The sequence below is a fragment of the Opisthocomus hoazin genome, chromosome 1, assembly GCF_030867145.1.
Source record: "Opisthocomus hoazin isolate bOpiHoa1 chromosome 1, bOpiHoa1.hap1, whole genome shotgun sequence".
Lineage (NCBI taxonomy): Eukaryota > Metazoa > Chordata > Aves > Opisthocomiformes > Opisthocomidae > Opisthocomus > Opisthocomus hoazin.
Window position 1 is genome coordinate 38,192,022 of NC_134414.1, and position 119,687 is coordinate 38,311,708.

At 43.9% G+C, this 119,687-nt stretch overlaps 2 protein-coding genes across 8 annotated transcripts; one reads left to right on the top strand and one right to left on the bottom strand.

The window, feature by feature from the left end:
- Positions 1–507: 507 nt before the first annotated feature.
- WBP4 (WW domain binding protein 4) lies at positions 508–25,423 on the bottom strand. Its single transcript, XM_075422638.1, has 10 exons — positions 25,275–25,423; positions 18,990–19,062; positions 17,429–17,491; positions 17,212–17,335; positions 16,208–16,429; positions 15,257–15,312; positions 12,111–12,177; positions 9,265–9,419; positions 7,989–8,230; positions 508–5,701 (listed from the first exon to the last, which is right to left on the bottom strand). Coding segments are annotated over exons 1-10 (1,215 nt in total). The 5' UTR covers positions 25,277–25,423; the 3' UTR covers positions 508–5,490.
- On the top strand, positions 25,418–118,053 carry ELF1 (E74 like ETS transcription factor 1). Of its 7 annotated transcripts, none has more exons than XM_075422519.1 (9): positions 25,418–25,503; positions 75,595–75,903; positions 85,586–85,760; positions 93,374–93,481; positions 94,095–94,259; positions 99,070–99,153; positions 102,291–102,483; positions 103,573–104,040; positions 116,402–118,053. In XM_075422519.1, exons 2-9 carry the CDS (start codon positions 75,832–75,834, stop codon positions 117,015–117,017), a joined length of 1,881 nt encoding a protein of 626 aa, XP_075278634.1. In that variant the 5' UTR covers positions 25,418–25,503; positions 75,595–75,831; the 3' UTR covers positions 117,018–118,053. The 7 variants fall into 7 exon arrangements, with proteins under 7 accessions (XP_075278634.1, XP_075278672.1, XP_075278662.1 ...); XM_075422557.1 differs by lacking the exon at positions 25,418–25,503 and adding an exon at positions 25,944–26,026; XM_075422547.1 differs by lacking the exon at positions 25,418–25,503 and adding an exon at positions 46,928–47,005.
- Positions 118,054–119,687: the final 1,634 nt, after the last annotated feature.

The window sequence follows — 119,687 nt, forward strand, 5'->3', positions numbered from 1 at the left end:
AATACAAAGACTACTGAATTGCAATCTCTTGTCATCAGAAAGTTTATGTATTTAGCTATGTTCTGAATGTTACTAAATAGTAACTACAACAAATCTTACCTGAATTCTCTTAAAAGTTTAAAATTAAACATTTTAACCTGCCATGTTACTCGTAATTGATGCACAGAATAAAACGATTTCCAGTAAATTCTTAATGTGCTACTGGAAGGCACTCAGACGCTGTGTCGGTGATCACAAAATAGGAGCCCTTCTTTCCAGAAGCACTTCCACATCTACATACCTATTGTGGTTTGTATTTACCCCAGGCCCCATTTTTAACAGAACACGCACCCATAAATCTCTTGGGTTGCCACGGAATCACAGAATGTTTGGGGTTGGAAGGGACCTCCAGGGATCATCCAGTCCAACCCCCCCTGCCGAAGCAGGGTCACCTACAGCAGGCTGCACAGGACCTCGTCCAGACAGGTCTTGAGTATCTCCAGAGAAGGAACAGATGAACAACAGTAATTACATTGTTCAAAAGAAAGCTTTATTTGGTTTTCTCGTACAAACTCCACTTCAAGAGTCTGCCATGTTTTGTAATTGCAACTGCGACACTGTTAATGAGAAACCAGCTGTTTAACTTTGCAGACAACCCTTACGAACGAAACCAAGCCCCTTCCAGTCACCCCGCTGTTCTTCACGGTCTCTTTAGTTACGCAGTTGAAATCCACTGTCTTCAGCCCATGGTCCGTGTAACGCTGTCTGCTGGTTTCCAGCGGGGGCTGCTCCTGGTGTTACAGGTAGAACGAAACCTGCGTTTGCTGACATTCTCCGGGAATCCTCTTGGGCAAACGTAGCCCTTTTCAGATTATTATTTGCAACGCTTTTTGCTTTGTACAGAAACTTTTATTCAAGCTGTATCCCGGAACATTTCACAAAGCTAGATCTGTCAATCAATCACACAAATGGCTACCACGACTCCGCAGTTAAACAATGTAGCAGGTAGAAGGCAGGAGGGCGCGAGAGGTGGATGCAAGAGGAGGTACGGCTGACGGAACAGAACCAAAGGGCTGCTGCAGCAGGCAGCAGAAGGTACGCGCACAGCCTCTGTACCAGCAAGCGGAAGGGTCTGAGGGCTGCAAACCCCGCAGGAGGAACGGAATGACACCTGTCCCAGGAAGACGAACCATCAGGGGAATCAAACGAGCGCGGGCAGTCGGTCTTGACGCAGCGCGCGTCCTGTCTGAGAACGGGTAAGGCGGTACCTCTGCAGGGCGCGACGCGAACAGGCGGCGGCGGTGGCAGCGCTTGGCTTAAGCCAGGCTCTGGAGACGCGGTGGCCTGCGCAGGACAACGTGCAGCTCTTGGAGGGCTCCCGCAGAGCAGGGGTGAGGTGCAGGTGGGCGGCAGAAATGCGGCACAGGGGCGATACGCGGGTTTGCATATATCGGGATGCTGGAGGAAGACACCTGTAATAAGGGAAGTGCTAAAAAGGGGAGGTGCAACTCGAATAGCAAATCAAGGAAAACAACCAGCATGAGACAGGTTTTTACTCCGTTTCTGAGGTGTCAAAATATGCACTGAAGTAACATCTTTTTCAAGGGTGCTGGGAAATAGGAGAAATGTTTTAATACATGCACAGGTTAGTGAATTTGACTCGGATCCACGTCCTGACCAGCCCTCCCATCTTCTAAATCTGAGCACTGGGATGGGATGATGCTGCAGTACAGATTTTGTCTGTGAGCATCAAACAAAAAGCAAACCTAACCCTTTTGGGAAAGTCTGGATTTTGACCTACAAATTCTCAGGTGAAGGGTTAAAATTTGGCTGAGCCTAAATAGGACCAACGATTATTCTATAACCTGTGTCAAACTGAGCAGGTGGTCTCTGCTCAGCTTCTGGTGTAACAGAACCCAACAAAATAATTTTCTTTTTTACTATATGCATTATGTTTGCTTCTAAAAGCATCACCAAGTTCCGGCAGACCCTACTGCAAAAACACACACACCAAAAACATGCATCCTATACTGTGAAGCTCCTTCTAAACAGGCAAGACAGCTGAAAGACGAGGCAAGGAAACAAAAATACAGAGCAATTAACTGACTTGCTCAAAACCACGCAAAAGAAACCATCATCAGAAATTGCGATGACTCCGCCTTTCTCTCATCTTGCTGATAAGCTCTGCGACAGCCCATAAACCCAAGCATGCAGCCCTCGCGCAAGGGGCGTGTGATAAAAGCAGGCGAGCAGCTAAAAACACGCTGCATGATAGAAAATGGGTTAGTCGGGACACAAACACGCTCTTCTTCTGAAACCACTGTTCTTCTGGAACAGTAAAAGGAACATTCGTTTGCCAAAAGCCAGCACAGCCCAAGGTAGGACTGGCAGATGAGGAGCATAACTGTGGTCTCACCCAGAGGATTCCTACGGCAAATTCCAAAGGCAGAAGGTTTTGCAGGGAGATAGCACAGAAGGAAGGGAGATCTGTGCAGAACAGATGTCCTGGAAAGGCAGCATCTGCCTCATCTCACACAAGACACTACTTTTGTACAGAAAATATTTGGTTGAGACACACAATGAGGAAATCGAACGACAGCATGGTGCAAAATTAAAACAGTGGCTTTGGATATATCAAGTTGATTCACTGGCCATTATTATAATTCACACTTCAGGACACAGAACAAACTGGTCTCTGCTCAGACTGACTTTCAGAGGAGGTGGAGAGCGAAGCGCTCTGCTGCTTGGTGAAATGCAGGCTTTAGAAGTCACATCAGCAAAAGCAAGCGTATGGTATTTAAATGAACTTTACCAGCGAACACAGAAAACATTTAATCTTCTTTCCTAACGTAAATACTTTGTTTGGTTTGTCTGTTAAACACGGTACTTGACAAAGACCGTTGGTTCGTATCACAACTAGGAGCAGCTCCGCAAGGAAACAACTCTGGAACACTTATTTTCAGATGTTTTCAAACATCTGCTCGAGCAATGTACAGGTATCTTAAATCACTGCCTACGACCACTTCAAAGTGACACAACATTTTTTAAGGAAAGATGCACTCACTAGAAGAGGAAAGATGGCCTCCATAGAGGATACTAAAAGTGAAGCCTATAAAAACACTACACTACCCTATAAAACTGTACTAATAACATCATTTTACAGAAATCGTAAAGAATTGGATATACTTTAAGCTTGGAGTAGCAGAAGCAGGGGAAGTACAGCAGTACAAAACAAATTTGTTACGGGGAAGAAAAAAAAGGTGCTTGAAAGGAAAGCATGATCAGCTGTTAACTCAGCAGTTGGCAACGGCAAAGGAGCAGCAAGAGCGAGTCGCAGTGGTAAATCAGAGAGCCCCCGCGGCAGACGGCACGATGCAGTCACTGGAAAGGCAAATGTGGCTCAGGGCCGTATCAAGAGCTCCTGCCAACACACTGAGGAAGTGTTGGCGACATCCCGCGCGGCCTTCAGCGTGCCCGAACATAAAGCCCAGGCAAACTGCGGCTGGAAAGGATGAGGAGAAGTGCTGGTGGAGCACTGAAGGCCCCGTCACACGAGGACGCTTTATGTGATTCAGGAGAGAAAAGACGCGATGGGTCCGAGAGGAAGCAAAGCTACTCAGCGGAAGGGTGATACTTGAGCGAGTCGGGAGGAAGCGAGTGCAAACTGGTCATGCATGCATGGAGGCTGGAAGTTAGAGCAAGCTCCTAGCTGTTGGAGTAATGGGCAAATAAGAACAAAGCCTGAAAAATCTGATTTTCAGGAATCCTGGCCACCTCTCCTTGGCAGAACGGACAGTTCTGTTGTAGCCTTGCGTGTGAGGTCTCTCACGTGGAGTCCACGTTGTACACTCCTGCATCTATGACACTGAGAGCATCCAGCACGCATCCTGCATACAGAGCTAGGTATTACAGGAAACTTCCAGATTTCTTAAAACAAACATCAGAAGAAACACAACAACCCTGAAGAAGCCAAACACATGGGATTAAATACAATACTTATTTCTCTTCTATGCACAGATAAAACATCACAGAATAGAAAAAAAAGGCCTTCAGCTTCCTTGTACTACATGATAAACCAGATTCGCTGCCTTGTGCTCCTTTCTCCGCTGATCTGACAGATTAACAGTCATTTTCTCAGTGAAGTTCAAGCTCAGCAGTTACCAGCTCTATTTTGCTGTAGCTGGACTCTGGCAACTGTCTGAACTGCACCCTCTGTTCTTGACTGCAACTCTCCTGAACAAAACACTGTGAGCTTTAGGAACAGAGACATATTTTTGTAATGGATGCATGCCTTGAACCTTACCAGTGCACTGTTTGATACCTAGAGAGGCAGTAAGCGTAGCTATATTCTTACGCAGCCCATGGATCTCGATGATGCCAAATGCAGACCAATCCCACTAAACGAAGAAACCAAGTCTACAGTCCTTAAGAAAATGTCCAAGCCATCGTGGACAGTACAGCCACCAGCTCTACTTATCCATCTTTTGTCTTCCTCTCCTATGGTCCTGAGACCGATATAGCTTCAACACACTTAGCCCTTAGTGCACACTGCAACTACTCAACGCAGTCCTCTTACCGACAGACAGAGCCCATCAGCCCCAGAAGGGTGCTGGATGCTGCAGCAGGGCCAGGTCTTTGGAATATTTTTTCATTAAAATATCAGGCAATTATTTTTTTACAGAGAAAGAGGCAAAAAGAAAACAACACCAAAAAAAAAGGAAAACTTGATGTGTAAAAAGAAAGAAAAATTCACGCAGAGACAATAATACAGCAAAACACAACAGGAAGGCACCACAGAAATATCTACTTCAATGGGGGCGGCTCTGGTGCTGTTATTAAAAGTTAAGATTCAACAGGTTTGTATTTTCTGCAGAGGTTTAATACATTTATCATGCATGTACACAAATAATTTCTTTCAGAATGTCATTTGCAATGACTGGCATCGATGTGACTAACTCCTCTAAAAACAGCTTTGAGATGATCTGTTTGAAATGCTGGCACTCTCACCACCTACTCTTTTGAAAGCAATTAGCCAAAGGTTAGTAAGCACAATATTTCTACTCATTAGGTGGGAAACTACTCCACCGTAACAATCTTGGGGGATGATTTTTACTCTCCAGGACGTGCCATAGATCCAGTTCCTCTGTAAAAATAAAAGGTCTGCATCATTTTTGCCAGATTAAGGATTACTACATTCTCCCATACTTAGAAAAGGAGTAAAAAACCTTACACAATGTATTTAAAACAGCATACACAGAGCATATCGAACTTAGATGGCATGGTTAAAATAAAAAATAAATCTATTTACAATATTGCATAAGTAATATAACACAAACTTCCATTCCAAAATCAATCACATCAAAATAAAATAAAAAAATATTACAACTGACATGTTTTAATACCTATAAATCCTTAATTTCTATTCAATATTTTCTTTATAAAAGCCTGTTTAAAATATTAAACTTTTGATTCACTCTAGCTGAAACAGAATCTAAAATGACTTGTTAAGTATTACTGATCACTTAGTCTTTGTCTTAAGTTTCTAGATTTTCCGTTTTCAAATTTCCTCTTTTTAAACGTTGGCACCCCTTCTGTCAGGTCTCCGAGGGAGGTGACTGTCTTCTCTTTAAATATCACTGTCACATCGTCTTCTGGAACCTCCAGCACTGGAGGTGGTGGATTCTCACTCTCTGTACCAGGAAGCTCCAGGTCCACTTTTTCACTGGGAGAAGAGAGGAAAACATAAAAGGGTGAAATCTACACAGAGAAAACAACGTGCTGTCCTGCAGACAGCAACATCCATATTTAATTGTCAGAGCAGCTTTGAGCTAGACGCAGTCTTCCAGCCATGATCATCATCATGACAGGGATCAAGAAAAAAAACCAAACATGTTCTTTGTTTCTTCTGTGTGTGCTGGTATGAGAAGTGAAAAACAAGCAGTGTTCCGCAGGTGTCCATCGGTGAGAGTCTGCACGCCCAAACAGAGAACAGTCTCACCGAATCCGCCAACGACCCCAAGCTGGAGGAAGCAGCTCTGGAGGACAGGATCACGGCCCATACTGATCTGAACAGATCAAAGACATCATCTAAAAATGACCAGTCGGTCTGAGGAGGTGAACAGCAAAACACTGTGTTCTACAAGAATCACCCGTGGCACAAACACACGACGGAGAACAACTGAACAGTTCGCAGAGAATGATCTAAATCACAAGCCCCGCAGGAACCACAGCAGCGTAACACTACTGCAAAGAGATACACATTGCATTCCTGGCCAATCCACACAAGAAATCTTTTGGCTCGTGTATTACACCTAGTTTCAGGTCCTGTGCTTCCAGGAAGACATGGATCAGCTCAAGCACCCACAAAAGAGCCATGAGAATGACTGCAAGTCAAGAAAACGCATCTGCTGCAGTATCCTTAAAATGTAAACGTTCTGAAAGTGGTTGGCACTGCGCCTAGTCTCAGTTTAAAGTAAATCATCAACAACTGCACTGGTCTCATTTACATGTGTGTATACATCAAGCCTGCGTGTCAGCGTACAGACTGATCTATAAGGCTTGGTAGCTGAAAGCACTTTTTATTGGACAGTGCTTTGCAAAAACCTGGAAGAACGGATCAGCTCTGGAGTCAAGCAGCGGTTTGCTGGTCCAATACAGGAGATGTTATGTGACCTGATCAAGTGACATTACCATCCTCAAGGAAGTGTATCAATGCTTAATTTAAACAGTGTCAAAACTCTATCTGCTGAATAATTTAGAACTAAAATGACAAAGAGTGGGGTGAGTATGAGGGAAAAGACCGATTTCATTGTCCCAAACCTCATTTTACCAGACTCCCAGAGGGCCCCATAAGAAGACACTGGCCATAAAAGACAGCAAGAGTCGTAATAAAATGTGCCATCTCGGGCATTATGCAGTAAAACAAAACACTCCCCTCTCCCCCAGTCAGATGCACGATCTGCAGCACATCGGCTGGAACATGGGAGAGAGAGACAGCTTCCAGATTTAAAAATGGCAGAACTAGATGACAGGTTTTGTCTTTCATCTTCTTATTTAGATCATTACAGAAAATGTCTCCCACCACATTACAAGAGCCTCCAGGACTTACTTACAGTGAGAGCAGAAAAGGTTGTAGTGGATTTTGTTTTGGTTTTGCTTAGATCTGTTTTGAAATGAGGGAAATGAGGGAACAAGAAAACCAGTTCAACCACAAGTCTTTTACTGCAACACTGGGTGAAAGTAAGACAAAAAATTAGAAGTGTCTTCTAGGCTGTGTCCTTCAAGTGAACAGTTAAGAGTCCGTACAACACCACAGTGAGAAACAATTCACTGCTTGTGGAAGTAACTCAGCCAAACATACCGGGCTTAGGTAGAAGTTGCTCGGAGTCTAAAAAAGCACACTCGTTGTGTCAGCAGCTATTGATCCCACAGGGAAGGAATTCAAAGCAACGCCAACCCAGTACGATCAACATTAGGCTGCTGCTGGCCCTAGAAGATCAAGACTGCTCCTGAATTCCAGGCATAGACAGCACAACTAATTACTCGTCAGAAAGAAACAGAATTTAGCCTGGAAGCTAGAGGCCCTGAGAAAGCTGCCTATGCTGTTCCAAGGCTGGGAGCAGTTGAAAAAACAGTCACAAGAGCTCCTGAGGCAGCTGGACCAGGCTGTTGAAGGAGACAGTGTTAAAGAACATCAGCTTAGAGTAACTACATTTACATAGTTGATACTCAGCCTCCAAGAAAAATGATGGATGACAACGACCCTTCAGATCATTTTAATTTACTTTGCACTCATGGTGAACTTCTACACTAAAACCAAACCACCACCACTACGTGCCATGGAGAGCCATCACCTAAAATAATCACTGCAGAACAAACTGTATGTGGGCTACGTTTCCAATCACTGTTGTGCTACCTCTGCCAGAATTCAGAAGAAAAAGCTTCAGCTCCGAAAACAAATATTCTGGAAACAAATATTATGAAAATAACTACGGTAAAAAGATCCTCACCATGGTTCTTCTTCTTTTTCTTCTTCTTCCTCTCCTTCTCCTTCTTCCTTAAGCGCTTTCCATTTCCCATACGGTTTGGTCTTGCTGGGTTCATCACTGCCGGTTTCCTGGGAAGCTGATGTACTCTCCTTTTTATCAACAGTTTCTTCTGAAGTCACTGGTCGCCATTTCCCGTAAGGACTTAACTTTTTAGCTTTGGAAGATTTTTTCCCCTCTGATTTTTCACCATTATCTCCTTTCCTCTAAAGAGGAAAAAACCCACCTTAAGCAAAAATGCCTAAATAAAAACACAATGTAGCTTTATTTTACATCTTTTGTTTACTGTTAGCTACTATTCATACCTTTCAACCAAGAGTAAGTTGAAATAATAAACTCATATTGTAATAAAATCTTTAAATTTCTTTCGAGCTTTCACACACACAGAGTTGAAATAAATCTTAAATGTTACAAAATCTGAAGTTGGAAAATCCCATCTATCAAGGCTGAAGTTAGCAAGGAGTAGCCAACACAAACTTAATTAAAACAAAGGTTTCCACATTAAAAAAAAAAAGAAAAAAAAAAGAGGCAAAAACTCACATACAGCTTTCTGTGCATGCAGATACATGCACTTTACAGCTAGTACCTGATGGTAATTCATAATGATGCACAGTGACACAAAAATACACATTTTAGAATTAACACCTGTCTATGGATAAATTTTGTATTTAAACTCTCTGCCTGTTCTGAACTACCAGTTTCAGAAAAACCATCTGACCCAGAGTCGTAATCACACCCTTTAGCTTAAGTTTTAAATCTAAAGACAAAAATATGATTGATACAAGTTTTGTACTGTGCTGCCAATGCTTCTCTCAATTAACAAGTAAACTACAACCATGCCATCTTCAATCGAAGGCACTCCCTGAAGTCTCTTGGCAGTCACGTTTACCAATGCAGGTAAGAAGTCATCCCCACACTGAAATCCAAACCACCTTGTGGATTATTTCAGAGAGATGACAGTGACCTTTCTCAGAGAACATCACATTTCTTGAGGAATCCAATCTACTTCTGGGGGGCTGATGGGAAGATTATGTTTTGTATTCCAGAACTGTGCCACTAATGGGCCAAGTAACTGCATAAAGATGCATTTTACAACTCAAAAAAGTGCAGACTTCTACTTTCAGTCATCAGGTTTAACCTCATTACACTGAGTACAGCCTATCACAAGAGATGAAAGACAGATCATCTTATGCTAGACAATAATTAGTGTATGTAAAATAAATCTGAAGAGAGAACTTACCTTGAAATTTGTTTCTGAACTCTGTGCTTCATTTTCACTATCTTCTGAGTCCGATTCAGACGCTTTGGAACCTGTTTCTGCAAGCTCTCCAGAATTCTTGTCACGATGACGCTTCTTATTTGAAACAAAACCAGCCGGTTTCTCCCATGTGGATACTGTCCAAGATATTTGAATAACCACATTATTTATGTTTCTAATTCTGATCTGTTGCTGCTTTGACAACATTACCTTTCAGAAGCAGTGCTGCCTTATGCAAAAACACAGCAAATAATTTAGCACAAGGCTTTTGCCTTTGTTTGGTATGTTTGTTTTAGTAAACACAATCAGAAAGATAACATTTCACTTCCCAGCAGAGATACTGTCATGACAGATGAATTCACTGTTGATAAAGTTGTTGTAATTAGTGCTTAAGAAAAATGTCATGCATGGTGAACGGCGGTCCACAAGGTCCCTCTCATCCCAGCACAGAACAGATGAGTTGCCCTCTAGAGATCCCTATTTGATTTGAGTTGTCCATCGACTACAAAGACAGGATGAGGTACAGAACGCCAACTGCGAGCTTCAGCTCTCTGGGCAGATAAACCCCTGCTACTCGGCTCGGTAACGTTAGGTCTCTAATTAAAGAGCTGTCAAGTAAACAACGAAATACAAACATTATGCTGAAAAGACATGAAAGTATCTGCAGGATACGACCTCATTTTCAATGCAAAGGTAATATTCCAGAAAACATACTGAGAGGAAATATTTAAATAAAAGTTGACTCAATGATCTTAAAACCGGTTTCAGTAACAATAAGGCCAACTTTCAATCTGTAATTTTATATAAGCTTTCAAATGTAATAGAACTACTATTTTTCCAACTATTTCACATATTTTCAAATAAATCCCTAACTGAAAACAACATTACAGGCTGGATCGATGGGTGAAGGCCAACTGCATGAGTTTCAACAAGGCCAAATGCCGGGTCCTGCACTTCGATCACAACAACCCCATGCAACGCTACAAGCTTGGGGAGGAGTGGCTGGAAAGCTGCCCAGCGGAGAAGGACCTTGGGGTGTTGGTCAACAGCCGGCTGAACATGAGCCAGCAGTGTGCCCAGGTGGCCAAGAAGGCCAACAGCATCCTGGCCTGTATCAGGAACAGTGTGGCCAGCAGGAGTAGGGAGGTGATCGTGCCCTTGTATTCGGCACAGGTGAGGCCGCACCTGGAGTACTGTGTTCAGTTTTGGGCCCCTCACTATAAGAAGGACATTGAGGTGCTGGAGCGTGTCCAGAGAAGGGCAATGAGGCTGGTGAGGGGTCTGGAGAACAAGTCTTGTGAGGAGCAGCTGAGGGAGCTGGGGCTGTCTGGAGAAGAGGAGGCTGAGGAGAGACCTTATTGCTCTCTATAACTACCTGAAAGGAGGTTGTAGCGAGGCAAGTGTTGGTCTCTTCTCCCAGGTAACTAGCAATAGGACGAGAGGCCTCAAGTGCTGTCAGGGGAGTTTTAGATCGGATATTAGGAAAAATTTCTTTACTGAAAGAGCGGTCAGGCATTGGAACAGGCTGTCCAGGGAGGTGGTGGAGTCCCCATCCCTGGAGGTGTTCAAAAAACGTGTAGATGTGGCACTGCAGGACATGCTTTAGCAGGCCTAGTGGCCTTGGGTGGACAGCTAGACTTGATGAACTTAGAGGTCTTTTCCAACCTTGATGATTCCATGATTTAACAGGTATGCTTCTAGATGTATCTTGAAGAAGTAAAGGTGTAAGAAACTGGCAACAAGTGGCTCTGGATGAACAAAACAGTTTCTTAACGGTACTGCTGTCGTGTAGCTTTAGACCAGTAATCTGGAAAGTTCACCTCCCCAGGTGTCACATACAGCCAGCAGGGTAAGGTGCAGCCTCCCAAAGCCCGACTCGTAGCAGAAGCTAAGCCTACAGACACCGGCCTCCTCAGTTGCATGCCTGACATGAGACACTCCTATCAGTCCCCTCGGTTAACAATTTGTCTTGTCTTCAGAGGATGGGATCAGTGTTAGCAGAACTGACAAGCAATTTTCAAGCATTTCCAAGATACCTGCAGCTATTTAAAAGTAAGGGATCACTTTAAAAATCTCAGAAGCCAAACTTTTACCAAATATGATGATTACAAAGACATTCTTCTCGTGTGTCATGCATCCTTGAAGAACTTTAAAAAACAATGCAACCAAAGGCATAAAATGCATCTGAACTTAAAAGGCAATGTTTAAAAATAACCAGCATCTCTTTTTCCTTTCAAAAGAAAAAAATTGCAAATCATTTGAGCAGGGGAGTGGCATGCTGAAAAACGGAAAGGTTTGGGTTTTTTTCTATTTTTGGCATCGTTAGGCACGCCACTTTATACCCAACAGCAGAAGGAAAGCTCATAGCCAGCATAAAATCACTTGCTCTCCAGAGAGGCATCATTGACCTTAAAATGATTCAAACAGATTTAGAAAACAGATGCCTGCTCTGAGGCAGCTACCGCAGAGTTCCCCATGTAGGGGAAAAGTGACATTCAGTCCTACATACCTATCAAAACAAAATTCCCTGCCTTACTGGTTTCCAAACTGTCATTTCAATGTATACGTAGAAAAGAAGAACCCGTATTTTAGAGTTGTGAGTTGAAAGTCTAAAAAAGCCTGTGAAGCACAAGGGCATACACACCGACAACACAGCTATAAAAAGCCAGCACTGGCTTAAGCAACAAGAGTATTTCAACTAAGGTAACAGCTTAAAAGTTACAAAACTTAGTAATGGCCTCAAAATGCAGTTATTTGCAAAATAAAATGCTGCTCTGAAAACCCTCTCTTCTGAAACAGAGCTCAACTGGAACACAAGCTCTCCTTACCTCCTGTCTGCGTGTTATAGTAGTAAGTGTGCCCATCTTCAGTGACACCTTCTACCCACTCTGCTGCCTGAGAAAAAGATACAGGAGCTAATTAGAAAAGAGTTCCAAGGATCAGCCAAAGCATCACTTGTACGACTATTCAACCCTTGAGTACTTTTTGTTCACGATAATTTTACTGGTTTAAAGCTTGAACACCTAAAGTTGTTAGAAACTATTCCCTTTGACTCAAATGAGATTGAGTTGTTTAACCTGAAGTCCGGCAAATGCACATAGGCAATTTTTTCACACAATGGATAATTAGTATGAGGTGGTACAGTAAACATTGCCATACAGTTCAAATTATGATAAAGGCCATAAAGGCCATTATTGTACATGTTTTTTATTTTCCAAAGTGTTCACACCTGAAGCTGATATTCCTGTTTTCATTATTGTCTTAAGTAGAGACCAAGGAAAAATTCCTCTTGAATACTTTGGGTTTTGTGAGGGCTATAGAATACCAGTACCAACAAATACTACCACAAATTTAACCTAAGCAAACAAAACCACAACTTCTAAAATTTATCCCAAAAGAGATCTTCACCAAAAATAACTGAAGAATCAAGCTTTGCAGGAATGCATGCCACAAATTTACTTCTTTAGTAAAGCACCGATTTCAACAAAGAACTGTTTTTCCCTACTAATTAACAATTACTTATGAAATGCGGCAGAAGTTGCAGGTATGTCTTTGTGGGTGTGGAATTAAAGAGAAAATGTTTTGCAGAATCAGTCACAGCTAGCTAACCAGTCATCACACAAGAGTTAACATCTTCCTTAAGAATCCGATTTTTATCAACACTTACAACTACTTCACTGCTCCTTAGGTACTAACATTGCCTGCTCCCCGGTATTAGGCAGAACATTTATGCAGCTTCACCATACATTATTTTGGCATTAATAAATGTCTTGTGTGTGTATACAGACATATACACATATAGATAGGCTTTTACATTTGCTCAATACTCTATTAAAACTTTGTCGTTTTTTAAAAAAACACAACACAACCAGAAGTTAAAAGTTCTCACACCCGCTCTGTGAGCAGGAAAAGCTGTACCAGTAGGTTCAGAGCAGGCAAAGGCAAGAAAGCCTTCAGTGAGCAAGCTTCCTCAAGGTTTTGCTCTCAAAAGCTTCAGTGTGCTGGTTTCAATAAAGGAGGCAAAAGGAAAATTTATTTTATCTAAGTAGAAAGAGGACAAAAACCTGGTCTTAAGTACAACCTATTCTTTTCGTTAGAGTTAGATCCTGAGCATTTTAGACCCGATTCTTAGACGTCTTCAGCAGGTATTTGACACTAGGCACGCTGAGTAGTCTACTACATAAATGCTAACACGCACGCTGTCAATCTAACTAAAGCTGCAGGTAGTCTTGAACACGCCTTTTCATTACTCTGTACTCTCCACCGCTTACAAAGTCTGAGCAGCAAGCTAACGTGCCGTAGAACAAGGAGGGCCTGTGAATCTCACTCGCGCTGCATATCGCAAGTGTGCCCTTTAATTTCTGGGCAGTGAGTCCTTGTTAGAGATCTGGAATGTTCTCAATATCTTTAGCTCAGACTAAATAAGGGAGCAATCAAATGCTTGTTTTTAGCAACAGCGAAAATAACTCAAGACACCACAAAGTCACTGAGCAGGGTGAGGGAGGAACGGCAAAATACAGCCATGTGGCACTGGAGAGATATCCGAGGCTGCAGGTGTGTGTTTATGATATAGCTGAGGCGAGCTAACTTCAGATCGTTGCCAAGAAGGGAGCTCCTTCTCTCCTCCATCTGCTCCCCCCGCACCAGCGTTCCTCTGACTACCCAGAGGGCTGACGGCAAGGACATCAGCTTTCAAAACACTAATCTAAACTCTGATCCCTTCACCCCCTGAACTAGTTCACTGCCAGGGCAAATACGCACCCAAGGACCACACAAGATTAGCCACAGGACCACCTCCTTCAGGGGCAGCCTACAGCAAGGCTGGCTTCTAAATACTGCAAAGCTACGCCTTGGCTAGAAAAGATAAAAGCTGTAGTGCTGGTTAACAAGTTGTGCAAACTGCAGGGTAAACGAATCAGAAATCCAGAGCAGCGTGTGACGGGCAGCTCTGACATGGAGTGTGCAGGCTCCTGGGAACGAACACCGGATGGAAAAAGCCTGCATTTTTGAGATAAAACACTGCCTTAACAAGAGATGGAATACAGACAAGACTCCACGTACATTTTGTGAATTGATTCAATTGCCTAAAAATATACACAGTTAGAACCGTGTTCTCCTCTGACTGTCGGTAACCCAGCACCAAGCACAGGCGACCTTCTGAGGTGAGACAGTACAAAGCTACAGAATGCCAACCACTCTGAAAAAGCCAGGCTTTTTTGATTTCTAACATCAAATTCAACATTAGCAAACAGCACTGACTTTAAATCATACTGTACCTATAACAACTATTTTGAAAACGGGGAAATGTAACACAGGTGCTTACAACACAGGAGTGTTGTAAAAATCCTGATTTTAATGCTGTGAAGCACAAAAATCCTGCAGTGGTAAGTATCAGGGGAAAGCCCATTAATAATAACAAGAAACCTTTCTGTCTTTGGACTATTCTGCAAGTTTTCCAGTGCCTTAGATAAGGAAAATAAAGTAATATGCTAAAAGGTTGCTTGCACATACGTTCCATGATCATAAGAAATCCATGAAAAAGACAAATTATCACATAACCATATCATAGAGCAAACACAAAAACCAGGCACTCCTATTTTTTTTTTTTTTACTATCTGAGAACGCAAACTCAGTGTTTCCTAAGATAAAGGAATCTTAATTGTTTCAAATGTGCGAGTTGTAATTTTTTTAATTACATTTCATTCACAAAAGGTTGAACAGAATTTATTCAGAATTCCCCAAAAGCTTTTCAACTTTATGGGCTGAAGCATCAAAATCATACAAAATTCCAGTAACATTCCAGTTTTCATCAAGTATATCATAACATATTCTATACATTGCAATTATGTTTTCCTAAGTTTCCTAAGTGCAAACAATTTCTTTTCTGCAATTGGAAGACTTGCAAATTGCTTAGCTTATTTCTGGTAAGTGTTTACAAGGACAAAGAAAAGTACAAATAACAGTGTTTGATTACCGTTTGTGAGTTTTGAGAGTTGCCTTGGAATCCTTTAGGTTTCTCCCACTGTGATTCTTAAAAAAAAAAACAACACACCCTTAATTCAATCCTGTTTATGTTTAATAATATTTAGAAAAAACAGATCTAAAGGGTATGACACTGATGTGTGCACACATACAAACAAGTAATTTAGATACACCTCATGGGAATGTAAATCATCCTTGATCAAACTCTGGTATGAACAACAAACCGAAGTATTGTAATTACAGCTGGCTTTACTGGGATTAACCACCCTCCAGACTCCATTAAAATATGTCTGATAAACAGACACTGGAATTCTGGTACAAAACAGGTGGGGTTTTTTTTTGAAGTGGTAGCACAGGCCCAAAGAAACTAAACACACAAGTTTTTTACCTTTTGGAAGTTATCTTGTACGTGGAAAGGCTAAGGTAAATACTAATGTCGATCCCTAATTTTATAAAAAAGCTTGTAATATTCTCATTAATCATAAAAGTGGGTTGCTTTTACGCTCTAAAATAGATTATAAAACACAGGTCCTCAACAGAAGGCAGTCAGTTAGATAAATCCTGTAAATGTGGAAAGAAACAATCTGACCGCAATCCATCACCGCTTTCCTTTACTCGGGCACTATCAATTTATTTCACATTCCTGATATGAAAGCTTTTTTAGGAAGAACACAGCTACCTTTTGTATACTTAACCTCTGAAAGGCTAAACACTTCCAGAAACTGTGGAGTTCCTGCACTCTCCCATCATTAACAAACACCACAACCAGCCTGAAGTGCTGGATGCCTAAGTTTTGAATGTTAAATATCAAAACTCCATCTAATTGCTCATATTTTAGTAATCAGCTTCCTACCGAGAGAGCAGAAGAGTAAAGAAATGCAGGTAGTCTTTTCTCATTAATATCAAACAACTGCATCTGCATTTGCTCCTCACTAGTTTTTACCTCCTGTTTTTGTGTTGTAGTAGTACGTATAGCCTTCGGGAGAAAACCCTTGCACCCACTCCTTCGTTCCAGTTTTTGATGGCACCGAGGTGTCTTCAGACCCCTTTTTTTTCTTTTCTTTCTTTTCCTTCTTTTCCTTCTTCTCTTTCTTTTCTTTCTTTCCTTTAGTTTCCGCTGTGTTACTCTGTGTTTTACTCTGTGTCGAACTGGGACCTACATCATCTTAAAGAAAATAATACTTCCTTTTAAAAAAAGAGTAATAATCTGAGCTTAACTATTAGTCACTCCTGAGCAACAGAAAACAGAAAGTTTTGTTCTTACGAGTATTTTCACTCATTAGTATAACAGTCATAGAAGGTAAACTTAAAAGATTATTTTCTAAGCATCTTGCATAGTGGCAATACTATTGTGTCAAAACAAAGTCCAAATATTGAAAGATGAGTAATATAAACTGAAAAACCATAAGGACCAATGAGCTCTAACTAAACAACAACAAAAAAGAACCTTATGAAAAAGATAGCTTCTACAGCAGCTTGCAACTACAAACTTTTTTAAAAGGACAACATGTCTTCACACGGACAGAACAAAGGTATCTGAAGAACTGCAAGCTGAGTAGGAGATTCTCATCTCTACCATTTGGTAACAGTGGGAACCCAACCTCTCCTACTCAACAGGAACTTTTGTCTCCAACTGGCACAAGTGAAACATAAAATGAACTAAGGGAAGCTGCACTGCCCATTCAAAGCACCAACTACAGCCTATGTTTTTTTATCATATTGTTTAATTATTCTACTCCAAATAGGATTGTTAAATAGACCAGAGAACACGGTAGCTAAAAACATTCTGTACTACAACTTCTACTACTGGCAATTTGCAGACTTTTTTTTTTTTTCTTCAATGACCAAACACAGTTCTGGAAGCCTAAAACCTAATTTAAGAAAAAACACTCTTATCCAATATTCTGTCAATTCTGTCTTTCATCCTTTGGCAGCTATATGAACTACCTGGCTTAATTCCCAGCCTTTTCAAATCCTCTTGATATGCTTTCATTGCAGCCTCCTCCATTGCTGCAAATTCTTTTGACATGTTTTCTTCTTCTTTTGCTTTTTCCAAGCTTTTCTTTTTAATCTAAAACAAAACAAAAACCCCAAGAGAATAAATTAAACAAGTCTGATAATGAAAGAGATTAAAAGTATTAGTGCAAATAGATATTTGAGTTACCTCACTAATTCTTTTTGCCACATTTTCTTTGTGATTCTTTCCTCTTTCATGAAACTCAATGCTCTTAAAAGCAAGGAAAAAAACGAGAATAATGATGCATATTATAAATTTTAATTTCCTTAATTTTAGTTAGTTAAAGTTTAGATAGACTAAACTTAGTTGAACAAGTCTAAATGTAACCTGTTCTGAAAACAGTCACAGTAAACACTATAGCTATTAAATGGCTATAGGAAATTGGGAACATTGAGAAACACTCAGCATAGAAATTATGAAAAATCAGTAACACTCCAAAATGGTATCATAAAATTTCATAGCCTGTATTTAATTTAAAAATTTTCAAATACTACTGTTCAGCACACATGCAAGACGCAAGTACCATGTAGTCTGGGTTCCCTCTCTGTGCTATCCTTCCAAGTATCACCCCTTCATTTTTTTTTTTTAACCCTCTCTGTTATCATGCAAACTTTCAAAAACCATATGGCTTATTCAGAGTTCCAAATATTATCTATGGTCCTTAATTAGATTATGCTACGCTCCACAAACATACCATGAATTCAAACTAGTCTGCAGGCCCACAAATCAGGGAGAGAGAGGAACAGGCAAGGTGGGAGAGTTGGGTAGTGACAACACCAGACCAGTCTGCAAGCCAAAAAGCTGCCAGAAAGACTGAAGCCAGGAGGAACTGGAAGGAGTTCAGAAGCTCTACAGGTACAACAGTGGAAATCCTCTTTGTGGTTCTCACAAAAAACATCTGAGCTCATTTAGGTGTTCAGGTGTTAGGCACCCAACCCTGACCTAGTAACCCCAGAATTTCTTTGCGTAAACCCATGTGCAGAGGACGCACATCCAGGGGACGATTCATCTCATTTAAAGAGAGACTTTCTAAGTTACCCCAATCTCCCCCCTTTAACATGTATTTTTCTTCACCAACTACAAGAAGAAGCCTAAATCAATTAGCTCACACCGGTCATTCGGAACCACGGGTATCTAACTGTAAGGCAGACGAAGCTCAGCTCCAGCAGTACCCCTGGCATCGAGTCAGCAATGCAAAACTTCTTTCTAAGTGAGAACCAATGGGTCTAGCAGTCTGCAAAAGGCATGTGCAAGTCAGAAACACCCTTCTGTAACCCAGTGACGTTTCTGCGGGCTGTGTCAAACGCAAGAAACCTGCTTTAAAAGCTTAGAGCGCTGGCTGTACCAGGCCTACCATACATAAACACTACATGTGCCAGGTTTTGCTTTCGAATTGCATACGAAAGCCAGGAACAGGCGCGGACACAGTTTCGAGACAGATCAAATGTTAAGTTACAGAACCTGAAGAAAAAGCAGGGTCAGGTATTTCAGTTCTTATCTGTACTGACAAGCAGAACAACATACACCATCTTGTGTGCACTATCTGGCTCTCACGTAATAGATTTTAAATATCGCAGGTATTCCAAAGGCATTTTGAAACAACAGATTTCATGCATGAAGAGATTAGTATCAAAAGTTATGTTAAAAGCCTGTAATTCAAAGTCCTAGTATTTCAGAATCATCGACATAGTATGGTAGTCCATCATACAGGTCTGTTGTCTGCTATCCAGCACTTGCAGTAATCGCAGAATTTTTTTGGCTGTGATTTCCAGTAATCAGCCCTGGGGAGAGAGAAAACAAAAAAAGATGCATAATCTGAATCAAAGCCATAGGTTTTTATATATATATATATCTTCAGAAACTAAATTTAGTCTTCTTTGGGTGATTGAGTGCTAAGAGTTTGTTTTTCTTTTTTTTTTAAAAAAAAACAAAGTACAGGGAGCAAGCAGGAGTAGCTATATCGACTCCTGTGTCCCTTAAAGCTCAGTTCAGTGTTGCGACTGTGCCCACCTGACCCCCGAAGACTGCAAAATTTTTACAACAGAAGGGATGCTCTAAGAACTGGAAATACAAACCAATACAAGCCAGAGATAAACAAGCAGCTCTGGATACCCTGTTTAAACACAAAACTGTCAGAAATGGGCAACTTGCACTATTTTTCATAAAAACACATACAAGTTTCTAAGTGTAAAACGTTGATTTGATGTCTAAGTCTACTTTGGATGCTGTACACAGTGAGCTTAGGAACACAAAGGTGCAGTTCTGGACAACGTGAGCTACTGCGGGGAATCTTAGCATAGATCCTGACCTGTGGGGTCACAGACACGGCAGTAAATTGTTTGGATGTTTCAGTGTAAAAACGTGAGTACTTCTGGACCATGCAATTTAGGTCAGTTGCACATGGGTGAGGAAACTTGGGGAAAACTCTTCAGAGCTCAAAAGTTAGTACACAAAAGTATTCAACAACAAAAGACACAACCCCTCCAATGGCTGTTTCTACATCAAAAAATGCTTTCTAATGCCAGATGAGGCTTGTGCAGAAATAATTCCATTTCTCATTGGCTTGCAGCAACAGATGCGATGCTTAGGTTCAACAGAACACATTCCAGCAACAGATTTCTATGTTTTTAAGTTAAAATGAAAAAGAATGAGCAGCAAAACCAAAAACAAGTCAAGATCAAGTCAAGAAAAGATCAGTCCAAAAAATGAATCTTTGCCTCCCATCTGAAGGTCAATGTACAGAGTTCAAGTAAAATACTTCCTGACATTTTTATTCAATAAAAACAATAAACCTCTTCCATGCACAACGACAGCACCCTCAAACCTTATGATACGTGCAAGCAGATCTTTCACAACATAAACAGATCTGATCAAGTCTTAAAAATTTAAGCAGGTATCAAAATACGCTCTCCCACCAATGCTTAATGTAAATATACAATGTCTAAGGGGCTAAAATTACTTAAAAGTGTAAGTACAAAGGATATCCTCCGCAAAAATATATCAACTTATAAGCAATGCGCAGCTTTTCAAGCAATTTTCTGGAAAGCTAGAAAGAAGCAGCTGGGCTTCCCCTCGATCTAAACAGAAATCCGCTCATCCCTAAATGATGTACTTTAAAACTGGGTGATTACTTAAGTCACACATTTAATTAAAAGGCTTTTGAGATTTATATATCAAAATGTACTAGGGCCAAAGTCTGCGAAATCAAACACTCTGGCTAGAAAACCAGCCAAGTGGGAGGGAAATATTCAGAGCTCAGAAATACCTCACGGCCCTTTTTCCTCTGAGCTATGGCTCCCAAATTGTCTCCAAATCCTTCAACATCATCCAAGATAAATTTCCAGCTAAAAGCTAGGTTAACCTTCTTAAGGCAATGGACGAATTCTGACAGAAAACATATAAATTGTAAAAGAGCCTCGCTGCACGTTTAGAGGTGCAAGAACATCTGCGTATTTCCAAGTTTAACCTAATGGGGCTGGCTCTTTCTCTTCAACAGAATTGAGTGTAAGTGCTAAAATTAAGATTGTACAGCTGCACCCACGAGAAGTCAAGGCCTGAGTGTGTGATGAGCTGTATTTTCACAGCTATATTTTCCACCTATTTCTTTCCTAAACACTACTGGACATCACATCTGTAGCAAACCACTGTAGCTACGCAGACAGTAATCATGCTGGAGAACCTGAGGGCACACCTGGGGCTTAAGTACAAACCCAGGTCTTGAGGACAGAAGCCTTTTGTCTTCATCCCCTATTGGTTTTGATAAAGATTGGAGCTGGCTCTCTGTTGTTATGTATAAAAGAAATGTAAATGCTACTCCATACAGAAGACCCGATATCCTGGGAACCTTAAATACTGCATTTCATGATTAACTGAGTTAGCTGTGTAAATTACGGTCCCAATTCCGCAACCTATGAGCACGAGGAGTGTTACACGCTGAGTAATTCTCTCAAAGATTTTCCACTTGAGTTCATACTGCTCAAAAAAAGAGCCAGTTTAGCTAAAATATCCACCGAATATCATCTGCCACTGCAACAGCGATGGAGCCTCCAAAGCACCACCAGTGCTGTGATGAGAGCAAACCAGAGGAGCGTTTGGAAAGAAGCAGCAACTGAAGCGAGACCCCACTTCAGTGAGAATCTACAAGTGCTTCACAGGCTCTGGTCACAAGCCTGAAAGTTAATCCAGATAGATGACAATGTTTAGGTATGCGATTATTTTACTAATCTGACAAACCAAGGCTTGAGAGTAGATGTTGTTAAAGTGGTACAGAGGTCTTGAGTAAATGTGTACAAATCAAGGCAAACATCGTTATTTCAAAAAGTCATTGCACAGGTACAGCTTTTAAGACTCCTTATCCTCTGCCTGCACTTGCATCAGTAAAGTCAAGGCTGATTCTTGTTTTCAGCTCTACAGCCGGGCCAACCTGCTAAGGACCAGACAGGCGACAGGGTAGTCACCACCACCGCAACCATCTTTCTTCCCTTCACCAAAACGAAGAGACAGTCCAAAGCGCACGAAGCCCGGCTCGTCCAGGTTTGCAGGGTCGAGACTTCAGGGCGGCACACGTCTCCCCAGGCATGGCTATCCAGACAGGAGCTTGGTGACACCGACCTCGAGGGGTCAGCAAGTTTTGCTGTGAAGCTCTATCTCCTGGGAAGGGTTCCGGCAAAGTCCGCTCGGAGCCGGATTTCCCAGAGCTAGCTGAGCAAGCAGCTTGGCAGCCTGCTACTGGGCACACAGGGAACAGAGCAGCGCTGATACAGATGGGTACTGGGCAACTTCTGGACACACTGCCGTAAACTTTCAGCCAGAGTTGGAAATCCTGTACGAACCTGCAAGAAATGCGCGTCTCCTAAAGAACAGTGATTTTCTTTCAACTTTTATTGGTCAAACCACCCAGGGGCAGAATGTGCCACAGTTCAGAGGGCTAAAAGGGAAGGAGTGAGAAGGAGGGAGTGAACATCAAACAGTTTTCTTGAAGCTTTAACGAAATGACAAACTCTTTGCTGCAAGCAGCTATAAAGTGCAAACAGTGTCAATGTTACAACCATTTTCAGATTTCTGAAATTTATTTAAAACTTCAGAGGGAGTGAGAAGATGGGGAAGAACAAGTAGAAACTCTGTATTAACATCACCCGCCACATCCACCATTTCAAAAGATATGAAAACGCTGAAACTCCAAGAGAAAACCCCTGAACTCAGTATTTTTACTTTGCATAATTCATTTCTTGAGCCACGAGAATCACGCAGCCGAGGCTGCGATAACCGGTTCGCACGCTCGTGCTGCACATGAGCCACGCGTTTGGGAGCACACGGAAGTGGACAGGTTCTGTCGCCAGTGTTCAGAAAGCAACCCACAGAGCGGCTCCAGCAGTACCAGGGCCCAGGGCCTCGCGCTGACAACCTGTGAACTGCTTCTCCTCCCAACTTACAGCATTACTAATGTTTCAACAGGTGGTGCAATCAGCTTTCCTGATGTAGGGAAGCTTAAGAAACCCTCATAAAGAAGCTATCTTCGGCTGAGACAGCTTTGCCAAACCTGACTTTGAGACGGGGCTGGAGGTTTTTGTTCCAATCGCATACCGGCCAAAATTAAAAGGGGGAGGGGGGATAGCAAAGAAAAAAAAAAAAAAAGGAAAGAAACAACTGTTTCAGGTGGTTGGAACACAACAACAGAATTTAGCCATGCAAACACAATCTGGAAGCATTTGCTTTGAGTAACTCTGTTCTAAAATACCAGACTTGAAATTCAGCAGGGATGCGGGGGAGGGGAATATCATGCACATGCCCAGCAGTCGTCTTTGTTTTTACTAATTACAACCTCTGAAGACTTTACACAAAGTTAAGACCTTCCAGCCTTCTGCAGGTTTGAGCACTGAACAGCCCGTGCACGCATCGCCTTCTGGAGCAGAGGTGTGTGAGGGAAGCAATACACAGATTCAAGTTCCCGACTCCCGACTACAGAAGGAAATTAATCCAGATTAGCTATTGTGTTCTGTAACAGCCACTCAACAGGACAGTATTCAGACACAGTAATAAATTCTCTCTGGGAATACTGTGTACTTCTAAAGCAAAGTAATAGTTCTGTAATGGAAAGAAGTAAAAAGAATGAAAGAAAAAAATCCCATGTATTTCACAACAGACCCTCCTCCACATCGGAAGCCATTCCAGAACAGCTAATTCTAATTCAAATATCCCAGTATTGGTACGACCTAAGAATGCAATGCTAAAATTGGCAGTGAAAGAGGCCAAAAATGAAAAGATTTTCTTGTACTGTGAAGCAGGTCCCAATGCTATGGCCCTAATGACCCATGCTCCCAAATAATTCACTGCAACTCCATTCATTCACAGTCCACTAATCCTACCCTAAAAGCTCCTCTTAGATACATGCCCTTAATTGTTATCTAAAAAAAAAAGGTATTTAAAAACAAGGACTCGAGGAAACAGCATCCCTGACACCCTGAGTACGTGGGGCTGGCCTTCTACCTAACCTGAGCTTGTTGGCTTTCTAACATATCATGGAACGCACGTCTGCATGTGGGCTCCTATAGAGCAGTACCGGATGGGATTTTCATCCACCTGAAACAAAGCACTTCTCTGCAGGGTTTAGCTCTTCTGGCCTTCGAGTCGATTATAGTTTCGGCAACCCTTCTGTAAATTCCAGTTTACAACCCAAGCAGCTGCTTCTTTTTGTAACTGTGGTAGCCCCCTCTGAACAACATACAAATCATAATGTCCCACAAGACGATCCAAGTGGAGAGCAGAGCCTGCAGAAGCTGCTCAGTCTGATTTGCGTTGCTGCTGAAGATCATTTGCACAGATCTGCTTTGCCAGATCTCTTTTCTAAACGGTATATTATGCAACTTGAAAGGTAACCCTACAAATGTTTTTCACAATATACAAGAATATCAGGGCAGGGAGCCTTCTGCACGTATGTAGCTCCAGCGGAGCTCATCTCCCCTAACTCAGCTGTCTAAAAAGTGAGGTATCGAGTTGCCCAAGTTCTCCATGCCAACAAACAGACTATCATCTCCACACCATCACTCTTTCCATCCTCAACAGGCATCTGCGAAGCAAACTGAGCTCCATAGATGCGTGCTTCTTCCTTCTACAGGGAATCTAAAGCAAACTGCCTGAGTCAGCCTTCAAAAGTTAAGTATCTGAAGCTGGGGATATCTCCTGCGAGCAGAGGTCTGCTGCTCTAGATGCAGCAGGACATAGGCTACATGAGGAGCAACATGATAAGAACTAGGAGAGAGAGGAAAAAAACCAGCAACATAAACTGGGTCAGGAAGCTGTTCAGGTATAATTTTAGCAATAACTGGAATTAGGAACACTGCTGTACGTCGGATCATTCTGCAAGACAGGCCCAGACAGCCTCACCATCAAACACCTCTCCACAGAAAGGTGTCTAAATAATTTTTTTATCAGATACAGATTATTTTTTTTTCTTTTTCCAACAGGGACGTTAGGATATCTGAAAAAGTAGCAGAAACGAGCAGACGCCGTTCATATGGCATTCTCACCTAATAAAGACCAAAACCCCGGATTTTTAAGGCCCCCCCCCCCCCCCCCGCGGTCGGGTATTAACACAGATTTTCCAATTAAACACCTAAGCAGAGGCAGCGACGGCCAGCCCGACCAAGACAGGGCGGCCTCCTCCCGCAGGCCTCCCCGCCTCCCCAGGGAGGCCGCGGCCCGGGGGACCCGCGCTCCCCCGCCGCGCCCGGGAGCGATGAGGGGCCGCAGCGGGCACAGACGGCCGGGCAGGGGCAGCAGGGAGGACCGGCGGCGAGCAGAGAGGGAAACCAGCCGGTCAGCGAAACGCGGATCGCCGGCCGCAGCCCGGCTGCCCCGCGGCACCCTCCCCGGCCTGAGGGCACTGGGCCCGGCCCTGCCGCCGGCGCCCCGTTACCGGCCCGGCCCCCGGCCCGGGGGGGCTGCGAGAGGCCGGTGCTGCCCGCCCGCTCCCTCCCGGCCCCCCGGCACTCACATCGCCGCTTCCCTGGCGCCGCCGCCGCCTCACCGCGCCGCTCCCCTCCGCTCGCCGCGCCGCTGGGGCGGAGGCAGGGAGGGAGCGGGGCGACGGGAGCCGGGAGGGCTCAGTTCGCGCTCTCCTCCCCCGCCCTTCCCCACCTCCTGCTTTCGCCCGCGACTCCTCCCCCGCCCCGGGAGAGGCGAGCGCTCGGCGGGGAGCCGCTCCGAGAGGCAGCCGCCGCCCGGTGAGTGCCGCCCGCCGCCGGCTGCGGCCGGCCCCGCGCTCGGGGGAGCGGGGAGGCTCTCCCCGGCGGGGGGGGAGGCGAACCTCCCGGAGCCGCGGGTTCGAGCCCCTCCGCCGGCAGCACCCCGTGCCGGGTTGTGCCTGCCCCGCCGCGCCCGTGGGGGACGGGAGGTGCGGGGGTGAAAGAGGGGTGCGAAGGGGCCGGGGAGGCGGCGGGGGGCGCCGAGATGGAGGGCGGGGGTGCCCCGTCCAACTTTCCGAGGAGTTCGGGCAGGGCGGGTGCCTGCCGGTGGTGCCTGCCGCCGCCGCCTCCTCCTCCTCCTCTCCCCGCCGTGGCGGGGAGGCCGCGGCGCCTGCGTGCGCGCCTGAGGCGGCGAGGGAGGGGGCCGGGGGGGGGGGGGGGTGGAGAGGCCACACGGGCGGTTCTGCCGCCCTCCCGGGGCCGGCGAAGCGGGAGAACCCCCCTCAGCTGCTCCCCCCCGCTCGCCGCAGTCGCGCAGAGGGGCGGAGGAGCCGCCTGCGGAGTGAGTCACGGGTGTCGGAGGCCCTCCGGGCGTTTGCGGCGGGAGCGGGGGGGGGGGGGGGTGGGGTGGTGGTTCGTTCAGCACCGGGGGGGGAGGGAAAAAGTGGGGTAAGAGTTGCTGACGTTGGTAATAACAGGGTGGGACAGAGGCACCCGTGCCTGCCGCCCACCCCGTGCCCCAGCGTAACAGCCTTTGGGGGGGGGGGGGGGGGGGGGGTAAATGTTGGTTTTTCCCGGAGGAGGACTTGCGGTCAGGCTGTCATAGCTGCCTCAGGCGGTTACGCGTTTGTCAGCGTTTCCATCAGAAGTGTAGGTTTTTTCTGTAGTTTACAACTCGGTTAGAAAAATAGGCGCTGGGTTGAAATTCGGTCGACGGCCTCTTCGCCAGAAACGTCCTGCAAGCAGAGTTTCGAAATGGTTCCACTCAGATGCGGAGTGGAAACCCTTGGAGCATGCCGGTTTTTGATGTTTCTCCGAACTTCAAAACTTCGCTGCTTATGCACGTGGATGCGTGTACAGCTGTTAGTCCAAAAAAAATCCACCCCCCCTTCGTTAAATTGGGCCTGGGCTCTGCAGGCACTGCTCTTGACGCACGAACCGTTGCAGCGGAGACTCTCTGAAGACCCTCGCACTGTCCAGAAGCGCCGAGGGGCACGGCGTGTCCGCGCAGCTCTGGGTGTCGGGTGCCAGGAGGGTTCGAACGCCTCGGCGCCGCGGAGAGGAAGCCCGTGTTAAAACGAAGGTGGAACACAGTGACTTTGCTCTGTGGGATATATTCCCCCCCCTGCACCCGTGTCTGTTCAGTTGCTGCCGCTGAGATAGGGAAGAAGCGCAGGATTTCAGAGGTTTCGTTTCTGTACCTCTGTATGTACACGTATCTGGGTCCTGCGAAACGTGCCTGCCACCCAGTGGATGTACCTATAGCTATAGGCTCTATAATATTCTATACATTTACGACCTCTCCGCCCTACCCGGTTGGTAAGTCCGCAAAGCGCTGAGGAGCTGTCGAAACGCCAGGCTGGTCTGGCCGCGCTGGACCTGTGCGCGATGATGGTGTCTGTCGTGACGTGAGCCGCCGCTGCCCTTCCCGGGCGATGAACCAGAGGCACATCCACCGAGGGGTAGCGGGGAGAAGGGGCGATGTGGGCGAGGCGGGCGATTTGCACAGAGAGGGAGAGGCAGTTTCACGCCCAAGGCGGCTGGAAAATTGGATTTTGCAGCCCCTGCCTTTCCCTTGGGGTTTCCACGTAAACATAAAGGTTTTCGCACATGGGCTGTTGTTTTTTCCGGGTGCCTGGCCTGAGCCTCTGGGATCTGCTGTGCAGTTTTGGTAAACTTGTCCATCTGGGACAAAAGTCAACGGCTGTTCGCCCTCGACGTATAGAAGATGTTTTGTAGGTCTGAGCGTGTTAGAAGTACAAGTCTTGAGTGTCAGAATTGCTCACTCAGTGTCCGCAGCTTTTTGCTTTAATCTTTTCATATCTTAGTTTCCCATCTTTGAAAAAACATGAATGACGGTATCCTGTATCTTACAGGCTACCACAGTGACATGAGACGTAAAAGAACCAGGGAGAAAAGAAATAATTCCCTCTCTGCTTTGAAAGCGTGTAGTGATGCTCTAGAGAACAAGGGCAAAAAGAGGATTTTTTGTGTTAGTTATAGCAAAGCTTCTGTGGGGAAAAAAATGTGACCAGGTCAGTTGCAATTAGAGGTTGACCTCCGTGCATATAAGAACTAGGAGATGGTTTTAATTACTGTAGGCCACTTAGTTCTAAGAATTCCTAAATTCTGACGTGTTAATCACATTTTTAATACTGCTTTCTATGTGTAATTTCCTAGGTTTTGTTTCCCTTAGAAAAAAAGCCAAAAAGCAGACAGGCAGCCTAGGGTAGCATACTCGTGTCGCCATGCTTCATGGGCTGGATTCCTGATGTAATGCCAGGGACTCTGCTGTTGGAGCTCTCTGTTGAGGACAACCGGTGGTGGTAGGTTGTGGCTGTGGTCTGTGTTGCTGCAAAGACCCGTGGGATGGGGCAGGGAAGGGGCAAGGAGAAGCAGGACTCCTGCTCGTGTCCCCAGTACCTGGTGCCGTCGTGGCCTCTGCCAGCCACTACGTGGAAAGCCTGGAGCCTGCTGCCGTTCCCTGGCGTGGAGCATGGTTATTGGAGCTGCAGCCCTGTCCTGCACGGGGGCTGGTGGAGAAGCTGCTTATCGCTGTGAGGATGGCCTGTGTTGTCTGATCAGCATGAGGAGCTGAGAAGCACGTGGACAGGGCCCAGCAAATACCCACTGAAAATGCACAGAGCGCAGTTCGTCTTTTGTTTGACCAAATGCGGGTGGATTTTTCATGGGGGCAGCAAAAGGGACACCTCTAATATACTGGCTCCGGCCCTCATGTCGGATTTCAGATCTGTCACCAAGAGCTGGAAGGGAGCTGTAGCCTTCCAAGTTTGCCAGAGATTTGCTGTTAACATCGAAAGATACCATTTTCCCTGGTCTTGTTCTGAAAACAGCTGAAGTGTTTTGGCGGAGTTCTTCTAGTCGCAGTCTGTCTCTTTCTGCATGCCTCGCTCAGAGGCAACCTCTGCAACACATGGAACAGAGTTTAGCCTGAGGCAGACATTCAACTTGGAAAATTTCAACCCAAATAGTCAAAGTCTAGCCAAGTTACAAGCAGCTGGAGGCAGCGTCTTGCGTTGCAAGTGGTCAGCAACCACCTAATCGACGGTGCTACAAGCTTCATCAATACTGCATGTTTATGTGCATGGAAATACACTGTGGAATTGTACTGTTAATTAGTAGGTTACCTGGTCAACTAACTGGCAGCCAGTTGATTCTGATTTCTTTTTAATAGAGAACCAAACCTAAAGCTCCTTGGTTAACTGTATGAAAGTTTTTCCTTACTCACATTATTCATTGTTGTTTTTCTGGCTTAAAAATGGAAAACTTTAAAATGGAGCCTCTGAAATAAATGACAAGCCAGGGCCTACTCCTTCTGAATCTTTCAGAATGACTTAACAGTTGTTGAAGAACAATTTACAGTAGAACTAGAGAAAATTGCTTCCCAGCGTTTTGAATTCTAAAAAAACCTGAGTCTCCCGAATTCCTCAGCTATTTATCAGCTGTTGGATTGTAGCAGACTCACCCTGTATTGTGTCCCTGATGTATCCATTAACTCTTCAGTGAGGTGTGAGTTTAAAGCAATTGTGCCATGGAGTGACTGTGGAATGAGTACCACAAACACTGGCAGAGTTGCTTCATAAATCCTTCTTAGTTTAGAGAGGAACTTAGGCGTGCCTTCCTTCTCAGGGAGCGCAGCTGTTTCTTGCGGGGTCCCCCGGGGGCTGGTGTAAGGCTGTGTCATATCATCATATTCACAGTTTTTGTGATGATATCTCATCGTTACCGACAGACGACGTGCAGGTTTGTGCGCGTGTGGCACAAGTTCCTAGTACGGGGTACTCAAAAGCATTTTTTTAAATGGTCAGCATCCAGCAGAAGGCACTTTTCGTGCAGCCGCATACAAAGGAACCAGAAATGCAATCACACCAGCAGAATAGGAGTCTGTCTTCAAACCGGTAGTTTGGAAGAAGGCTTAAGAATTTGTGTGGAGAACCATCTCAACAGGAGTTTTCATTGTAATGCTGTGACTGAAGTGTGGTCTTTGGCTGTCTAGCAATACAAATATTGCACGGAAATAGGAAAGTACGTGGCATTAGTAAGATCATGGGAATTTCGTGTCTGGTTCTGCTGCTCGCACATGAGGAAGGATGTGAAATTTCAGTAAGAGCACAGTGACAAAAGTGATCCGGGGTTTGGAAACCAAGCTTCACAATGCAGGGTGTACAGCAGACTTTATACAGCTCGGAAGGGACTGAGAGGGGAAATGATGCCTGTATATATCGTTCATATGTGTAAGGAAGATACGTGATATTTACTTGGCCCTACTGAGACACCCAGTGTCTGGGAGATGAAGTTAGGTACATTGTACCTTGAAATATTAAGTAGCAGCAAGGGTGGTAAAGCATTGTAATGGATTTACTATTGCTGGGAGTGTTTAAAGTGAGATGGAGTTTCCTTCTCAAAGATGTGCTTTGGCTCGGTTCTGTGGCGGACATTCCCGGTGCGTGTAGAAGGGGGAGGGACTGTCCTCTGTTCACCTGCCTTCTTCCCTACATTGAGAAAACAAGATTATTAGCAGTGCTTTCCGTGTATTGTAGCACATGTTGCTACCTTGGACAAGATTAGAACAAAATGTCATGCTTCAGAACTTGGCTGGTTTTCTCTTGGATCAGGAGGTCCGTTTTTTCTTGGTGCCTAGTTTGACTTGTGGGATTATGATTAATTACTGTGTACTTTCCTCCAGAGCAGCAACATCTGGTGACAGCTGGAGACGGGATAATTGGGTACTCGCCATCCTCACTTACTGCTCTCTGTCAGTAGAGTCCCCTCATATTCCCAGGTTGGTGTACCGCCTTTCCTTCCTCGGGATACCAGCAGCCGTATTCGGGGACGAAGAAATTTCCCCTGCTGTTAGGTAGGCAAGGGTGTCTCTTCCCGTTCAGGAGTCCGCTGCTGAGGGCTCGTAGGACCTGCAAGCCCCCTTACCACCTCTCTCTCCTTCGGGCATGCCTCTCCTGCCGCCAGACCTCCTGCTGTAAGCAGACACTGGAGACGGGTACGGGGGGACGCGTGTGTGTGGCTTGGCAGCGTAGCACCCCCGGCAGTCGCTAAAACAGCAGAAGTTATGGCGGTGAAATCATTTCGTAACCTGAAACACATGACTGACTGCTGGAATCAAGTCGAAGCACTACCTGCAGCGTTCCTTTTCAGGCACCTTCACGATAAAGCTGAAGGTTTAATTTGGCCTGGGAATTGCACTTCAGACTAGATAGTTACAAGATGATGTTTTGTAATTCCATAGTTTGTTCTTTTTAATGTAACAGGCAGACACGTTTTTTCCTCTGGCATCTGAACTAGAATATACTTGAAGTGTTAAAGTATTTCTTTCTGTAGAAAAACTATTTTTTTGCACCTACCCTAGGGTACATGGTACAGAAAAGAATGCCAAGGTCTGATGTTCAATATTTCACACAGTGGTTTTGATTTGGGCTTTTTCATTCGCACTTCAAAATATGCTGTGAATGTTTTAAGGTAACAAATTTTCTGTATAGGATGGCATTACTGGAAGTTCTCCTGTTGAGAAGAACTGAAACTTGAGTAGCCTAAGTTCTTGTAAATCAGTATCTCTAGACTTCTTGAAAACGTGTGTACAAGTATTTCCGCTTACTTGGAAATACTTAAGCACTGAAGTACTCTTCTCAAATATGATTTCTAAAAATCCTTTTCTCAGCTGCCTCAGTGAGATGTGCGTGTTTGAGAAAATAATGACAGTACAACCTTCTAGGGTTTGGCACATATGCCTATTGCCACATTCATTGGAATTAATGATAATGCACTATGATTTCTGGGAGATACAGGATCCAACTCACTAGTAAAGTACAAATCATATTTGGTGTTTTCAGTTTTTAAGAGCTCTAGTGGGGTTATTTAATAAATTTCTTCTCAGAAAATGGCAAAATCAAAGAATCGACAGTAAATTTTGAATTCTATTTTAATGTTCCAGTAGTTGGATAAAACATGAGTTGATATAGAGATGATAATGACTATTGCCACATGGTGTCTGTTTTGAAAGTGCAGTAATGGGTTGTAGTTTGCCACCTCGTGACGTCTTACTGTATTTGTAATACTTAGTGAGTTTTATGCCCTTGCTGGCTGTGAAGTGAAACAGTATTTTAGGCTGAGATTAAAGTATACAGAATTGTTAAGTGACCTATGTCCATCTGGGGGTCATGTCGAATTTGAACATAATAATATTAAGTAGCTGAGCTATGTAACTGACTGTTTGTATGCCTAACTGCACAAACTGTGTGCGTGTGGGATAATTGTACGTCCAGACAACTGAATTAACAAAAGCTAGAAATAGCAGTAGGACTGAGTTCTCTGCTAGATTTGGTTTTCTCCCCTCACTGGTGCCAAATGTGACTATAATCGAGATGGTCAAGTTAGGTGGTTTTATTGAATGTGTTATTCTGTATCTGCGTAACTTCCCGTGCAGTCCCTAGTCCAGCACATCTGTAGCCAGTGAAGATGTAATTTTGCCTGCTCCCCAGAGTTAATTTCCTTCTTTTATTTTTGTATGTGTACAAAAATGTTTTTTTTTTCTTGTTAAAATCTACTATTTCAGATGCACCCGTGTGCTCTAGGCAGTGTGATATTCCTGTCTCTTTCCTCTTTTAATACAATAATGACATTAAGCAGTTAGAGTGTCTGAAGTACCTGGTCATACAGGCATCGATGAAATTTAATGAGGTGTTTCAGCTCGCTTGACCTTGTTCTGGGACTCGTTTATGCGTCATGTTATTCAGGTAGGAAACCGAGCACGCTCCAAGCCCGGGCAGAAGGTCGCTCACACGGTGTCTGCCGCTGCAGCTTCTGTTTCAACATCTGCTGCTGCTCAGAGAGACGCTGCCGCTGTGCAGTTTCCAGCAGCTCGGACGCTGAGTGTGCATCGGATGCTTTTGGGGTGTGCTCGGGCTCTGCAGGGAGGGACGTGAGCTGGTGGCTGAGAAGTGGAACCGCTGGTGGGAAAGTCTTGCCGCAGAGCTGCAGAGACCCTTTTTTGGGCAAGAGAGGACTGAACAGCATCCTGGCATTTGTTGTCTCCTCTTTAATTTTGTTAAGAGGGGAAGTTCAATGAGAAATAGCAAGGTCTCCTGTTGATCAAGGTCTGATGTTGATCAAGAGAATTACAGCAAATGGATTTGTTTTGAGGGGAACTGAAAGAGAGCACTTTGTCACCAGTTTAAACTTCTGAAGAGGTTTATGCTACCCTATGGCGTAGGATTTGCTATTTTTTTAAGATAAATGACAGGGGAAGTGGTATTGCGGGTAAAAGGGCAACAAGACCAGTCTGAAAAAGCATGGCAACAGTACTCAGTGTTCATATACTGCTGTAGGAACACTGGCTGATCCAGCGTGTCACGATAATAATGTATTACCTAAGGGACAATAAATCTCTAGGAAAAGAGCATAGTCCAGTGCAGTTTCAGAAACGTCAGTATTTTGCGGGAGGTAACTGAGTTAAACATCAAAAACGTGCAAACTGAGTAGCTAGGTACAGATGACTGAATTAATTAGTGAATTAAAATATGTTTCCTCTTGAGCCTGAGGAAAACTGTTCCTTGTCTTCAAGAAGCTGTTTATGCCGAGTGAGGTGAGAGTGGGAGATGGAGAGCTCCAGCACCTTCTCGGCCTGGACCCTGGGCCTCCTCCCTCCCATTCGGCTTCCTGGGGTGCAGGTGGACGCAACAGCAGTGAACCCCCTGCCAAGCTCCAGAAGCAAGTCCAGGTCCTGAATATTTCTAGCAGTAATTTCTCCAAACAGATACGCCTTCGGGCAGCTCTCACACAGTGCTTTTTGTTGCTCTCCGTGCACGGCCCCACTCGCACGTGCCGGACTGCACCGTCTATTGAAACGGCTGACGTTTCATCGATGTGGATCCCAACTGCAGACGGGCGTCTTCTAAGTAAAATGTTGGGCCTGAGGGACAGCTGTGCAGGAGGAGGCACTGGCTTTTCCACACTGTCACTGGAAGTGGCGGTTTGCCACGGGCATCCCGAGGAGGGACAGGGCCGCGGCACGTGTAACAAGTATGGCTGCTTGGTCTCCATGCCCGTGGCTGCCTCTCTTCTCCATCAGTCACCCTCCAGCAGCTTGTCACTCATCTTCTGCCGGCGTTTACTGCACCCCCGGCTGGCCAGCTGAACACAGGAACCCTTCTGGTTCTGTCAAAATGATTTTGCGTAGCTTACGGGGTTTAAGCAGTGGATTTATTTCCGTCAAAATGGACTGGGGAGCTTTGGTGGTGAAGCTGAGGTGGGTTCTGGTGATGGTACTGAGAAGCTGCTGGGGAGTGGGTTGAGGAAATCAGCAGGTTGTTAGTGGAGATAGTGGGAATGAGATGTGTCCGCAGTCTGTTGAAGTGCAAACCTTTCTCCAGCCTGGTGCTGGCAGACTTGTGCCAGCGTTTTATTTTGATGTTTCCCTCTGGGAGAGGGGATTATCGCCACTGGCAGCTGTGTGCCCAGCGCGGGTTGCCTGGCACCTGCTCACCTTCGCCGACAGAGCACTCGGCTTTTTTGCTTACGTATTTGGCTGTCCATCGGCTCCGTGTGGCTGTCTTTCACTGGGTCCCTTCTGAGGTGAAACCTTCATCTTGAGCCATCCAAACCAAACCTGCAGGTTTTTTGTTCAGGTTTTCCTAGTTGAACCAATTTTATGGGTTAACAGATTTCGTCTTTAGGATTTGTAAAAATTTTGCTCAGGCTTTTTCAAATTCGGTTTTGAACAGTGTAATAAAATCTTTCAACCATTACAGGTGTAATATTTTAATGAATGAATGAACTGGCTTCTGACCATAAGTATATTGCAGCTAAGATGATGAGAGCCAGAAATGTGCTTTTATATTCTTGACAAATGACGGTTTGTGAAAATTTTCCAGGACACACCTGTTGATGTTAAATATTTTTAATTTCCTTGTGATCAAATTTCCTGGTATACTTTTATCATTTTTGTACTCTTTCAGGAGGGAAGGGGGTGATTGCATCATGATGTACCTCATTCAAGGTGAATTATTGCAAATATATGACCTAAGGTCTGATCTAGCTACTTGCATGGCCTCTGGATGTGGTTTCTGTGGCAGTGGCAAACAGAGGTCAGACAGATGGGCAGTCACAGCACGTTTTCAGAATGTTGCTTGCAGAAGAGGTCTCTGGTCTCCATATTTTTGCCGTGAGAAAACCAGTACATTAACTTTTGTAGGTGTTGCGTTTTGTCTCTCTGCAATAAAGGCTGCATGAGAAATGGGGGATTCGTGGTCTCTGTTTTGCCATTGCTGTGTGATGAGCAGCTGCAAGGTCAAGTCATACACAAGGCTGTTAGTCTACAGCCATCTTTACTAGCTAGGTGGGGTTTTTTTGTTGTCTTTTCCTAAATCTGTACACATTTGTGTGTGGGGGGGGGAATAAAGATAAATTTCATGTTTTCCTGAAGATGAAGGTCGTTATACAGGGAACTGCCTTTTTTTTGTGGAGAATTAATGATAAATACAGTGTACTTCTTCACATATTTTAAGACTCAGACTAGGTTCCAGGTCTTAACATCTTTGCTTCAGTACCTGTCAAGGATTTTGCTTACTTTTCTGGATTCTCTAACACTCCCTTTTCTTGTTGCAGATTGATGTCAAGACATGTAGTCACAAAAAAATATAGTTAGAGACTGGATAGTTCATTGGAGCTTTTGGTTTCAGACGTGGTGGGCAACCATATAAAAAAATCCTTCTTTTTTTTTCTTTTTTTCTTTGAGGTGAAGAAGGATCAGTTATGTACATGTTCAGATTTAGGTTTCCATTTTGAATATATTATTATCCGACTGAGCAGCAGTCTTATTACAGGTGTTTCAACAGGCGCAAGTATTTGTGCAGGTGTGGTTTAAGGGAGAAAATGCATAATTATGGTTTCTTGTATAGCAGCGCATTCACATTTGCAGAATGACTGCATTTTAGCAGAGGAAGCTATTCTAAATGGGAAGTATTAGGAAAATTGCTGAATTTTGGTACTGTGTTAAAGAAATTGGAGGACTGATGTGAGAAAGCGGCTTTATGAGCACTGTCACTGGTACTTTTTTGTATGTGTCCCTCTTTCTTGTCTAGTCAGGTTTCTAAATCATGTTCTTCAATTTTTTAGTAAACCGAAGAAAAGCAGAAATAAAAACCCTGAAGGTGTCTTTTCAGCATTCTGGGAATATCCTGTCTTGAGATTACTTGTTCTATCTGCCAGAAAAAGAACCTGCTTACCAGTTCCAGATATGCAGGTGAGGAGATGACTGCTGCACCTGGATTCTGGCTGGAACAGGGTCACAGCATGGGTGGCTGAAAACCAGAAGTCTCTCTGCTTTTGCTCTGTGGAGCCACCACAATCAAATTCTTCCATCTTTATTCCAAAATGCACTTGCATGTTCATTCATACGCCTGAGGAATAGGGAACAGAGCTGGGGATGAAATAAAATCAAGTAAAACAAATTGGAAAGGCAAGGAAATAGAAGAAGGTAGATCCAAAGTAGTTTCCTCCTTCCAACTGTCAGGATATGAGCCAGAGAAATGAGATGCAGAAGAAACTCTGAATAGTCCTGCTGATAAAATTGGGATAATTTAAACTGTTACAGAATAACTGGGAGCTAGATCAGCGCATATAGAAGAACCTTGAGTTGAATTCATTACCCATAGTGAGAAATTTAAATTCCTCTCACCCAACTTAATGTTTGGACAGTTGTTTACTGAAGGATCTTTTTGGGACCTTTTTAAGAACAAAGTGTCAGCTTTTACTAAACATGAGCAAAATGACTCAAAACTGAACAGCATAGAACATTGAAGAACAGTCATCTGTACTTACAGCTTAGATTTCTTTCCCCTCCTCCCCTAAACATTGTGTTAGTGTGATGTAGTTTTGAGGAGATTAAGAGCGTGAAGTGTGAACAGGCAGTTTTTTCACCTCATTAACAGTCAGCTTTTCTAAGTGAGCAGTGGCCATCAGCGACGCACCAGAGGTTTCCCAGCTGGGGATGACCAAGAGCTCAAGCTCAAGATCTTGCAATTCCTTTTAGACAGCCCGGGCTTATTTTGCTGTGCTTTACAAACAGGGATGAAGGTACAGAAAACGCTGAGCAAAGACATGGGGAGTCATGAACTTAGTGTAAGTAAATGTCATTCACTTCTTTGAAGACTCGTGTGGTTATGCCAGTAATGATGTTCTGTAAGGTGGAAGGCTGATGGGCAGAGTGGTGAAAGCCTGGTTATAATTTCCTTTAGATAAGTAGAACTAGGAAGGAGAAGGGCATACGTTTACACCTTACCCCCACCACCCCCATTTTGAGGAGTACAGAAGTGTGGAAGAAAACAATCCTTGAGCCAACACAATTGCTCAATGGTTATATGCTGTTTTCCCCATTCTTCTGTTTTGTTTTGTCTGTGTAGACTAAAAGGTCTTTGCTGTATTAACTTTGGCCTGCTCTTTTCTGCCTAGAAACGTGAATTGTTCCCTGGGCATTGTAAGCAAAGAGCCAGGTTTCCTGCGGATTTGTATCCAAACCGTGGTGCTCCCTCCTCCCTGTTTCCCTTCCTATACGGTATCCAGCTGCCATTTCACCTCAAAAATACAAATGTGCATCTCCTGGTGATGCGGGTGGTATCTTTCCTGGTGTTGCTAGTTGGTGCGTAATGGCACAAGTGAATTTTCCAATGTATTGTATAATTTTGTTGCATAATTCCCATAGCTCCAGAGCTGACTTCTGCAGGAATGGTGCACATAGGATGTACCCATGTAGCCTGGAAAATGTTTGCTGGAAAATGTCATTTAATCAAATAGGATGGAGGCAAATTAGTATATTTTCAGAAAGTGAGTAGAAATAGTGTACCTAACCCTGTTAAAATCACCTGGAACCGAAACTTTTGGATAGGTTATTTGGGATCTTCTGGTCAAGCAGCAGCCTACTGCATGCAATGAAAGGATTAGCAGTAAAGGAATGCAAGGATGGTTGTTTAGGGTAGGGGAGTTAGTTTTCTCATGGAACAGAGAGTAGCAGGGAGAAAGCTGCTCCTAGCTCATGCAAAGCAGCAAAGGCTCATGTCGTAAAACCAATGGGCCTGAGGTTGTGGGGAATTAATGGGGGGGGGGGAGTAATTTTCTTTACTGTTTCTCCTTCCTGACTGAGATCTGTCATAAGAAAAGCTGTTTTAATTATTCTTATTCTGAATATTAAAATTAAATTAGTTTGATGTTACTCTTCAGTAGTGGTTGAAATAAAGGAAGATTTCTGTGACCACAGTCACAAATGGTATATTTTTGTCTGATGTGCAAAGCTGGAAAACATTTCTAATGCGTCTCGCTAAAAAGGGAGAGCATTAAAAGGAAAAATCCAAGAAATAAAATTGGTTACAGAGAAGCAGTGGATGAAACACTCTGAATTTAGGCTCCCGTCCTAGAATTTAGTTCTCTGTCCCGTGATGGTAGAGGGAGTTGAAATCATTCCACTCTGGCTGGTGGAATGTTTTCCAGAGCGCAAACATCTTTAAAGCTGATGGACCCTCAGTAAAAGCAGGACAAAATGGGTTACAAGGTTAAATATATATACAAAAATGGTAAATTGACAATATTAGACTAAAATAATGAACAGAAATGTATACATAGGGCTTTGGATGGAGCATTGAGAACACTAAGTGTTTATGACAGGTAACCCAAGGAGAATATTTAGGTCCCTCCATTAAATACTTGACCTCTGTTAGTGGAAAGCAGAAGAATCACATCTGCGAAACCATGCCTGCCGTAATGTCCTCTCATTCTCTTAGCCTCTGGCTCCCGATTTTGTTTTCAGGACTCCCTAAACCACAGAGTCAAGAAAGGTGATTCCTGGGAGGCTTTTGGAAAACACGTCGTAGTAGCAGCAATTCTCTCTGTGCATGTGTGCCACGGTTATCTCCTAGGATACGTCTGCCCGCTGTACCCTCTCTCTATGGGCAAGTGACAAGAGTGGAGGTGATGGTTTGGTTTCTTGGAGTGATCCACTGGATTGTAACCTTGAAGGATTTGCTGGTAGGACTGCTCACCGGGCCAAAGATCAGCGTAGAAACGCCAGGCTGCTCTTTGTGCAGCTTGAAACGAAGCTGAGATCAAAATGTTTGCCTTCCAGTGGCCAGTTTGCCTTCTCTGCAGCCCCAAGCTCCCGGACACCCCTCCTTCGTGTGTCCTGCAGTCTTTATTTTTTTTCCTCTCTTCTCCATGATTTATGTATTCACCAATTGGTTAATGTAGCATGTATTTGGATAGGTAAGCCTGCTACGAAAAGTATTGATTTGTTTCCTGAACAAGCAAGCAATCAGGTTGTGTTTCGAGCTAACTGTTCTTTAATAGCCAGTTCTTTGTCTTGCGATGGAAAATGGATTCCTTTCACACGAGCTTATTTTTTTTCTCCTGCCTCTCCAAGTTAGCAGTTTTATTTTTCCCTTTAATTAGAGCATCTGGAAGAGCAGTAATAAACACACTTTCCTTTCCTTTGTGTTCACATCCTGAGCAGTGCAGAAATACCCTGTTGCATTCTCTTAAGCATCTAAAATATTTGTGGAACTCCAGCTCAATATTTTTCTAAAAATGATGTTTATCTGGATTTCCTTTATTCCATATATGTGGCCTGCATCCATACAGGGAGTCGGCGCAAGTGTGCGAGGCAGCCAATATGGCCTGCCTGGGGTGGCGGGATTGAAAAGACGACAAAAACTGGAAGAGAAGCAAACAGTTTTCCGTGTGACTGGAGCAGTGGAAAACCTTGCAGCAACCATCCCGACGTGTGCATATGCTAAATGCTCTTTAGTATTGTCTAAAATGCAAATGTGAATAAATAAGTCCCTGGTACTTCTTCAAGATATCAACAACAATTTCCTGTAGCGCAGCTGACTTGCTGGGGCTGCGCAGTCTCCGCGACCTAACTCCCTAGCCTTTAAAAAAAATAATAATAAAAAAAAAGCAGCTGCAAAAGTGCAGCTTTGGGTCCAGAATTGTCTGGCTAAGGGCGGTGCCTTGCTGTTCTCCCTTAGGAGAGGGTTTGATGGGGAACATTATGAACCCTCCCCCTGTCCTCTCGCTCTGTATAGAGGCCAAGCAATGATAGCCATACTAACATTGCCGTGCTGTAACTTCTGTGCCTATCTATACGGTTGTCTCTCGTACCAAATACTTTGTTTGTGATGACTAGCATTCCTTGCATAGAAAGTTTTGCAAATCTCAGCTTCATTCTTGATTTGATTTTTATAGTGATAAATATAGACAAAAAAATCCAGTATGAACACTGGGTATTTTTTTTTTCTTTTTCCCCAGTATGTTTATTATTCACGAATGTGTTGCAACATCCAAAAATGTAATGAGTGACTCAGAATGAGAAGAGGGAAAAATACAGTTATAGCTTTTTCATGAGGATTCATCAGCGGACTACACAGTGTCCCAGTTAAGAAACCACTGTTTGACTATATAAAACCAGTGCTGTCCTGGCTTTTATGTTCCTTGTGCTTGCATTTGCAACATAGTTCCACTTGGTGTATTTCTCTTCATTCATTTGCCCAATATTTTTTTTTCTTGTATCAGTGATGACAAAATTCCAACATTAAAAACAAAACCCACAGATCAACATGTTTACAAATAGTTCTGGAATTATTTTTTGTGTGTGTGTTAGAGAGGAAAAGAGCGATGGCTAAGTTTACTGTTACTGGCATAGTAACATCTCTAATAGTTTTAGATTGAGTTTATATTCTTAAAAATTACCCTTGCAAGGACTCCAGAGCAAACATAACCATCCCGTTACCGCAACAGAGCTCTGAAAGAGTATATTAGTGGGGGATCTGAGGCTCGCCTCGTGGGATGATGTCCAGCGCTGACCTATTTCAAGAATCAACATTGACTTTCTTTCTGGAAAGACTGTGTCTTATTCTTGGAAAACCTAACCTTTTCTTTCATATGTATGTTTTTTAATTTTAACAGTGTTTATCAATTTCACTTCATGCCTAGTATCCCCTCACCTTTGTGTCTTTCTCGCACAACAGCTGGAAACCCATATTTGCTTAAAAGCTTTGTTTTGAATGCAAATTCATAGAAATAGGGAGATGACCTAATACTTGTCTTTCAAACCAGCTGTACAACCAGGTGATCATTTCCTTTGGAAAGCTGTGGATCTAGCATAATCTTACTGCAGTCAGGATTGTATAGCCTTGTATGATATTAAAATGTTTTAAAAGCATTTTCAGGGCTGGTACGCATACTGTATGAGAATTTGGGATAAAAACATCATATTGCTATGCCCTTGCTGGTTCTCTTGGGATGTCCAGTAATTATTACCATACAAAAATGAGGTCGTTTTCGCTTTGCTTGTTGCAGATATGTTGTAGTGAGGTGTTTTGTATGTAAAATAACATTACTGTGCATAGTTACACTTGGGCATTAAGTAGAACTTCACTATCTTCCGCCTTGTTTCAGAAACTTTTTCTGTCTTTTTAAGCACTAAGCTTTTCTAGATGGAAAAAAAAATCAGATAGATTTACACATTTATTGGTATGAAATACATTCTCTGCCCATTTACTTCCCAGTCTTCCTGTTAGTTGCCTTATTTGTTGTAGGGCCCGTGGTCTAGAGTTGGTATTGGAAGATGGGACGCTGGCCTTTTTGAATTGGTGTAGTGATCCCTAGAGAAGGACTGGGAAGCAGCAATTTGTGAGTGAGTTGGGCTTTGGGATGCAGGAGCCTTAACTGTCTGTCTGAATGTGGTTAGCGATAACGTTAGGTGAGGCACGATGATTTCTCCTGTCTGTCACCTGAGAAAACCAGGTAATGTTGCATGTGATTTATAAACATTTGCAGACCATGGTTTAATCCTTTCTGTTTTGTGATGCTTTTGAGGGGGTCTAAAGCCTGCTGAGAGAAGTAGTATTGGCTATAAATTTGTCCTGTCTTTATTTTGATTTCTTTGTGTGACTGCCTCAGAGCTGTGGGTTGAGGTGCATAACTTCTGCCGCACCTACTGGCAGGTGTATTTATAGGATGTCAAATGACTTTCAGTGCGCTTTCCAAAGCAAACGGGCACTTAGCATGCGGAGGGAGGGTGGAACAGAGCTAGCTCAGGTCTGAGAGCCCTGGGTTAAGTGGCGTCTTTGCCCCTTCTCTCTGCCTGCAGCATCCCCCTGGTAACATACCTCAGGCTTTTTTTTTCAGCTTTTGTGCAGTCATGTGAGTCTTAGAGGGAAAATTTACCTTAGCGCTGGGCCAGTCTAGAAGTTCATTACCACTCGCAGAGGGAGGTCCTATGTCCTTTGCTGGCCATGCCAATCACGGCCTTTCTGAGCTGATTGAAGGGCAGCCAACGCTCCCCGCCCACCCCGGTCAGCTTTCTGCCACATGAAGGTGTGTTTAGTGGGATCAGCAGAAGGTTTAACAGGTACTGCATGGACCAGAACTGGTGCAAGGAGAGGATGGGGAGAGAAAAGTGCGGTCGGGGTTGGTAGGGAAGTGTTTGAGACAAGCTGGAGCCAGCAGCTTCTGGCTGAGAGTGGACCAGAGATTATCCTGTGTCGGGGCTGTATTTTCTAGCTGGATTTTTGCAGTTCTTTCCCTCTGAAGCCTGCCTGTCAGTAGAAAGGAGGATATAACCACATTTGAAACCATTCTCAGCAATACTGAGAAGCGTACTTCTCAGCAGAGGCAAACCCGTAACAAAAGGAGGAAGGAAGGAACTTAAAAGAGCGAGGAAAAGTGACTATATAAGTAGATTTTCCTAGAGGCTTGTAATCTCTGGGATGTGACCTAGGAATACCTTAGAGGTGATCCAAGAAGAGTTTGTGCAAGGCTGTACAAAGTCAGGGGTTTGTAGCTGTGTGGGATGCTGCTGTGCTGCCGGCAAAGGCAGCCACCTTGCCAGATCTGCCTGTGCTAGGAAACACTGGAGGCAAACTTGGAAGCGTAAAATGGACGAGGTTAAAGCTGCCTGGTGTTCGGTTGTGAATCCGTTTCATTCCAAGCACCTCTCTTGCCCCTTCTGCTACCAAGGCATAATTTCTGGAGGCTCGGGAGTTTCCTGACCGCAGACTTGCGTAAGACTCTCTTGTGTATTTTGAAAGTAGATGACATTTACTATCTGAAGGATTCTGACTAAACGCAGGACGGCCAGGATACCTGCCCTCCCAGCCTCCAAAAAGAACAGTGGCCTGTTCATATGTGCTTTGTTTACGACCACCTTTCCTTTCCTACAATTGAAATAAAGTTCAGAAGACTATCACAGTGAAAAAGGAGACTGTTTTCTCTCAAATTCATGGTGCTCTACATTCAGCCTATACTCAGCGTGCACTAAAACGTCACTGAACCATATCTTTAAATGGCAAATTAAGAACTGATAGCTGTGTGGGATGAACTCCAGGTACCCGAAACCCTGGGTTCTGCGTTTCTCATTTGAGATGGTTTTTTTTTACTGAAATCTTTGAAAATGCAAGAGGTTTGTAGATTGCAAAACATCATCTTAAAAAAATCAGATGTATATAGTCTGAATTTGTGATTAACGTGTTAAATAATGCAGTGATTAGAACTTTTCTATACCTAATGTCGCATAGCAGAGACTTCCTTTGGGGATAGGAGGAATTACCTTGTAATCTCCTGATGCGATTTCTCCATGCATAAATATGTAGGTCGTTATGCATTTGGCAGCATTAGAAACCCACAAGAGTTTCAGTCTGTGTTTTATGTGGTACCTACTACAGAGGGAGGTGCCAGTCCACAAATCCAAAGTACCAGGACCGTAACACCGTGGTGGATATATATTGCTTTATAACGTTGTAGCAATGCCAGTACTGTTTCATGGTGTTGTATATAAGGAGAAGGGAGGGTGCAGGAGTTCAGGTGCTAACTTGAGGCTTGGGTGAAGGCTGGTTCATACGTTGTCCTTACATACACAGGGTGTGATCTTGGGCATGTCCATTGCTCAGGTGTTCTTCCCTGCCGTGCTTGTGCATGGGATTGTTAGGATTTCCTTCCTACAGGGATGCTTGAGGTGAAGTATGTTGCAAAGCTTGAGATACTCGGAGCCTACAAAACCAGACAGTTCCTTAAATCAGATTTTTATCCAGCGTTGAGCCGGAGTTGGATGAGGCCCTGAGCCTGTGCAAGTTGATGGTATGAGCCTGAGCTGAGAGCAGGGTGGCGGGATCTCCTCTTCAACAGTGCAGAGCAGTTACGGCACCTCGAGCTGCTTTGGGAATGGCACCACAGCATCCCGTGTAAATGGGGGCTTGCTCAGCTGCTCATGTAGTGACCTTGTCTGCAATACAGCAGGAAAAAAATAAATCAAGGAGCTTTTAAATCTAAAGTTTCTGCTCCCTTTCCTTCCTCAAAATATTTTCTCTTCCCCTACCCCATCCAAAACCGAAAGCTGAACACAGACACAAACCTCCCTTTCGGCCCATTTTGATGAGACTAAAATGCATTTGTCTTTCAGGTGGGGCGGTGTACCTGCGTAGCACATCTCTCTGGTCTGTCCTTGCGCGGCTTCAGAGCCCCGCGCCGTCCCTTGTGCAGGCGGGCTGCTATGGTCCCCTCCTCTGCTTCCTGGGGAAACATCCCATCCCATCCCATCCCATCCCATCCCATCCCATCCCATCCCATCCCATCCCATCCCATCCCATCCCATCCCATCCCATCCCATCCCATCCCACTCTTGCAGACCTGTAGCTTTCAAAACCAGTTGAGAAGGAGGGACAGCAATTACCAAACCAGGGTGTGAAAAGAGAAGCGGCTTCCTCGGGGTCATGCGCGAGGCCAGCAGAAGTGGGAGCCACATCCAGGTTTCTGCTACCCCAGCTGGTGTGCGGCCCGCTCAGCTGTGCCGTTCCCCTCGGGGTGTTATTCGGCATGCATTTCTCTGGGAGCCGGGGCCAACAGCAATGTGAAAATTGTATTATGCATTATTTATTTATTTGTGCAGGCTTAACGCTTCTGCTGGTGGGTTCCACCCTCTGCCGCGCTGTGCGGCTGCACAAATATTTGTGCTGGGAAGCAGCGGGGGGAGTAGCTCGGCGCGAGGAATATGCAGCCGGGATGGAGCGGAGGGCTAAAGCTGTTTAAATTGGCTTAGGCCGTGCTGTTGGTCAGTGTCTAGCTATGTCTTTTGGGCAAACGATGATCTAAGTTTCATAGAGATGCTCGTCCCAGCAGTGGGCAAGGTCACTTCTTCAAGCCGAAATTATAATTAGCAAGAAACCCGATACAGTTCCAGGGATGAACATCCACCTGCATTCTCTCTTGCTAAATATGTTTATGTTTTACATATGCTTTTAAAAATATACTGCTTCCAAATTTAGCTTAGAAACAGTGAAACGTTTGCATGGCTTGTGCTCATATATCACTACGAAATGATTTCTCAATTTAGTCGATGGCCTGGATAAGACTGTGTTGGGTTTTTTTGCCCTGTAAAACATAATTATTAGACTTACTTTAATAACTAAAATGGCACTCTCCCTGTGCCAATCTTACAGTTTCCTTGTAACCACTGCGCACCTGGGTCAGATTTCTCCCCTCAATGCCCCATGATTTCCAAAGGCTTTTGCAGCACAACAAACAAATACTTTTAGATGTAGGATTGGATTGGAATTAAGTCGCTGGGGAAAGGAAAATACATCCGTTGCGAGAGGTGGAAAATACATGATGACTAAAATAACGTCACAGTATTTCCTCCACGTGGTCTTTTTTCAACCGAGAAATACAAATGAAGACATATTTTGATAAAGAGCTGTAGCGAAGCTACTTTAGTAGTGACTTAATTGATACCTTTACTCAGCAAGTCACAAAAAATGTGCTGCTGCTGCTTCCTTCAGATCTTCCGCTAAAGCGGCCTGCAAGATAACATGATAAAACACATCTGATAAAATCGTACCTGGATAACTGCTCTTTAAACTGGGAGCCAGTTTTGCCTCTGAGTGCCATGCAGGTGTCATAGGGACTGAAGTACTTGGAAGTAAAACCAAAATTTTCTTCCCTGTTATTAAACATAATCAGCAGTTGGAGATCTTGATGTCTGCAAAACAATGAGTTTTGCTCAGCGGACCACTTGTGGGACTACTGTTTAACTATTACTTGGGGGGGGGGGTGTTAATGACAGCTACACTTAAATCATATTTGGAATTATTTCAACGTGTAGCCTCGGGTTTTTACTCATGTCTACCCTGCTCATCGCGAGGTCACCTCCACTGCTTCCTTTCCTCCCTGTCCTGCCTCCAGCTTTGTGCCGTGCCTTCCCTCGCGGCCAGCGTGCCGCGCTGGGCTCTGTCCTGCTGGAAGTCAGCCGGAAATGAATGCCCGTGCCAGCCTGCAGACCCTTCCTGCTCAAACGAGGTGGAAATAAATCACCCTCTGTGCCGTGCTTGTCACACTGAATTTCTGCCCGGCCTTCATGAGGAAGAACTTCTTCCCTCTGAGGGTGACGGAGCACTGGAACAGGCTGCCCAGGGAGGTTGTGGATTCTCCCTCCCTGGAGATATTCAAGACCCGCCTGGACAAAGGTCCTGTGCAGCCTGCTGTAGGTGACCCTGCTTCAGCAGGAGGGTTGGACTAGATGACCCACAGAGGTCCCTTCCAATCCCTGCCATTCTGTGATTCTGGTGCGCCCACAGCCCGGTGTTCGTTGGGTGCCACAAGTTTGCTTGAAGACCATGAGGAGCGTGTTGGGAGCTTGCTGGGGGCGGCTGAAGGCCCAGACTGTGGCGACAGGTGCGTGGCGGTGCCTCGCTGGGCGCGGGCCGCGTTTCCCCGGGCGGTTCGGGGCGGTTCGGGGCCTTTCGCCGTTCTGGGAGGCTGACCAGTTTAGCGTGAGCAAGATGGCGGCGGCGGCAAGCACCAGGTGTCCCGCAGGAACGCGTTTGTTTGTTTATAGCTCAGGGAGGGGAGCGGGCGGGGTGTTGCGTAAGGGCTCCTGGGTGCGGGCGGTCGGACGGAGAGGGGGGCCCTGGCTGGGAGCCGCCGCCATGAGCCCGCCGCGCTGGGCCGGCCTCCTCACACGAGGGGAGGCCAAGCGGGGCGCGAAGCCCGCCGACCCCTCTCTGGCCGCCCCCTGCCCCGAGGCGGCCCGGGGAGCGGAGCGGGGCCCCCGCCACCTGCGGGCCGGGCCCGGCGGAGCGCCGGCCGCCGCCCGGGGCGTGTCGCGTCGTGCCGTGCCGAGCCGAGCCGAGCCGCCCGGCCCCGCGGTGACTCACCGGCCGGGGCCCGGGCACCCCTTCCCCCTCCCGACAAGGAGCCATTTTAGCTGCGCGAAGCTGCGGGGCGGCGCCGCGGGCCCCGCGGCCGGGCGGTACGTGCTCCCCGGGGAGGGAAGGACGGCCGGGCCGGGAGGGACGGGACGGGCCGGGCCGGGCCGGGACGGGGACGCGGCTTCCCGGGCTGCCTCGACGCGCTGCCCGCTCTTGGAGCGGCTTCTCCTCAGCCATCCGGGGAGGACTGGGGAGAAAAAGGGAACTTCTGGTAAAGTGCATCAGCAGGGCGCGCTTGGGGGAAAGAAAAAACAAAACAAACCAAAAAGCCACGAAAAATAAAGCGAGCCGGGGGTAAGGGCGGCGTGTCGGGGCGGCAGCGCGGGGCTGTGGCCCTGTAATTCCGTTGCCTTCGACGCGCGTGGAGGTGCCGGTCAGGCGGCTGGTCTGAGCGCTCGGCCGGTGGGACGGCACACGGGTCCGTGGTTATTGCAGGGCCGGCTGGCACGGAGCGGAGCGCGGCCCGAAGCGTTGGCGGTGGGCGCTGGGGCTTTGGGCGCCTTCGCTCGGCCGCTGTCCCCAGCGGCTTTAACGTGGCAGGTTTGTCGTTGCGGAGACGGATCGCTCTCTGTGCCCTTGACCTGAGATTGCAGTTCTGTCTCGGCCGAAACAAACTTGTTCAGCGGCGGCTGCCAACGCGCCGCTCTGAAACAGAGGGAGTTAAATTTGTTTTGGGTGGAAAAAAATGGGCCGGTATTTGCCTCTGCCTGAAAATGATTAAGAAACGATAGTGGTGGAGATGGTGTGCATGGCAGAGGGACAGAGCAATTATGAAATGGGCTTAGTGGCGGTTGTAATGGGAGCAGAAAATCCGGGAGGTAATTGCGGTGTGTCAGATTGCTTTTTAAACTTTTACCGGATGAAAACCGCTTTGATTCTCCTAATTATGTACTTGTGAACTCTAGCACAGTATTTTGAAAAAGAATGAGGGTTTCCACCCTGTTTATAGTTGAACAGAAAAGAAGGCTAATGTCTTCAGAAGTTTTATCTGAGTATGTAACTTTGGACCCTATATTTCAGTCCTCCAGTTGAGAAATAAAGTTGAATATCTTCTTTTTGAAAATGAAATGACAAGGAGCTCAAACTGTTGCTCACAGGGGAATACTTTTCAGTTTCATTTACTGTATGGAGCTGAGAAGTATAATAGAGTCTTGCTTAATGCTGCGATCGGTTGCAGGGGAGGGAGAGAGGGAGGCAACCATTAAGTAAATGGTCATGTTTTGGGTGAGGCTGTCTCTTCAGCCTTTCCAGTGTTCACCCGTGTCTTCCTTCTGCATCTTACAGTATGGTGAGTTTTTACCATCTTTTGGTTTTAGGTTTTGCCATTTTTCTTTCTAAAAGCAACAGTTTTTTGTGGGAGTTTGGGGGATTTATTTGGTGCATTGTTTCATGTTGAAAAATCCACGGAGGAAATGGTAGATCTACAGAGGAACCACTTGGGGAAAAAATTGTTTGGAGTTAAGAAGTTTTTTACTGAAAAATTCTGTAAGGTATTTGCATCTGTCTTTCTTCCGGTGTGAGTTTTATTGTCAGGTCTTAGGGCTGAGGCAACAACTATCTGCCGTGCTTGCAACCAGCAAAGCACGAGCCTCCCTTCCGCTGCCTCTTTTCTCTGTACCGGACCCTGTCAAGGCATCCATCCTTAAAAACTTGGGTTATCTGAAGTTGGCTCCCAAACTGCAGCTCCTGGTCTTGGGCAGAATGCTTTTTGTATGCTACTGGGTAAGTAGCTGCCACTGTTTTCTCTCAAGCAGGGCTTCGTGGCAGAGCAGTTCCTCTTTGAAGGCAAAGCTGCCATGTTCAGGCTGTCTTGCTGCTGCGCAAGGACAACGCCAGGGCTACAGAAGCGTCTCGGGTGCAGTGGTGGAGCTAGGAAAAAGTGATTTGAAAGTCCTCCAAGCCTTACAGATGACAGCTTGGACAGATCTTCTAGTAGGCAGAGAAGCGGGTTAGAAGGGACAGAGAAATGGCATTAGTTTTTGTTGGTTTTTATAGCTGAAGTCTGTGTTTGTCACAAAAAAATATTTTTTTCTTTTTTACCCCCACGCGAAGGCAGGGATCTTTCAGTTTGGATCGAGTTTGTGGTTGTTGAGATGAGCCATGGGAGTGGTATCATCAGATGCCAGTTAGCTTGAACATGATTTCCAGACCCATGCTTTTACAGAAGTGCCGGTTTTCTAATGTGCTTTTTTTTTTTCATCCTTTGCATATTAGAATTGCCAAGTCCGTGATCTTGGCACTCAAGTGAGGGGGGAAAAAAAAAAAAAAAGTAGTAGATGTCCAGATTTGAAGAATGTTGTTGGCCTGGTATAGCCTGATGTTTCAGTGTTGCTGCAAGCTCGTACCTCAGTGGTGTGCGTTACGCTTTGGACACTTATGCGTATACAAAAAAGTAAATACAGGAGGTGTATGAGTGTACCCTTTTCTCTCTTCAAGGGAGGGGACCACAGTAGGGCTGCGTTCGGTGAGCTGATAGAGAAGGCTTTGTAAGAAAAACGCAGGATTTCCCTCTGTATCAGAGGAAAAGCTTTGATCTCCAAAACAGCTTTCACTCCTTGCAAGCGTTAGCAAAAGCTTCTCGGCTTTCGCTGGCAGATTTTGTTGTTTTCACTGGCAGTTTTGGTAACTTGCTGGAGATCTGTTGGGTGTGCGAGAAGCAGCAGCAGCAGCAAGGACTTTCCCCAGCTGGAGTGATTCAGCACAGGAGTGGCAGGAGAGGTGGAGTTCATGTTTCCAGCCTTGGTTATGATTCGATCTGTAAGCGCTGAAACTTTGCTACCATACGCCGGTGATCTACTGTGCTTATCCTTTTAATTTCAGAGATGTCCTTTAGATCTGATTTGCTTTCTTCAATCTTACTTAAATGTTGCTTTCTTAAATCTTACTTAAATGTTGCTTTACAGATAAAGTAGTTGACAGAGACTATGCGTGCTGATTTTTTAAGTCATTTACTTATCAAAAGTTTGCAGCAGCCATGTGAAAGGCTCCCTAGACATTCTCACTCTCCTGACCTGACAGGGGCTAATCTACGTAGAGGTAAAAACGGTTTATTCTTCAGTATGGGCCTGTCCTGCGGCAAAGCTTCCCACTGTGCCAGCCTTTGTGCTAAAAGGATCCCATTAGATAGGGACCAAAGTTTATGCATTCTTACCTTGATGTGCTTTAGGCCTTAACTACCTACCAGCTATCTCTAGTGATGAATCGAATGGCTAGAGCTCAGGTCATTTATTTGTCCTTAAAGAGATTGGTCATCTTGGGCCATGTGTGACTTTGTGCTAGCTTCAGGCTTGAATGTGAAAATGATAGCATTTTGTTAGCCTGGAAAGAACCTCCAATTCTCAAACTTGTATGTGAAAATTATTTATTTCTGTATTGAGGGGAAAAAATATTACGGTTAAGACAATATGCTGGGAATAGGAATACTAAATACGTAGGTTGGAAACTGTGGGAAAGGGTTGTTTTTAGATGGATTGAATGTCACTGTCTGCTTCTATAAATAGACATTTCAGTCTATTTCTAGAACACCCTATATTTAACTCATCGTCAACATTTCTGTGTGAATATACCAAATATATTTTTTATTTTTAGGAGAATTTTTTTGTGCTTCTTGAATGGTTACCGTTAATGTACTAAAGGTCTCATTGCTTCATTTGCAAGCTCATTCTGCATTTGCCTCACTTAACGTCCTTGCATGGTGGTGGTTTGACTTCTGAAGTGGGCCCAGTATAAACGTCATCCCATGTGAGACTGGGTTTCAGAATTGGAAGAAAGGAAGAGCTTGGTTGATTCAAATTGTTATCTGCTGTTGAAGGAAAAAACCTTGTTAATATATATTGTGGCTGCATATACTGTTTGTTTATGCCGTATGTTCCTCTAGAGTTACTTGGGTTTTTCATGGGATCTTTTGACAGAGTTAATAAAGCTGACAGGTTAGGAGAAAGCTAGCTTGCTTTTATGAGCTTTGTATCAAGTCACTTCTGCTGTTCTCCAGTTCCCAGCTATCTCGGTGTTTATTCAGTTTTATATTGCAGCTGGGGAAAGAAGCAGCAAAATGTGATTGTGAAACTACAGTTACAACTTGTGATACCCAGGGCTGACCGCTGTCAGAAAATTAATGTTTAACTTGCTCTTCCAACCAGACTCAATTTCAAGTTAAAAGCAAGTTGACAAGAATACTGCTAGTTTCCTCCTCTTTGTGAGCGCTACGCATGCGCTGCACTAGATCATTTTGGAGCTAACAAGAACACTTTCCCAAAGATGTGATGGTGTGATTTTAGTGGAGGCTGTCTTTCTGACCAGAAGATGACCCTCTTAGGAAAAGCTTTTGTGAAAACTGCGTTTTGAAGGCACCAGGGCTTGCAACTTGTTTGCCAGAGGCCTGACATTGTCCTCGGAGGTGGTGGTTACGTGATCCACTCCTGTTCTCTTGGTACGTTTGCTGTTTTGTGCTGTTATTTCCCCCCCCACCCCCTGTCTCCAGAGCCTCTGTAAACTGTTTACTCTCTGTGGCTATTCAGGCTTTGTCAGGATGCCTGTAAATTAAGCATGCGAATGAGGGTATTAGCTATCAAGAAAATAATTATGAAGCTTACATGCTGTGGAGTGCAAAGGGTGGCAAACCTGCAGAAATTGCAAGAGTCTGCTTCCATCTCCCAGTGCTTCTGAACCAGCTTGTCGAGAGCTCTGTGAGCCCAGCACGGGGCTCCAGGCGCCCTCGGCGGAGTGCTACCGACAGGCTGCCGTCCTGGTTTTTTGAAAAAAACAAGCAACTTTTGTTTATTACAAAAAGAGAAAAGAAGGAACTGTAGAGAGGAAGTGTCTGTTTGGGGGCTTTTTTTCTTGACAAAGGTGGTTTAGACATATGAATGAAAATGAAACTTTCTGTGTTGAGAAATAGTCTCAAGTTGGACTGCTAGGGATGGCTTGTGGCATTTTTTAAAATTCTGGCCCTTTTCTACTCAAAAATAACTAAGTGTCTTTTAGTATCAGCTAAAAGCAACAATAAAATAAGTTGCTTTTGAAACAGCTAAGTGAAATACTATTTTGATTTGTCTGGTGAGGCCATAATGTAGAAAGCCATTAATAAAGACCATTTAGGAATGGGCTGTGGAGGGATTTCCTGAGAAGAAAACCAAGACGAAAGTTACTGTTGGTAGAACATTTTCCTAAATATGCACTTCTGAAAGATGTATGGCTAATTACGAATCCTTGATGTAATACAGCATTCTACCATTTGTTTTTATAGAAGGCTAATTGCCTTTTAATATGGTCCTTCAAATGGGCTGTGTTAGATGTTGTTTCAGTGGTAATGGACTAGAAATAATTCTCAACAGTAAGAGATGTCGGAAAACTTTGGCCAAACTACAAGATAAGGGCTTGGTCTTGCAAATGTTTTGTTTAAAAATAATAGAGATATTTGCGGAAAAGGTTTAATACTGTTGAAGCCACGGAGTTAGAAAGGGTACATTTTGCATCTAGATTCTGATGTTCGTAATGTTTAAAGCTTCTCTTATGGGTGCCCTGCGTTCAGGTGGACTTAGGAAGCATTTTGTTAATTTGTACTGCCAGGCTTTGTGAACAAAAGAGCTGCAATGACATTTTATTGATACACTGTGATTTAAAATGTGTGCATTTGAGGGGAGAGACGGTAGCAGTTATCAGTTGCAAATAGCGAGCTGGGTGAAATAGCTGCTGCCTCGAGAGAAGAGACCCAGAACCACTGACCTGTACATGCCACATCCGTCCAGTGTGTACAGATCAGTGGTTCTGGGTCTCTTCTCCGTGCAGCATGTCTGGGGAAAAAAGAAAAAAATAATTAAAAAATCAATGAGAAGTTTCATGGGTTCATTTTTGCCGCCTTACGTGAGGATCTCTAGATGGGGTGAAATCAGGAAAAGAGAAGACCGTGTGGAGAAAGCAGCTTGCGTTCTAACAGAAGCTGCCTTGGTAGAACCTGTTGTTAACGCCGTCTGTGGTGAACGAGCCTGGTGTTTACTAACTAGATGGGAGAATGATGCCAGTGCCTGGATGCTGTCTCTGGTGTCTCCACACACTGCGTAATGACCCAGCTTAAATGCACGCTGAAGGTGCTTCAGCCTCACCCCAGATGCTCATTTTCACTCAGAAGTGAAGGTTGCATGCGTAACCAACCAAGTCGCTTGGCACGTCCCGTTAAATCCACGCAGCAGTGGTTTGTGTGGATATACCCTGGAGGGTGGTTTGGACGGAGCAAGTTTCACTTGGATAATGAACTGTCCTGGAGGTGGTGGCTTGTAAACCCTGAAACGGCTCATTTAGCATCTGCCCAGGCCCTTAGCTTGCCATTAGGTTCTTGACTCAGCAGTAAGCTGCAGTGGTTGAGCTAAAGTTGCGCTTTAAGCTCTAGACGTACGTTTTTGTGAGTGTATGAGGTTGCACCAGTGTAATTTCATTTAGAATGTACACTTAGTGAAACAGTTAGAGGTGGGCATGATGGCTCCAGATGTTTCCACGGCAGGAGTACTCATCCATCTGCCTCAGTGCTGCTTGGGGGCTGCCACCCGCATTTTTCCTAACTGACAGCATAGTTTTTTTCCTAGTGTTTTATTGCCCTCCCCTCCCATCCGCAGTCCAAACTGTTCATGTGAGCAACCCCTTATCGGGTTCTGCTAAGAGGAGCCAAGCTGGCGAGTCAGGTGTCCATGCCATGGGAAGCTGCTGGGCTGGTTGGCTGAACCAGGTTAGGGATTGATTTCGGAGTGCTGGCGCTGGGGGGTTTGTGAGAACTGTGGCTGAGAAATAAGGGGGAGGATGAAGCAGCACAGTTGTCCTTGGAAGAGGGCCGTTGGCCGTGGTGAAAGCTTCATCAAAGTGAGAATTAGGACAGTTAACTTTCTTCTACACGTCACATCTAAACTCTCGTAAAAACTTGTTATCCAAATGAGTTGTCTGAACACCACAACTAGATCCTTCTGATGGAGAGGAAGCGTGTGTTAACTAATAAACAAGATTTTGCCCAAATGTGGAGGTGTAAGTCTCGATAATATAAAATGAGAGGAAAAGGTGTTTGCTTGGTGGTTGGGGAGCATGTGCAAATAAAAGCTTTTGGTAGAGAGAGAAGCTTTTTTGTTCTTTCTCCTTCTGGGAGAAGAGAGGGAAGGAAACACAGGGATGAGAAGTGCACTGCGGTGTCTTTTTTTTGAAAGAAAGTTAGCTTCTTTCTTTGTTTAAAAATATTCTAGTTATTCCTGTCTGCTAAGTGAGGTTATTGAAATGAAATGATGACCTTTGCTCGGAGCCTGGAACAATACAGGAGGAAAGCAGGTGTTTGGGAGGATTACAGTGTTCAGATAGAGTTGAAGCTCTAAGGATGCCGTATTCTTCCCGAGCCTAAAAATGTGGGAATGAGGAAGAATTTTAAAAGCTGATTATGGTCAGTTGCCAAGAGAGTGCTGTGATAAATTATTAACTCATTGCACTGTGCTGCCTCGTAGTGCAAACAGAATAGCTGGTTATTGTGCTCTGCTTGGTAAGTCAACACTGCAAAAAATTCCTTGGTTATCTGGAAAACGTCTTATTTGGGGTGTTCGTTAAAGGGACACTGTAGGATTAAAAATCGTGTTCCCCTCTGTTGAAGCTGGTTAAAACAAACAGAAATCCGTGAAGGCGATTTCTTTCTTGCTGCCCGGGGAGCCTGGTCAGTGGGTGTCGATCAGCTCGGTTTCGCTTTTGCTCCTCTCTCCGTATGGCTCTTTGGCGAGGCGTGATCCCTCCTACCTTCCCCAAAAAACACCCCGGTAGCAAGGCAGCGAGGCTGCCCGTTGCAGAGACGTGAGACAAGTTGACTCATAGCCGTTGTGCAGGAAAAGCAGTTCTGTGGAGACTGCTCCTGCCCTGGTAGCTGTAACCGCGTCGGAGGTTACAGTCGAAATGCGGGGGACAGGCTGCTGGGAGTGCGCCGGAGCTTGGCCGATGTCGCGCAGCAGCAGCTTCAAGGAATGAATTTTCAGTTTTGTAAGAACTGAGACATCCTGGTTTATGTTTGGCTTTCATAAATATAAATACCACCACGTTTACATTTCTATTTTTCCTTAAAATATACAGAGCTTGAAAACTTAGATGATCTTAAGGTGCCTCAGCGTATTTATAAAAGAACACCTCCACCCCTATTCTAGCCTTGTGCTTGTGTTACATTTAATTTTTGGCCAATTTAATAGTGTATAATCAGTATAATAGATATGATTATGCTTGTAAATATAACTTTTGGTGTTATGCTTAGAGCTAGTCCAGTAGTAATATACCATGAAAATAAATCCATATGAGAATCTTGAAATTTTTGCTCTAATGAAATCTGTAGTTCATTAGCAGGACACAGATGAACTTTTAGGGTTAAAAAAAATATCCAGCTTGAGAGTAAACCACGTCTGGATCAGTGTCAGCATCTGCCACCCTGGTTTGCTTAGGAAAACATTGAATCCTGCCAGTACATGTTGCAAGATATGACCAACGTGACTTACAAACCAAGAAGCAAATCTACAGAATGCTGTTGGCTACATAGTGTTGTTGGAATCTGAGATGGAAAATAGTTTCCTTTTTTTTCAGTTCTCTTCTAAGTCCTTTTGCCAATCCAGCAAAATTTAGAAAGGTTCAGATCATGCTGCAAGGCTTTTTTGTTCAGAAAGGCTTTTGAGCAACTGTTACTTTGTATCTTTTTATAATTTGTTGGCTGCTTGGGGTTACTTGAGTATTTGTCAAGGGTGGGACTTGGGTCTTAAGGGGACATCAGAAATGCTGCAGAAGCGAGCTTCTGCTACAACTTCTTCCACTGGTTTAGCGTCTGTTGAGTGCTGGTTTAGGGCTTTCGTTCTGACTTTCAAGGCATGAAGGGGTCAAGCGCCCAGTGATGTGGAGGGAGATAGTCTTGTCTTTTGAAAGACTGGGCAGCTGTGGTTCTCTGGGATAAGCCAGATGGTCAGAGAGTTCAGATGGGAGCACCTGAAAGCTGGGGACGAAGCGTGCTCTGTCAGAGGAACCTAGATACAGAACAGGTTTCTAGTTAGAAATGAGGAGAATTTGGAGCCTGGTCATTCTCGGGAAATTGCAGACCACTGACTTTGAGATGAATGTTCTACTACAGTGCCAGTCACCGTGTGAAGGCATTTTTATTCGCATCTGTTCTGGGCTGGAGGTGGAGAGCACCTTAGGGTGGAGAGCCTCGGTTCCATAAAGGGTAAAATGTGTCAGAAACTCCATGAAATCCAGTGAAGACTCTTTTACTGCCCTTAAGTTTATACCAAAAATGTTCTAAGACTATAGCAGTAGATGATAGTGTTACATCTACTGGGTACCTACCGGTTGATGTATTTCCCAACTTGATCACATGAGTGACGTGTTTTCTGTTGCTTTGGTTGGCAGCCCTGCAAATACAGCTCAGAACTGATTTTCCTCAGTTCTATACCACTGGTTGGCCACTGGTGGAGGAAGGATATGAAGCAGTCTTAATAATTTCTCATCCTACCTAGAAGTATAGTTTTTTGGCTGGCTAAGGAAGAGGTGTTTTTTGACAGGTGACATTATGGGATAATCTTAAGACTGAGCAGAAGACTGCTTAGAGTGGGGCTGAGTATAGCATATTTCTTCACATATAGATACCGTAGAAATTACAGCTGTGCTGGAGTTTCTGCTTTTCACTGAAATTTTGCTTTGTCTAGCAGTCGGTTCTTGCTTAAGCTATGTTAATTCTTGTGCTTATCCTGTTGGTACTAAATGCTTCTTCAGCATTTCAATTTTGTGGTAGACTAACAGGTGTTACTTTAGGTGTTAGCGTTAGAAAAGCCGCATAGATCATCTAGCCTGTCCCCTTTTCTAGGACAGGGTGGTCCCATTAAGTAGACATGCTGGTGCTGTATTTGGCAGTGTGGTTTCTGCCACTGGTTGTGGTTTATTTCTGAAGACTTGCGCTTGTTTGCTTCTTCATCTGTTAAGTCAAGTAACTTGGTTTCTTGATGGTGTATGAGCCTGTTCGAGGAAGGCCAGACTAAAACCTTCAGAGCTGGCTTGCATGGTGTCCTGGGCCATGACGGATGAGAACATGCTACCAACATTTTGTACCCTGCTTTGGTGGCCTTCTCGGGCCATATTGCAATATGCTTGACGTGGCTGCTTTTTATCCATCCAGCTGGCTGGCTTTCTGTGCATGGGCTTAACTTCTTTAATTTTTTTCTTTTTTTTTTTTTTTTTTATTTTAGAAGGTGTCACGGAGTTTCTCCCCATCGTGGGAGGCCGTGGCCCGTGCAAGAGGACGGGCGTGCTTGGTGACAAGTGCGTGGGAGGGGAGACGTGGCTGTGCAGGCAGGAAACACTCATCGCTGGGTCCTGGTATCTTCGGCTGCGCTTCCTGTCAGTTAAACCACGAGCAGGGGAGCAGATGCACCCGGAGGTGACGACTCCGCTGTCTGCCCCGGGCAGCCATTGTGTGAAAAACTGTCTTCTCCAGAGCGTACTCGTGCCCGTACGCTTTTGACTTTGTTATCTATTTGAGACCCTCATTTAGATGCCTGAGAGTAAAGATCAGAATTTAATTAGTGCAACAGAAAGCAGTACTTGAACTCGTAAAGCATGAACTGTGGAAGCGTAGCCATGGGAGTTACCCTGACGCAGTGAGAGCTGAGGTCTGATTTTTTTTCTTCCGCTGCTACCCGTGTAGGAGTTTTTAGATGCATATGAAGAACGGATGGATTGGGCGTGAAGTCTTGCAATTTCGTGAATATCTTTCTGGGCAGATAATTGCCATGTTACTTGACCCGATGAGTTTTTATTGTAAGATCCCGTGGTCTTTGAAGAGACTTTTTTTTTTAACATTACTAATTTTTTTCATTTTAATCTGCTTGTTGATCTGTGTGTTTCTGAGGCAATTCTGGCTTTCAGTTGAACAACTTGTTACAAGTGCACAGAAAAAGCACGTAAAAGCTGCTGTTGTAAAAGATGTAAAGTTTTTTAAGTAAGTCTCATGATATCTGAACATACGCATGTTATTACAACGTAGTCAATTTATTGAAGCTAGAACTCTAATAATATCTTCACTACCATCAGATTTTAGAGAACTGAGTACTCTGCATATCAAAATTAGGGGATTAGAATTGAAATTGTGAGGATTCATTTCAGCCTTTTTGCCTGATCTGATGCTCTTTTCTTACTCATGTGACAGCATAACTCCCAGAATATTGATTTTTTTTTTCCCTTAAACTTTTTGTTCATTGACTAGCCAGCACTGAGCAGAGATGTCTTGGCTGTGTGATAAAATGCTTCTGTACTTCATGCCCTTAAAAATAGAGGCTCTCAGCCTGAGGGGCACATCCTCTGGGTGGGAAGAGTAAACAGGTTGTAAGGGCAGTGAGATTAGATGGTTTTAGGGTTTTTTTTGTTTGGTTGTTTTGTTTTTTTTTTCTTTCTTGACTTCTCTTGGGTTATGAAGCACCGTGCATCACACCCTGCGCAAGGGGTGGGGAGGAGATGGTTCTGCGCTCAGCAGAAGAGCTGCTCTTGCAGGGGCAGGCACCACTCTTAGCTCTCAGAGGTGCCTTGACCCCGAGGGAGCAACTCCTGGTCACCTTGGGTTTTTGCAGGGCCAGGAGCCCGCACCTCAAGGGCGAAACTCTGCCTTTTGCCTCTGTGAAAGGCACCCATTTCTAACATTGCTGGGCTGGAAGCCTTCCACAGTGACAGGATGCTTCTGTTGACCTTTTTTCCTTTCAATTTTGAGCACCGTTTTTCTTAGTACTGTCTTGTTTGAGAGAGGAAAGCTCCAAATGGGGCACAACCCTCTGGGGGGAACACATAGTAAAACCTCCACAAAACACTGCTTGAAATCTATGGCGTCTTGAAAAAAGGCGTAGTATTGGGGTTTTTCTTAACCCCACCCACAATTCTGATACTAATTTGTTGTAGCTGTGATCACAGCAGACCCCTGAGACTTCACAGAAGTAAATTAAATGTTAGGCAACAGAAAAGAAGAACAACAGAGGTTGGAGGATAAATGAAGGGATGGATTAGAAACTATGCAAAGCAACCTCTCCCTGCATTACCTGATTTATGATACTAGTTAGTCTTCCACTTTAACTTCAGCTTTCCCTTGTTTTTGGTTTTTGTGTTTTGTTTTTTATCTTTTTTTCTCCTGACTCTGTACAGGTTAAATGTCGTGCTGGGAGAGGAAAGGGTAGGGTAGAAGTGGTAGATAGAATCTTTATATCTGTGGTTTCTATGATAATTTGCAAGTTCTCGTGACAGATCTGATATCTGCTGAGGAGCTTCTTGCGTGATGAGGCTGTTGTGCTGCGAGAAAGGCTGGGCTACTTGCTTCAGCCACATCGTACGTTTGTTTTCCCAGAGACCTAAGTGAAAATGGTCAGAGGGCTGGAGTGTATATAGATGGGTCTTATAAGAAAGACAGAGAAAGATGTTTTACCAAGCCTGTAGTGGCAGGAAAAAGGACCACGGTTTTGAGCTTAGAGGGTAGATTTAGATTGGAGATAAGGAAGAAATTGTTTATGATGAGGGTGGTGAGACACTGCACAGATTTCCAGGAGAAGTTGTGCATGCCTCTTTGTTAGAAGTGTTCAAGGCCCGGTTGGATGGGGCTTTCAGCAACCTGATCTAGTGCAAGATGTCCTTGCCCATGGCAGGGAGTTGGACTAGATGGTCTTTAAAGGTCCCTTTCAGTCCAGTCCTCCTTCTGTGATGCTATGAAATGAGGCCTGGATCAACTTCTGATAATTTAGGTAAGTCAGGTGGGTGGCTCAAGGAAGGGGCTTTTATCTCCAAGATGGTTTAGTTTTAGTTAGTCCTGCGAGGAGCAGGGAGTTGGACTCGGTGATCCTTATGGGTTCCATCCAACTTGAGATCTTCTATGATTCTATGCAGTCCACCTTTCCTCACATTCATTATACAGAAAATTTAGAGCAACCAAACCCCTTTCTTACGGAGGTGTCTGAGGTTCTTAGAATGAATCTGAATTTAGAGGACTTGATTGTCAGGATAAATCCTACTTTTCTGGGTTAAAAGTGTCATAGGAGACGATTGTTTCCTGATGGTAGAAGCTCTGTGGGTGCAAGTCTGCTTGACGCTTCTCCTGTGTATGACACTGTCAGGGTTTCTCGTTTGGGAGGGATGGCTGGGCTTGTGCAATGGCCCCGTTCAGACGCACCTGGGAGAGGGGGCAAGTGCACGGGTGTGCGTGGGCACGTGTTTGCATCTGCGTGTTTGCCTGCGTGAGTAAGGACGTGGGACATGGCAGTGCCTTTGTCTTTAAAGCCTGCCTAGCAGAAGCAGTCATCTCCTGAGCCGACAAGCTGCATATCAAAATCTTTATAAACCTGTGTGTCCTAATATCTGTATTATTAGTTCTGCGGCGCCGAGGGAAGGTAGAAGGAGGTCTCCAGGTTTGTGAGCCAGTGGCTGCGGCAAGGTTGCGCTGCTTTCTGTTGCAGGATGAGACCAAGTTGGGCACGCAGCTCAGCCCACGGTGACTGGGCGATTTTGTGTTTTCTCCAGGAGGTTTGGTTCCCCCCAGCCCTGCTGCCTTGCTTTCCCCTGCAGCTGGGGAGTCAGGCTGGCTCACGGAGCCCTGCAGCTGGGGCTATGGCTGGGTGGCACAGGGACGCACGCAGCAGTCACCTCTGATGCCTGATTTAGTTCTGCAGCAGACACAGGAACTTGAATGATGAAATGAGGAAGAGGTGAGGCTTGAATTTCTCTACACCTGCTTTGTGGGGGCTCTGAAACTTTCCAGAATATACCCTGATTTTGTAGGTCTTTTCATGTAACACTCATAAATTCTGTGTCTAGTTCATTAGCAGTGAATGCCTGTGTCTCCCAGGAGCAGGTGCGTGCTCAGATGAGAGTGACTTAAGCTTCAGTATGAACATTTCCCCAGACATTACGAAATGAGAAATACCGGCCTGTCCAGACACTGACTTCCCTGGAGGGACCTTTGCAGACCCCGCTCCTTTTCCACATCACTCTTAAGAGAAATATTTTTGCTTTTTTATATTAATCTTGTTGGTCTCGAAACACGTGTTTCATCACTGTTTGAAACCCCACGGTGGGAATTCTTAGTCTTAGCAACAAGTCAGGAGAGAATTTGTATTCTCTTAATAGCCAGGCTCACTAGTTTGAAATTCCCCAGACAAACAGTCTCCCTTCGTAATGTCACCCCATGCAAATACTTTAGAACATAAAATTCAAGCTGCGCTGATCTGTAAGAAGAAAAATGTACAAACGGCAGAATATTACTTCCTGTCCTGTCCTACATGGCTGCAAGTTAATATATTTATTATTGTAGTTACAGTAAGCATCTTGAAGCACACACGCTTTCAGAATAATCTGAGTGTATACATTGCATTTTAGAGTGCTTTAAAATTGGCAGCTTAAAAAGTATTAACTAATTTTCAGTTCTGGCTTGAGTGAATGTTCTTGTCCACTCTGTGAAATCAGTCTCTCGCCTTACAGTGGTTTTGAAGGCATGATTTTAGATGCGGTATTCTCTGTTTGGTTCTTTACCTAACATCTTTTTCTGCCGACGTTTAAGTGGACCACATCTATCACATGTTACGTCCTGGATGGATGTTCAGTACAGCAGAAATGCCTGTACCCTTCATGCTGTTAATGCTGCTTCTCCAGTTCAGGTGGCCTTCAGCACCTCATTGATTGAACCTAGCAGCAGCAGAAGCTTTTGGGGTGGAGTGATACTGAGCAAGTGGGTGATGGACATGGCTGTCTTGGAAAACTCGCAAAGACTTTTTACTGGGGCCTGTAGTGACAGGACAAGGGGGAATGGTTTTAAACTAAAAAAGGGTAGGTTTAGACTGGATATAAGGAAGAAAATCTTTACTGTGAGGGTGGTGAGGCACTGGCACAGGTTGTCCAGAGAAGCTGTGGATGCCCCCTCCCTGGAAGTGTTCCAGGCCAGGTTGGATGGGGCTCTGAGCAAGCTGGTCTGGTGGAAGATGTCCCTGCTCATGGCAGGGGGACTGGAACGAGATGGTCTATAAGGTCCCTTCCAACCCAAACCATTCTGTGATTCTATGAAAACGGCACCACCGTTCAGTGAATGTGTGACTTGGCAAACACCTGGAACCTGGATGTTGATGATTACTGTTTGAAAAGATGGCTAAAGTGAGACAAACGTATCCAAGAGGGAAATAAGAGAAATGTAGAAGTGTTTGCCTCTCAAAGCTGTATTCTTGAAGTACAGCAAGTGAGTTAATGCTGGAGATACTAATAGGAGAAAGAAGGAAAAATGGCGACAAAGACTGGGGATTAAAAAACCCAAACCTGTGGTCTCTCTACAGAGATGAAGATGTCGTCACAGGAGGGTTTAGAGATGAGACAGTTCTGTTCCTTTTTCTGGGTACAATGGGGGTATATTCAGTGTGTCTCCATTAGACGAGATTATTGGGATAACCTGCATGTAGAGCTCTTTGTGCTGTGTGCTCCACTCCTGTGAGTAGCTGACTGGCTAGTTATAAGGTGGTTTGTGTACCAAACAAGTTACAGCGAGAGCCCAGGGTTCAGTGATTTGGTGGTGGTTTGGTTTTTTTTTTTTTGCTTTGTTTTCTTTTTGAAGTCCCTCTGGCTATGTAATACTCACCTTTTCTAACCAGGGCCACATCCCTCGCTCCTTGTCTCTGCACGTGTGTGTTGGTGCTTTCTTGAAGTTGTTTCCAATCTCAAGTTCAGTTTTAAACCAAAGCTTTCAGAGTATTCCTTGAGCTTAGAGCAAGCTGGTTGGCGGGTTGCTCTGCTCCCTTTCCCGCATGCTGCAGGAGAGCTTACTAATCGTGTTTACTTGAGCATATCTGGAGTATTTTGTTGCTTCTTGCCTTTCTCCATGGTGAGTTGTGACCAGGAATGCCAGTACGAATTACCCATATGGAAAGCGCGTACCAGCTCAGAGCTGACTGTTTGTGCTGAGGGAAAACGTACACTCACAACCTTCTACTCCAAATGAGCCTTAGCCCTTCTGCCTCTGAGTTTAAAAGCTTAGCTCCCTGATTCTGTATTTTTCAGTGACTTTGAGTATTATTTTTTGTTAGGCCTGTAAATGGTACCTGAGTTGCAGCTACAGTGATCTGTAATATATGATAAACTAGAAATCAGGTGGAAGAGTTCACCTCAGAAAGGCGTAACAAACCCCATGTCTTGATTTGGGAGACTGCCTTGAAGGTGTGGAGGTTTTTTTGGTGTCCCATTGAAGACAAGTCATCTGTCATGGCCTACATGAATTCTTCTTATGTGAACTCTCTCTGACCTACAGTAAAGAACCTGATTAAGACAAAAACAAAGTTGAATGCACTCATAGTAAAAAACCCGAACAGTTACATTAGAAAAGACAAACAGTGAAAAAAACCCCCGACTTGTCAGTCCTGGAGTTTAGTGGGAGGGTTTTCCTGAAGCCTGACTGACGTCTCTTGACTTCCATGTCTGCAACTGTTCCCTATCGATCTGCCCCACTGTGGGTATGGTTTGGTACTTTGCACCTCTTACAGAATCATAGAATCATTAAGGTTGGAAAAGACCTCCAAGATCGTCAAGTCCAACTGTCTTCTTATATTACTTTTCATTCCTGTCTACAGGCTTTTTTGAATCAAGTATTTCTGGTTGTGAAATGTTAGGAGTAGTTGTCACTCACTCTTGGGTTGGGCTTTTTTGTTGCTTTTTGGGTTTTTTGGAATCTGCATGAAAGCTTAGTGCAAACATCAGCTTTGTGATTTTGACGAAGCAGGAGATTTGTCTTAATTTTTCTGAGAGGCTTGCTGATGGAGATGTGTCTCTCCTGTCCCAACGTCATAAGTAACTCCCTGGATATGTTATTAATAGTGTTGGACTCTCCAATACTATACTTAAAAAATTCAGAGTACTGTTTGTCTCAGTTCACTCACCAGACTATTTCAGAAAGAACTTGGAAGATGTAATCTTGATGGTCGTGGCTGAGCGGGTGACAAAATGGACTCCTGGGGACGTGTAAGGAAGATGTGTGCTGGGGCACCGTGTGGGCGCTGTGCTGTGGTCGCAGACTGGAGAGAGCAGGTCACCCCTTGCCTGGTGCGAAGAACCTCACTGATGGATTCCATGGTACAACCGTTGGAAATACGTGACCAAATGCTTCATTTCTTGTATTTGTGGATAGAGTTAAATGAGGATCTTTGTGACAAATAGACTAAAAAGCATCAGGCACAGTTTGCAGAAGTGTGTTTTAACGGAGAGGCTTTATAGATAAGAAAGACTGAAAATCTGATGTTTCTATATATTTTACCCATGCGTCATTGTTGACCACAATGCTAACTTAAATATAAATGTAAGTGCTCTTCTAAATGCAGATAAGTGTTATTTACAGTACTTTGTGATATGGGCTGTACTGTTTCTTAACACAAGCCCTCTTAGCCTTTTATGTTTTGCTTTGCTTTGGTTGGGTCTGTGATTCTTGTCTGACGGGTTAAAAAGTTACTTAAGTAAGGATTTAGGTTACAGCAGCATGGAAATAAAACCCTTCTTGTGCGTTTCATCCATGCTCTCTGAGTTAGCTCGCTTGTGTGAGTGTAACGGTGTATTAGCTTGTAGTCTCAGCTTTAGCAAAATGGACCACCTGTCCCACGAAGGAGGCTGCCTGAACAACCCTGGGTGAGATGCAAGAATACACGTATTTATTTGTTACAACTCTGTTTAATTCCAAGGTGTGTGATGTGCGGGTAGGAAAGCTAAGGTCATGGAAGAACAACACATAAAATACCTTATGTGGTCCTCTGAGGTGTCACCATCACAGCTGATCTTCACAGAGATGGCCACGCATCTTGCAGAAGGAGAGAAATCGCTGGTAGTTTTCTTTCAGCATTGTATGGTTTAACTCGCCGCTGTCTAGACCGCAGACCCTAGCCTGTGGAAATAGGATTAGCAGCACACCCTCCAGCAAGGGAAGGTGGGCTAAAAGCCATCAGGGAGAAGGTGGAAGAGCCAAGCCCAGGGCAGCCCCACGTCCTGGCCAGGCAGAGGGAAGCCAGCCGTGCTGGGAGAGCCATGGGCTGGGAACGCCATCGGCTCGTAACGTGCCGGTCACCTGCCGAAAATGTGCCTGCCTTCCTCCTGCTCTAGCAGCAGCGTCTGAAAGGAGGCAAGAGATTAGTGTGATTAGATGGTCTTGAACCCAGAATGAGCCATTTGAGGTTTCTGAGACCTGCTAAAAAGCAGCAAGTGCTTCCAGGCCATGGTTCTCACTGGAGGTAGGAGAAGTCTTGCTGCTGCTGGGTGTCCGGGTTTGTTCTTGCAGGCATCTCAGAGCTACTGTTCTTGGCGTAGCCTGCCTGTGTTCTCCAGTTTGTAAAATGAAATCTTACGCCGTCGTCTAGTTGTCAGGTAAGAAGGAAAAATTACTCCTCTGCTACAAACATGTTTTAGGTGATACGATCTAGAATAAAAGTTTTTCCTGTTGATAGCAAGGGTTAAATCATTGAGGGCAACAGGTATAGGCAGACTTAGGTATGTGATATGTTTGACTGTTTTGCAAGGTGCTATAAATGTTGGCTCCGTGTAATCTGATACCGGGGCAGGACAGGCGAACTTAATGAAGGAAAATAGACAGCAATGTAAAAGAACTGGAAATTCAAGTCTAGCTGACTAATACCAGCCTGCTCCAGAGGCTTTTGGCTGTTCATGTTGCTGACAGCTGACAGCAAATGAGGGACAGACAACAGAAACACTGCCTAATCTGCTCTATATTCATACAGATTCTTTAAAGACACTGCAGAGGTAAGACCCCTTACGTTTCTCAACCTGGCAGAGTTGCTGAATGCAGGCTTGAACATACACACCATTGGCAGGAGTCAGGTACCAAACCTATGCTTGAAGTCTGTGTTTGGGAGAGGGGAGGCTGCAGAGAGTTCTGTGGATTAGTTTGTGCCCCTTTCTAGTTGAGGCACATCAGTTAAATTCAGATTTCTGAAACTGCTTAAACACTCAAACGTAGAAATGCAAATCACGCAGTATTTCTATGGCTACAACAGAGAGTAATTTTTGTTCGTTGTGCTTGACAGTCCAGTTGGAAAAGTTTAAAAATAAATTAATTGCAAAAGGAAGGCCATGGAATACTAAAAATCTGTATTGCAGAAATTCTAATGGGGATTTTTACTGAGCTTAGTCCTGTAGCATCTGTTGCAGAACTCTGAAAAAGCCCTGTGGGAGTTAAACTCGCTGATCTAGAATTACCAATGCATGGATGGAAAAGGTCTCCTGGAATAAGAAACTTTTGACTTGGACCTGATCTCCACTGGCCTTTTTTTCAGTTTCTCCCTTTAATGTATATATTTTGTGTGCGTTTTTATTCCAGTTTAAAAAAACCCAAAACTCTGCATCTTTGGCCTGCAGATTTTGCTTTGATAAACTTAACTTTTACCTGCAGGTGATGTAAAAATTATGACTGCATTACTAATTTGTGGGCAAAGTAATTTTTAGAGGATGGTTGACAGTTTTATGTCAGTGTTGGCTACAGACTGGCAACTGGTAATTTGTGAAGTCTGGCACCTAGCCAAAGCAATTATATTTAGTTTCCCCAGTCCTTCTCCCTCCCACTGCCACCTCTGCATTCTCTCATGTGTATGTGTTAATCAAAAGAGCAAAACCTCTTGGGGTCAAACAGTTCTTTCCCCCTCCACCCTCTTTTACTCGTTTCTTCATATTCTGGTTTAGCTGTTGTGGATCTCAGCCCTTCAACTGTCTCTGTACCAAGACCCTTTCCCTTTGAAATCAGTGAGATCTGACTTACGTGCAGCTCTCTTGTTATAGCTGATTACAGGATCATGATCTTAATGCTCCTTAAAAGGTGCTATTAAATGCCAGAAACCACTTCAGGGTGCCTTTTAAAATATTTATTCTGTGTCACTGGAGTGATTAATTTTGTTTACAGACATTTCTGAACTGGATTTGGGTTTTTAGCAATTTACGGTTTTCTTGGTATCTTTTAAAACCAGCTCTTTGAGATTTTGTGCAATATAAAAATAATAAGATATCTTTGATACTAATGTTATTTATTAATGCTGGTAATTTGGTTATCTTATGACAATGCATAAAAGCAATCCAGTCTCTGCAAGTTTGCTGTTGGATAAAATAGCGTATACTGAGTGTTGTAGGAGAGGAGGTAATGACAGATCGTTTGTTTTCCTTTCTCTCCATACTTAGTATCACTTACCTCTGGACGAGCTAGACTGCAGGCACTTGCAGTGTTGCATCAAACTTGTAGTCCATCTGTTCTGTTTTTGGACTGTTTAATATATTGTTATTTTTCTGTTGGAGAATATGTGAGTGCAGAAGTGAGCAGTTACAAAGAAAAAAATGACAGCAAAATCCTGCCTGTAGAGATGCGTGGTTGCAATCTGCATTACTGGAGGTTTGTCTTGTGTTATGACAGATCTTTTCCATTCTGTTTTAAAAGAAATCTGTATGTAATGAGGCTGATTTGGTCTAATTACATGGAGCTGTTTTTAAAACATTTTATAATTTTCGTAAGCTTTGACTTCTGTCATGTCTGTAGCAATAAGTTGGAGCAAATACATCTAGGCTGATGCATTTTTAATTGCTTTCCTTTCATCCTTTCAAAACTAGTTGCATCTCAACTGAATTGAATGTCTCCTTGTTCTCATGTTATTGACTGGGACATATGAGCACCTGATTTCTTCCTTCTCTTTACTAATAGTGACGAATTAACTACAAGGGCAGAATCAAAGGACAGACCAAGTTAGTGATTCCCAAGAGTTTTGGGCTGGCAAACCACAGTCCCCAGTCTCTGCGTTTACTGGACATTAGCATGCACGTGTACCGACCGTTCCGCAGCAGCAGGAAGAGAAGCAGGTCTTTGCTACGAATGTTATGGTTTTAAGCTGGTCCTTGGATCCATATTACATTGCTAAACAAGGCTGTGCTTTCAGAAATGTTCTTCGTAACAAAACCTGATGGTTGTTAGGAGAAGAGACCTCTAGATAGCCCATCACGGAGAAGTTCTTAGAAAGACTGGCAGTCACGCTATCGCTTGCCAGGAAGCTCGGTGTGACAGCGTGCTTGGGGCCAGTGTTTTTCAGGTGGCAAAGGCCTGACTTGCACAATGGCTTCTCCCCCTTTGGACAGTAACTATGCACAGATGTTCTCTTTGCAAGACCAAGATGTTAGTGCTGCTCTGTTCCCCAGGCTGGTAGACAGGCTGCAGCGTTGTCGTGGGCTTGGCAGATGGTATGAGCTTCCTACGCGCTGCATGGGGGGACACTGTCATTTTCACGGGGGTCCAGTTAGCCTCGTTTGTTTGGCCTTCGGTGGATGAGGGGAAGATCAAGCTAAATATTCTCCTGGCTGTACTAAGGTGGTGATGAGCAGCAGTGGGTGGAGGGGACTGAACTGGAAGCAGAGAAGGAACACTTCTGCATATCCCCCTCTTGTATAGGGATGTGGGAGGTTATGGGGTTTTTGATTTGTCGGTATTCAAAGCAGCTACACCAAAAGTAAAAAGTCAAGTCAGTAGAAGGGCACACATTTCATATATTTATTGTGGTGTATACATACAGAATCATAGAATCAGTAAGGTTGGAAAAGGCCTCTAAGATCATGAAGTCCAACTGTCAGCCCAACACCACTGTGCCTGCTAAACCATATCCTAAAGTGCCATATGTACATGTTTTTTGAACACCTCCAGGGATGGGGACTCCACCACCTCCCTGGGCAGCCTGTTCCAGTGTCTGACCACTCTTTCAGTGAAGAAGTTTTTCCTAATATCCAGCCCAAACCTCCCCTGATGCAACTTGAGGCCATTGCCTCTTGTCCTATTGCTAGTTACTTGGGAGAAGAGGACAACACCTGCCTCACTACAACCTCCTTTCAGGTGGTTGTAGAGAGCAAGAAGGTCCCCTCTCAGCGTCCTCTTCTCCAGACTGAACAGCACCAGTTCCCTCAGCCGCTCCTCATAAGACTTGTTCTCTAGACCCCTCACCAGCCTCATTGCCCTTCGCTGGACACGCTGCAGCACCTCAATGTCCTTCTTGTAGTGAGGGGCCCAAAACTGAACACATACACACACAAAAATGGGGATAAAGTGTGTTTATGTAACTGCAGCTGATACGTGTTTGCATGCATCCGCGCAGGCGTGTAGAGTAGGTGCTGTGCAGTGGAGCAACCTTACGTGGCTTTTGTCTCACTGTAGCTGAAGTAACGCAGCTTGCGGTGAACTGAGGCTTTGGTACCACTAATTCAGTCTGAAACGTTTGAAACCCTTGTGGATAGCTGAGGCTGCTAGGTCTCATAACCAGTTCTGAAAATTTACCCTCATCTTCTCTTTCATGTGTCTGATGTCCCCAAAAGTGCAGTTTGAGCAGCTGCAAAATTATGTTTGAATACACTGGGCAGTTTTGCTTGGGATCGGGGGGCAGGCGGGGAGGGAAGGACATCCGATCTCTGACACAATTTGGGGAGGAAGGGAGGGAGGGAGGGCTGGCACCACGGAACACTGTGAAACACTACTCTGTCTCAGCAGTAGAGCTGGGAAGAGCCTTCCTCACCTCAATATCTTTTAGTTTGCTCTTTAGGACTGGGTTTTCAGTGGTAGTCTGATCTCTTGTTGCTGCAGCATATATCAATTATTTACAGTGCTCTACAGCTACACACCTACACTGATTTGGGGCTACTTTTACACACTAGGCATGCTGGCAGGAGGGGATACAGGGGAAAAAGAGCCTCAACCACACTGTAATTTTCTTCAGATTTCCCAGCAGCGCTCTGCCGAGTTGCTGAGTTTGTGTACAGCAGCTGTGTTACATAAATGTGCCAAATAAATGGGACTTAAAAGGTATCAGGGAACATTGGAGATAGCAAGAAGATGGTTTTCAGGGGTGGGGGAGTCTGTAAACAGTGCTGGAGCTGTTACTGTTAATGGTCTGGAAAGGAGTTTGCCTCATGTTAAATATTCAGGCTTGAAAGAGGCAGTTGCCAAAAAAAAAAAAAAGAAAATATGAGAATGTGATTTATTTTTTTTTTCCTGTTATTATTTTGGTGATGGGAAAGAAGAGCTTGTTGCTTGCATTTGTGCTTTCTGCTCTCTTTGGAGTAAACGTACTTACATGTGAGATTTACGGAAGAGGGGATTCATTTCACTTCTTTTGTATTGACTGAATTATGTGCCAGTTCCTTTTCTTTTTTTAATGCTTGTTTATATTTAACAGATGGACCCTCTTGCTCTCTGTCCTCCTTGCTGTATATGTACGGAAAGCCCATGGTGACATACTCTGGTTTCCAGCCTGGCTGCAAAACAGGGATTTATTGATACCGATGATTTCTTTGTCCTTAATGAAAGCTCAGCAAAGGTCACTCTGTTGAATTTTATTATGTTAGCTGCTTTTTATACAGTTTCCCCTAGGCAGCATGGATGCTTGCAGATGATTTCAGGCTGTTCCTTACGTTGTTGCTTTCCTTCCTCAGTGATATCTCCTTACCACCTTGTTTGCTATCTCCTTTGATTTGTGTGAGCAATTCAAATACTAAGCCTGCAGAAACTTCTTGTGCCAAGTAACATACATCAGTTTGTTCTTCTTCCTTGTCCTTTTGCCAACTACAGATGCCCCAGGTCTAAGGATGTAGTTCAAAGCTCCTGTTCTGTGCAATTTCTTAATATTACTGAATAGGAATAATCAGCCCCTGAAGAATGCCACGGTAGACTATATTGTTGGCATTTATGTTCAGTGTGGACCGTACATAAAGAAGGTCATCATGGGTTTGGGATTTCTGCATTACGAGACTTGTGATATCATTCAGCTTTTCCCCCTTTTTAAGAAAACCAGACTCCATGATGCATTACTCGTATTAAAAGATGTGACTCTGCAGAGGGTGGACTGGCTCTAGCTTGATCCGTGCTTAACCTCCATTGGTAGAAAGGAGCTAGAAACTTGACTGAAATGGTGTTGTTACCATCCCTGTGTTTGTCCGACTTCACCCAGGATGGTTTTCAGTCCTTCAGTCCAAAATTTCCAGGTGATGTCTTTGTTCTTCCCTTTCCCCTTGTTCGCTCCCCTCTTCCTCCCGCATTCAAGATGGTGCTGAGAACGGAGTTTTTGCATTTCTGTTAAGTCACAACTTTGGCACTTCTAGGCTAGAGCTGGAGCTGCAAACTGTCCTAGAAAATCAATGGGAAATTTCAGTCCCAAGTCATTCGTCTGTGTGCTAAATGAGTTGAGCTGTTTCAGCAGTAACTCAGGATTCAGATGCGCGTTTGAATCTTGAAGCAGCTAAGCTGGTTCTTGATTTTAAATGTACGACTGACCTTACCAATTTCACAAAAAAGGCAGTTACGGATGATTGCAGTCATCTTTAGTAACCCTGCGTGGGACTGGATCCAGTAGCTTGCTTGTCTTTCAGCTCAGCTGGGGTGCTCTCAGTACCAAGACTTGAGCCTTCCTAGTTTACAGCTGAGCTTCTTCAGCAGAGGTTTGGGCTTGTGCCTGGCACTTTGATGCCTGCTACCTGCTCCAGTACAGTGCTGCTGTGTTGTTTCGGTGTTCTGCGTGACAGTGCTTGGATGCTAAGGCAGTAGGGACTATGCTGGCTCATGTTGTCAGGAGATGAAGGAGAAATTGTGAACTTGTTATTTCCAGATTGGAGCCTGCTTACGGTATTACAACTTCACAATTGGAACCAGAAAGGTTGGTTATGGAGGTGTTTCTTCTGAGCTTTGATGAACTGGCTAATTAGGGCTAGGTTTAAGTGCAGGGTATATATGGTGAAGAGTGGTGGGGAGAAAGGTTGTGATGTCTAGCTGGAAGTAGTACTACAGTGTATATTCTGGGATACCAGAGTAGCAGTGTACTAAGGGTTAAACTGGCTGAATGTGCTTTTTGACAGACTGATTGAGGAGGTTGGTTGTAGATGTTGAAATCAGTAGAGGAGGAGAATTTCTAAGAGGGATGGAAATAACTCATTTATATGTTCCGTTTTGGGGACTAAGCAAAAGATGTTTATTTATATTGCTGTGTCTTAATATTGGTTTTTATAATAGGTTTGTACAACAACTAGTAAAAATGAAAATAAAACCTTATTTATTCTGTAGTTCTGAAAATTTGATGTAAATTTTATGGTAATGTATACTGGGTTCTCTTTCTTCTAGGACTATTTGTAAGTAGTCAAGCTTATTGTGCATGTGAATACAACTTACACATTTTGTGCCATTTGCAAATAATTAATTTTCTACTCACAGATGTACATAAAATCAGGCAGGGAGATAAGTAGCATTATATATCAAAAACAATAGTCATGCTTGTGTTAGCCTATAGACAGCAGGATCCTGTGATACTTGGAATAATGAAAGCACAGTTTATGAAAAGAGATGTGGAGGAAAATATTGCTGATTTAGAATTGTGCTGGCTTCTGTGAAAAGCTGCTCTTGTTTTCTATATGCCAGAGAAAGTGATATGGATTAAAGGAAAGTACATTTGCATTACTTTGCCATGCCATTATTGCCCAATAGATCATTTGGTATTACTGCATACACTAAAGAAGTAATAAGAAATTTCCTGTAAATAATGATAGTTTGAGTGCCTAACCTTTATAAGGTTAGCTATAAAAGCCCACTAAAGCCTATTCGCTCACTTGGCTTTGACTTTGACCGTGATGTTGTGGTTCAATGGCTCTTTTCTTGTAAGAAGGTGGTATCGTTCTACCTTATTTATAGATCCCTTGGTGGTTTTGGGGAGGGGCTGTAGGGGAAAGGATCAGTCTGCTATATGGTCTTATATCACTGCTTCACTATGGTGCAAAATTTGTAAACCAGCTTTTGAATATCTGTTCCTGTAAGGGTATCAGATGATTAGGAACTTCAAAAAAGTAAAAAAAGCGTGACTATTCTAAATAGTGTTCGTGTAGATCCCTTTGGGATCAAATGCATTATACTGCTGCAATCTCTTAAAAAGTATTAAATCTTGATGATTAGTTTTGCATTGAGGGTTTTGTTGGATTTTTTTAAAAATAAAAAGTAAGAAAAGATCTCTTTATATCTTTTAATAAGTTCGCTGCCGCAGCTTTTGGATCTTATGCATTTAGTGTGCGTCTTGGTATTTTAGTATCTACAGTAAAATGCTTGTATTTTACAGAATAATGATCTGGCACTAGTGGAACAATATGCCAGTTCCCGACGCATGCAGGGAACTTCTAAAATCTGTCTTACGGTGGCTATACCTCCAGTTTTCCTTATACCTCGCAAGCTTACTAGGTAGCCCGCATCTCCAACACTTTGTTTGTCCTGATTTTACATTGAAGCTGTTAATCGTTGCTGAGCTTAGAAAGCTACTGGACCTTAAGAACTTGTATTCTTTGTTCATACATGTGGCTTCAATTAGTGTAACGGAGATGATTATAAGCCTTTGCTGTATTCTGGCTCTGGTTCTCCCTGGACAATTAGCTTAACCCCTGTTTTAAAAGAAGTCTCCATTTGGAAGCTGAGGAGGTTCTCGTATTTGCCTGGTGATCCTTTGGAGTTGCTCTTCACTGCTTAGAGGGAGTGATTTCAAATATTATAATTTCGTCTTACTGGAGAGTTATAATTTATTTCCAGGCAGTAACCAAAACAGAAGTTGTACTTAAATAAATTTCCATACCTGTCCTCTCTTCTGAAAAAGCTGGTATGTTTCTGTTGACATATACTGACCCATTTCAGTCACTGTCTGTAGGATTAAACTATGTATTATATGGCGATATACTTTATTTTCACGCTGGCATACAGAGCAGGAAGAGTCTGGGATGGGACAAGTTGGTGTTAGTCCAACTGTGCTGGCACGTGTGAAACTTTTTAATGGCATGCTTATCTTCTCAAAGGTGAGACCAAGTAATTAAATTTAGGGATGTTACCCAGGATTATATGGTTGCATGTAATGGTTTTCACTGCTGTATCCCTGCTGAAGTACGGAGAAGGCCTTGTAACGATTCAAGTCATCCCACTAAATGACAAGGGCTGAGGTTGAACAGTCATGATTCCCAAAGCACATCCTTCTCTGTTCATGCATGTAGCTCTCATTAATGCAAATATTCTCTAGTTAGGGTTGTGGCTACTCTTAGGAACCCATTAACAGCTGATTAAAGCACACTGGAAGCTGAGGAGGTTCTCCTGTTTGCATAATTTTGGGTTTCCTGCTTTCTTGGGTAGGATCTAGTGCCTTAAATGCTTCAGTGCTCTGCTGTCACTGCTTAGGAATTTGGGAATACCACAACCTATATGGGAAAAACAGCTGTTACATTTCCTAGAGTGAGGGAGTATCAGCCTGTGACATGATCCTCCCTAATTAAATTGCTTGGCTTCGGGGAGAGGAAGATGCCCTTCATTATTTTTGTTTCAGCCTGCTGCAAAAACAAGGCAAAGTTAAACTTTCTGGACAAAGGCAGATATTAATCCTTGCCAGCTGGCACCGAAGTTGCCCAGAGGCTTTCCTGGGGGTCTCAGTGTGGATGGGCACGAGTTAGACCTCTGCCTCTTATTCTGCTGTCACAGCAGCCCTTAATCAAAGGCAGTTTAAAGAGTTTTGATCAAAACGCTAGGCACCACACATTTCACTTCCATAACAGCATACGGATTTAAATTCCTAGGCACCAACACGCTCCCTTAGGTTCCTAATTTTAGACACCTATTTCTGTTACTCTTTTGAAACGGTAGATTTTTTTTTTATTAATGTATTGGTCACCTTATTTGGATAAAAGATTACGTTTTGTGCTTGCCTTTTTCCCCAGAAGAGATACAGCACATCTGTTTGTAACCTCGTGTTAACCATGTTTACCTTTAGCACTGATGAGTAAATGGGAACGTGGGACATGTAGGCACGCATCCCTCCAGTAAAGCTGTTTACATTCCATAGTTTGGGATTTTTTTTTTTTTTTTTTTTTTTTTTGCTATTGTACTGTGCAGTTTTTTTGCCTGTTTTAATTTGCCATGACGTGGTCAGTGCTGTTTCCTTCCGGCTGCTTGCGAGCCTGTGGTAGAGATAAGGATACGTTTACAGTGCATTTTTAACAAGAAGCTGAAGATCTGCTTCATGTAGGAACGCGGGGGACTCTCTGGATTGTACAAAGAATTTATTTACCGGTTTCATGTGTTTGACACTGTGAGGATCAAGATCTAGAGCATTTTACTTGTAAAATAACTTCGCTAAATTTAAACTGTGTGAGAAGAAGAAAGGTGATATGCTTGAGATATCTTACAGTTGAGTAGGTCAGTCTGGGTTTTGTGTTTTTACTTTGAATATGTCTTAAAGATTAGAGTTACTAATGAATGTTAAAACTGCGTGTGTGAATCAAATGAAAAAGATGGATTTTCTTTTTGTTAACTTTCGTAACTTTTTCTTAGCCTCATGCTTTAAAAATATGAAGCACTTTGAAACTGATGTCTTACTTCCTGAAACAGTTTTATTTTTAAGGGAATGAAAATTCACATGTATTAATCAGTAAAAGTAACAGCTCTGAAGAGACAAAGGTACCTGACTTCCTTGGACTTCGGTAGAACAATTATAGTTCAGAGCAAGCTTTATTGTGGCTGCTAGTGTTTCACATAGCTAAAGCAGTCATTTCTTAATTATAACTTCATTTTTTCCCTCCACAGTGATAAAGGCTATCGAGGTGGGAGGAGCAACTCAGGAAAGGATTTCCCTTGGTTTGTTTCCTGTTGAGAAGAAAAGAACCTGGGAACCCCGATGATCTAAGAAGTACAAACACTGATACTTGATTCGTTTGTGGCCCTGCCTTTCTGCCCAGCTGGACCTCAGTGACGCTCTCCGTTCTTTCACACTGGAGAACATCTTTCTTTGTATGTGGAGCTGAGACCTGGGAATGTGTTATTATGGCAGCAGTGGTACAGCAGAATGAGCTCGTGTTTGAATTTGCCAGCAACGTCATGGAGGACGAACAGCAGGTATGGGTCTGTGTAAGAAACCATATTTGTACAAGTTGGTGCTAGGAATATTGTCAAAACATGAGGAAAAAAGGTGGTGTAAAACACAAAGCAAACGTTGAGGTCATTATTGTTGCAGCAGATCTTTGTGCTGTTTCAAAAGCTTCCTGTTGCTTCCTGTAACTTGCATGGGCAAAACAGAAATTGGTTGAAATGTCAGAACTTCTGCAGTATTGCAGAGACATCCTCCTCTGAAAATGTTTTTGCTGTGTCGCCGATTTTGTGTCAGTAGAATCCACCCATTTGTGTGATGCAGATTTCTCCACATTCTGGTATTTGACAGTAGTTTTAACTTTCCTAGTGTGCCAGGGTAAAATTCTGAATAAAAGTAGTGGTCGCACTACAGATGACTAGAAGGAGCAGTAGGTACCTGCTCACTGCTTTTTGCAGATTGGTTTCTAAATTGTGTAACTGCATGCTGGCTATTCAGAAATAAGCTTTGGAGTAGTTTAAATGGGTTTCGTTCACACTGCAGGGAAAATATGTCTGTTTCTATCTGAGGAGGCTTTCAGTTAAGTGTTGATTATCTAAACCACATCCTGTCAGTTCTGAGGCTTCAGTGAAGGATTCCTATTGTAGAAATTGCGCAGCTCCTCTGTAGGTGGTGGTTAATAGTAGGGTTTTGCATTTACTAAGAAGAAATTAGGTGTCTGGGTACTGTGGAGGCACAGTTCTTAAAAGACTGAGAAGTGCTATGACAAAGTGTTCCTCTTTTAGTGAATGTGAAAAGCATTTATCCTTCTCTCTTCCAAAATATTTCTGGCTTTATAATCTTGTTTCTGGGATTTCTGTATGGCCTAATATCTGGCTGGGTCAGCGGCCTGTTTCTGCTGTCAGAGTCATGCAGTCATTTCAATAATCTGAGTGTTGTCTGTCTAAAGTGCTAACTCAGTTTTGGGTGGAACTAGTAATGTAACTTCCTTCCCTGTATTTTTCCAGAGCTTGTGGTAGCCTGGGGATTTAGATAGGGGAATTCCACAAACATAGTGGAAAACTGAGCTTATTTATTACCTCTGTTTGTTGTTCGTTGCTGGTTTTGCTTTGCAAGGTAATGGGAGAGAGGATTGTTGAGGTAGGGAGGGCTACTTCAGTGGGGTTTCTAGAAGGGGCAATGTAAGCAAACGTGGGTTTGTTCAGATTGGCTATGTGTTCTACCTCTTGCAATTTCTTCAGATGCTCACCTGAAAAACTTTAGAAATATTAAAGAGCACTCAACAGGGCAGTAAAACTTCCCTAAACAGGGCTTTCACCAGCCCCAGAACAAACTCGGCCTTGGCATTTATCTCATAACCCCAATCAGTCCTGCTCCAGATTAAGCCTACTAAGCCTAAAGAAAGAAGGCATCCTGTCGCATACCCTAAAGGTGATGAAATCAAACATGTGCAAGGCCAGAGAGAGAGTGCATAGCAGAAGGTCCATTGCTGCAAACAGTTGGATGCAAGCTCCTCTTAGATCGCTGGGTTTTACCTTAGTTCAGGTATCAGAGATACGGGTGGCCAGCTAGCTGGCTGCACGAAGGCAGACCTTAAAAACTCAGTAGTAGAAAAGGAATCCTGCACAGTGAAAGATCTGGGAAGCTGGAGCAACAGTTAGCTCAGACGAGGATTTATACTATTACATTAATCCAAAAAGATTGATTATGTGTATACCTGGTTCATCTGCTTCTTACAACATAGGGGCTATCGCTACTCCTGAAGTTTTTTGGTTCTGGACAGATAAATTCCATTTAGGGCTAGATAACATGATATGTATATTTTGCAAAAATGTTAGCTCTATGAAGTGCGCTGTGTTGGTCAAAAGCATTTTTTGAGCATCAGTATACAAAAGGTGATGTCTTTGTATACAGGTGGCAGTTAAGTGGTCTTTGAATAATTATTTTTGCAATGCCGTGAAAAGCTGACATTGAAAGAACTTTGGTGGTGCTTCTTGTCAAAGCTTAGCCTGGAGCCCTGTTGTGCCAAGAGCTGTCAGGACATTGGGCAGCTGCAGGGAGAGGTTCAAGGTCTAGATGGCAGCTACTCTCAGTGTTTCAGGGAAGTCATAATTCATGGGTATTTTTTCTAATTTTTTTTTAAGGTCTTGGTTAAACAACTGTAAATTATGTACAGTCTATTTGCAAATGTAAGCATTCCATCAGTGGCAGACGCCAATGGGAGAGACTCGATCACGTGGCCCCGTGTGAACGGGAAAAGCTCTCTCTTATCAGCTCTACCCTTTTCAGTTTAGAAAAGAGTGAATTTTTTTTTTGCTTCTTGGAGGCTTCATTTATTGCATTACGCATGTATAGTGAGGAAGAAATGGGATGAAAATATCCATGTAGTTTTGAGAAGACAACAAGTGGCTTGCACTAATGCTACTGATAACCTAGCTGGCTGCTGCTGTGTGTCAGAGGTCCTGGTTAAATAAATGGTTTGCCTTTTTTTTGTGTGTCTTTTTTTTTTTTTGAAGAGAGATTCCACGCATAAAGCTGGGCAAGAACTCCTACAGGCTTTGTCTGAGTCAGTGCCACTGCCTAAAACTGCTTTTCTTCATGTCTGCAGCTTCTCCTCTCAATCTGTTTTCATTTGACCCTTCGTTAACTTATAGTTAACATGATACTTGATCAGGGCATGCTTGATTTAAAAAGCTGTACAGTAGCAGCCACAGAAGCTGGGTCCATACTAGGGAGTTTTAAATGGTGCCAGGGACATGCTGAATCATCGAAACCATTAAATTACTAGTGGGGTCCCCGGCATGACTGCTCCGTCCCAACAGGTGCTCTCTCATGTGGCTCTGACACGTGTAGTAGCCTGTGCCTGAGGACACCTTTTGTGTCTCCGAGGGTTGTTGCTCGCTTCCCTGCTTCTGAGGAAGAGGGGTCCAAGCCCTTAGAGTGGGCTGTGACTTCTGCACCATCTTCTCGTGTGTTGGTTTGCTCTTCCACCTTCCCTGGTGTTGCCGTGGGCTTGCTGAAACATTGAGTCACCTGGTCAAGGCCAAGATCTTAGTTTTTGACTGTTTCCAGCTCCTGCAGAAAGTCCCCTGCTTATCCACTTGCAGTTTTATGAAGACTTTCAGGAGATGATTGTGAGATCCATAATAAGGTTGTCTCCACAGGAGAGCAAGCGGCATTTATCTGCTTCCAGCAGCCCTCTGTGAAACTTGGTAGTTTCTCAGATGCTGGCCGGGGGAACACCTTTGAAGTTAAGATGGTGCCTCTGCTGTTGGCACAGGAACTTGAGCAAGAGAAAATCGAAGCCAATTTTCTAGTCACCAAGGTCACTTTGCGTAGTTCCTTTTTTTTTTTTTTAAAATAAATAGCCAACTGTATTGGAAGTCTGAATTCTGTCACTCTGTTAAAAAGCCATGTTTTTTCACTGAGGTTTCTTTCTCTTCCCCCCCCTCCCCCGTAGCTTTTCCCTGCTTCTGTCTATCGCATGCCTTTCTTCCCACCCATTACTCGGTTGCACAAAATTTATTCCAGACCGTTTAGAAGCTAGTCACCGTATTCTGGGACAAGTTTTATTCCTGAGAGGACTTGCAGTATGAGAAGACAATACCTCCAAAGCAGAAGAAATCTGCTTCCTTGTTTTCCATTTCCACAGCCAGGATGGTGTTTTGATCTTCTGTCAGCTGATGACAGCTGATGAGAAAATTCTCTGAGGGAAAAAAGAAACACCTTGCCAGCATGTCGAACACCCAAGAAGAATGTGAGAGCAGGAAGGAAGGTGGCTGCCTTTGGCGCCTGGAGGAGGGCAGGGTTCTGTTTTCAGGGGGTCATGAAGCATGATTGATCCTTTCAGGGACCTGCTCGTGGGACCTTCCATGGATTTCAGCACTCCCCTGAATTGTTAAAGGTCGGTCTACAGGACTGGTTTGTAGATAAACTAAACTGTGAGGAATTTGGTGTCTAAGACTTCGGAAGATTTCAGCAGTAGCTCAACCCTTTTAGGTGTCCAGCAGACATGAGAGATGCGTTGAAGCCAAGCCAAAGCTTTGGCAGAGCTAGCATGTCGTATTTTAACTATATTTTGCATGAGAAAGATGAAGAAGCAGAAGTAGGCAAAAGGAAAAAATACACAAATTGTTTTTCTATGGATTTATATATTAATTTCTTGAAAATAATTGCTGCAACTTAAAATTGGGACTTTTTTTTAGATTTTGGGATACTTTGCACTCTTCCTTTTTGTTAGTGTATGTAGAACCACTTTTGTGTTAGAAATAAATTATTTTGTGATCTTGCTATTGGAGAAGCAATTTAATTTGTCTTGATTGAATCACTACCTTCTGCTCCTTAACTTGATGTTGTTTTCCCTGTATGTAATTCTCATTACACACTAGCATCAAAGGGAGCTGTAGTAAACGTGGGCTCTTCTGCAGTTCTAAATGCATACAAAGTTATTCCTTTGTCTTACGGTAACAAAGCTACAGGAAGTTTTAGCTTGGCTGTCAGCTGGGATCCAGGTGCTTTGAGTGAAATCAAGAACATTATAGAAGCAGAGGTGAGATTTTTACCTCTCACCAGTCATATATACATCAGCGTACGTTAGTAGTAGCTTTTAAAACTGAATGAAATGCTTCTTAGTGAAATCATAACCAATTGCAAATGTTGTACAAAAAAGTGGTAACAGTTTCTGCAAAAACGCATTTCAAATTAGGTTTGTTTGCAGTTGCGTGAGTGCTTTTCTCTCGGAAAGCATATTATATATTTGTTCCAGCCTTTTCATTTCACATCTGTGGCAGGAAAGAAAATCCATACTTCTTACCTCCATAAGGTATGAGTTGGAAGCAGGTGTAACAATGGTTTTAAAATAAAAGACCAGAAGACGTGATATTTACTCTGATTCTCCCAGCTCAAAACTGTTATTAATTTAAAGAAAACCACTCTTAAAGTGTCTTACCCTAAGTAAATGCTTTTCTGATAGTCCCTTGTCTTTAGGAAGCGTAGAGTGTTGGCACGCTGCTCAGGCGGTCCAGCACCGAATTCTAGGGACCAGGTATACCCCTGCCATGGGGGTTTCTCTGCCTGTAGACCAGCACAGTGACCGTGTCAGAGTATGTGTATGATAGCTCTTTCTAGACATGGTCAAAATACAGTGTAACCTTGCAGAGCAGATCACATCTGATCATACAGATCAAACCAACTGCTGCGGGAGTGCTTGACAGCAGTGCTGTTCATGGAAACTTCAGTCAGCGGTGAAGCGTGTTTGAGTAACACATGGATGTTTGGGCTGTTGTAATTAGGTTTCACAGCAGAGTGATGAGTACGGTGTAATACAAGTAGGGCTTTGAGAAACTGAGCTGAAAATGTGTGACAGTCGGTTGGTTTTATCTGTGTTTCATTTATTATTCTGAAACAGTTTTTTTATGACTTGTCCCATCTAAATAACAACAGCAGTGCTGGAAGTGGTTTTGCCTCTCGGAGGCCGAGTCAGTGATATGAGCACAGAATCACCGAATCACAGAATGGAGGGGGTTGGAAGGGACCTCTGTGGGTCATCTAGTCCAACCCTCCTGCCAAAGCAGGGTCACCTACAGCAGGCTGCACAGGACCTTGTCCAGGTGGGTCTTGAATATCTCCAGAGAAGGAGACTCCACAACCTCCCTGGGCAGCCTGTTCCAGTGCTCCGTCACCCTCAGAGGGAAGAAGTTCTTCCTCATGTTCAGACGGAACTTCCTGTGCTTCACTTTGTGCCCATTGCCCCTTGTCCTGTCACTGGGCACCACTGAAAAGAGTCTGGCCCCATCCTCCTGACACCCACTCTTCAGATATTTATAAGCATATATTAGGTCCCCTCACAGCCTTCTCTTCTTCAGGCTGAACAAGCCCAGCTCCCTCAGCCTCTCCTCGTAGGAGAGATGCTCCAGTCCCCTCATCATCCTTGTAGCCCTCCGCTGGACTCTCTCCAGTAGCTCCTCATCTTTCTTGAAGTGGGGAGCCCAGAACTGGACACAGTTCTTCAGATGGGGCCTCACTAGGGCGGTATAGAGGGGGAAGGAGAACCTCCCTCGACCTGCTGGCCACACTCCTCTTGATATATCCCAGGATTCCATTGGCCTTCTTGGCAGCCAGGGCACAATGCTGGCTCATGGTTAACCTGTCGTCCACCAGCACTCCCAGGTCCCTCTCCACAGAGCTGCTCTCCAGCAGGTCCACCCCAAGCCTGTACTGGTGCGTGGGGTTGTTCCTCCCCAGGTGCAGGACCCTGCACTTGCCCTTGTTGAACCTCATCAGGTTCCTCTCTGCCCAACTCTCCAGCCTGTCCAGGTCTCACTGAATGGCAGCACAGCATGCTAGTGTATCCACCACTCCTCGCAGATTGGTGTCATCGGCAGACTTGCTGTGGGTACACTCTCCAGGTCATTGATGAAGAAGTAAACAAGACTGGGCCGAGTACAGACCCCTGGGGGACACCACTTGTCACCAGCCTCCAACTAGACTCAGCGCTGCTGATGACAGCTCTCTGAGTTCTGCCGTTCAGCCAGTTCTCAATCCACCTCACCGACCACTCATCCAGCCCACACTTCCTGAGCTTCCCTAGGAGGATGTTATGGGAGACCGTGTCGAAAGCCTTGCTGAAGTCGAGGCAGACAACATCCACTGCTCTCCCCTCATCTACCCAGCCAGTCATGCCATCATAGAAAGCTATCAGATTGGTCAGGCATGATTTCCCCTTGGTGAATCCATGCTGGCTACTCCTGATAACCTTCTTTTCCTCCACTTGCTTGATGATGGCCTCCAGGATAAGCTGCTCCATCACCTTTCCCGGGATGGAGGTGAGGCTGACCGGCCTGTAGCTCCCTGGGTCCTCCTTCTTGCCCTTTTTGAAGCTTGGAGTGACATTGGCCTTTCTCCAGTCCTCGGACACCTCTCCTGTCCTCCAGGACCTCTGAAAGATGATGGAGAGTGGCTCAGCAATGACATTCACCAGCTCCCTCAGCATTCGTGGGTGCATTCCATCAGTCATTAGCGAAGGACGGTGCTGAGCCAGGGTATTTTTTTATCCAGAAGGAGTGAAGGCGAGGCTTATTCTAAGCACAGGCAACTCGGTATGTAGCTGCAGGTGCTGCAGCTATCGAGCTGGTGTGATGGCAGAAGCAGGGAGGAAGGAGCACCTCGCTTCGAAGACGTGGTGGAGAGGCCATTTGCCGATGAATGTGTAGGAGACAGACACCTGCATCAGAAATAAGACACCCCAACACCTCCACCCTTCTGTAGTCAACTGAGAGGAAGAGGTGTTTTTAGGGCACGACTGATCCTGTTGTAGCACAGGAGTGTAGCACTGGGCAGGGAAATTGTGCCCTGGAAATACCCATTTCTCTCTGCTGGCTCTGAAGGAAACTTGGGGTTACTAGCTCAAGTCTGAGCGTTTGCACCAAGCTGTCTGAAGTTAGGTGAGATTATCTCACCCCTAGTGTCTGTGAGCTACAGCAGGGTGAGAAGACTGAAATCATCTTCCTTGTATCTTCTTTACCTAAAATCTGTAGTTTTTACCTGCTCAGAAGATATTGAACAATTGTTTGTAGAGCTTGCAGGTTACAGCAGCCTGGGTGGAGTGTTGTACATAATACTTCTCAAACTTTTTTTTCATATAGTTACATATGTGGGCCACAATATGTGTAACTTCACCCCAAAAGTTATATACAGTGGCATATTACTGAAATTGAGGTGCTTAAACTATTTTTGTAGCATGAATTTTATCTTGGTAATGAAGCTGCAACAGACTTCTTTCTAGTTTATGGAACTTATTGGTGAAAATAAAACCTTTTTTAATGCACACAGTATTTTATTTTTCTTCTCTCTCTACAGTGCTTTATCTTTTTTCCTGATTTGCCTTTTATTTCATCAAATCTATTAGTTTACTCTTGCCTGGAAGCAAATAGGATCTGGGATGTTGGGGTCAGTAAACAAAAAGGATATGCAGTGTGAACATGATGCTTTCTGAGGAGCAGCAGGGATCTTTTGGCCACCAGTAGTTCCCCATTGCTCAGCCCAAGCAGGACGCAGCCTTCAACAGAGGTGGCCACAAAGGTGTGGGGTAGAAGCTGTCCCATCGCTTGGCTTGATACACGCCCATCATCTGGTAGCGGGATTGCATGAGAGGGCTTTAACTGGTCTGCCCTTTGTTCGTTTTTATTGATTTTGTACCTTGTTACGCTATTTTGAAGCTTATGTTTGGTGGAGTATGGGGGTTATTTGTGAGGTTTTGGTTTTGTTGGGGTTTTTTTGTTTGTTTTTTTGTTTAGTAGACTGTCTGTGATAGAAGCCCACAGAAATACTGTTTTTTGTTTCTTAGTTCTTCCTTTTTTCCCGATTGCCCTTTACCACAGTTGTTGCTGAGACATGTTTTACAAAACACAGAGCAATTTGAAGTGGTAATTACTGCCTTTTAAAACTTCTAATTGCACTTTCTGCTTTCAGTTCTTAACGTTCCAGACTTCCCTAGGAGAGGCTTGCTCCCGTTGCTGTTGTCTGTGTTGAGCCAATAGCTCCACTACCATTTTCCCTTGGTGGCGGTGTGTCTCGTGGCAAGATTGTGAGACATGAACAATCCCTAAGCAAGCTCATAATCCTGTGTTTGGTTTTTTTTCTTGTGTGGTTAAATACAAAACCTGCTTGATCCGTACATATCTGTGCTCTTTGGTGGAGGAGGAGACCAAACGTACATATACTGGTTTTCTCAGAAACATGTTTTAGCAACTTTTTAATTTGTTTTCTTGTTTTTAAGATTGCCACGTTCATAATGTGGTTTATCTTTATAGTGAGAGAGCCTCTAGTTACACTAGAATTTCTTTGAGCCTGCTCTGCCATCATCAGCTATGACTTTCTTCCTGCAAATGACATTTTAGAAGACTCACTTTGGAAAATACTGTGTCTCTAGTAAATGGTATTTTCTGAAAACCTCTTCCTGTTGGAACGTTGCCTTTTCAGAGAATGTGCATCATATTATTATTACTGGTTAGCTTGATTTCTGTTTTCCCAGCTGCCCCTTTTCTTCTGTGTCTGAAGCAAAATAACTATTGAGATGGAAGGATGATGTCTGAAAGCAGACTTAGGAAGGAAAGCAGGGGGGGAAGTAATGTCAAGTGACTAAAGCCATAAGAATTAGAGAAGGATGGTGTTATGGCAGGTATATCAAACACTCCTTGTTACGCCCCTTGCTCTTTTAGCAAGTGTCCCCTAAAATAGTGATCATCTTCTAGTTTCTTGTGGGAAACTTGGTGCCTGAGACTTGTTGTCCAGTCCTGACAGCCAGAGCACTGCTGCACCCCCAGCTTGATGGAAAGAGCAAAAGATGAAGGTGCTTGCAGCAAGTTGCTTGCCCAGTATTATTGCCAGCAACGTTTAGCGCTGTGCTGTGCCACTCCTCTGTATTGTCAGCTTTTATGCTGCAAAACAGTGTTGTGGGAGTCTGATATTGCCTACTGGAGTAAAGTCAATATATTAGATACTACAGTGATACTCAGCCTCTGGCCCATAGTGGGACACTGCTGCTACTTGGGGTTATGTACTAAAAACCATCTTGTTCTTTGTTACTCCCTCCTGATGGTCTAATGTTCAAGTGATGTGGTATAGGTCTCTTGAAGTGTTAATCTCAGTAAGTGGTTAGATTGAATGTAGTCTAACTACCGCTATTTTAATTTTCTTCTTTCCATCCACCAGCTTGGTGATCCATCTATTTTCCCTGCTGTCATCGTGGAGCATGTTCCTAGCGCAGACCTCCTGCACAACTACTCGGGTTTAACCTGCGTGGATGAACCTAGTGACATGATCACTGAGAGCTCTCTGGACGTCGCAGAGGAGCAAATCATAGAAGATGATGATATCACCCTCACAGGTTGGCAAGAAGAACATTCCTGTGTCATGTTTTTGCGTCAAGATGGCTGTGGCTAATGGTGGAAAAAGCTTAATGTCAAAAAAAAAAACAGGAAACAAAATTATGGTAGTATTAAATGCTGTTAATTCTGTATAAGATGGAGAAAATGGCATTAATACCTTTAGCAGGTGGCTTGCGATCCCAGCTGCACAGCTGATAATGGTGAAGGGTTTCATCCATCAACATGATTGATGAAGGGTTTCATCCATCAACAGAGATTAAGACAGAGTCCTGCTCAAAGTACCAACAAGATCTTTCTTTGCTCTACATGGGATTTGTTTGCTTTTATTTAATGGTTGGCACATACCTAAGTAAGCATACATACCAAAAAGCAGGAATATGCAGCTTGAGTAGATGTACTGCTTTTAGCTTCCTGAGGGTATACAGTTAGCCACAAAACGTGTGTGTTAGCGTGACTCTCTGGTGTAAGTGTGCTCAGCATAGTATTCATTTTGGATCTCTAATAACCGTTAATGCCTCAAACACAGGTGTTCTTTGTAAATTGTGTTAGAAAAGGTAGCCCCAAGGGGAAGACAATTCTCAAGAGGAAAGCTTGAAGATATGTCACTTCTGAAAAAAACCAAAAAAACCCAACACACTGAATGCATACATTTGAAGCATTTTTGCAGAAGAAGTCTGAAAGGTGGGGGAGATACTTTGCAGCGTTTCTGTGTTGTCTTTCAGCCATTCTCCACACCTGAGCTGTCGCCAGGGCTGGAGACAGCTTGCTGGTTTCAGTAATGCTTTTTACGTTATTTCCAAAGGCGCGCTCTGATACAATCTTTTACCACCAAAAGCAAAACAAAAACTCAACAAAACTTGACAGGAGGAACAGTTTGCAGAGTAAATTGACGTGAGCTGTTCTTGGTAGATGGTTTTGTCTGATAAATATGGCTCCTTTTTTTTCGTAGTAGTGAATTATCAGTGGACAGACTGTGACTGTACAAAGAAGTTAGCTGATTAATCAAGAAGGTTTTACATACTTAAACATTATTTCAAGTTGAGACCTCTTGCCAACTATTCACTCGCTACTCATATTAATTATTCACACTGCAACTGGCATTTCCTCAGTGTGTTACTTCAGCACCATTTAATGCGGTTGTGTGAATTTTTCATAGCTGATCGTTTCTATGAATCCATATTCACTGTAGTATATTGCGTGTGAATTTTTACTTGCATGAGTAATTGTGAAACTCCCAATTTTGTGAATGTTCTCGTTAATGGTTTTTGTTGTTGTTGTTGCTGGTCACATGAGAAGGGTTTGCAAATTGCCGCCAGAGACTGAAAATACGTAATCCTTGCAACTGATGGTGTCCAAGGATTTCTGGGATACTTCGGAGGCAGAGAAGTGCGGTATTGTTCCCATCATCCATTGTAGTTCAAGCAATCCGGTTTTCTTTAAAGGCAAAGCCCTTGGAAGACCAGAGCGGCCGCTTTGCAGAGGTTATTGCTGTGAAGGAGACAGTAGCTGATGATCTGTTTTGCACTCTCCATCCTGCTAGCTACTGTGCGTGCCATGGGTTTCCTCGGGAAGGCGAGACCCGGTTTTGGGAGAGCCGAGGCCGGGCCAGGACCAGCGCTGCTGCCGCCGGCTCCTGCCTGGACTGCCAGGCAGGCAGTGCCGGCTGCTTGGCCCCGGTTCCCGGCGGGGAGCCCTCCTGCCTGGCGCCAGTGGGGCAGGATTCGGGGGCCCAGGGGTGTGAGGGCAACCCGCAGGAGGTGAGGAGGGGAGGCTGGGCAAGGAGAACCCCTCTTGAAGCGTGAGGTTCAAGTGCCCGCTTGAACTGCGAGGCTGCCATGGAAGAGATCCACTTCAAGCACTGCCTCTGAAACGGGACCAACCATAACTGGAATTTCCCACCTACTCTATTTTTCATTTGCTTCCCCCCCCCCCCCTTCTTTGAAGTTCCCTTCATGATTTTTGTCATGGGGCATGTTTGGTCTCTAGAGTGAAATGAGTTGTTCTGTTCCTTGAAGTTTGTACCGATCTTTTCAGTCACTTCCACGCTGTTCCATTGGAAAAGGATCAGATTTCCACATTAAAATATTCATAAGACAGAAGTTCACAGCAAAACGAAACTGAAACTTGCCAACTGACTAAACATTACAGACAAATGGCTGCTTAATATGCAGGATTTGGGTTTTTTTTTAAAGCTACCAGTTTTTTAGTAGTTTTATGACTCTGTCATATGTTAAGCTGCTTCTTTTCTCTTAAACGAACAGAAATTAGCGGTAGGTCTCCTGAAACGGAAGCAACTGGTTTTTAGGGATCTGCCTGCAGAATGGTGGACACTGGTAGGTTTTTCCATCTGTAGGCTGTAGCTTCATCCTTTCTAAACTGCAGCTGTTGCACGTGGGTGATTACTTATCTGTAGTATAAGTTATAACCTGCGGAGAACTGTAAGAACAGCATCTGTTTCATGTGAAACCCTGCTGAAAGATGGCTAACAACCAGCTTTTCAGTTACATTAATGCTCACGCTGTATTTCTTTTATAATGAATAGGCAGACTTGTCTTACCACTCTCCTCCCTGGAAAAACTGCGATGGCAATTTATATGGTCAGTTTGTGGCCAGTATTATGGGACTTTAAATAATTAACTGTCACATAGTAAAGGGTGATTGCAAAAATCAATTGGAGCATTTCACTTTGAAGCTTTATATCTAATGGGAATATCAATTTCTTGTGGGTTTTTTCCTCTGAAAAATACAGGGGGTAATGTTTTGCGTGGAACGAATTCTAGGCCAACTTGTCAGATGGTACGTTTTGCTACACTTTATTTACCTTCTTAATGTAACTAATTACGGTTATAAGATGCATAGGAAGGAGGAACTAATTGGATTACGTAACTTCCTGAAAACTTTTTTTTTCAGTATTATTGATTTGGGTTTTTTTAGCTTTGCCATGTCTGGCCAGTTTAATTCAGAAAAATAATGGTTAATCAAACTCTGCAATTTTGTGGTTCACCTGTTCTGGTGTTGTTTTGATGGGATCAGGGAAGCGGCTGCGCTGAGACAGTTTGGGCGGATGAGGGAGGAGGGACAGAAAATTTGCGCTTAGATGCCCCATGCCCTGATGTGAACTGGGAGCATGGAAGCGTGCATCTTCGTAGGTCAGTAATGGTGCTTAACAACCAGTTCAGAAGTTATTTTACAGCATTTTGAAGTTCAGTAGCATTTGGCTTGTACATTTGGTGAAGCTCTGGCATTTGTGGCGGAAGCCAAGCTGGCCAGGTAGGAGAAAGAAGGCAATAATACGTTAGGTGCTGCAGTCCTGCACAAACCCGGCATCTTCGGTGACCATTTATGATGCTGCAAAGAAATCCAAAGGAGTAGTTAGGTGGAAACAGAACCTCGTGCTGTTAATCTGTGAGGATTTTTAGTTGACGAGATGCCAATTGTAAAGAAACGAGTATGGTTTCAGTTACTTCGTAAAGAAATTATTCACTGCTGCGTGCAGCATCTGGTTAAAAACAATGAGGGTTTTCTGTATAGCTCGCCAATGAGATCATTTTCTTTTTTTAAGTAAGGCTTTAAAATTTGTAACGAAAATAAAGGGTGATGTATAGGTCTCCTGAAGTTACCTGTGTTCTTAAACTCTTGTTTTCCAGTGTCAGTTAACGGTCAGCTCAGAGTTGATATTAAAAAGCAGTCACATAAATTTACAGCTGGCTATTCTGCAAAAGGGGGCTCCGTCTGTGTTTAACGGATTGCTTCCTACTTTTAGCAACTTTAGATTTCTTCTGCTAATACTTTGAGGCTCTGTGGTCCCTGTTTCTGTCTATAGTAAAACCAGCAGTGAATTTAAACACAGCTGTGACGAGCACGGCCCTGATCTTGGCCTGGAGGAGGACTCGTGTTGCCCGCTTTCTGGAGGTGCTGGCTGCTGGGGAAGTGCCGGGAGTCAGATGGGACTGCCAGAGGCGGTGTAAAGCTCTCAGAAAAGACACTAGGCGGGAGCAGGGAAAGCAAGAGTTTGGTCCGAGGTGGGGAGCTTCCAGCATGAGGCACAGTTTCTTTCTCCACCAGGTGAGAAGAGCAGAAAGCTGAGTTTGGGCAGGCCCTGGGCTGACGGTGAGTGCTGATTCATAGCGAACCTGGATTCGCAGTAACTGGGCTGTAATTGGCAGGCGGGTACAGAGGCAGACGTTTGTGGCCTGTTCGGATAAACAAGAACTTTGGGAGTACCCTGGGAAAAAAATGAAGTTACTTTTGGGTGTGGTTTTCCCTACCCCCCCCCCACCTTTTTCCTTTCTCCTCCCCCCTTTTTTCCTTTCTCCTCCCCTTTTTTCTTCCCTCTTTTTTTCTTTCCCTCCTTTTCCTGTTTTCCTTTTTTTTTCAAAGTTTCTACCTATTGAAGATAACATTTGAAATCTGATGCTTCTCAGAAATGACCTCCACCACCACCATTCTTTCAGCTCTGAGTTTGCCAAAGTGTAACAAATAAGCTATGTCATCCCAATTCATCTTAAAATTGTGACAGTATCATAACTGCCAGTGACTGGAATACCCTTCTGCAACATGGAGAGAATAACTACAGGCACCAGCTTGCCTTTGGTGGTTGAGTTGGTGGTCTCCGAGCACTGCCTTAAGTTATGTGAATTAGCATCTTGCTGTTGGTAGGACAGAGAGGTGGTGCTCCATCTCCTCTGTGCAGTACCCCACATCTTATTTGTGTTAGCTCTTGAGTTCTTGTAATTCAACTTGCTAACCCAGCAAAACCCAAAAAACTTCTTTTGAGCCATTTTATAAAACAAAATCGTCTCTCTGCGTGAAGCCTGGCTTGTGTTCAGTGACAGTAGTTTGGATGATGAACCGGGGGCAGAGATGGGAGGACAAACCACAGCACTTGTTTTTTCAGCAACAGGGAAATATTAATTTGGCTCAAACCACCTTGTGAAGTCATCATCTAACAAGAGGCTTGAAGGGTGTTAGCAAGGGTATTAATGTGGTTGAGAAACTTAGTTTTGCCTTTCTGTGTCTGTGGATAGACAGATAGGTGGTGCTCCTTACATTTTTTTGTGAGTGTCAGATTATATGAATTTCTAAGTTTACATTATCTGTATGACTATTGTAAGTTCCTTTCATTAGTCTTGGACATGGATGGTTGATTCTTAGCCACATGGTGCAACAGTGATGCAAAGCTGGCAACCTCTGCCTCACCTGCCATTATTCAGAAAGAAGAATTGACACTGCTCTGCCACCTCGGCGCCTGAAAGCAAGCCGGGAGGGTTTGCTCCACGCACAGCTCTCACCGAGGAGCGAGCAAACAGCAGCTGCTCCCTCTTCCCCGCCTGCAGCACGGAGAGCCAGTGGGTACCACTGCTGGCTTTCAAATCGTGCGTGGCAGCGTAAACCAGACCCGCTCAGTGGCTTCAGCTGAGCTGCGTCGTGGTGGGTTACTGTCCCATCCGTTCAGACAACGTTGGAGCTGGTGGCAGCTGCTTTGGCGGTGCTGTGTGCCTCCGTTCAGGGTGAGATCCTTGTTGTGGTCTTCATTGTGCTGGTAGGTGGCATGCAGAGTTCCCATCCAGATAAAACTGAGAAACAGAGGTGATCAAGTCAGTGCTGCTGGGCCAAGTGTGAGTGTGCCTGCAGACCACGTGGGCTGTGCTTGGTCCCATCTCCTCAACTGGCCAGGCATTCCCTAGGGATGCCGTTCGGCTCTTGCTCTGCAGCTGAGCTCCTGAGCCTGCAAGCTGCACGACAAAAGCGTCGGCGGTTTGCTGCCCCGTCTCACTCTGTGGCTTCCCAAGCCAGGACTTTAGTCCATACTCACAACCTCTCCTTTTCTCTTCACCTCCTCTGCAGCTCTGCATTTCTCATTTCTTAAGCCTGTTTGGAGATGTCAGCGGGAAGGTGCGGATCCTTAACTCTCTGAATGTCTGTGCAAGACGTGGGGTGGACGGGTCCTGTAGGTGACAGGGTGTGTTGCTGTGTGGGTCAGGTATTCCCAGTGCCCATCTACTTTATTCTGTCTTAGCCTGATCCTCTGATGCTTGGGGCATGGTAGGACTAAGGTCAAGAACCAGAAGGTGAGGTGGCTTCTCCTGAGCTCCATGTGCTGCCTGTAAATCACAGCTGGGTGGAGGAGGTAGGGCTGACATGTGAATGTCTGCATTCATCTTTGCACTCTCCTAATGGTATAATTGCTGAAGCTGTAAATATTTGGGGTGAAACTGGGGGTTTTTTGGTTGGTTTTTTAATTTTGTGATTGTTTAGTGCTAGTGAGCTGGGTGCTTTGTTGTTGTTGTGATTTTTTTTTTTTTTTTTTTTAAGTATAGAAACTCTGGCATAAAGCTCCTGTTTATATGTGAAAAAGAAATGTTCCAAGGTCATTGCATTGTGTTTTATGGTGCATTTTTGCTTGCTCTGTCAGTCTGTCTCCTTTGTTGCTTTTTTTTTTTTTAAATGACTGCCCCACCCGAAATTCCTCAAAGCTAAACAGGGAGAGAGGGTGTGAAGCTGACTCATTACCGAGCTGACTGAGGTTCATTGGCATAGTAGGGAGGGGAATACTAATGCAGCCCTTTGTACCACTTGGGTAGGCGCAAGTGAATTCCCCAGCGTTGCTTTAAATACGTGTCAAAGGATAGGGAAGCCTGTCCTGTGCGTTTCCATCCAACAAAGAGTCATTTCCAAAAGAATGTGTTGAACAGTTCTAAAGGTTACAGTAGCCGGTACTGGAATGAACATCGATCTTATTTACCATGCTACAATTATTTTGAAAAAAATCCTCTGGTAAGGTACTCCTCCTGTCAAACCAATGCTATCTTCTTGACAGCTGTTATTTTGCAAAATGATATTTTATTGTATTTTTTGGTGTGTAGCTTCAGATGACCTTAATTATAAATTAATGCTCAAGAGCTTTAACTTTGTCTAATGACTGCCCTCATGAGATTGATGAGGGATTGTCTGGTAGTCAGAATTTGTTGAACGTTTGCCAGCCCTCTATACTGCTTTTCGTATTTTACGTTTGCTTTCCAGTGTGTTCCTGGAGCCTGCGCTCTTAGCCCTACCTGTAATCCCCATGGATTTAAACGGTTTAGGATTCAGTTACACCTTTAGATAATATGCTCTCTAATAGAAGTTGTGGAATATTTTCTTGTCTATTCTCCAGTTTAAATGACAGAATATTTTTGGTGAGCATCTCTTAATTATAGAATTCACTTCCCATTGGACTGCCATGAGAAGAAATTAGCACTACTGTTTTTTTTAAGGGATACTATCTGGAATATTGTTTGTGGGAGAGATATTTCATAGGGTTCATGGGTGTTGTGTTTTACTGCATGTACTTGATCAGCAAAGAAAGGGGTTAGAAAAATGGGGCAGAAACAAAGGGTTTGTGTTGGTATTGTTTTTTTTTTTTAATACATACAATCTGAAAAATGTAGTGTGTTAAATAAATGAAATTATTGCAGTGTGCATTTTCTCCCCAGCTAACCTGTTACTACTCATCTAGTAGAAGACTGTGTTTACCACTTCTTTTTTTTCGAAATGAAATAGGAATAAATATGTTAAGCTTGAAGTCCAGTTTGTAGCTTGTGAAGAATTAATTTTACTCTCTTGCTTTTAGTTGAAGCATCTTGTCATAATGGAGATGAAACAATGGAAACAATCGAGGCTGCTGAAGCACTTCTCAATATGGACTCCCCTGGTCCTATGTTGGATGAAAAAAGAATAAGTAAGTTTTTTATGCAAGCAAATCCAGTCTGTATTTCCCTTGTTTATTTGTGAAAGAAGGAGGGATTCAGTGCAGCATGGTTGCGTGGAATTGGTAAGACTGTTTTGCTTCCAGCTAGACTTCATGTACATAGTTCGGATAGCAGAAATCCAGTGTTGTATGCAATGAAGGATTTCATTGCCATGCCAGAGTTAAACAGGTAAGGAAAGAAGAAAAAATTACGGAGGGAAGGTGTAAATGAAGTTGGGTGGTTTAGATTGGCGCTATTTTGTTTGGCTGGTAGAGGATTTGTCTGTTTATGTCCCCAAGATAGAAGAATATGCACTTACATCTACAGACTGGTTAAATATGAATAAAAATGTGTGATCACCAAATAATTGTGCTTTTTGAGGGCGTGGGTTGTATCATTAAATTATTCTGGTTTAATAGTCCTTCTGCTTGTGTAAAATCTTGTAGGCAGATATATTCCACTATGAACTAGTCTGCTCTCCCATGAAAGTCTTAAGTGTCATAGTTTTGTTTTATTTTATGTTTAAATTTTTGCTATAAAAATACAGCTTTTAAAAGTCCTTGTGGCTGTGTGAAAATGTTCCTATCGTCCCTTTCCTTTAAGCAACTATGTTTGGCACAACTGAAGATGATGATATAGTGGCTCCTATTACACATGTGTCAGTCACGCTTGATGGGATCCCTGAGGTGGTGGAAGTTAACCAAGCCCGAGACCCTTATGCTGAATCACCAGAGACTCCAGAATTTGAACAACCAAAGAAGAGAAAAGGTAAGATGCTACTGGAGAAAAGCAGTGTGGAGTAGGAGAGCAGTGGCTGGCGTGCTCAACTTCCATGTGGGTGTCTGGAACCATTCTGGGTCTCAGGACAAAATAACCGAGTGGGCTCAGCTAGAAATACAGAGAAAGCATTTTCTGACTAGGTAGTGTGAGCACAGATACTGGTGCTTAGATACAAGTGATGATGGAGAGGTAGCGATGATGGCTTATCCCATAGGAAACATGAATCTCTGCTTATTCCTGTTTATGGTTTCTTCTTCAGAGCAGAATCCTGAAGTACTTTCATTAATTCTTACTTAGCTTCATCTAAAGATACTTGATCTGTTCAGAATATGGGATGAGAATGAGGAGGAGTTTTTAGCTTTTCTTAAATATGAGCAGTTTAATTTTATTTTTTTTTTAATAGCTGCACACTATAGTAAGCGTTAGTCCCATTTCTGGTAGTTAATATTTACACGGTGTCCACTGCGTGTTGTTCCATTGGAGTTAGTGCTGTCCCAAAGAGAATGAAGTGGGGTTAGTCAGACCTTCTGCTGCTGTTTTCGCACCCTGCTTCAGCGTGGACTCCATCAGAGGTCCTGAAGCTGATATCTGCAGTAGGAGAGAGTCACGCAGTGCAGGCAGATGTAAGGCGCTGTTGCAACAAATGGTGTTTTTTTTTTTTGGTAAAGAAAAATAAACCGAGAGTTATGTTTCTGGAACTAATCCTAGGGCTGAATCAGTGTGTTAGGACTTTGACAGGTTCCCCTGTGAAATAAAAGCCCTCCAGAACAGGGCTCCTGCTACCCAGCCATACTCCTGCTGAATGAGAGTGCATTTTTGCTGCTACTTTTGCTGCAGCTTCCAAACATTGGGAGTCATTGTCTGTGAGAGGGAGCTTATCAGCCTGTGGGGATCTCGGGGAGGCCTCCTGAGCCCCGTGTGTGTCACAAGGTCTGGTAGGGATGCGTGTGGGTTGGGAAGTCTCCAATTCCCGTTAGAAAGCTGAACTGAAACTGCTGTGGGGAGCTTTACCAGCAGCTGCCCCAAGAGTGCTGCTGGGGAAACTACCGTGCTCTGCACACTACTGTGAGATACCCAACCATAAGAGAGTTTAAAACTAGGTTTTTTTGGTTCTGTTCTTTTCTTTTCTTCTTCTTTTTAATGTTGGCTGCTATGGGGGTCAAAACAAGGAGCTGCTGTCTGCCAGACATTTAACCTCTTTCGCCTGGTGCTTTCATACCCTCTTCGGTGTTGTGCTTCTGCTTACTCCCACTCCTTCCTCCTCCCTAGCTGTAGGTTAGAAAACCAACTGCTTCACAGCAATTGTGTGTGTTTGACAGTTACATCGGATAGAAAACATACTAAAACAGATGCATCAGCTTAGTGTTTTGTTAACTACTAGTTTTCAGTGAAGTTGAGACTTCATGAGGCAAATGGTATGGGCTGAGTGACGTTGAAGCGTTACTTCAAAACGTCCAGGGATTTGTAAGGCATTGGTATACAACAGTTGCTGCAAATTGTTATTAATTTTGTAGTGCACTTCAGGATGATGTGCAGTGTGTGGGAGGGATTCTTTTGGGTTTGTTTTGTTTTTTGAAGTGCAGTCTGGTTCCCTTCCTTTGGTCAGTTTTGTGGCACAGCAAAGGACCATGGTCATTTCGCCCTGTCCGTACCAGTCACAGTTTTATAGACTTCTGACATATGGGATTGCGTTGTGCAGAGCTTTGCCAGCTAATGGAGCCAGAATGGCACGGCCAAGTAGAGCTCCTCCAAGAAAATGTTCTCCAGAAGTGATGGGGTGATTTCACTTCCATTCCCTAGGGGCCTTACTGCTGCAGCGGGAGAGCGGTATCCACCCATCTGCTCAGCTCCAGGCCCGTGTTCAGCATGGTGTTTGTACTCATGAATGTCTGAGCACTGAGCTGCCGAACTACGGATCAGAAAGACAGGAGAAACAAAGGGATATCAGAGAAAGAAATTTGAGAATTTGCTGTACTAATAACCTTCAGTCCCATTTTTCCTATGGGTGATATCTGGCAGTATGTGGTCACATAAGTTATATACACATTATATTTTAGTTATGTACTGTTTATTATGTTTTTACATACATTGTATTCTCTTAAAAACCACTGGAAACAGTGCAAGAAGATGTATTGAACTTTTTCTGGTGTGGTATAAAATACTTAATCAGGATGAGAATCTCACTGTCTAAATATCGCATTAGATGGTAGCACAGATTTCTAACCTGAAGTGTTTTTGCAGCCATGGAAATGGGAAAGTGGAGATACCAATTATAAATTCAATTAGCTATGCAAAATTATGGTAGCCCCACATCAGGCTTAGCTCTGGCACGTTCTTCATCGTTCCTTTTTGCAAAATTCTCTCCTAAAAAGGAATTTAGTGGTGTACTGTGAAGGGTAACAAATTCATGCTCTATTGAACTGAAGGAGGAAGCGTGCTAATGCTTAATGTGCTTTCGGAAAATGTCTTCTTTTAAACAAAGGAAACATATCTTGTCTGCCTCTGTTAACTGTGTTTTTGGCGGTATCAGTCAGCGCCTGGAGATCATAGCTCACAACATAGTCTAAAACCATCATCTTAAATATCTCTAGCCCAGATACAGCGCGGTAACATCAATACCTTTCTGTAAACGAGTTTCACATTCTTCACTGAGTTCTAATTTTGGATGGCTTTCTGGCAGAGGATTGTCCAAATAGGATGTCCTGAATTTGTCTGAGCTGAAGTGAGAGAGCCTAGAATTGCTGTAGGAGTAGTATTCATGTCTAGTAGCCTAGGTTAACCCTAAATCAGAAGTGCATAAATATATGTGACCGGTACTTATGTTTCCTGAAGTTGACCAGCAGTAGTTAGGTCATGACCTAATTGAGCCCTCATCCACTTAATTTTCTTTTAATTAAGACATGATCTCATCTGGACACAAGGTAGTCAATGACATCAAAGTAACACTGCCCTCTCCTTAATGGCGTACATTTACACCTGTACAAGAGGGGAAACAAGATGAGCACCCAACAGAGCCTTTCCATGACACAGCTCTAAGGGGAGAAGAGCGCTTAGCCAAAGTTACCTGAGGGACTTCTTGTGCCCTAGAAGCTAACCTATACAAGAGTGACTTCATCTAGATGTGTTAGAGAAAAGAGGCATTTCTGCAACCAATAATGGTGAGTGGAACAAAACGGCAAAAATGTACCCCAGTGGTTCTTTATCCTTTCGTATGACGATATATGACAAAATACAGTATTGTAGGATTTCTTCCCTCCCATCTTCATCCAGATCAAGGAAGACATTACTGGCCAAGGCGATGGCTGAACTTTGTGTCCCATCCTCAGTCATGAATCCTGTCTGAATGCAAGCAAGAAAATTAGAGGGCTCCAGGCATTACTAGGGTTTCCTCACTGTAGCGCTCTCAACTGCTATCGCTCCTCCCCCATGCCCTGTCAAAAAAAGAGAGAGAAAGAACAGGGTGCAAAGGTGGACTTAGCAAGACTGCTAATGTCAGCAGGTGAATGCTCAAGCCAGTGCTTCTTATGACGTCTTTCTAGAAACCTGGAAGTCTAGAACAAAGCAGACAGTGCAGGCTGGCACTGAGCATGTTTTTCAGATCTAGTGGAAAACGCTCACTCTTATTCTGCAGCAGAGCCATTTCCTTACTAAAACAGCCCCTAAAAACAAAACCAAAAGTGGAACGCCATAGTGTATGGGTTTGCACAGGCCTGTTGTCCTTACCTCCTTAGGACACAAGCTCTTTGGAAATGTAATAAATAGAGAAAAAGAAAAATATTTTTCTTTATATCTTCAATTCTGACAATATTCTGTTTGGACTAGAAGTGTGTTTCTCCGAGTCCTGTGTCTGCTTGGTCTAGTCTGTCTCTCAAAAAAAGCAAAGGTAATATGTGAATAATAGGTATTGTCAATGTACTAAGGGGTCACTGCAAAACCTGATAAGAGAACTTTTTTATTTTGTAAGAAAGTTCTGAAGGTTTCCGATTAATGACATTAGCTGTAAAAGCTGCCGTTGCATGGAGTGAGGACTAGTAAAGGAATAGGTTCAGCATTTTATATTGAAAAATACTTCAGCATGATTTATTTTTTTACTCCACTTCTGTTTAGCTAGTTGATTTCTCAACATTTTCAAATGAATGCCCTTCATGGTGCCTGACTTCTTCCTTTCAGTCTTCCTCACCAGATAGAGCCACCATGCTTATGACTTTAAAACCTGGTGTGTTTTCAGAGCCTGTTACTGGTTCTACTGGTCTTAACAAGTGAAGAAGGGACTTGACTTTACCTGTAGCCACTGTTGAGAAAGGTGCGAAAGACAATAGGGCTGAGGAATGTTTTCTTTACATGACAGTGTAGTTTGCTCCTGTCAGTGGAGACTTCCAGTCTATTAAACAAGCAGACAATCTTGTTTCACCCTTGAATTCTATTTGGTGGTCAGTGAACAAGATGGTGCTCTGTATTTTACCTAGCTTTTCCTGTTTAAACTCTTCCCCACAGTTAATGGCTTATTCATATCATCTGTTTTAAATGCTCTTAAGAGTACCTAAAAAGCCACACATTTCCAAGGCACATAGGCTTTGGAAAAGTGAGCATCATCTTTACTAGAGTACACTAAGAGCACAGGGGGTCCAATCCTGCTGTAGAAATTGAAAGAGTTCAGCATAAAACTGAGCTCCTAACTTAATAGAAATTGAATCCTCTCTGAATTGGGGAAACAAAACTCTTCTATTTTTAGGTCATTGTTCTTTTTTTATTTCCTTTTTTTTTAAGCAGCAGTTGACTTAGTGGTGGTTTATTTCAGGGAAGAAGCCGAAACCATCTCGTCCTGAGTCCCCTACTACAACTCCAAACATATCTGTGAAAAAGAAAAACAAAGATGGAAAGGGTAAGTCAAAGAGTTGTCACTGAAGTTTTTAAAAGAACGTTGTTTCTGAGTAACCTATAAAGAAGAACAACTTCCCTGGTTCTCTTGTGATCTAAGACAAGGTCTTATGCTCAGGGGTGGTTTACATCTCCTCTCAAGCCAAGTAAAAAATTAGCACACAAGATTTCTTGGTGAAATACCCGGTTCCCAGGGAGAATAGCCTATTTGTCACTTCAGTTGCAAGGGTTCTTGGAAACTCTTCAGCCCCCCGCAGAGGCTGCTGCGTTTGGAGTCTTGGGGAGCACTTTGCAGTGTATTAATGTCTCTTGGGCTGTGGTTATTTTGGCAGATGATCTCTGAAAACGTTTTCCATCTGTGTGTGTCTTAATTCTGCGTGAGGAGCTAATGAAGGCTGCCCGTTGGCAGCAGGAGTCTTCTGAGCCTTCAGTTTTGAGGAAAGTTATAACGCAGCTTGGAGACTTGGGCAGAAGCCTGGGGGTTTGATGCTGCTTTCATTCCTCCTGTGTTTAAAAGGAAGAAAGAAAATAAATAGCCCGCAACCGATACAATAAATCATTTCCTCCAGACTGAACTGTTCGGTCGTGCCTGTCAGTTCTGTCAACAGCTCGGTTGCTTTGCTGCTGGGTCCAGCACCCGTGCCCGGGCTGGTGTTAGAACGGCAGCCTGATGTCCCAGCCACCGCCGAGCTGTGCTGCGCTGGCTGGGAGCTGGAGGTGAGCTTCCCCTGTGGCTCTGCCAGTGCCCGCACGCACGGCTGCGGGCTGATGCGCTGGCGGTACTGCCTGGGACAGAAACTCAGCCAAACCTGGGCGGTGGTGGTGTGAGAATGTCAGATGCTCTTTAAATCAGAAAAATCACTGCGCTGACATAGAAGCATGGTATTTTTTCTGCGGTAACAGGAAAAAATACCTGTTGGCAAGCAATAAATATTTAACAGTTTAATGCCAGCAATTTTGAGTATGCACTGTTGCCTTTTTTTAAAATTAAAACCTGATTTTTAAGTAAAAATGAAAGTATCATAGGATCCTCCAAGTGGCGCTCAGATGAAATAATAGAGAATACCGAAGCAGCTAGCCACAAAATTGAAAGGGAGAAGAGTCTGTTTCTGGCGGTGATAGCAAGGGTATGCCATATGTCACCTTTGTCAATTGTTACAAAATTGCAAATTCAGAATCGCAGAATGTTCGGGGTTGGAAGGGACCTCTGTGGGTCATCTGGTCCAACCCCCCTGCTGAAGCAGGGTCACCTACAGCAGGCTGCACAGGACCTTGTCCAGGCGGGTCTTGAATAGGAGTGTGTTGCCTGAAACCACTGCATGTTACAAAAAAAAGCTGCAACAAAAGCTTTTGTTTTGCATTTTGAGGAACATAGAATTGAAGTAAAAGGGATGTTAATATAACCGGCCTTAGCAGGGAAGCAGCTAGAAAATCACGAGAGTTGCCTGTCTCTCGGTATCCACAGTGTTCCCCGAAGGGGAGAATGCATGCTAAAACACCGAGCCCTCTGTATAATTACATGATGCGATGCATGGAGACAATCGAGTTTCCTACAGATTTCTTCCTCTGCTGTGACTCAGAGGGAGTTAAAAATTCTGCCTGTGAGTAAAGCAGACATGGTTTTCGCAGACAGTCCTCCTCACAGTGATTTTTCAGGAGCTAAGCAGTGACAAATTTTCAGAGTGCCTTGATGCAGCTGAGCATTTTTAGTCTAGACTACAACAAAAGCATCCTGGATTAGATGGTAAGTGGCTGGGAATGCTCTCACTCCTGGCCGGCATTGCGTCTTGCCTAAACAGTCTTAACCTTTGCCTTCGGGATATCCGAAGGCAACCAGGCTGACCTTTCATGTAGGCTGGGAGACATTTGTTGCAAAGGCAGTGGTTTTTTTTTTCTTTAGGGATGCTCACTTTTCAAGTGTCCACATGCTGAAGGAGCTGCTGACATTTTGTACTGCCAGTGCTGATGTCTTTGCTGAATATTGGCAAAATACAGATTATAATGCAGTAGTATGGGAGTTTTAATTGGTGAGACACTTCTCTTGTTTGAAAGTAAGTTCAGACTGGCGGTTATGAACTGCTGAGTTACACTGAAGCTAACAGGAGAGACCGTGTCACCTTCTGATGCACTGGGCATCATTTTTTGTGAAACTTGAGAAATCTGGACATTCTGTCCTTGCCGTGTTTTTGCTCGACTGCTTGTGGGAGGTGACACTTTCATGCAAAAAGTTTTTTCTTCCTTTCCTCAGAGCAACAGTGTATCACTAAGAAGCTTCTGTGCAGCTTAAAGTGTCCAAAAGAACATCTGATGCCAAAAGCCTTAAAAAAGGCAGGAAAAAGGGTCTCATTAGTTACATGAGTTTAGACTCCTTTAAATGTGCCTTTGGAAAAAAAGAATACGCATATTTTGTAGTAGTTTTAAGTATTCACATTCTGTGATTTTAGTACTGTTTCTTTATAGGTCTTAAACACCGAACAGATGTGATGGATTTCCATATATAAGGGTTTGTGCCTGCTTGTTTGTAAAATGAAATTTGAACGTTGATTATCAGCAAGTGCAAGTGCTTGCTGGATTAAAAAAAACAAACACCTTTTTCTGAACTCTGTTCTTGAAGGTTTGCCTACCTCAGCATATGCCACTGCTTGCTCCATAGAAATCTAATTGTTAAAAGTAAGGATTTTGTTTAGCCTTTTAAAGGATTATAATACCTCAATTCAGCAAAGTATTTAAGCAAGGACTTAGTTTCCACCATTTTCAGAGGATGGACCCGAACATGTTCCAGTTCGAGGTAGATCTGTAGTGACTGCTTCTGTAACTGGATTAGGCAGGAGGGAAGTGTGCGCATAGGTGACTAATGCTGTCTAACCTTGGTGGCTGGAGCGCGGTGGGTGACTGTAGGCTGACTGGTAGCTGACTCCTTAGGCTACAGACAGTGCCTGGGGTCTTTGGGCACCCAGGTTATAACAGCTAACAAGAGTCCCTTCCCGTGTCCTTCCATCACTATTTCCTAGTCTTGATGATGTGTTACAGTGTATTCATAAAGATACCAGCTTCTTAATTTTTAGATTATTTACATCATTAATAAAATGTGGTCAACTAATATATTTTTTTTTCCTGTGTCCTGAAATACTTTTATTTTAGGAAATACCATTTATCTCTGGGAGTTCTTACTAGCACTGCTCCAGGACAAAGCTACGTGTCCTAAGTATATCAAATGGACTCAAAGAGAGAAGGGCATTTTCAAACTGGTAGATTCCAAGGCTGTGTCCAGGTTGTGGGGAAAACACAAAAACAAACCTGACATGAATTATGAGACTATGGGTAGAGCGCTCAGGTATGTGCATTTTTAGTAATAGAGTGTTTTTGTTGCCTTAGTGTTTACATGCATTAAATGCCTCATCTAATTTGTGTAACAACAGAAAAGAGTTAGTATTCTACCAGTTTGGGAAATGAAGATGTTGTTTCAGCAAAATAAATGAGCTAACAAAAGCCAGAAAGTAACCCTTACTGACCTCAAGGCCACATCAGCTCAGATATTTTCAGTGCTGCTGCAAAAGCTACATCTTCGCTCAGTCACAGGCTGAACATTCTAAGCGGGGCAAGCCTTTTACATAAATTTTGAACCTCTTTCCTCCAAAAAATCCTAAATTCAGGTGTATTAATGAGATTGTTTCTACTTGTTGCAAATAATCCAGTTTCCAGTGGAAGATACAGTTTTAGAATTCAGGTCTGGATGCGCTTCTCTGAACTTGTGTGTGCAGACAGTTTTAAAACATCTTGTCATGTCGCTCTGCCTGTGAGGCTGGGATTTTTCTCACACATAAAAGACTGTGCAAAACAAGCAGGCACCCACGAAGCTTCAGTCTTACCTGCTGATTGATAATTGTCCGACTGAGCAGCTATGCGTTTCTTTTCGTTTCCCTTCACCCCTCACCTCGCTGTGTGTAATTTCAAATTATCATATTAATTTGTAAATCTAACAGAAGTAGTGCTTTCCTGTCCTGTTGCATTTGCTTTGTTGCAGCTAAAATGTCTGCCTGTGCTCACTGGTGAATAAGCGTGAATTCAGGTAACTGAAAGAACTGTAGGAGTTGAGGAGAATTACAATTTTTATGCAACTTTTTAAAGAGTATGAGTTGATAGCAGAGCTGCCAAGTCACGGAGTTCTTCTCTTTCTCCTCAGAGTTATCGGAGGTTCAGATTAAAAGGTGACATGAAATACCAGTAAAAGAAAGTTGTTTGAGGAAAAAATACACCATTAAATTGGCTACTCCTTTATAATGAAGAAACTAGGCACTCAAAATATTGTTTACTTGTTACCACTGGTCTTATTTTCTGAGGAGTTTGTTGCCTTTTTTGTTTGTTTTGTTTGGGTTTTTGGCAAAAAGCAGTGTGTAACTTGATGTCTGTACGCTTTAAACAGATACTATTACCAAAGAGGAATACTGGCTAAAGTAGAAGGTCAGCGCCTAGTATATCAATTTAAAGAAATGCCAAAAGATCTCATCTATATCGATGATGAAGATGCAAGCCCTAGCGCTGAATCATCAGATTCAACTCTGCTCTCAACTCCTGTGGCCAACAGAAACCAGTCGAGCAGATCTAGAGCGTCTGCAAACGGGGGAACAAAGGCAGGATCAACCGCAGTGCTAAAAACAGGAAACTCAAAGCCTGCGAAGCTGAAGGAGCACGTAGAAGTTGTACACCAGCAGACACCTGGCTTGACTTCAGAAGTTTTGAGGACAATGCAATCTCCACAGCCAGTATATCCCACTCAGCTTTTTCGGACAGTTCACGTAATGCAGCCATTGCAGTCCCTCACAGAAGGACACACAGCTGTAACCAGTAATGTTCCGGATGAAACGTTAAGTCCCTCGGTTCAGAATATAAGGTAAGAAAATGTATAGAAAATAAATGTACGAATAATAATAAGTTCACTGGATGATGGCTAGATAGACTAGATTCCTTGTTGTGCTTCAAAAAGTGCTCATCTCCCAGTATGGTTGAAGTGAAACCGTGTCTTTGTGGGTACAGTTGGGAATCTCTACAGCATATTGTGACATGTGTGCTCATAAATGCTCTGCCTTTGGTGGAGGGAAGCGCATCGTTCCTGCGGTATTAGGCCTGATGCAAATCCCTCAGAGAAGAAAAATACACAGCTCCTCTTTAAAATTGGTATCACCGGTTCTGTCCCACAGCAGGGGCAGTCTTTTAATGGCTTTTCTTTTTCACTGACTGTTTGGTGTCTTTGCTTTTGAATTATACGTGGTGTGGCTGCGTGATACCTTCAAAAAGATTTTCCTTCTTGCTTTTTAATTTTTCTTCTTAAGAATTTTTTGACATCTCTTTCATCTTTTGTATTGTCCCCATTTACAACAAGGGAAAGCTCAGTTTTATCGACTCTGGCGTTTTGCTGCTGTTACAAGAGCATGTTCTTTTCATTTTAGAAAACAATTAACAGAGTAATCTCATGGGAGCTGTGTATCCGCAGACTATTTTGGGAGACAGCCATGCTTCCACGCTTAATTTGTAAGTCAACTGGCTAACGCTACACAGCATTGAAGCACTCCTTTGCACCTACCCGTTAGTGGCAGCATCCTAATTGAAGAGGCTTTAAAACAGTCACTTAGCCTGGTTTTACCCTACCCTGAGGCATCCTCTGGTGGAGCTTGTTCATCTCCACTGACTACAAAAGACCTAAAACAAAAAAATGTTATTGTAATCTAGGCCCCTCACAAGACTGTCAGAGTTGTATGTGGTGATTCTGGACCTTAAAGCTGGTTCAGGAGAGCTTCAGGATACAATTCAGGAGCTGTACATTCTTAATGAGTTATGAACATACTTTCTTTTGAGATTTGCTGTGTTAACATCACCGTTACAATGGTAATCATTTTGTGCTGCAAAATGGCAATAATGCTATGTCCTGCTCCGCTCCTCTGTTCTTTCCTTTGAAAATTACATCCAGAGCCACCAATAGATTTGGAGTGGTACTGACTGTTTGGGGATAACCATGCAATTTTGTCAGAGAGAAGTAAGTCGTGACACTAATGAGTCCAAATAATTTATTTGTTTCTAAAGAGTAAGTTTTGCTCTCTCTTCTCTGCTACTAGAGCGATGCTGTAAAAGCTGATCGGTTATTAAAACTGCACTTATATAAAAGGAAAATTCAGCAGAGCAATAACAGCTAGATTTTTCAGAAGAACTGAAAGAAGAACTGAAACTGTTTAGATCAGGCTCCAGTGGCTGATGTAATAGAAACAATAAGAAACACTTAGGAGATAACCAAGTAGTTGAGGAAGCTGAAGATTTATACATAGGAAATGACAAACCCAGACTGCAGCTTCAGTCAAGAGAAAAAGTTGTATTATCTCTTCTTTCCTTGGGGTAAAAAAATCCCAAACTCCAAAATTATCCCTGGACTTCCTAGTTAGAATTCTAGGGTTTTTTTTTAATTTTGTTAAAACTTATGAAATGTTTTCATTCGCGCTGCAATATGCAAAATTCACACTGAAAAGAGAAATGTACTGGTTAGTAAAGGCTGCAAGGGAATAAATACGCTGGGCCATAAAAGCGAAAATATTTTTCATAGTTACTGGTAAGCACTGTAAAACAAGCTAGAGTTACCATTTTTAAGTAGTCAGTATCTGTTTTCATTTGTCTTTTAATCCTGAAATGCATGATTTGAAATCAAATTGTGTTTTGCTTGTTGTTCTAACCAGCTAGTTCAAGATGCACGTAAGGGAGGGAAGGGTTACATTTGATCCAAAGTTTATGTGAAAGATAATTATGAAGAATTTGACCAAAAAAATAAAGAACCAATTTTGGAATTAATTTAGAAAATGAATAATAATCTGCATCAATGTGATGTCTTATAAGATTGTAAAGCTTAGGAATGAAGCTACTCTGTACAGTGCAATCCTATGATTTCAGAGTTGATGAGGAATTTACTTAACTTGTAAAAACTCACTGGGGCAATATAGTGAAAGGAAACAAGTACAGACATAATTGAAGCTGTACAGTACCATTTAAGTCAGAAGAATAATGCTATTAAACATTAGTAGGGGGAAAGTTCAGCAGTTTGCACAGTTAGATAGCTCTAGGCTAGACCTACACTAGATTATGTGTCAAAACCAATATCAATAGCGTAGAAGGTATGAAAAATGGTAACAACAAACAGAAGTATCTGTAAGACCTAATAAGGCAGGCAGGCAGGCAAGAAGTCCAGCCTAACATTTGGAAAGCGGCTCAGTGACATTATGACATCAAATTATTGCATTATGGTATTTCACAATCAGACCTTGGGCAATAAGCTGTGGGGAGAAAAGTAGTAGAGGTGGCACATGTGTGAAGCTCGAATGAAGCAGAAGCCTTAAAGCCTTAGATCAGTTCTGTACTGCATTGGTTCTAATCCACAGTTTGTAACTTAAAACATTGTTCCACGAAGTCTTCAGTTGTACTTTCCTTAGCCAAGATGACAGTGTCTCGAAGGAAAAAAAAAAAGACCCATTGGATCTTTTCAGTACAGTACGTAATTACTGAATGGTATAGAAGTATTGCTAATTAAGAAAGAATGTACTGAGATGTCTGAGCAGTTTGAGTGAAAATAAAAACCACAACCCAAATTTTTTTTTTTGTGTTGCTTTTAACTAGGATGAGCCAAGCTGCAAGCCAAGGTGCTGATGAGTCCTGTGCAGTAGTCACTGCCCATTCCGGGCTCTAAAAATACAATTTATGACAGATACATTACTGCTGAGTTTCAGAATGCAGACTTGAAATAGTTTGGTGAGGTAGAAGGACACACTGAACATTTTTTGGAGTGTATGTTTTAGGTCTTGTTTTATAATAAGGCTGAAACAGAGGAACTGGGTTTGGGGTTTGTTTGTTCAAGCAGCCATCAGACTCTTGAAGCTGAACATGCTTGTGTGCATGTTCTGAATTGCTGCAGCAGGACTTCCAGAAGAGGTGAAATGAATCATCAATGTGATTTGAAAATGTACCGCAGGTACGATTGCCGTGACAGAGCAGGAGCTGACAAACCCTCTGATGTGTGCATGCTCTCTGCATGGTTGTGGCTGGAGTCACTGCATTGTAGTTTTGTAAGGGAGCAAGAGGACAAATAGCAACATTTGTTGCCAGTTGCTCTTCAGAGGCTGGGGCAGGTAGACAGTCAAGGTCATTTTGGACAAGGGGCAATCAGGGTTTGGGAACGATCCTCAGAGTTTTTCTGATGTGTGCTGGTTAGTGGTTGGGCTCTGCCTTGCTGCATGAATGTCTTAGACCCATATAATTTGTCTCACGCAATGTAGCTTCTAAAGTTTTATTTATATAAATGTTCTTGCCTTTTCATGGAAATAAATGTTCTTCCCTCTGCAGCAATTTGCTTCTGTTGTGAGAAAAAAAAACACTATGTGATTAACCACATGCTATAAAGAAAATAGTGAGGATTTTTGAGGTCAGAGCAGTTGGCTTCTTAACACTTAACCATATCCTTCAGAGAAGTCGTCTGAACGTGCTGCTTCTCTGCTGAGGAACTTGGTAAAAGAATCATCTGCAGAATGTGGTGAAGGGCTGGTGTCCCCGTCCCTCCCCTGCGCTAGGCAGCAGTTGCCTGGCAGTCTGCACGTGGGGCATCGCTGGGAGAGTGTGGCGGCCGTGCCCCAGGGCCTCGGCCTTTCTCAGAGAAAGGGACAGTGAAAATCAGGGGTTGGTTCTTCGCAGGAGACAAGCAGTGGCTTCGTTTATAGCTGAACAAAGCTCAGGTAGAGCTTTGTGTACTTTGAGAGGAAGGTAGCGTCCTACTCCAGAGTGGAAAGGTCTGGTCTTTTGGGTGGCTTTTGAGGGGCTTTTTATCCAAGTTTTTGTGCTGCCGTATGCAGGAGACAAGCAGTGGCCAGGGGAATATGGCTCTGCTTCAGCACTGGTGCTTAAACAAAAAGGCTGTAATGTGGTGCTAACCCAAGCTTGGGAAACGGGGTGGGAGCAGGGTCAGGTCAGGCAAACTGGGTTTTGCTGACTGGGGAAGACATCTCCTGTCCCCAGTAGGAATATTCGGAACTGCAAACTCACTGCTGTTCTGCAGGTCTGACCACTCTGGCTTGGTGGATGCAAGCACAGTTACTGCAGTCTCCAGTCCTGTAACTGGGAGCTGAATTTGGCACCACAGTGAGAAGACAAAAATAAAAATGCCTCTCTGGATGAGCTTTTAATTTATTTCTAACTTTTTCCAATGAGCTAGATTTTTTTCAAGGAAGAAAAAAAAAAAAGTCTCTTTGAATTTAGCACTTGTAAAATTGTTCTGTTTAAACCAGAATAACCAACACAAGTTAACCAGAATATCTGGTTTATTGGAGTAATTGTGTTTTATCCTGGAATTCGGAGGCACTGAAGTAGGCCTGGGATTCAGCTCCATGTTCGTCGGGCCATTGTGAGTGTAAAGGGCGTCCCTTCTGTTGCTGCAGAGAGCGTACATCTCCTGTAGGGCTAGGGACCTACCTTGTCATGGGCAGTCTAGGACATCGTACAGGGCTCAAAGATGCCTGCGTTTGGGCAATTAAATGGCTCCCTTGAAAGACTAGGGCTGCAGGCAGAGCCATGCATTTTCATTGAGCTTTAATTTAGAGTAGTAGTGATTTAAGATGGGATGTCCACTGGATGGAGTGAAAGGAGATTCTCACGTTACTGACGGTTCAGAGAAGATCATGTTTTGAGTAATTTAAAATGATCTGTCTCCATTTGTTATTGACTGTATGGGACATAGCTGAATCTTCTAGCTGGCAGCTCTGTGTACCAAGAAAGTTGCAATTAGCTGACTGCTGACAGATCCTGTGAAATACTTCAGCCGACTTCAGGTTTTAAACACAGTGTTTCTATCAAAATTCAGTTTTTTGTTTCTTTTCTGTATTTTCAAGTTGTCATTGTGGTAGCCTGGATAAAGCAGTATCCTGACTCTTTTCTGGAGCTAAAACAGACCACAGAGGACCAGTGGGATATGCTCTGTGTGTTCACTTCTAAGCTGGAGAACCGCTACATGGTGAATCAGCCACAGCTTTTGTCTTGACCTTTTTGCAACCTTTGGGGTAGAAAACATTGCAGTAATTCATCCTGAAGGTGACACAGGCGTGGACCACAGTGGCAAGATCCTCATTCAAGAGGAGAAGGAAATAGCTGAAGGTGAACCATGTTTTTTCTGGGCATGAGCATTCTGTGTAACAACTGTGATGAAGTCAACAATATGCCAGCACAGTGGATTGTCCCAATTAGCAGAGGGAATTACCTGTGAAAGTCATGTCTACCCCAAGGAAACACCTGTGCTTTCTTCTGTTGTTCCATAATCTGTTTCTGTGTCCAAGTTATGATGTATTGGTGGTCTGACTGCAGCTGTGCAGATGCTGAAAAACAGACAGATTTGTCTAGCATGAGTTTCGCAACTCTGAAAATGTGATTACAGATGCTGTTTCAAATGGAGTGTCTTCCACCTTGTGCCATGTATAGACATTAGCTTGTGTAAGTTGTGCAGTAAATGTCACCGTTATGTTCTGTAAACATACTTTTATGCCCTATCTATGTTGGTTTCGCTCGAGCTTGCATAACTGCACAAGGAGGCAGCCTGGCACTGTCCTACTGAGATTTTGCATTGACCATCTGCTTTCATTCCTTTTTCCCTGCCTAAGAATGAGAGTGAAATCTGCACACTGTCAGCTTACGTTGTAGCCCATCACTCCTCTGCCGTTCTTACAGGTATGCTGAATAAAAACCGTCACAGGTGTCAGTCTCGGTGAAGAGCTCACTAGGGCTCCCTGGGACTTGATGGGGAACATGAGCGAAGGAATACAATGCCAGCTGAGGACTTCTAGATAATCGGAAGCAACTCCTGGCTAATGTTTGGAAGGCCTTACTTCGATCAGCCACCATTGGTGCACGGGCTTTGCCTCTGTTTGCAGTTAAACGGTAGTCTTCCGTCAGTGCAACAAGTTGGGTCTTCGTGCCTGCACTAGAAGCTCTCCAGCACACCGACTGGCAGACACTGCTGGCTCTGTCTCACCGCTGCCGTGGCCTTCCCCAAAAGGAGGGAAGCAGGTGGTTGTTGTGAAGAGCTGATCTCTGTCATCTCTTACGTGAAGGCTTGGCTGCCTCTCAGGTTTGAGGATGGTGAGGAAAATGCCCTTCCTGAGGGAGGTGTTGGTCAGAAATAGGCTGATGTGATCTCAGTGGGCTTCTAGAAGAAACTCTCCTTTAGCTTACAACAGAGTGTGTTTCTCAGAACGTACTTACAATGGGGACAACTTCTATCACAGCAAAGACTTTGGTTATAACCAAACATTTTAATTTGATTTTCCTGCAGCATTTCTAATATAATTTCTGTGGTAGTTGGGAAGAAGGCTGCTTACAGCAGAAGGGAATTCAGAATCATCTAGGCGGATCAGTTTTGTTTCTGCACCACGAGAAGCTATCTGCAGGAGCTCTCTTTACGTGTCTTTGGCACTGTCAAAAGAGGTGGGGTTTCTGCAGGTCTCTGTTAGTAGCAAAGTTTCAGAGTTTCAGTTCAGGTGGTTGTCCCAAACACTTGGGTTCGTTTACCTGGTGTGTGGTACACCAATATACACACAGAACAGAGGTATTTTATTGCGTATTAACGCTAATATGGGTGTCTGTCCCAAGACAGCACACCATGTTCACAAATCAGCAGCCGTTTATACGCTTCACATTTCCGTATTAATTTTCTTAATACTTGCTTAAAATCTCTTCATCCAGCATGTAAATTAGTATGCATGCTCGGTGTCTTCATCTTTTGAGTCTGGGGTATAACTGGAGTAGGTGGTCTGTGAGTCAGTGGCTGCTATCTCCCGCTGCCAGAACGACCTTTCCCCTCATTACCTGTTCCTTTTGGCAATCTGAGCAGCTTTTCGTAGCTCGTTAGCTATTCTCACGATTCATCACTCTCTGGTTTTACTTTGGATAGGTACATCTTCTGAAACAATAACACATTATTCAAAATCTTGTTTCTTAGTTTCTCTAAACCTAGTATAGTTAATCTTAAACTTTTAGCTATAATAGGGGTAGGGCTTTATTAATTTCAATAATCATGTCACACTTTGATTCCTCCTTTTATTCCTTGGTATAACAAGGTGAGTGTGCAGTTTTGAAAAACTCTGGGAAGAAGACTGTAAGACTGCATGGGTCAGTAAAAAGGGACACCAGGCCTGAGAGCTGAGTCCTCTGTCTCCGTCCTCATGACATAAGAGATTATCTCGTCCAGGCAAAGAGCTAGACAAGAACAGGCGAGTTCTGCCTGCCCTGCGGAGGAGGCTGTGTTCAGACTGGGCGTGAAGGCATCAAGTGCCTCTCTACCGCTCATGGACATCTCCCCTAGACTGCTTTGGAGCTCCTGACCATGTGGCTTGTGCTGTGACAGGACCAGTGGCCATGCCTGCGACACGCTGGGGTGCAGTACTGACAAGATGGTTGATGACTCTGAGGATCACATACATGGGCGCAGCTGTGGAGTAGTTTGTGGTGACGGTAGAGCTCGGAGTTGTGTTTGGCTGGTGCTTCCCGTAGTCTCTCAAAAGAGGTTGCCTCTCAGCTCAGCATCTGAAGCGGTTCCAACAAGCACATCCCACCCCTTCACCTCCCTTGCTCTTCCTAGCTTGACTGAGTTGTTTGCAACCAATTAGTTGAACAAATGGGGAAAGTCCCTGGAAATTTGCCCGGTTATCTCAAGGCCATCATTTTCCCTATAGCTGTAGGTTGAACAATGTGTATGCTGGAGAGGGAAATCTCTCTGTCACCTCTCTCTGTGTATTTCTTAATATTGCCCTGTTTCGTTTTTGTACTGTGCTGTGAAATACTTTGTTTACCTTGGCTTGTAGCCTCAATTTTTTTTTTTGTTGCTATCTTCTCCCTTTCTGCATTTCATAAATTTCACATAAATTACTACGAATATACTTGGTTTTTCTGCCTGTTACTTATTATTTGCTTTATCACTAGTTACCTCTTGGAGAGCTAATATCATATTGCACAATTCTAGGCTGTTAACAGTACCAAATGGACCAACAAATAGATGATCATTTTCTGCCAAGCTAAAATGACTTCAGAATTTTTGTCATTCTTTTTTCAGTTGTAACCAGATTGTTTTATGGCACCATTTCCTTCTCATCACTCTTGCTCAATGTTCTTGTTCTTTTTGTAACCTCAGCAGGAACTTAAAGTAATCACCCAATAGATTTGTGCCTTAGAGTAGGAAGGGCATTAGCAAATTGACAGTGAAATTCAGAAGCACAGCAAAATACACAGTTCAAAGCACCTACAATAATGTAGCCCTGTGTTAACAAATCACATTATGTAGTGTGTACTTTTTTGTGTGTGTGAAACAGGCAAAACAATTAACCAAGCCTATATTTTTTTCAATGATTTTCAAGGCAAATAGTAGTTTGAGCAGATAGATTTTTAGTTTGTAAACACAGACACAGTTGTCTGTAGTCTTACCAATTAAGGCAAATGGCTGGCTTGGCCACCATCAACATAAATAACAATGTGTGTTTATGGTGCTGTGTGCTGCTTAATCCTGTGCTCATACAGACATTTGCTGCACGCTTTTCCTCTAGCAAGTTTACACTCTGTGTGTGTGTATACATATATGTGTGTATACATGTTTATATATGTGTCGTGTATATATATCAACTGATGGAGAAGATAGAGCATCTGGAGCAAACTATTAGTCACAGTATGACGTACAGGTATGGGACTGGCTTTCAGGAGAAATAAAATGGCTTAACAAGAGTCAACAAATAGTAATTGCAGCGTGCTGAGACGAGCAGTCTGGTTTGGTCCTCTCGGAGCTGTTGCTCTCAGTGCTTTGCAGGATACCTTCTGCGTTGGTTAGATCCAGTTCACACTTTTGGAGGTTGTCCTTTACAGCCATTTTGCAGCTAGAAGCTTTTATTTTCACTATTTTGTTTTAAAACAAAACAGCTAAACAACAAGAAAGTAGCTTCAGAGTAATACTTGGATGGCATGCCAGCACAAGCTAGCAGCCTCAGCCGCTGCTCTCAAAACTGCAGCTGTTGAGCTGAGCTTAATCCTTCAGGCTCACATAAATTTCTTCATGGATTAAAGAGCTGGCTTGGTATCTGCTCTGACACTTCTAATGCTTTGCTGATGGCAAGTGGTAGTTGTCTTTGCTTCTTGGCTGTTCCACTTGCATTGCTGGTCTCTCTAGACTTTCCTGGGTTGAGCTGTGTCTGTGGTGACGTTTTGATTTTACCGCAAGCTTGTTTAGGTAGTTTACTTTTTTTATTTTTAATTTTTTTTAAAGCTAGTGGATGCCCTCATCCTGTTACTACTGTTGATACAGACATTTGTGATTTTTCTATTCAGAGGAATTGCTGAGCGAGGGAATGATTCGAAGACCCGGTAATAACTCAGCAGTACAGTGTGTGCTGTTGAGCAGGTATCCTTTGGTACGGCCCCGGGCACACGCGGGATCTCGCCTCCAGACGTGCGCGCCAAACACCCTTTTCATTCTAGGTTAAATACAATCACAATATACCTATTCATTATATTTCTGAGAAATGCTTAGCATATTTATGGTTTTTCTGAGAACTAATTAGCATATGTTAATGTCTTTCACACATGTTTGTTGGCGCCTCCGGGTGGTTGTCAGGGGTCTTCAGATGAAGGCTTGTACTCTTCATCATGGTGTCCGCTGGTTGACCTTTGTTTCTGCGCAGACTCAGTTTTGAGATCACAAATACCATGTTCTTCAAGGTTGTTTTGTTCCAGTCTTGTTGTCAGCTTGGTGGCTCCTTATCTTCATGGTTCTGCGCGCTTGCTCTCCCAAGGCCGAGCTGTCTAGGTGGGATTATTCAGGAGTCTCTTACTTTACAACTTTCCCAATTATTCACAAAGAATCAAGACTTGCTTTGATTTTAATTAATCTGTGTGCAGTGATTCTGACAACCTAAAGTTCTATCTGCATCCGCTACCGCTGTTACATTCGCTACATTCCCAGGTATCAATCCCTCCTTTTCTTTTCAAGGGCTGGTAGTTTACACGGTACAGTTCTCAGCAGTTACAGCACTGGATCATTACGCATGCAGGAATACAAACTGCAATAATAAAAACTACTAACAACTAGAAAATATCATTAAAGCTACTTTGTTTCACGTTTCTTATTATCCCTTCTATCAGGAAGAGCACTGATAACCCTTAGCAGACTTGGAGTGAGCCTTGGTGCTGTCATTCCGAGCCTTGCGCTTGAAGCTTGGTTGTTGCTGTTTGCTGTGCAGCACCGAGCTCTCCAGAAGCTGGAAAGAAAGCAGCGATCACTCTAGCTGGTGCTTCATCTCCAGCCACGTCGCACTGCCATTAGTTTCTTCTTTGGGCTGTCTCCAGTTGTGTGAAACTCAAGATTAACTCTGGTGTCAGTCGCATCAAGTTTTGCGTCGTGATTATTACGGCCTCTGTGATGAGACCTGCCTGGGAGCCTCATGGGCAAAGATCTGGATTTGTTTTGTTATAGCAGCATTCCTGGGTACTGCGACCTTCTTGCTTGTGAGGAAGAGAAAGCTACAGGTGCAGGTTTTGTTCCTTGCATTACCAAGCCACATAGGAGGTGGGGAGAAGATTGCCTGCAGCAGGGACCGGCAGCTGGAGGATGCTCAGGGAGTACTGATGTGCCCTGAGCCTGATACCAGCTGGGTTACTGGAGCTGCCTTTGCCGGAGCAGTCTTTGGAGCTCAGCCAGAGACCTTTCCCAGAGGACTGAGCTGAGAGGGACCTGGGAAATCCTCTACAAATATTGCTTCACTTGTCTCTGCTGCACCAAGAAAGGGGGAATGCAGCTCCCTGTGCGGCTGGACTACTGCCAGCAGCAGCATCTGCGTCCACATTGCCCCGCAGCCTCAGCATCACATAAGTGCTGCTTTAGTAAGCTTTTTGTTGTAACTGTGATAGCCAGAACATGGTTTTAAATTGAAGTTTTAAATATGCTGAGTCTGATCTGACTGAACGCTGGCAAGTAGGATTTCACAGAGCTGTAAGAAGTAGGTACTACATGGGTAGAAGGACTATAGAAAGGAGGGCATTGACCTGAGGAGGACTTCAGAGTACAAATGTTGACAGTAAATTGCTTTCCATCTAAAGTGATTTCAGCAGGGGTAGAAATAAGCTAGGAGGGGGGAGGAGAGAGTTATTTTTCTTTTGGGTCAGTGTCAAGCATGTTCAAGAAAACACAGGGGAGAGCTTAAGACTAAAAAAGGGGAGGAGGGCGGGCAGGAGAAAACACTGAAGAGAAGCAGGAAGGTTGGAGAGAACTTGGCAGGATGAGCGGAAGGAAAGAAAAAGATTGTCAGAAACAGCGTGGCATGGTGGGCTGGAGCAGGCGGTGGCACGGGGTTGAAGCAGTTTCCCTTCCCTTCCTCTTTCCGTCCGCTGGACACCATTTGCTTCCCCAGGAGTGTGCTGTGGTTTGGGGTTTTTGTTTGTTTGTTTTATGTGCATGACTGGAGTGTGTTTCAGCCACATCGGTAAGTTGACCACTGTCCGTCGTAGTCATTGTACACTTTGGCAATACGGCTTTTAATCCTCCAACATTGCCCTCTCAGCTGTATATATATATATAGAAAGTAAGGTGGTACCCAAGTCTGGGAGCCTGCCACTGAGGGAATCATTCCTAATTGAAACTGATGTTTTTGGAGCAAATTCTGTTCAGCTGCTTTACTAGAAGGAGCGTAGAAGCCTGGCGGATAGAGAACTGTGTGTCCGGGGAGTCCGAGAAGGTCCTGACCAGACTCACTGCTACAGTGCAGATACTTTGGCATATACGTAAATGTATATACAGATGTCGGGAGAATTGAGGCCCGACTTACGAATTACTTAGTGTACCTTGGGAAACTGGTGGCAGATTTGTAGTGGGTCACGCTCGTGATGTCGCTCGATGCTTGAGGAGATCTTGGACGCGCTTCCCAGGTTTGCTGACGCAGTGCTGAGCGTCTCAAAGGCAGGCTGCTCAGCGTGGCGGTGGTAGTATCATTCGTGCAGGGTGCCTGTACTTCGGGAACTGTGCTGCTGAATTCGGGGGTCAGGTCCAGTTCTTGTTTTGTTAGGAGAGGGTGGCTGCTGCCTCTTTTGGAACCGTTAGGTAAATGAAATGTTTATGATGCCACGTGATTTTTCAATAGTAAAGCTACAGTTGTTTTTCAGAACTCGGCGTGGAAGTGTTCTGACCCTCTAATCTTTTCTAATCTTAATAGGACTTTACAGACTCCAACCCAAGTTCCAGTGGTCGTTTCTCCTGGAAATCAGCAGCTGCATACTGTAACACTCCAGACGGTGCCTCTTACGACAGTGATAGCCAGCACAGATCCAGCCTCGGCAGCAACGTCCCAAAAATTCATTTTACAAGCCATTCCTACTTCACAGCCCATGACGGTTCTTAAAGAAAATGTCGTGCTGCAGTCTCAGAAGCCAGTCTCGCCTCCTTCCTCGATTGTGCTGAGCCCAGCACAAGTTCAGCAGGTGCTCACCAGCAGCGTGCAGACAATTTGCAATGGAACGGTCAACGTGGCTTCGTCCCCATCCTTCAGCGCCACTACCCCCGTGGTAACGTTTTCACCTAGCAGCTCGCAGGTGGTAGCTCACCCATCGGGCACGGTGATCACTTCAGTGATTAAAGCACCAGAAACGAAACAGGTCGGCGTGCAAGGAGTGGTAAAAGAAGAAGACGATGAAAAATACGATGACGCTGAGCAGTCGGAGCAGAGATTCCAGCAGCAGCCGTTTGTGATGGTAGTGTCCAGTTCGAATGGTTTCCCATCTAACGTGCAAGTGAAGCAAGAAAATGAGCCATTGGAACCCTACTCATATTAACAAATTTAGAGGGAAAAAAAAAAAAGACCCTGTGGATGATTATTTTCATAAATGTGATGGGACCTTTTCAGTTATGTATATATGATATGATTCTGAAGAAAGATGTTGCAAAGCTACTTAATTTCTGCAGTTAATTGTTAGAATTCATGCTTTAGAATGGATTTTGATTTTCTGTTAATTGCTAAGTGTTATCATATAAATAAAATTATATATTACTCATGTTTCAAAATACAGGCATGAAGGAACATGCTTTTTACGCTATGCAGACTTTCTCCTGAGGTTGCTGGCCAAAGTTTCGAACCTTTTTCTCACAGTACTTTTTCAGTCTGTTGCCAATTTACATTGCAGTAACGTTATTATAACCTTTTCTGTTTAATCTGTATGTGTATCACTTTAACTTCTGAAGCAGCAGTTACTTTTAGTGTGGGACATTTTCATTCCATGTGTAGGAATTTTTTATGATCAAGTATCTGTTTCATACCGGTGAGTTACACCAGTTTTAGACTTTGATAACCAGGTATCCTCTTGCATTTTTTGCAGCACAAGCTCTTGTGCATGCAAAATGGAATCTACACTCCTGTTGAGAGTACACGAAACATTTATTCCAGTAATGGACAATGCCATGTCTGTATTTTATATGAAAACATCAGATATATTTAATTACAGAAGCTAACGGCATCACTACAGGTGCAAACGTTTCATGCCATTTTGCGACTATGAAGCTTAACAATCTTGCTTTCTACTTCAGATTATTTTGTAAGGGGGGAGGGAAATGAAATATATACAGTTTATTGCAGGTATTTGGAGATTAATACTGCTAAGAGTTCTTTTTTTGATTGTAAATAATGTACATTCAATGTCACGAGGAAGTTTTTTCAGCTAATTTGTTTCCATGCAAATTTTTGATAGATGCAAATAAGATCATTATGTTTAGAGGTCTAATGTTATATGTATTCATATTACAGAGTGAATTTGTATTTAAAGACAAATTTTTAAATGATGGAGCCCTCTGAACCTTGGGTCCTTGTCTTTTGTATTTTTAATTGGTTTATTATGAAAATAAATCAAATGGAAAAACATTTTTCTGTATTTACTCTGAAATGTTTTTATATTATTGTAATGTTTTCACGATCATAATGAACAACCAGAATACACTGAGAAATAGGACAACGTGATTCATCACTGTGGGTCTGTGGTGGGACAGGAGCAGTTCACAAATCGCTTCTGAACAGACTCAAACGCACCCGACATGCTGTGGGTGTCCTTTGAAATAGCAGTACTGTACGTTTTTGTCACTCAAATGCAAGTCCAAGAACAGGACTTAACCTTCTCCTTTTCCGTCACTTCCCAATACGTTACAAACAACCCCAAACCTCTGGCATTTTGGGGTGCCAGGCATCGCAAAGGTCTTTGTACCTTCTGTAACGCAACTGCTGGATCCAACTCCTAGGGCTTCAAGACCTCACATATTGCAATGTTTCAGCAGAAGGTGGATTAAAAGTAAGAAAATGCCTGACAAGATTAGTGGAATGTAAATTTTAAGGAAATACGGCTTTCTAGAATTGAATTCATGTTGGGAGTTTTACTGACTGGTTCAAAAGGTGAACTCTAAAGATAAGCATATGGGTACTAGAAAAACATTAATGGGAGCAGAACTGTGGCAGAGACAGTTTGATCCAGTTCAATAGAAGTATCTTTACAAACTGTATAGAAGGAGCAGTTCTCTGCCCAGCTGCCCTGTTTTTTGGCAGTCGAAACCTGCTTAGTAAAATCCAGTTTAATTCGGTGTTTCTTCCCTCTGACTCCCATGCAGTCGGGCTCCCACCTGCACACCCGACGCGCCTCACCCCATTTCCAGGCAGCTGACCGGTGGCTGTTTACCTGGCAGCGCTCCCGGCAGCCGGGGAGCCCGGCAATGCTGCAAGGAATGCGGGGTAGGCATTGTAACAGCTTATCTGATACCGTTCTCGTCCTGAGGGCCATTCCATAGTGATGAAAGCACGGGAGAGGGAGGCTAGGGTCTTTTTTTTTCAATCAGACTATAAAATAGGGGCTTTTTCCTGTGGTACAAGTATTTCATAATAGTAGGAAACCCGAAGTGGTAACGCCTGGCTGACATTAGTGCTTTTACAAGTGGGGAAGCTGTTTTGCTGATTTACTGGAAGCGGACGGGGGGCGGGGGGATCACACCTTAAGGTTACAGCTTTGCCAACAAAACCTCTGGCCATCGATGCAACTACTACGGAGGGAGAACGTTTGCCAGCTCAGCTTACGCCAGCTGGAGATGTGGAGATAAACTCCAGCAGGCAGCAGCGTGTTTCCACAGCAGACTCCGTTGTGTAACCGACAGTACGTGACAATCGCCCCCTTCCCACGTCCCTTTGGCTCCGGTCCGCCGGCCGGGCCTGTCCCTGCTTCCCGCTCCCCTAAGGGCGGCAGAAGGGCCAAGCTGGGCCGAGCCACCAGCCGAACATGGCCCCCACCCCCCCCCGCTCCAGCGGCTGCCGACTCGCGGAACACCGCGGCCGCAGGTCTTCTCTCCACGCGTGAGCCTGCGCAGGAGGAAAAGGCGAAAAGGCACTTTCATTTTTTTTCCTGAGGCGTTTCAGGTAAGGGAGCCCGGACAGGAGGATGAGGAGGGAGGAGCTCGGGGAGGCCTCAGGCTGCCAG

Bases quoted from the DNA above. Each gene is read 5' to 3' on its own strand.
- WBP4 (XM_075422638.1), bottom strand. The intron at 16,430-17,211 runs GTAGTTCATATA...ATTTTCTTTAAG, and splicing joins AAGGCTGGGAATTAAGCCAG to ATGATGTAGGTCCCAGTTCG. The intron at 5,702-7,988 runs GTGAGGATCTTT...CTCTTCTCCCAG, and splicing joins GAAAAAGAAGAAGAACCATG to TGAAAAAGTGGACCTGGAGC.
- ELF1 (XM_075422519.1), top strand. From the start codon at position 75,832: ATGGCAGCAGTGGTACAGCAGAATGAGCTCGTGTTTGAATTTGCCAGC. The intron at 85,761-93,373 runs GTTGGCAAGAAG...TCTTGCTTTTAG, and splicing joins TGATGATATCACCCTCACAG to TTGAAGCATCTTGTCATAAT. The intron at 93,482-94,094 runs GTAAGTTTTTTA...CTTTCCTTTAAG, and splicing joins GTTGGATGAAAAAAGAATAA to CAACTATGTTTGGCACAACT.